This window comes from Schistocerca nitens, chromosome 7 (assembly GCF_023898315.1).
Source record: "Schistocerca nitens isolate TAMUIC-IGC-003100 chromosome 7, iqSchNite1.1, whole genome shotgun sequence".
Classification (NCBI taxonomy): Eukaryota; Metazoa; Arthropoda; class Insecta; order Orthoptera; family Acrididae; genus Schistocerca; species Schistocerca nitens.
Window position 1 is genome coordinate 314,857,578 of NC_064620.1, and position 144,179 is coordinate 315,001,756.

General features: G+C 42.1%; 1 protein-coding gene across 1 annotated transcript; it reads left to right on the forward strand.

Moving 5' to 3' along the window:
- Positions 1–34,265: 34,265 nt before the first annotated feature.
- Positions 34,266–117,256, forward strand: LOC126195598 (sorbitol dehydrogenase-like). The gene is made up of 8 exons (XM_049934224.1): positions 34,266–34,433; positions 56,884–56,917; positions 58,805–58,969; positions 65,161–65,320; positions 85,505–85,689; positions 103,906–104,084; positions 104,170–104,288; positions 117,094–117,256. Exons 1-8 carry the CDS (start codon positions 34,266–34,268, stop codon positions 117,254–117,256), a joined length of 1,173 nt encoding a protein of 390 aa, XP_049790181.1.
- Positions 117,257–144,179: the final 26,923 nt, after the last annotated feature.

Here is a 144,179-nt window from a genome sequence, read left to right on the forward strand (position 1 = left end):
CACACACACAGAGAGAGAGAGAGAGAGAGAGAGAGAGAGAGAGAGAGAGAGAGAAGATTGACTTACTGAGGGTGAGAAGATAGGGCGAGGAAGAGGAGATGGATGAGGGAAGGAGGTGATAGAGAGGGGGGGGAGGAGCAGATGATAAGGGAGAGGAGATGGAAAAAGAGTAGTGGGGAGGAGGAGATGGAAAAAGAGTAGTGGGGAGGAGGAGATGGGCAGAGGGTGAAGGAGGGGATGGGCTAACAGAATACTCGAATAAATACATACCCCGGCAACCCCAGGTACTCACCTAGTGTAATATATTACACTGAATAGCCAAAGAAACTGGTACACTTGCCTAATATCGTGTAGGCCCCCCGCAAGCAAGCAGAAGCGTCCCAACACTACGTGACATGGACTCGACTGATGTCTGAAGTAGTGCTGGAAGGAACTGACACTATGAATCCTACAGGACTTTCCATAAATCCGTAAGATTACGAGGGGGTGGAGATCTCTTCTGAACAACACGTTGCAAGGCTTCCCAGATATGCTCGTCAGTGTTCATGTCTGGGCAGTTTGGTGGCCAGCGGGTGTTTAAACACAGAAGAGTGTTCCTGAAGCCACTCTGTAGCAATTCTGCAGTTGTGGGATGTAGCATTATCCTGCTGCAATTAGCCAAGTCCGTCGGAATGCACAATGGACTTGAATGGACGCAGGTGATCAGACAGATGCTTACGTACGTGTCACCTGCCACAGTCGTATCTAGACGTATCTGGGATCCCTGCACACGCCCCACACCATTATAGAGCCTCCACCAGCTTGAACAGCCCCCTGCTGACACGCAGGGACCATGGATTTAAGAGGTTGTCTACATACCCGTACACGTCCATCCGCCTCGATACAATTTGAAACGAGAATCATCCGACCAGGCAGCATGCTTCCAGTCATCACCAGTCCAATGTCGGTGTTGACGAGCCCAGGCGAGGCGTGAAGCTTTGTGACGTGCAGTCATCGAAGGTACACGAATAAGCCTTCGACCCCGAAAGCTCATATCGATGACGTTTCCTTGAATGGTTCACACGCTGACAATTGTTGATGGCCCAGCATTGAAATCTGCAGCAATTTGCGAAAAGGTTGCACTTCTGTCACGCTGAACGATTCTCTTCAGTCGTCGTCGTTCCCGTTCTTGCAGGATCTTTCTCCTACCGCAGCGATGTCGGAGATTCGATGTTTTACCGGATTCCTGATATTCACGGTACACTCGTGAAATGGTCTTACGGGAAAATCCCCACTTCATCGCTACATCGGAGATGCTGCGACTCATCGCTCGTTCGCCAGCATACCACCATGTTCGAACTCACTTAAATCTTGATAACTGCCACTGTAGCAGCAGTGACCGATCTAACAACTGCGCCAGACACTTGTTGTATTACATAGGCGTTGACGACGGCAGCACCGTGTTCTGCCTGTTTACATATCTCTGTATTTCAATATGCATGCCTCTACCAGTTTCTTTGGCGCTCCAGTGTAGATTTCATAAATCCTGAACAAAACAGGAAAACAAAACAAAAAAGCTCTTAGAAAACTCCGGTCGAAAGTTTTGGAGGCTGATTTCTCTACAAGTAAGAAATAAAATGGGGTAGTGAAAAAACTGGTGCGCCTTTCAAAATCAAATGTTCAAATGTGTGTGAAATCTTATGCGACTTAACTGCTAAGGTCATCAGTCCCTAAGCTTACACACTACTTAACCTAAATTATCCTAAGGACAAACACACACAACCATGCCCGAGGGAGGACTCGAACCTCCGCCGGGACCACCCACACAGTCCATGACTGGAGCGCCTTAGACCGCTCGACTAATCCCACGCGGCAGGTGCGCCTTTCAATGAACTCAAAATCACGTACGACTAATTAGATGCCGACTGAGAATCTATAGTTCACTCATTAACTTAGACAATCAAAATTTTAGAGAGCACTAGAGCGAATTTGTCTGGCGGAATTTCATTCGGTGATCGATAACGTATGATCATTTCGGCTGCTGAAAGTGTTTAATACTGCCAGTCTTAGGTAAAAATACCTCTGCTTTATCTCGTAAAATGCCCTCTAATTCTGTTTTACTGTGTTCCGAAATACCTTGAACTTCTTGGAATTTTTCGTCGATTTCTTTATGGACTTCTGAGTTGAGGCGATTCCCCCTTTTGTGCATACCATTCTAATTCTTCATCCTCTTTATCTCGCATCATTCTTAATTGTTTGTTTATGACTGGAATTTCTTCTAATTTTAGCTTTTGCTCAAAGAGAAGTGTGACATTCCCGAATGTTACGCTACCTTTCCCCATATCTATTATCGCTCCTTTCTCATTTAAAAAATCTGCACCTATAATCAAATCTACAGTTAGGTATAATCACGAAGTTGGTTTCGATCTTTCGACCTTGGCACGAAAGAGTTGACCTTGTTTGTCTCGTAACTTCCGCAGCATTGTTTCTAATAGGACCTCTTACTTTAATCTTACGCGTTTTCAGAACTTGTAATTCCTCATTGTCATTACACTGTATGAATAAATTTTCTGAGATCGCAGTCAGTTCACTTCCGCTATCAATTACAATATTGACTGGGATATGGCCTTCACAATTGGTTGAATTTGAAAGGGTTGGTTCTGTTCTTCTTCTTCTTCTTCTTGCATCAACGAATCCTCCACTGAATCATACATGAGTCTTTTTAGAAATTTCCCTTGTGAATTCGAACTTTCTGTAGGATAAGCTTCGACTGCTACTTCTCTCTCTTTTATTTCCTCTTCTCTATTTCTTCCTTCATTTACACTTTCTTCAACATCCTTTACTTTTTCCTCATCCTCGTCTATCTTCTCCTTCTTCGTCGCTACTTCCACATAATCGCATCTAAATGCTCTAATTATCGCTTCATAACTTCCTTCATTATATACGTTGGGTTGTGTGCCCACTCGTAACTTATTTTCAACTTCTGTCGACTGCGCATTATCCTCATTGAATTGCTTTCCCTGGTTTCCATCTCAAATAGCTCTGCAATACTCTTTACTTCGTCCTTTCCTCCTACATTCGTTGTGCATGCCTCTGGTAATTCATCTTCCTCGTCAGTATTCTCCCAATTAATTGCGTCCCAATACGATATTGTTATTGTCTTGTCTTCGTTTTCATCTGGTCCCTGCGGATTTGTTTCTTCCTTCTTCTCTTCTCGTGATAAGATTTTTACTTCTCTGTTCAAGGTGCTGCAATTGTCCTGGGTCGGTGCGTCATTCTCTTTGGCATAGGCGCTTAGCTGTCAATTCGAACGTTTATCGGGATTTGGTGGTCTTACCTCCACCTCTTCTATGTGTATTCTCTTTTCTTGTTCAGCTTGTTGATAGTGGTTTCTTTGTTGATAATTTGTCGGTCTATTGGTTCTCCAGTACCCGTTCCGGTTGTCGTTATTCCCTCTGTAATAGTTGTTGCCGTTCCTGGGTGAATTATAGTTATTGCCATATTCTCTTCTAAATCCATAACCGGTTCTTTGTTGAAATCTATTGTCGTTTCTTGGCGCGCAGTTATCACATGGTTCGTAATTATTGTTTCTTCGTACTCCGTCTTGTGGATTCCACTGCTTTTTGCTTTCGTTTTCACGCGCGCTTCGTCTTTTTCTTGCGTCATCTTTCGAAAATATGAACTCTAGTTCCCTTAGAATACCTTCAAATGCTTCGACGTCATTGCCTCCGCGACCTACTAATGATAGCTGGTATTTCAATGGTAACTTCATAGTGCATAATTTAATCAACTCTACGTCACTGTATGGTACATCTAAGCATTCATTTTTCTTTGCCATTAATTCGAAAAATTTCACAGGACTCTTCTCTCCTGAATTTTCAAAATATGGGTTCTGTAATAATTCGTACTTCACTCTGTTCTGTGCTTCGCTGGACCAATATTGTGAGAGAAACTTCTCTCTGAAATCTTCGTACGATTGGCATGTCGCTGCAACATTCTGCATGGTTTCTGCGACTGTTCCTGACATGTGTGCACATATAAAGTCTAATTTGTGTGCTAGCGTCCAGTGTTCTGGTAATCCTGCTCGGAATTGATCAATAAAAGTTCGTGGATGTAATGAGTTTCCTTCTCGAAAGTGTTGAAATTTTCTGACTGTGAGGAAATGATCGTTGTCGTACTTCGTCATAGTTCCATATGAAATTCGCGATTCTTCGCCACTTTTGTTTCTGATAATTTCTCCCGCCGTTCTTTCCGGTTGTGGTAGATCCATTGGATATTGTCCACTGTAACTTTCGCCTACCCTTGCGTAGTATCGTTGGAGTGGTACGCAATAATTTTCTTGCATCAGTTGTGAACGTGTAGCTGAATGCATTGCACTGTACTCTTCGCGACCTGGCTTTTCATTGTCAGGTATTGGTTCGGTATCTTGTCTGGCTAACCTTGCTGCGTCATTGCACGATCCAAACTGTCTTGAAACATACATTTGTGGTTCCGCATGTGTTTGTGATGACGTTTGTTCATCAAGAATTTCGAAACGTGTTTGTTGCTGTGCAGGCTGTCTGATTTCACGTATGTCACTTTCCGCCTGTGATTGGAATCGCAAATGCGTAATATCTTCGTTAATTGCTTGTTTTTCCGGGGCTGTTACAGATACGGATGTGGTTGCAGACTCTGTGCTTGTTCGATCCTGTTCACTACGCTCTTCAATGGTTTGCAACAACTCTGTTCGCAATTTCTGAAACTGTCGCTTCGTTTGCGCTTCTATTTTGACTATGCGGTTATCATATCTTTTCAGCGCTGCTTTTGTGATACGTTTGTGTAACACACTGTTTTCAACAATTTCACGCGCTGTACCTGCTGCTTGTCTAGTAATTACGTTTATCTGTTTCTCTAGTTTCTTGACTTCTCCCTGGGTGTTGTTACGTAATGTTTTGATCTCGTCCTGAATGTCATTACGCAATGTTTGTACGTCCGCTTGTACCTTGTCAATGTCTGTTCTAAATTGATTGTAACCTGTTATTAAGTTTCCTATCACTTCTCGAGATTCTTTTGCCTCGTCTTGAATATGACTTAGGTGTAACAGAATTGTTTTGTTTTGTTCTTTAATCTCACGAATTTGTCTCGTGATTTCTGCATTTTGGTTCGTCGTTTCTTCATTCTGAATTTTAATTTGGTTCGCAATTTCTTTATATTGTCTTGTCATGGTTTCCGTTATTAATTGTAATAATTCTGCCAGATTGGTGGGTCCTATTGCGTTTTCTTCCGACGTCCTACGCTCTGTGTTTTTGCCCAAGTGCTGGTTTGCAACCGATTGCATTGAACTGTGCGGTGACACGTTTCTGCCCGCATTCCTTGGACTCTGTGGTGAGGGAGCTCTGATTACTTGTACTATGGGTTCTACGTATTCAAGACGCAAGTTAGAATCATCATCGACTGTCTCTCTACTTTCCTGCTCCTCTGTCGTATGCTGACCTAGGTTTTCAGTGCCTTGGCGTACATTATCCCCGTTATGGTGCGTTATCTGTCCTATTTCTCGCGATACTGCATCGTCTGTCGTACTGTCCTCTATTCTCTGTCCATTTTCATTTTCATGCTGGGTCTCTACCTCAATTCGGTCAAGGTCTCGAACTGCCATTGCTAATCTTTCCGAATCCCTCATTTTCTGTTTTAAAAGCAATTCACGCGCCCTACTTCGCGTCAACATGCGCTCATACGATCTCACGCGTTTCATAAACTTTTTGTTCACACGACTTGACACTACCAAGACTGACAACCATTCACTTACTTGTTGTGTCAGAACCAACTTGTCAACGATGTATCCGCCACCTATGCGCTTGCATTGGAGAGAAAACTTAATTCTAACAATATTAAAATTCATAACTTAATTATGCTATTGTCTCTGCCAGAATGTCTCTGTTCTATTGAATACTTTCTTACTATCTATCGCTACAGCTTCTGTTTTCGACTATTTATAACTTAAAAAAAATTTTTTTTATTACGAAAATTTTTCAACAGAATATTTTTCTGACCTAGTTAGGCATGTGTTCGACCTTCAATCATTGTATTTTACCATCCTGGCAGGGTCGCCATTTTCTAAACATTCTGTGTGGTGTCTGTCTGTTCTATATCGTGTCTCCCTACCACTTTTGTGCAACGATGCTGTGAGCGTGTTTTTTAGGGAATTGACTAGTTCGAACCTGAGACCTGTTGCTGGTAAGGAGACGCCAGACCACACATGACATGTAGAATTCAGAAGAGTTCAGTGAGACTAGCGATGATATAACCAAATACTTAATGATTTCAGCGTCAGCTCCACTGCACTCCCTGTAAAAGAATCTTAATACTAACTAAATTTAGTGGAAGGGGTTCAAGGCTTTCCTATTTTTAGTTAGCTGGTAAAATAACGTCGAAAAAGCAGTTAAGTTTACCATTGGAAATTTTATTCTACTCACAAAACATCGTTTATAAATTGCACTATTGATAAAAGGAAATGTTTTAATACAGGCTGGTAAAAACCAACTGCGTTCAACAAAAATGTGAACGAATATTCCCTGAGTGGGTTTCCAAGTTCTACAATGGATCGAAGGATGACATATGCCATATCACATCTATAATCTAGCTTTAAATTAAGTTTCACAAAAGAGAAAACTATCAAAATGGTCTACAGTGACCCTCAATTATCTTTAATTACTTATCTAACTTGTCGTAAATTACAGTGGCTGATGTGGCTTCTCAATAACTATATAACAGAAAAATCATCGCGTTTCAGATTTTTACTTCCAGTGGCAAATGTGAACACCATGAGCTTTAATTGACGATCGACACTAGTATGACGCAAAAAGGGGATGTAACAGATGAGACTTCTGCAGTTCTGAGTGAAGCCTTATGCGCTCAAAAATGCAGCATCGCGTGCGTTCATTACCTTGTCGGTGTTCGTCAGGGGGCGGCGGACAGCACAGCTCCGCTCACCTCGCCGTCTCGGAAGCAACTCTCTCGTAACTTCTCCTTACTACAATTTACCGAAGTTGGTTTTAAAAAAAACTATCTGGCTGTGTTTTCATTTGACCAATCAGGGTCTCAATGTTAACCTTAAGCTCCGCCTGCAAAAATTCTGTCTATCCAATGAGAAACGTTATACTTTTCGCGGTGGGGCAATGTTTTTAAAGTTTGCAACGTAACAGGGACGCGAAAAAGTCTCACGCTAAAACTTGCGGGTGGTGTGGTCCTACGGTTAGCTGGCCACGTGGGTGTCCATCCGTCCCTTATCGTAGGGCCTTCCAGCTTGACACGGTTCTGCTCTCGGCTTCTGTTCTCGTTTCTCCCCTCGGAACTGCGTCTGTCCCACGGTGGGAAGGTATGACATGCATTTAGGCATTCTTGTGTTAGTCTGTGGTATTCCATTTGCTCACTCGTTACTCGTATTACTTTGGTTAATTTAATGTCACAATTTATTCGGAGTTATGTGACATGCTACTGGATTTGCTTATCATGTCAGGGTTTTCATGGAAGGTGTTGGATTTGCCTGACACCTTACACCGTGACATGGATGTTGCAAAGTGAAAGACTAAATCTCCACTCCTTTGTCATAATTTTATTCAGTAATAAGGTGTTAGGCCACCATTTTTACCCTTCGCAACAATTCGAATTAAATTGCTTAGAAGAAGCTGCTTTCTTACGCTAGACTGTTTCTGTGTCCAAACACTTTATTTCGTTTCATTTGAGTTAAATGATTTCGCCACGTTCATTCAAAATCACGCCAAATCATGCTTCCAACATGTAACGATTCGCACATCGTTGCAGGAAGAACAATATGTAATGGTGCCCAATCACGGGTGTGAAATTTTATTTCTACAACAAAAGCAGCTTGCAAGCCGTTTGATGACCTATTTTAATATGCTGTGTGTGCTGTTACGGTGACTAAACCCGTATAAGGCTTGCCATAATGCCAAAGTATATTATTGATAATATGGATTTACAGGTCTGAACATGAATGAAAAAGAGGATGTGAGCGACATGAAACCCCGTGGTTTCCATAAGGCTTCTAAAATATTTCATGTTAAAGGTTGGAGTAAATTTTAACAGCTTCGAGGCAGATTTTTTAACCGGATCGGCGGAGAACTACTTTTGTCCTTTATAGCTGTTCGAATCAAACTTTTTGAACACAACATTTTCCTGCGTAAGGCCGTTGTTTTGTTTCAGATGAAGACTTTACTTCATTTACGGCTAGCAAATTTCGTGACATTCGGTATTATCAAGTGACAATGCAACGGAATTACATTATACGCTTCCAGCATGTTGTGATTCATACGACAATGCGGTTAAACCAATGTGTGACGATACAGGAAGAAAACAAACCGAATATTACATTTTTCAACAGGGCGGAACACCATACCACTGACACCTGCATTAGGAGCATTTATGGACACTGAACTTCCTCAACAATGGATCGAGCGTAAGGCCAGTTCAGATTTCGCATAGTGCCATCGAGTTAGGATTTCACATTGTACCATTGTCTTGGTGTCACAGCATGTACTTTAGTCAATTTTTAATTTTAATTAATATATTTATTTTCTTTTTTATTAGTTTGTAAAACACTAATCCTACGTGCCTTTCTTTCAAAGACTTTGGGACCGAACGAGATGGCGCAGTGGCTAACACAATGGACCCGCACTCGGGATGACGACGGTTCAAACCCGGTCCGGCCATCCTGATTTAGGTATTCCGTGATTTCCCTAAATCGCTTCAGGTAAATGCCCGGATGGTTCCTATGAAAGGACATGGCCGACTTCCTACCCCATTATTCCCTATTCCGATGGAACCGACGACTTCGCTGTTTGGTCACCTCCCCCGAATCAACAAACCAACAAGTTTGGGTGAATTGCGCTGCTAGGTAGCAACTAGGGTTTCCAACTTTTTACAGAGAAAATAAGGGATCTCGTAGGAAGCGTACAAAATAAACAATTCAAATAGTGTTTTCTACAAAGAATGTATTTAAAATGAACATACATGTTTCATTTTACATTATTGCTTGTATTTATTTACAGACTTTGCTTCTTTTTGCAAAGATTCATTCGATTTTACACATGTACAGAATTCTCTGCAATTAAAATTAAATCACTGCTACATGAAATTCTGCTTTTATAAGCTCGGTGGTACATTTGTTGCGCACCTCTGCCCATTTATGGTTCATAAGGGAACCATGTCTCATCATTTGAACCAGGAATGCTTAATACAAACCCAGCTACTTTCAGCAAATTGGTAACCTGAACATTTTTGGCTCTCAAGGTACAGAAAACATTAACCCACCTTCTGTTTGCATTGCCTTCCATGGACATGCTTTGCTTCAAAATATTCTTTACATTACAAAATTTCTCATGCAAGGAATCTCCATCTAAATCATCTGTCTGCATTGACTCCATTGTTCCTTGAAGATGCTTTATCTTAGCTCAGAACGTAGACAAAAAAGAGATACCCAAGACCGAATTGACATTGGCAATTGACCTTCAAATTTGAAGTTCTTGACCAAATATGTTTTCAATGAGACATAAAATTCATAAGGTAATTTTCAATGCGTTTTCTGGTTATGGAACATGTTAACCTATTTAAAACTGAATACGTGCCACTACCATAATATCTGTCACTCATTCTTTCCTCAATTTTACTGATCAAAGTCTTGAATGCCTCAAAAGTTTCCATTATAGACACATCAAAAAAAGTTTTGCATCACCCCGGTTCCCAGAGCTCCTGAAGATAGACGTTGACTGTGGATATTTTATCACAGACACAGTCACTTTGACCGTTCAGAGATGTCACTAAACCCGCCCAAAGATGTAAAGAACCATGCATGAGCAGCGCCTACTGGACGGAGAGGGCTCGACAGCCGATCAATTCCAGTCATTCCACCTGGAAGAAGGTACATGGCTCGTCTTATCTGTATTTCAACCATGCCTAGACTGTCAATACCGCAGTTCTATCGCGCCCGCATTGATACTTTGTGCCAGGAAGGGCTCTCAACAAGGGAAGTGTCCAGGCGTCTCAGAGTGAACCAAAACGATGTTGTTCAGACATGGAGGACATACAAAGAGACAGAAACTGTCGATGACATACCTCTCTCAGGCCTTCCAAGGGCTACTACTGCAGTGTGCAACCGACACCTACGGATTATGGCTCGGAGGAACCCTGACAGCAACACCACCACGTTGAATAATGCTTTTCGTGCAGCCACAGGACGCCGTGTTTCGTCTCAAACTGTGAGCATTAGGCTGCATGATGCGCAGCTTCACTCCCAACGTCCATGGCGAGGTCCATCTTTGCAACCACGACACCTTGTAGCTAGGTACAGATGGGCCCAACAACATGCCGAATGAACCGCTCAGGAATGGCATCACGTTCTCTTCACCGATGAGCGTCGCATATGCCTTTAACTAGACATTCGTCGCAGAAGTGTTAGCAGGCAACACCTTAGGCACACTGTCCAGCGAGTGCAGCAACGTGGAGGTTCCCTGCTGTTTTGGAGTGGCATGATGTGGGGCCGTCGTACGTCGCTGGTGGTCATGGAAGGAGTACGATACGTGAATGCCATCCTCCTATCGATAGTGCAACCATATCGGCAGCATAAAGGCGAGGTATTCGTCTTCGTGGACGACAATTCGAGTCCCCATCGTGCACGTCTTGTGAATGACTTCCTTCAGGATAACGACATCGCTCGACTTGAGTGGCCAGCATGTTCTCCAAACATGAAACTACGCCCGTCTGAATGTTTATTAAAAGTAGAAGATCTGGACATTTAGCCACTTTGTGAAAATATTGTCAGTAAATCTGCAAAGAACTTATCAATATTTTAGCTAACGACATGTCCCCTAGACGTAGAATACAAATATTTAATACCTCATGTATTAAGAAAATATGTAGCCTACGTCCACCTGAGCATTTATTAGCAGATCATGTAAAAATTCCAAGTAAATCGGTCAAGAACGTTTCGAGATTTTGGGCAACCATATTAAATAACGGATTTGTCTATATACATGGTGTTTTAGAAGTGATGGTCGATACTCAGGATAGGACAGAAATGATCATTCGGAACAATAAGGTCAAGTAAACGTGGGCTCTAAAAAGCATATCTTAAGAGCTATGAGGACTTATTTATCTTCGCTACTTCGAAACAGAACTCTTCTAATGGACAGGTGCTCATAACCTTTAATGTATGCAATTTGGAGCACATGCTTACTGCACATTTTTTCTTGTTTTGGTCCATACTAGCACGCCCAAAACATGGAAAGCAAAGAGCCTGCAGTAGAAGAGATTTGTTTTACAGTAACAAAGTTCAAGAATTGCTCATACCGCTTAAGGTATGCGTTTTAGAGCCAATGTTTACTTCACTTTTTGTTTCGAATGATCATTCCTGTCATATCCCTGAATATTGACACCTTCTGAAACACCCTATATATATAAAGTTCTTGACCGATTGCTATGAAATTTTGACCCAGCACTGCATATTAATACAGGCGATAATATTTATTAAAAACGGATCTTTAGAAACACACTTGTATCTAATGTAACGGTGTATCAAAATTTTAAAGCAATAGGTCAAAAACCTTCGGAGGTTTGTGGTTAGGAACATGTATAGTTTATATTTAAGTAAAAACGTAGATGTCCATTTCTTCAAAATCTCACGTCTCCGAAACTTTATCATGGATTGCATTCAAAAATTTTGACACAACGTTACAGTCGAATACTCCAGAGTTTTTATACAGGATGCTCAAAATACGTATCGAATACTTCGAGAAGTGGTAGTACTCATCGAAACAAGAAAAGTACGCCCAGTAAACATGATACTTTTCGAGATAAACAGGTGTTTATAGAAAGGGCTGTGCGACGCTTGATTGCGTGTATTGGCACTGTCGTTGCATTGGCGCTCCGTCATATGTGTCGGCGAGTATTATGATGTCTTACTCACAGTACTCTACCTACCATTAGGTGGTGTGCAGTCGGTTGTGTGGTTCGAATCGTGTTGTAGCCTACGTTACTTTTCTTCGTGTCTGTGATTTTCTCTCTTCCACCACTTGTTAGGAATGGAAGCCTACCACTCGACAAGTGAAATGGCGGATATGACAATCTGCTATGGCTGAGCAAATGAACGTATCCTGCGAGCCCGTGCCCTCTACGCTGAAAAATATTTGCTGCGCAGAGTGCCCTCTGATAAGCGGTTGGGCAGACTTTTCCAGCGTCCGAGGGACACAGGAACCCTTGCACCTCGGAAAATTGACAGTGGAATGCTCGGCACAGTCCTCACGCCTGACATCGATGAGCGAGTGTCACGTTCGGTGGGAGAAACTCCTGGGACCAGTGTGCGACGATTAGCACCAGCAGAAGGCGTGTCTCACTCTCTTATCTTGGGGGTAATTTATGAGCAATTTGTGTACCCAAATCAGCTATAGCGCTTTGAGGCCTTAAGACCACAGGATCATCGTGGCAGACGGCGGATCTGTCAATGGCTGTTGCAGAAGTGTGCCGCAGATCCACTGTTCACATCTAAGGTTTTATTTACCGATTGGGCAGGGTTCACAAGAGATGTGAATTTCCATAAACATGTAGAGGAAGATGTAAATCCCCAGACAATTCAGGAAAAAGTGCATCGATTCTCAATCAACGTATGGGCAGACGTCCTTGGCGATAGATTAATAGAGCCATTGGTGCTAACACTAAGATTAACTGCGGCACATTATCTGGACTTTCTCATTAATGTATTGGTTACCTTGCCGGAGACTGTGTCATTACAGCAGCGAATAAAATGTGGTTCATACATGATGGCGTACCAGCTCACTTTCGTCACAATGTGCGCGAACATCTGACGCAGACATTTTAGGACTGCTGGATTGGTCGTGGAGGCTCCACGCCTGGGCCTGCACCTTCCGTAGACCTCAATCCCCTAGACCTTTCGTTATGGGGACACTTAAAGGAATTGGTCAGTGCCACGCTAATCAAAAATGGTTCAAATGGCTCTGAGCACTATGGGACTTAACATCTATGATCATCAGTCCCCTAGAACTTAGAACTACTTAAACCTAACTAACCTAAGGACATCACACAACACCCAGCCATCACGAGGCAGAGAAAATCCCTGACCCCGCCGGGAATCGAACCCGGGAACCCGGGCGTGGGAAGCGAGAACGCTACCGCACGACCACGAGATGCGGGCACGCTAATCAACGACACCTGCTGGAACGCCATATGGTGTAAATAGGGTGCTCATTTTAACTGAAGACATTCAATTGTCTCGAAAAACACATATCGGTTCAAAAAATGTGGCTCGAGGCGAACGCTGCTTTACTTCTCCAAGTACAGTAATTTTTCAGTCGTAGTACCTCAAAATTCAGTACGCTTGGAATGTCAGCACAGGCTTTTCTGATGCGGTTGGCCATGTCTTCACGGCCTATTGGCATTTGCTGGTACACCTTACCTTTGAAATACCACTAACTAACTAACTAACTCCGTCTACAGGCCGCAAGCGACCCATCGGGACCATCCGACCGCCGTATCATCCTCAGGTGAGGATGCGGATAGGAGGGGCATGGGGTCAGCACACCGCTCTCCCGGTCGTTATGACGGTTTTCTTTGACCGGAGCCGCTACTATTCGGTCGAGTAGCTCCTCAATTGGCATCACGAGGCTGAGTGCACCCCGAAAAATGGCAACAGCACGTGGCGGCGGGATGGTGACCCATCCAAGCGCCGGCCACGCCCGACAGCGCTTAACTTCGGTGATCTCACGGGAACCGGTGTATCCACTGTGGCAAGGCCGTTGCCTTTTGAAATACCACTACGGAAAGAAATCGGCGACCTAGCGGACCAGTTAATAGGGACCCCTCTGCCGATCCACCGACCTGTCTAAACACTGTCTAATACCTCCCATGCTTCAATTGCGTAATGCTCTTGGCAACCGTCATGCTGAAACCACATACGTTGTCGAACGCCCCGTGCGACATCCTGCTGAAGTACTGGTAGTTCCTGTTCCAAAAACCTTCGGTATTTTGGTCCAATGTGCCGTCGATAAAATACGGACCAATGAGTTTGGGAAACATCTCGGCAAAGAACGTGGGGTCGTTTGCATTTATTGACGTGTCCATTCACAAAACGCTACCCGATTATGGAAATCGTCGCCATGAAGTTCTTGATGCAGTGACACGTGGTATGGATGATACTTATGACGATGCACTATTGTGACAGTCCTACCAACGGACATACCGGGATCGCGGTGTAATTTTCAGGCGCTTGTCTGTGGGTTGTGCTGCAAAGTCACCAGTACAGCTGTCTCATTAGCTTTTTGCTTAACACGTTTGCTTCGTTTCCTTTTGCTGGTCTGTACGCTGCCATCAGACGTAAAGGCATTCACAACCTTGTAAAAGAACGAATGAGAGCGAGTTTCCTTTGGAAAACGCTCGGTATACAAGGCAACAGCAGCCTCAACGTTGTTCCTACATTCTCCGTAAATCAGGATCATTTCAGTGTTTTCTTCGGTGTCCACTTTGTACGTCTGTTCTCCAGATGACAGGTAGGTGTGCAAGCAACAAACAGTGCCCAAGTATTGTAAAGTTTAGAGCCGCTGTCTGTTCTACGTCTGCGCGATACGCGAGTTCCTGTCGCAGTGTTCTGTCTGTTATTATACGTCGTAGTTCGCTACACGGGCACAGTGGCGCGTCGAGTGGTCTCCTCTTCGATATGTCGGAGGAATAAAAAGTTGAGAATGAGGATTCCCATTGGAAGTTATGAAATGCTAGCCTGTTCTATCCTCGCTACATGGGAGTGGGGTCACACGTGCCATTGGATATTCAAGGGCCATTGAGTAGCATGTGGTAAATTACTATTGTGTACTCGCTTTATATTCATCCAATTACAGCGCCATCTTGACGAAACGGAGAACATGCTTCACACAAAAAGTATGTAGATTTTGCGGTAGAATCGCAATCTGCAATAAAAAAACTGGGTTTCCCATTGAAGATTTCAAAGTTGCCCCCCGCCACCCACGCATAGGTCGAGTGTATTATTATTGGATGACCCACTTAAAATAAATAAATAAACTGAAATTATAACTTGTTTGATCAGATATCTAGTTTTCGATATATTTCTATGTCTTCAGTTGAAATGCACATCCTGTATATAAAATATACGTGAAAAAATGGGAAACTTTAGAAAAATGTGAATGTTGTTTTGTGCAAAATCAATGATTTCCGCAAATTCTTCATTGACTGTTTTTAAATTCTGACAAAAGCTTGCATTCTAATATGGGCGTGTTTTTAAGTACCTAATTCCTTAATCTATGTATATTTTTACTACATGTAATATATAAAGGTAAGTATGTAATTTATAAAGGGAAAACATTGTTACCGAAAATCTCAAAATGTACCATTCTGATTCAATGTTCTTAACAGATAGAGAAGTTTTATTTATTGTTTATTGGTTTATGATTAGAATACTGCTACAGAATCTGAATTTACAGAACCAGAGTTTTATTGAAATGTTGTTAATAAACCGGAAAGTGGTATTTATGGCTTAATGGCGTATGATTAGAAAACTGCTATAATATCTGAATTTGCAATAACAGTAAATATGACTCAAGGTCAGAGAGAGGAGGAAAGAGGAGACGGCCAGAGGGATGAGAAAAAATGGGCACAGGAAACGGAAAACAGGAGTCGGACAAAGAAAGGGGGCAGGAAGAGATAGATGGATGGAGAGAGAGAGAGAGAGAGAGAGAGAGAGAGAGAGAGAGAGGGGGGGGGGATGGAGAACATGTAAGAGAAGGGGGGAGGTGGTGATGGTTTGAGAGGGAGGGAGAGGGGCAGGAGGAGAGGGAGAGAGAGGAGTGGAGGAGAAGATGAACAGAGAAGGGGGAGGAGGTGATGGCCAGAGATAGGGGAGAGGGAGAGGTTAGGACGTGTATCTAATTCCCATATATATACATTCATTCTTTTTCGACTGAGCCACAGCAAAGCGTGCCCGGCTATCCCACCTAGGTTGAATAACGTCTTTTCTAAGGCAATACAGTCGATATTCAGCTCCCTATTCAATTCCTTGGTCGTTCACCACGAATTAGTTGATGAAGACGGTGTTTCTTATAAGGGGTGGGAGCTAAGCAGGCTTGTCTGCACATCTCTTTTCCACCAGTGGAACGCAGTGCCCACCGCCTCACGGTACTCTCGTGTAGTGTATCGTGTCATTACACATTTAGCCATTTTTCCAGCAGTAACAGGCATTCGATGACTCATCCATGTTTTATACGTACCTCGATATCAACGCCATTTTGTAACGCTCCCATATTATCTGCTGGTGCTCTGTGCCGCAGCACAACGAAACTTACATTATCGGGAAGAATCAAAAACTAATACTACACCAACATAATGTGGCTTAGACACTAAAAGAAAAGTTATAGGAATGACAGTCACTTACCAGGATGATCGTACGGGCATTTGAAAACGCTACTCCCAAATGAGATTCTAGTGCTTCGCCATTGCGCTACCTGGTTCGAATGTTGGACGCACGATTAAGCCAAGATTGGTCATTATGCTCTATGCACGACAGTGCTTATGGAATTTATAGTCCGAGTGTGATTACTGAATGACAGATTGTGAGTGCGTAAATGACGGCATTTAACGAGGCATTATCGTTGTGCCAGAACACAATGTCTTACTAGTTATCTGGAAAACCAATGTTGCGAAGATCACTTTTAGCACTTTCCGCATATTCTTGACTTCATTCCCGTTTGTCGTGCCATAATTATGGAATAGGTCTTTCCTTTGGACAGTTTAGACCGTTTTGAAAATTTTATTTAATTTTTTTCATGTTTCTGAAATAAACTTTTACAGGAACACAACCGATTTCGTGATTTCAAATCACATCTTCCTGTGTACATCTACAATATAGGAAGCGTACAATCGTTACTGTGATAAAAAACTGATAGCTACCCTAATAATCTACACTAGTGAGCCAATTTACTATGACCACTTCCCATCGCGACAATGGATGCCACGTAGTAGAAGAATCGGTTATGTATTTCGTTCCAACGACGGGCAAACTAGCTACTAAGCAGGTGGTCATTATGTTTTGGCTCATCAGTGTTTGCTCATGAGAACCAACATAAATACTGACACATCAGTAAAGTATTTAATCCCTCATGAGAGAAACAGGGGAACTGAACCTTCTCAAAATAATATACTGTTCCCATATCAAGACTTATAGATTTTACTGACATGTGAGTATTTCATATCGGTTGTCATGAACACATATTATTAGGATACGTATCAGTTTTTTATGATATTTTTCCTGTGATATTTTTCTATCTTGTAGATGTAGACTTGAAGATTTGAAATTACAAAACCGACTGTGTTCCTGCAAAAGTTTATATACAGCTGAAAGCAGTTTATCTTAGGAACACAGATTACTTCAGCTGCGGTTGTCCATAACAGAAAACCATTTAATTTTGGTATTCGAACTGTGATCTCATTTCAACACCATTAATATATTTAAATTTACTACTTTTGTAATTCACGAACGGAAGGTGGTCTTCAAAAATCTTGCACGCTCTGTTATCGATATCCCACTTTCCTTCACTCCTCCTACTTTACGATGACATCTGCCTGCACCTAATCACTTGACAATTCATTCATAATTTTTCATAGAACTCTGTCTCCGTTATCATTACTATCACCAATGTCAAGCGACTGCTTTCCTTGAAGAAGTGACAGCGACTCGTTACACACGTACTTCCATGTTTCAGTTCATAATCAGTCGCTATTTGTAATTATTAGCTTCGTTCTGCGCCGCGAACATTTTCAATATCTGAACTTTTTCGCCACTTACGATGCATTCGTTTTCTTATTGGCAGGTCTTTGCAATAATCATTGGTTTAATGGAGAGAATTGTCGCTATTATGTTTAAAGCATTTTGCAAGTTAGTCGCTTTTGAAATTTCTGATACCATAGTATTTGATTACGCTGATTTTCACGAACTTTTATCAAGCTCATAACTGAATACAGAAGTTCTCAGTGAAATCAGAGTCCATATGGACCGCAGTTTCCCTACGATTCGTCGTTTATTACTGCTTTTCTCTTTCATGATTTTTGTCGCATTAGCACAGTACTCATATCTCTGCATACAGTTTTATATATTGTTCTTTTTGCGTATCTTCACTATGGCTTTTCTCTACCTCTTTGACAAAAGCGTATTTATTCAACATTATTTATTAAAATTTGTATGCAAAAAAGGCTGCGATATTAGCAATTTATTGTTTCCATAAAAGGTCGATGTAATATCGCTGCATAGAAACAGCATATCGAAGCAATAACTTTCTGCTCTTGTGATCTCGATATTAAAGGGCAATATAGCGCAGAGAGTATCTGCGATCGTATACACTGATTATTTACAGACTCATCGGCATTCCTTTGTTTCCGCTGTTGGAATCGAGTAGTTATGCATTCTCTCCGAACGTCGTATTGTGGAATACAGCAGGGAAAATAGTTAAATTCTTGTAACACAGGTAAACAATCACTATCTAATAGTATTTATTATTTCTCTTCATTCACCATATTCATACCGATCTTTACAAAGCCTACTTTAGTCATATATGCTGTCTGTAAAATAATTCCGATGATCCGAAAATCTCTAAGTACGTCAATTAATCTACATTTTCATTGATTTCTATCCACTGAGCATCACATTAAACTACCTGCTTATAGCAGGAAAGTCATGAAGCATTTCTAATCGATACGAGAACTCGTATGCTCCTGGAAGCAATGATATAGGAAAATTGTTACCGTGAACGTCGCTTTTGGTATTCTAAACTAACATTTGGAAAATTGCCTGGTCTTACATCAAAATCGACATTATTTTCCTTCTTTGAAGTTTATAGGAGAATACATTTAAAGTGAGTTAGTCAACTGTTAGCAATATAGGGCCTACTTTCAAATTTCTGTTGTTCCAGCGAAGAAGCATTACGAATTTGTTTCTAGTTCATACGAAAAAGCATTAATGATTTGTTTGTACTTTGAAAAGATATTCTCAGACATATTTCAGAAAAAAACTTTTGGTAACAGACCTATCTTATAAAAAATGGATCAAATGGCACTGAGCACTATGCGACTTAACATCTGAGGTCATCAGTCCCCTAGAACTTAGAACTACTTAAACATAAATAACCTAAGGACAACACACACACCCATGCCCGAGGCAGGATTCGAACCTGCGACCGTAGCGGTCGCGCGGTTACAGACTGAAGCGCCTAGAACCGCTCGGCCACTCCGGCCGGCAGACCTATCTTATATTTATGGGCCCCCGAAATCTTATGACACTCTAAATTGTAGCATACAAATCAGCTGAACTGTCGTTCATGATAAGTTGTATTGAATGCCAAAATCTACCATTATGATTTCTGGGTGTGTTCTTGTGTTTGTTTTATAGCACTGGAATGGTGTGAGATATGCCGCCTTTGCAATGTCGTGCACGATTTCTTATTATATGGTTCTCAAAACTTATTTATTTGCTCTGTGGGTACAGTCGTTCTTCCACGTTGTGCCACTATCGGCTTGAAATAGCGTTGTTTCACCACTACAGGCAGGGCACGTGCTGTGTGAAACTATTACAGAGTTTAAATTATAGCATGGAAAAACATTTTTGTCGCAGAATTTTAAGTGTCTATATGCCTGATTGATCCTGATGAACACATTACCGTATTTCTTAAAATCGTAATTAAAGGCCTAAACGAAACACTTCCTTCCCTTGTTTCACAAAACCTTATTTTCCGACGACTTAGATCGGGTGTGGATTGGAAAAGGGCTTACAGCCCTAAACCTATGTCGTAAGTTGTGTGAAATAAGGCAAAACAGTGTTTCGTTGAGGTTATATAATATGCAGTGTTTCACAAAGGACCGAAATTTAAATCAGTTAAAACAGTTTTCTTTCTGTTTAAAAATACGTAGTTACAAGTGACTCTAATGTCAGCTGGACATTAAATACTAAGTAACTTAACAGTATTTTCTATAGTACAAGAATCTGTCCCCACCCAAAATACTGACACAAGTGAAACCGCGTCTTCAGTATAAACAAACTGGATGTTTGAGTATCTTTTTGTGGCTTTTACCTTAATCAAAATAAAAATAGTTTTTTTATTTCTTTTTTAGGACACTCTTGTTAACAGGCGACTGAATTTTGAATTCAAGTCATATCGAATGTCTTACACTTTTATATACATGGTATGTCTCTTGGCATCTTTCCAGAAGTCTGATTTCTGGATTCAAAGTATATCTAATACTTTACACTTTCCTCGATATGAGATAGTATCTTTTGGTTTCTTCCAGAACTAGTAACCTCACTTCTCGCCCCACATGTAAGGAAGCATTTACGTTGCTCGCTTAAGCATAGGATAAATTTAATAAACTGCCCTACAAATGTAAGATTATATAATAAATTTGATGTAAGAGAGGGCACATTATGTTAAAAATTAATTTAAATATGTATTATGATATGTCTCGAATGATCCCTTCAGTTAACCAGACGAACGACTATGTAGTATCATCCTTGTGAAAAAGTGTGGTTGGAATTTACAATACCAAGTCTTCGTAACTTTTACGCTCCGTATTCTCTAGGACTGAAAATATATGCGTTCCTCGCCAACAAGGCTGCCACTATATTCCTCGTCATTTGCAAAGGTGTCTGACTTGACACTTTCAGTCATTTTCATCATATATATGTTCTCCATTCCTCCACTTCCATCACCTCAACCTCAAACTCAACCTCCTCTTCCTCCCTCATCTCATTGCTCAACTTTTCTCCCCAGTTTTTAGAATCTGGACTGCTACGTATATTGTTGTTATATCGTTCTATTACTTCCCTCGTGTGTCTACCTCTTTAGCACCCTAGTGATCACTTACCTGTTTGCCTGTAGATTATTATAATTTTTTATATTTGCTTTATTGTAAAGACATGGACTGTATTTATTGCTATGCTCTTTAACCTGTTCACTGATACTTCGAATTCGCAATTCGTGTCTGACTACTGTTCTCTTATACCTGTCTGACAGTCTGTTCAGATTGAGATTTTCACTCTGTAGTGGAGTGTGCGTTGATATGTAACTTCCTGGCAGATTAAAACTGTGAAGTTTGGGAGATAGGAGACGAGGAATTGGCAGAATCGAAACTGTGAGGACGGGTCGTGAGTCGTGCTTGTGTAGCTCATTTGTTAGAGCACTTGCCCGCGAAAGGCAAAGGTCCCGACTTCGAGTCTCGGTCCGGCACACACTTTCAATCTGCCAGGTAGTTTCAGCCTGTTCAGATGTTTAAATCAGTACGTCGCACCCATCACATAGGATCAGATCTGGTAGCTATTCTGGTTTTACGGTATACGTGGGACGAAGAAGGCTGGATGACACTGTTCTCTTCGATTATGTAAGATTTAAAGATAAAAACTGGCCAGCTGTGAGAAGGTCTCGTGCTCTGAGGGCTCCGTACAAACTTAAATATATTCATATATAGTTTATCCATCCAGAGAATCTCCACGACTTTTGACAGTTATCGACACTCATACTGACGAGATATCGGTCCTGATAAATTCCAAGGGATTCGAGAATGTTTTAAGTTTGAATTCGGATAACAAACAACAAAAGACATGTTTCTTCGTGTGATTTAATTATAAATGAACGATTTTCTGGTCTTTTCCCTTACTTGTACCATGAATCCTTCCTTCTTTTCAAATTTAGTGCTTCCAAGACAAAGGGAAGTGCCCTACAGCTTTTTTGAAGTGAGTTTACGAGTATCAAATTATGCAACATAAATGTCATTCTTTGTAGTGCATTCGTTTGGAAGCTGACATTTATTACACTGCCAACGTACTACAGGCCTCAGTATGCGGCATTTACTTCAACTTCATACGTCAACCCGTTCCCGAGAAGAAAGGTGTCTTAACAAACGGACGGACAGACAACCGGATAACAATTTTAATTGTTTTTGCGTGTGACATAATTACAGATTACCACTTTTCGGATTTTTTTCCTTTACTTTCTGCCTTATACCTTGCTTCTTACCACGTTTCATGATTCTAGGTCTACAGGATGTACCCTATAGCTTTCGGTGACTGAGTGTGCGAGTATCGAAATACAAGGGTTGGAACTTTAATAGTGGCAACTATTTACTTACAGTTCGTACAAAACAGATACGTGTATCTGCATTGTGTATAACCCGTTGTCAGCGATGTATAAGCCATAGGATACTCTTAGCAGGGACAGTTGTGTTGACAGCTGGAGCGGCGCGGTCTATTGCCCGACGAATTTCTAGCAGTTCTGAAGCGAATGCCGTGAAGTGTTTCCTTCAATTTAGAAATCGAGTTGAACTCACGAGGGCGTAAGTCAGGTGAGTGCAGTAGGTGGTATAGCACTTAGCACCCCCAAACAAATCCAAACAAATCACTAACAGCTTGCACTGTACGTGCTTGAGCATTGTCCTGCAAAATGATGGTCAGGTACGGCAGCAAGTGTCATCACTTCTGTCTGTAAGCTAGTCGTAGGTTGTGTTCCAAAAATGAACAGAACCTGACTATCATTTTGCAGGACAATGCACAAGCACGTACAGTGCAAGCTGTTACTAATTTGTTTGGGGGTACTAAGTGCCATACCACTTACTGCACTCCTCTGACTTAAGCCCTCGTGAGTTCAACTCGATTTCTAAACTGAAGGAAACACTTCACTTCACGGCATTCGCTTCAGAGCTGCTACAATTTCGTCGGGCAATAGACCGCGCCGCGCCAACTGTCAACACAACTAGCCCTTCTGAGAATATCCTATGGCTTATACATCGCTGGCAACGGGTTATACACAATGCTGGTGACTACTTTGAAGGTCAGTGAAACTTTGAAACACGTATCGCCGGACGGTGTGACCGAGCGGTTCTAGGCGCTTCAGTTTGGAAGCGCGCGACCGCTACGGTCGCAGGTTCTAATCCTGCCTCAGGCATGGGTGTGTGTGATGTCCTTAGGTTAGTTAGGTTTAAGTAGTTCTAAGTTCTAGGGGACTGATGACCTCAGATGTTAAGTCGCATAGTGCTCAGAGCGATTTTTTTAAATCACGTATCTATTTTGTACGACACGCAAATAAATAGTTGCCACTATTAAAGTTCCAACCCCTGTATGTCACATAAATAGCCGTACCTTTTTGTTGCACTGACTTTCAAGCTTCACTTTCTACACCGCCAAGGTGTCGTAGGCCTTGATATGTGACATAAATTTCAACTTGATACGAGCACCCGTTCCTCATAAAAAAGATTTTTAACAGTCGGACGGACAGACAGTAAGACGGACAAAAAGCTGATGCTATAACAGTTTCATTTTTACCGATTTAAGTACGGAACCCTAAAAAATGAACTTAAGAACAGACTACAAATATACAGAATACATTAAACTTAAATGTTTCCAGAAACACTACATATTTTGCACGAAGTTTCCACACATGATATCCATGTTGTCAGCGATCGCTAAATCTTCAGTTGCCGAAATAGTGCTGAAACCTTTGCTTTCCTTCAATGAATTAGCACTGACGGAAACGAAAATCGTTGCAACGTGAAACAGCAGTCCAATATTTATCAAACTTTTGGGAACTGCTCTTTATGTGACAGGTACTGAACGACTAAATATTTATTCTCTTAGAAGCTTCCGTCTGCGATCAACGACAGTATGAGGTGTGACTGCCAAGAACACAATTACACTTCTGTGTCATTGTGGCATGGAAGCAGAGAGCTTGAGAATGTGATACTAAGAAATTTCTTGGCATGACTTACACTCATTCTGTGTCAATGGCTGAAGATTGTTCACTGGAAGTCGCTATGAAAGTAGCCCATGTGTCCTCTCATCGTATGCCAGAGATGATCTGACAAACCTTGGGATCAGGTAGGCCAGTCTAGCGTTCGTATATTTCTCATCGCATTTGTTGTGTTAACCGGGGACGGAGGGGAGCATTCCAGCAAAAACGCTTGCTATGGGCTGGAAGCCACCGACGTCACAAGGAATGCGTAGCGTAGCGCAACATTGTGGTTGTGCGGCAGATGCGTCGCATCTCAGCCGTTGTGGTGTATAGCTCACGGATTTTACTTTCGGTTAGATTTATAGCAAAACTGGACAAATAAGACCAAGGGACTTTTACGACTTTTTTTGTTGACACAATCTGCTTCCACGAAAAGCAGTAAATTCTGCTTCTAAGTACAAAACGTTGTTATTCCATGCTGGCGTTGGAAAGTAGAGACCCTCACGATATACAGTCAATTTCTTGTCTGTACCGGCTCTCTCACTTCACTTTCTGCTACTGGAAAGCCCATTGATTTTTCAATATTTTGGCATTTAAATGCAATGTAGCCTGCAATCTATTTCGCCGCATCTAGAAGAACATTCGTTATATTTGTAATTTCAAAAAGAATTGCGCCGAAAGTGATGGCGTAACGCAGTGGCTATAATGTCTGAAAAAAGTATGAATGGCTTTGCGTCAAAACTTTCTCAGATGAAGTATATTTTTATTTTTAAATCTTTGTCGAAATAACTATTATCATTATTTTCATTATTTTTATTAATTTAATTATTTTAAATGTAATTTTCTTATTTCAAATTCTCTGCAGTGTCACTTTAATCGTTTTATGTCTTTGCTAGACTTTTATTTGGAAACTTTGTTCACGTGGTTTTAATCATTCTTATGTCTTTAGGCTTATTCAGTTTTTTTACGTTTTATAGTTTCATATTTTTGTTCATGTTACAGTATTCGTTAATTTTATTCCTCATGCTGCTTGAATTTCGTTTTATTTATAACCTCTTCTTTCGTTTAAATCTTCATCTGTGTTATTTTGTCCACAGTGCAAACAGAATTTATGTTTTAAATGCTATGTGATTATTACCATTAAAAAAAGTACACTTTACAAGAAAAAATACATTTTCGGTAAAATTCCACAGCAATTATAAATAGATTAAAATCAAATGGCTCTGAGCACTATGGGACTCAACTGCTGTGGTCATAAGTCCCCTAGAACTTAGAACTACTTAAACCTAACTAACCTAAGGACATCACACACATCCATGCCCGAGGCAGGATTCGAACCTGCGACTGTAGCGGTCGTGCGGTTCCAGACTGTAGCGCCTTTAACCGCTCGGCCACTTCGGCCGGTATAAATAGATTATTTTGTCTTTTGTTTTGCAACCTATGGTACAACATTTTTAAATAATTAAATATTATGATAGATAAATAAATATAATGGTGTTCACTTGCACGAGGATTCTAAATGAAAACGAATGATAGCAAGAAAAATGGGCGCAAATAAAAAAGTTAATTTGATGCTCAAAATGAAGCAACAAAAGATTAGAAATAAAAAATTACATTTAAACCAATTAACTGAATTATAATAGTGATCAGAGTTATTTCGATAATTATTTTAAAATAAAAAATGAATAAATATGAAATTATCTGAATTCAGAAACTTCACCATATCAAGAATACGCTTCATTCATTGCGCTACAAAAATAAATAAATAAATAAATAAATAACAATGGCTCTGACCACTATGGGACTTAACTTCTGAGGTCATCAGTCCCCTAGAACTTAGAACTACTTAAATCTAACTAACCTAAGGACATTACACACACCCATGCCCGAGGCAGGATTCGAACCTGCGACCGTAGCGGTCGCGCGGTTCCTGACTGTAGATTGCGCTACACCACTGCTTTGGATGATGTAGGTATTTTTGGGTCTCTAGCTCATCACAAGAAACTGTCCGCATGTTTGTATTGAATTATTAGTTCACAATGTGAGAGCTCATCTTTGGGAGTATTATGGTAAATAATGTTTGTCATCTTTTGAGCAATATTGATGCATTTTACCATGGTGCAGCTACACTGACCCTTGCGCATATTTACACGAAACGAGTTATTTTTCTTAGCAGCACACAGCGACTTCTGTGTTCCACTGAATGCATAGTCACCACTGTTATCTGTGTGATGTCATGGAGCGCTGGCGTGTCTGGGAAGTTTTTGCTCGCCAGGGGCCGGAATTGCCTATCTCCTTTTTTATATACCTTGATGTAAGCTGCAATGTGCGATATTTCGTTGTCCCGCCGAACTATGCCATTTGGTGCTCTGGTCACGCAGGCTTTTCACTGCCAGCGCTCGGCCTCCAATCAACAATTACCAAATCAGTCATTTAGTCACAGTTTCCCATCAGGAGGAGGAGGAGGAGATTAGTGTTTAACGTCCCGTCGACAACGAGGTCATTAGAGACGGAGCGCAAGCTCGGGTGAGGGAAGGATGGGGAAGGAAATCGGCCGTGCCCTTTCAAAGGAACCATCCCGGCATTTGCCTGAAGCGATTTAGGGAAATCACGGAAAACCTAAATCAGGATGGCCGGAGACGGGATTGAACCGTCGTCCTCCCGAATGCGAGTCCAGTGTGCTAACCACTGCGCCACCTCGCTCGGTTTTCCCATCAGGAGTTGAAGAGTTGTGTGTCTGGAGATTCGTTGCTTCCTGTGACCTTATATGGGTCATCTGAGGACACATAAGCGTCGGTCTGTCCACCATAAGCAAACGCGTGACTCGTCGCTGAAAGCAGCAAACGCGTGACTCGTCGCTGAAAGCAGCAAAATGTCACCGAATGATCCAAATGACTCTATATGACTCTAGATCTACACCATTCAAGTATGTTGTTTGTGGTATAGTGTCAGCGGGAAACGACGCTTGATAACTCGACATCTTAACCTCCATCGTTTCCAGTTATCTTGCTCAACGGTTCGTGGTGGCAGTCCGCTTGTAACTTCTTCCGCATTTGAGCTGCTATCTTCTGTCTATTCGTCAGAGCCAGTCACACAATCCTACGATATTCTCGTAATTATAATAACTGATAAAACCGTGACTAATATTTTTGGATGTTTTTGTCCTGAGGCCATATCGTCACCACTCGTTCTGCAGTCATTGCACTACAGCCAACTATCAATGTGACTTGTACGTATGATCCTTCAAATCCCTCATGTGATTGAGTCCATCTTTCTCTAATTCGAAAAAAACAGTGGTAAGGTAGACGAGCATATTCTGATAAGGTGAACGAGCGTATTCTCTGGGCAGGCTTTGTAGGGATCTCAACCTGAAAATTTAGAACAACATTTGACACACCCGAAAGCCAACATGTTGGCACACTGTTCATCAACTGCATTGTCCAGTTACAGTAAGATGAGGTGACCATCTGGCAAGAGCCTGGAAAACCACCTTCTGAAGGGCAGACGTGCAGAAAGAGTCAGTGAGGTCCTGGAATGTACCAATAGGCAAGTGAAGCCACACCAACTTCAGTGCCATAGCCAGCGGCTCTAGGTTTCTTGGTTGAGGATCCATGACGCGAACAGACAGGCAGAGGTGGCCGCACAGATTCTAAATTGGGGTTAAAATTGGGGAGTTTGGTGGCCAGGGGAAGAACGGTAAATTCATCCTGGTGCTCTCCAAACCACGCACGTGCACTGCAAGCAATGTGACACGTTGCACTGTCGCACTGGTAGATGCCATCGTGCCGACGAAAAACAAACTGCATGTAGGAAAGGACGTGGTCTACAAGGATAGAGGTATACTTGCGTTGGTCCACTGTGCCTTCCAGAATGACGAGATCACCCAGGGAATGCCACAGAGGCCCATACGCAGCAACGTTCTCTGAACGGTCGTTAAGGAGGCAGTGTTGATAGCCCCTAGGCACATCTGGGTGGCCAATTACTCAACAGTGACCCGCAGACATTTACGCAGTCATCGTTCACCCCTGTAATCTATGGCTCGTGATGCACCACAGTTTGCTCAGCGTCGGTTCTGGATGCGCCATTTTGCCATGCATGTTATACTTTAATCACGGTGGCACGGAAACAGTTTAAGAACTTGGCTGTTTCGGAAATGCTTCCACTCTTGGCCCCAAAGCCAATCATCATGACCCTGTGGACGTCACATAAATTGCTTCTTTTCCGCATTATGACAACGACTGCAGTGTTTTTCCGCGTCCCCCCCCCCCCCCCCCCATGCCCCTCTGACACGCTTTCTTTAACATCCAAAGCCAGTGGTGGTGCCTGCTGTCTTTGGGTTATTACTGCAGGTTGACGTCGAATATAGGCGGTGGGCGCATTAATGTGACTGGACTGTGTGTAAGGAATGTCATTTCACTGTACTGAAAATCAGCTCGCTTGATGATGGAAAGTTAATGAACATGTTCCATATCCACGGAAATACTGGAGTTTCAGTCTGGTAGCGTTAGTCAAGGTGTAATAATTTGTATATCTGGCCTCGCTTATACTTTTCACTTGCATTCGAAAGCCTTCACGGTAAGAGTAAAGCAATATCACACTTTTCGCGTTTGTAATGAATATTTGCACAAAAAGATGAAGAAAATACAGAGCCTCACGAAAAGGAAAGCACCCAGAAGGCATGGTCGGATGTTAATGTAACTCTGTGCACATATACATCATAGAGGGATATGTATATAATTACAGTTGTAATTTTTGTGTGGTGTGTGGAACGGCCGCCAGAGTGCATTAGTGTTGCTGGTGTTTAATGGTGTTGCCAGACCTGGTAAGGTACGTAGAACAGCGTCCGGTGTTGAGTGACCATTGTGAATGACCCCCTACAGGACAGAATTATCAGCATCTGACAAGTTCGTAAAGAACACGGAGAGATCGTGTACCCCTATGGGACAGCATTATCAACATCTGACAAGTCTGTAAAGGACCTCCTTCTGTCAACAGGTCGAACAGTGCGGTATCCAGATTTGTCGGGCATTCGGAGGTGACTGCGGCCCGAAGTTGGGCTGGAACGTGAAGGCAGGCATACTAATCATCAAGGTTACGGTCAACCACGTCTGACCATCACAAGATGAGATTTACGTACTTCGAACGATGCAAATTGTTACCCCTTCACATCTGCGCGTGCCGTTCTAGAACAGGTAACTTACTTCCTGCGACACTGTGTATCATTCCACATAATCAGTAGGAGACTAGCAGCTGCCGGACAACGGAATTACTATCCCATGCAAGGGCTCTCGTTAACATCACAACTCAAACTGGAAAGGTGCCGTGAACGGGAAGCATGGACTGCTGATGAATGGCGTTGCACTGTGTTCAGTGAGGAATCGCACGTTATGCACTGCCACGGATGATCGTTATGGTGAGTATGTGGTTACAGGTCCCATACATCCAACGTTTTGGAGACACACGACAGTGTTACTCCTGGCGTGATGGTGTGGGGAGTCAATGGGTACGACTTCCGGTCGCGGCTTGTAGTATCTGACGGAGCTCTGACGCCACAACGATGCGTCACGAATATCCTGAGTTCTCAAGCGTTACCTCTTACGCGACAGTATCGTGATGCCATTTTTGTATAGGACTATACTCCTGGCACGTGACTATGAACTGACTGTCTCGTGTTGATGTATTCCCATAGCCAGCAAAACCCTACAGAACTTGTGTGGGACCAGCTCGGTCGTCAGCTCTATCCCACTGCAGTACACAGTACATCGAAGAGCAGTTACAACAGTTGTAAGGCATTTACTTCATTTGAGGATACAACAGCTTCGTAACCGAATCAGTGGGTGCATCCAAGTCAGAGGGAGTGCAAGTCATAGTGTGTAAAATGGTTCAAATAGCTCTGAGCACTATGGGACTTAACATCTGAGGTCATCAGTTCCCTAGAACATAGAACTACTTAAACCTAACTAACCTAAGGACATCACACATTCATGCCCGAGGCAGGATTCGAACCTGCGACCGTAGCAGTCGCACGGTTCCGGACTAAAGCGCCTAGAACCGCTCGGCCCGTCATAGCGTCAGTCTGAATTGATTTTGTAAACACTGAAATATCACTACAAACTCTGTCAACGTGTTAAGTCTCATTCCGTTTCAGTCGGCCGTTGTGGCTGAGCGGTTCTAGGCGCTTCAGTCTGGAACCGCGCTGCTGCTACGGTCGCAGGTTCGAATACTGCCTCGGGCATGGATGTGTGTGATGTCCTTAGGTTGGAGAGGTTTAATTAGTTCTAAGTTCTAGGGGAGTGATGATCTCAGATGTTAAGTCCCATGGTGCTCAGAGCCATTTGAATCATTTCATTCCGTTTCCTCCTTTCCTTCTTGGTGCTTCATCTTTCTTGTCAGGCAGTGTACGTTTCGTAGGAGAACAAAGACTACCGATAAATCCTAGTTTCATCTCTTTTCTAAAACAGATATCGGGTAACAGGATGAGATCAGCGATGTTCTGGTATTTTCTGAGCTCATAATTAGTATCGTCTCTAATCTTCTTTCATATATCATTTTACTAAAAACAGTGTAACAAGCAATATCTCACTAAACTCACAGGAACCTCCTGAAGATGGCAGCGTGTACATCTGCCGAAATATTGCGGAGAAATTACGACGCTACCCGGTCGGATACCCCACAACTGTTCAAATATTATATCATGTTCTTCGATTACACCACCGTCAATTTCCGAAGTGCAGTTTTCATCATCACCTCGTGAGAGTCAACCGTCCACAATGGAAGCTGGTGACGGCGTTAGTCATTCCGTACGTAATCATCCTACAATGCGACAGTTTTTCGCAGCCATGGATAAGTTGTAGTAGACATTGATGAAGAGGTCGTCACGTACGCTGTTAAGAATAATTCCACCTCGACATCACGTTGTTGACACTTAGAAAAGACCTGCAACGCAATGGTGTCTTCATGCGACCCAGGAAGAAGTCACCGGGTGCCATGTCGGGTGAATACGGGGATTAGCCAAAATCTGATAGCCCTAAGAAAGAGCATGTGTGACTGGACAGAGGTCTTGTAGAACAAAACCGCCCTGTGGGACAGCTTCCGGTGTTATATCATCTTCACAACTGCTCATTATTTCCTCAGAAGTTTACGGCAGTGTGCTCCTGAGTTTACGGTAGTGTGCTCCTGTGATGTCTTAGCCCGGACGAGCGTAATCTGTTAGCACCATACCATTGCAGGAGAAAAAGAAATATCTGAGAAGCACTTTGATCGACGATGGTTTGGTCTTCGCCTGTTTTGAAGGATGATATATTCACATGTCTGTACAACTTCCTTTACTCCTTTGATTTGCACTCATATATTCAGCACTCATTCATCTACATATATACTCCGCATCCACATTTCTAATGGAAGGTAACTTGATATTCAAAACAACCGTCGCATTTCGTTTGTCAACGGTGTTGTTCGCCCGCCGTGGTAAAATGAGAGTTAGACCACCACGCAGAAATCATAGCGACGCACAAGCGCCTGTGAAATTGGAAATTGTCCGGTCTTTCAGTAAGGACGTTACTTATTGCATAGGATAAATCTTGAAAAAACGGAACATCGAGGTAATCCACAAACCCACCCGAGTAGTATAAGATCACCTGATATTGGCTAAGGATGCTCGCCAACCGCTGGAAAAATCAGTAATTTATAGAATCCTGTGTAGTTGTGGGGAGGTGTACGTGACTACTGCAAAAGAATGGCCAATAAACGACTAGAGGAGCACAAAGGCAATGGCAGAAGGCGTTAGATTGACGTATCAGCTGTCGCGGAACATACTTTGCAGCTAGGAGCCCACAACATTTATTTTGATAGGAGTCAAGTCCTTTCGGCCACAAGCGGATACCATGAAAGGCTATACAGAAAGGCCAGATCACGTCACGCCACTGCGCGGAACGACGCGTAAACGGAATTTTACTGCAATCACTAGCGAGTCCGTGGGTGAATCGGGATACTTAAAGAAGCTAGGGTCGCCCTTGGAAATGTCCTCCGCAGATGGGGACGAAACTCCCGATTTAAATTTGAGAACTATTCGACTACGTCATAATAGCCCGGAATATTTTAATAACTGTGACATTTCCGGCCGCGAAAATTTAAATTTTATAACTTAGCAGGACTGGTATTCAACTTTACATCGTGTCATGGAGTGAGTATACATTTCAGCTTTGACTATTGTTTCTTGCAGTTTAATATGATTTGTAATATTAGTGGCAGAGTACGTAGTTATTGTGCAAGGTACCACTATGTAGAAAAAATGTTCTTCATCGCGGTGAATATTTATACATATGATTATGTGGTGTGGTTGACCGTACTTCCACCGTACTGAATGCTACAGCATTTAGTTAACTCTAGTTGAACATAATTCACTGGTAGATCCATTGATGAAAGGACGACAGTGTGTATTATTTGCTTTCCTTTAAATTTTCGTTAGAGTAGGAGGATGGTTGGAGTACACTTATCTTTGTTAAAATTCATTGTTTGCAGTATCTGCTAATAACATGTCAACACATTTGAGTAACTACTTTTGCAATTTCAGCATTTTCAGGTAATAATGCCTTACTCACTAAGACTACACAAAACATTTTCAATGGCAAGAAGTAACACCATTCGAAGCTGAAATACATAGACCCTACTCATTCGGTGACAAGATGTAATATACTGTAGTTGAATGCTAGTTCTGTCAAAAGCTGCTTACATGGAGTTCTTCAGTGAAAATGAGGAAGTGCAAAACAGGATGCGAACCAAGATAACGCAGTATGCGAACAACATATTTATAGCGCATTTAAATCTAGCATTTCACATACCGATTCGTAGGCACCAAAAAAATCAACAGAACACTATACGACAAAGCATGACAGAGTTCATGTTTTTCGATATGTCCGTGACGCCCTCCTGCGAGTCTAACAAATCAATGGAATTCGAATTGTCTTCCTTTGACACGTCCAATACCCCCTATTTAGTATGGGTCCCACACACTTGAGCGATATTCTGAGACAGGTCGGGCACGTGAGTTGTAATCAGTGTCCTTTGTAGAATGATGATACTTATCAGCATTCTGCCGATGATCCGAAGTTTTCCGTTAGGCTTACGTAAGACGGAACCTATGTGCTCATTCCAGTTCATATCCCCACTAATTTTTACTGCCACCCCCCCTCCCTCCCAGTTACTTGAATGAGTTGACTGTTTGTCACTGTGAACCACAGATATAGTAGACATAGGATAGTACGTCCGTTTTAGGATTCCGTAACTTAGTCGGTAAAAACGGAATTCGTATACGATCACTTTATTGTCTGTCTCTCTTTCTGACAGTTAAGAACCCTTTTTCTCAGGAAGGGGTAGACTTATCAAGTAGAAATTTATGTCACGTACATAGTTCTATGGTCCCCTGGCGTTGTAAAAACATTAAGTTTTCTAGTCAGTGCAGTCAAAACATGCGGCCATTTGCGCCACATATTTTGATACTCGCAAGCTTACTCATCAAAACCTGTAGGGTACTTCCTGTTGAGTCATGAAATTAGGCAAGAAGCAAGGTTTCGCAGTATATCTAAAGGTAACAACACAGAAACTGTTAATTTGTAATTATATCACACAAAAAAGATTTTTTATCATGTTATTCGACCTTTATTCGACTGTTAAGACCGCTTTTTCTCAATAACGCGCTAACGTTTTAAGTTAAAATTTATCTCGCATACTGAAGTGTATGGTTTCTTTCAGTCACGTGTTTTGATATGTTGCCGGTCTCGATGTTGTTAACAGGCAAAAAACGTAGAAATTCTCGATTCGTGGGACGGATGAATTACGTATATGCGTAATTAAGTCTGTACGGAACCTTCGGTGCCCTAGTCCTGCTCGCACTTATCAGGATTTGTTTTCTAGTTTTTCATTTTCTTCATCACTCGAATTTCTTTGACCACACTGCAACCATCCGTGTCACCTAACCACAGTGTGATATGATATTATTGCCGTACACTTCCAACAACTCAGCGCGGATGGTTGCAGTGTTTTTTTTCTTCTCAAATCAGGAAACCAATGACTCCAAGATGCTTTGGCAATGGGCTACGTCGTTTTGTTGTGGCCTGTTGGTGACATGTTATGGTGTTGATGCTATTTACCAAACCTCCGTGCATAGTTATACTTTTATGACTTAATATGGTCCTCCAGGAGGCTACTAATGCCTTTTTTGTAAGCACATCTCGCCAAATATTTATATAATATTTTATGTTTGCAGCATATAAATGAAAATGGCGAAGGCAATCATGGCTCTGCAATGACTACTGAAGAAGACAGTCACCTTGTATTTTGAGACGTCAGGAGGAGCACTACTTCATCGTGTGTGTAAGGGTAAGTGTCGAGGTTTATGTACTCCTTAGATACTCGTTAATTCTGTAATCAGAGTTATCACGTCTAGGTGCTTCATATCCCCCGCGTACACGAGCGGGCTGAAAATCGCTTACCAACGCAGAACCGGCAGAAATCGAAATGCTTCGCCTGCTTGCGAGATGCGTGCGTCCGACGGGATGGCCGTTCCATCTGACGTCCGTCGCCTGCAACTCTTCGTGCAACTCTTCGTGCAAACCTCAGCAGAAGTGTCCCGATCCCTGCGATAACCTCGCCGCTGTACTCTGCGCCCCTAAGGATCTTCGCTTGGTAAGTTCATGCAGCCACGTTCGCCGTGGCTGTGAATGCGGTGTACAAGGCGTATCACCTAAAGCGTTTGTTACTTTAAACATATCGGCGTTATTTCATCTAAATGGGAACACGGTAAAAATATATCGCAATTTAAAGTTTCATCTAAAATCGTCTACTCTGCTTAATAGTTCGAATATTTAATTATCACGGCATAGCACACCAAACAACCAACAGATGGCGTTGCTTGTTGTTTAACTCAGTAACAAGTATTTTTCGGAAATTTGGAGACCGATAGAATTAAGCGGCGCTATCTTATATTTACGAATACAAACTAACAGCGATTTTGCTTGGCTAGGATATACAGATTCACTAATTTCGGTTTGCTGTATTAAAAACATAGTGACGTTGCTTTGCTTCTTTCGATATGTTTTATTTATGTTCTTTGCTACGAAAAAGTAATTTATTTAGTTCACTTTGTCGTTTTGGTGCCTACTCACAACATTTTGACTTCATTTATTTTACTAATAAAAATGCCTATAAAACGGTCAAGTCTTTCGCAATACACCAGAAAGGCAAAAAACTGAAGACTATGTGATTTTAAGATTCCAGTAAGACGAGACTTGCTGCGGCTTCAATACACCATGCCTTAATTCACTCTTTGGAAATGCCTTCCGAAAGCGAAGCATGACGTAACTCTGATCGAGCGCATCATGCATCATCTCGCCCCTCAGAAGCCTTCACTCCCACAGAGCCTTAAAGGTACTACTCTAAACGTAACATCTTATATTTTGACAGAAAGTAGCGCAGGCGAGAGAATTTTTGTACCCCGAATGTTGTTTATTCCTAACAATTTACCATTTAGTTTTAAACGTGTGCAAGTCTTGGTAAGCTAATGTTATGCTGTGTCCACAAACAAAGCAAGAGGCTAGAAGCTGCGTGTTGCTGCTGTGGGCCTTAGTGCAGTTGCTTTGTGCATGGCTCTTTCCCATGTTACTGAAGCAAATAAGCTCTTGCCTCATGTTTCCATCACACTACTATACACTTTGGGCACAAAGAAGCTTGATAAGTTATAAATAAATTGCGAACATACGAAGTCTCAGGCACAGCTACAAATAAATAACAGGGCAAGACATGGTTCCTGACCTAGTAATTCTAAATAATACTTGACCGTGTGAAGTACCCAAGATAAACAATACTAAACTTCCAACTGCTTAATACAGATTTCTTTCTTCTTCTGATATGTATTATCCTGAATTTTTCCACAATTTTTTAATTTTAATGTTATTTTGTTACACACTGGCTTTGTGGGAAAAACGAGGTTTATAGTGATACAGAATGTTTATAATCTACTGCAACAACCAGTTACAATTTGCTTTTGGCTTACTGCACTGAAAAAACACCGTTACCTTTTTCAAATATAGCCATCCAGAGTCAGACAGTTTGTATTTTTTCATCAGAAGTTGGGTACATTGATTTACAAGTGAGTTGTCTTGAAATGACCACCTGGATCATCTGATTTCACCGTCATTCGCCATCGAATAATGTTCACGATAATATTGTTTTATCCTATTCACTCACAATGATCTCAGTTTTTATTCACGTTTGTTGGGCAACAAACTGAAAGTCTATCATTTTAATTGTTAAGTATGTCGTTCTAAGCCTGACTAATAGGTCCTGATAACAGTTGAATAATTCTCAGAACTACAGCCAGATTACGAAACAATAACTTGAAGTCACTTATTTGTCACTTACATAGGTTTCTTAATGGTCCTGACCCATCTCCAATTAAAGAGACACCCCTTAATCAAGTCATTATTGGCAGTGGGAGACGAGATGGATTATGCAATGTAAATCAGAATGCAGAAATTAAAATGGTTAAAATTACAATAAACATCTTAACGATAACAAATGACAATTAAGGAAACACGATGAGCAACGAAAGGAAGGAAAATGAAACTGATTGAGCGAAATTTTCAGATAAAAACCGATTATTAGAATTCTTCTGTTTGCTGTTCGCTACTCTTTACTGCTTAGGCATGTTATGTTTTAATTATCATATTAATTTAAATAGTCTTACAGAAAGCTTTTGATAATGTTGACTGGAATACTCTCTTTCACATTCTAAAGGTGGCAGGGGTAAAATACAGGGAACGAAACGCTATTTACAATTTGTACAGAAACCAGATGGCAATTACAAGAGTCGAGGGACATGAGAGGCAAGCAGTGGTTGGGAAGGGAGTGAGACAGGGTTGTAGTCTCTCCCCGATGTTATTCAATCTGTATATTGAGCAAGCAGTAAAGGAAACAAAAGAAAAATTCGGAGTAGGTACTAAAATTCATGGAGAAGAAATAAAAACTTTAAGGTTTGCCGATGACATTGTAATTCTGGCAGAGACAGCAAAGGACCTGGAAGAGCAGTTGAACGGAATGGACAGTGTCTTGAAAGGAGGATATAAGATGAACATCAACAAAAGCAAAACGAGGACAATGGAATGTAGTCGAATTCAGTCGGGTGATGCTGAGCGAATTAGATTTAGGAAATGAGATACTTAAAGTAGTATAGGAGTCTTGCTATTTGGGGAGCAAAATAACTGATGATGGTCGAAGTAGAGAGAATATAAAATGTAGACTGGCAATGGCAAGGAAAGCGTTTCTGAAGAAGAGAAATTTGTTAACATCGAGTATAGATTTAAGTGTACGGAAGTTGTTTCCAAAAGCAATTGTATGGAGTGTTGCCACGTATGGAAGTGAAACATGGACGATAAATAGTTTAGACGAAAAGAGAATAGAAGCTTTCGAAATGTGGTGCTACAGAAGGATGCTGAAGATTAGATGGGTAGATCACATAATTAATGAGGAAGTATTGAATAGAATTGGGGATGAGTTTGTGGCACAACTTGACTAGAAGAAGGGATCGGTTGGTAGGACATGTTCTGAGGCATCAAGGGATCACCAATTTAGTATTGTAGGGCAGTGTGAAGGGTAAATATCATAGAGGGAGACCAAGAGATGAATACACTACGCAGATTCAGAAGGATGTAGGTTGCAGTAGGTACTGGGAGATGAAGAAGCTTACACAGGATAAGGTAGCATGGAGAGCTGCATCAAACCAATCTCAGGACTGAAGACCACATGAACAACAACATTAATTTAAAAACTAAATAAATCTCCACTTGTTACTAACGACTCCCTTAGTACCCAGCGAGGTGGCGCAGTGGTTAGCGCACTGGACTCGCATTCGGGAGAACGATGGTTCAATCCCGCGTCCGGCCATCCGGATTTAGGTTTTTCGTAATTTCCCTATACCGCTTCAGGCAAATTCCGGAATGGTTCCTCTGAAAGGGCACGGACGGCTTCCTTCACTGTCCTTCCCTAATCCGATGAGACCAATGGACCTCGCTGTTTGGTCTCTTCCCCCAAACAACCCAACCGAACTCCCTTAGTAAATACAGGCCTTGTCACCATTCAGATTGTAGAGTCAGCAAATGAAACGCAAAGCAAATTGATTTCAAGGATTCACTATGTAGAATCTGCGACACCACACAGAGAAAACAAACTGAACCGTAGTTTGTCCACGCATGGCGCTAAAGAAGTGAATGGCATGCATATTTCATTAAGACGATTCACTAAACAGAGTTTTGGAAGCATTATTATATTGCATCCATCAGATGCAAATACAACATTTACAACGCAAATTTAAAACTATATTAGTGATTTAAGAAATCATGTTCTATTTTGTCATATTCTTCATGTTACACAGTATTACTTAGATTCCGAATATTTCTCATTGTTCTCTTTTTACAATATACCAGTCAAACTCGCGGCAAATATATCACCGCTCCAATACTAGGGTGTTCATCAGTAAAGATATTTCATTTCATTCTACAAAGTTTTTTTTTTTATAATGTCCTCTTTGCGCCATTTTACAATGATATTAGAAAGAATCGTTCTTGTGAAACACAACCACCCCTTTATTCTTACGAAGTAATGAATGCTATCGACAGGGAATGGGAAATTGATTCCACATTTTTAAATTTCCAGAATGCTTTTGACACCGTTTCTCATAAGCGACTTCTAATTAAATTGCGTGTCCGTCGAGTATCGTCTCAGATGTGCGACTGGATTCGTCAGAAAGGTCATAGTTAGTAATAACTGACGGAAATTGGTCGATTAAAACAGAAGTAATGTATGGGGTTCCCCAAGGAAGTGTTATAAGTCCTCTCTTGTTCCTGATTTACGTAAACGATTTGGGAGACAATCTGAACAGTCCTCTGATACTGTTTGCAGATGATGCTGTCATTTACCGTCATATAAAGGCATCAGATAATCAAAACGAATCGCCCAATGGTTTAGACAAGGTATTTGAATGGTGCAAAAAGTGGCAGGTGACTCTAAATCACGAAACGTGTGAGGCCAGCCAAATGAGAATTAAAAAGCATCCCCTAAATTTCAGTTATTCGAGACATCACACAAATGTACATGGTGTGAAGTCAATTAAGTACTGAGGAATCACAATTACGAATAAGATCACATATATAACGTTGTGGATAAAGCAAACCGAAGACTGTGATTTATTGGCAGAACACTTAGGAAATGTAATAGGTCTGCGAAAGCGACTGCTTATACTACGCCTGTTCGCCATCTTCTGGACTAGTTCTGTGCGGAGTGAGATACGCATCAGATAGGATTGACGGAGGACACGGTAGAAGTTCAGAGAAGGGAAGCTCGATTTGTATTATCACGAAGTATGGGAGAGAGTGCCACGGATATGATAAACGAATTGGGGTGGTATTGATTAGAACAGAGTCGTTTCATGCAGCGGCAGGACCTTCTCAGCAAATTTCAATCACCAACTTTCTCCTCAGAGTGTGAAAATATTTTGTTGGTGCCCACCTACATAAGGATAAGTGATTATTGTCATAAAGGAAGAGAAATCGGAGGTCACACGGAAAAATTTAAGTGTTCGTATATCCCACGAACGGTTAGAGAGTGGGACGGTGGAGTATAAGCTTAAAGATGGTTCGATGAGCCCTCTACCAGGCACGTAATTTTGACTTGCTGAGCAATTATATAAATGTAGTTGTAGGTGTAATGGTTGTCGCCGCAACTCGCTATCACACGCCTTATTCTCTCCCCCCTCCTTCGCGACAGTTCAAAACAAGCTGTTCTTCGAATTTTCTCGATGTCCTCCGTCGGTCCCATGTCGCACAGCGATATTCCAGAAGATGGTGGATAACCGTAGCGAAGTAAGTCTTTTATTAGCTTTGTTGGACCTAAAGTATTTTGCCAATGAAACACAGTCTTTGTTTTGCGTTTACCACAACATTTTCTATATTACTTTCCCAATTTGAGTTATATGTAATTGAAGTCCCTAGGTATTTAGTTGACTAGTTAACCTTTCATTTTGTTTGATTTGTCGTCTAACCGGTACTTCACGCAATTTCTTTTGTACTTGCGTGAAGGAACTCATAATTTTTATTGTTCCTTCCGCGCGCTATAAGAGAATGGAACAGTAGTGAACTGTGAAGGTGGTTCGATGAACACACTGTCAGGCACTTACATGTGATATGCGGAGTATCCATGGTGATGTAGATGTAGAATTCCCACTTTCCGCGTTACGTAGGTATCTCGTCAGGCTGGCGGTAAACGACATCACGATTCCAGAATGAGATTTTCACTTTGCAGCGGAGTGTGCGCTGATATGAAACTTCCTGGAAGATTAAAACTGTGTGCCGGACCGAGATTCGATCTCGGGACCTTTGCCTTTCGCGGGCAAGTGCTCTACCATCTCTCTACCAGGAAGTTTCATATCGGGGCACACTCGGCTGCAGAGTGAAAATCTCATTCTGGAAACATCCGCCAGGCTGTGGCTAAGCCATGTCTCCGCAATATCCTTCCTTTCAGGAGTGCTAGTTCTGGAAGGTTCGCAGGAGAGCTTCTGTAGGAGACGAGGTACTGGCAGAAGTAAGGCTGTGACGACGGGGCGTGAGTCGTGCTTGGGTAGCTCAGATGGTAGAGCACTTGTCCACGAAAGGCAAAGGTTTCGAGTTCGAGTGTCGGTCCGGCACACAGTTTTAATCTGCCAGGAAGTTGACATCCCGATTCTCTGCTATATGGTTTATGTAGCTTAAGAGCAGTTTTACGAGAAATACACAGTAACTTTGGCTGTTACTAGATGACTTCCTGTATATCACCACGAGCTGTGATTTTCTTGATAGGAAATGACGAATCAAGTCGCATAGCTGAGACGACACTCCATAGCCGCGTAGTCTGTTTTACTAAGCGACTATCCCAGTGCAAGGCCAAACCAAAGTAGCCTCTGTAACTGCTTCCAAGTGAAACAAAAGTTTTATTTTCATATTTCAATACAAATAGTGACCGAATTTAACTATATAAAATCGTGAAAAACTGCTTACGCTAAAGCGACAAAGAAACAGGTATTAGGCATACGTATTTACTATAGAGATACGTAAACAGGCAGAATACGACCCTGCAGTCGGCAACGCCTATGTAAGACGACAAGTATCTGACAATGTTGTCAGACCGGTTACTATTGCTACGAAGGCATGTTATCAAGATTTAAGTGAGTCTGAAGATGCTGTTATGGCACACGAGCGATGGGACACAGCATCTCCGAGGTAGCGATGAAGTGGAGATTCTACCGTATGACCATTTCACGGCTGTTCCGTGAATATCAGGAATTCGGTAAAACAACAAATCTCCGACATCGCGGCTGCGGCCGTAAAAGATCCTATAAGAACGGGATCAACGAAGACTGAAGAGGATTGTTCAACGTTACAGAACTACATGCAACCCTTCCGTAAAATGCTGCGAATTTCAAAGCTGTGCCATGAACATGTGTCAGCGTGCGGACCATTCAACGAAACATCATCGATACCGGCATTCGGAGTCGCAGGTCCACTCGTGTACCCTTTATGACCGCACGACATAAAGCTCTATGCTCGTCTGGGTCCGTCAACACCGACCCTAGACTGTTGACGACTGGAAACATGTTGCCTGGTCGGACGAGTGTCGTTTCAAATTGTATCGAGCGGATGGATGTGTACGAGTATGGAGACAACATAATGAATCCACGGACCCTGCATGTCAACAGGGGACTGTTCAAGCCGGTGGAGGCTACGTAATGGCGTGGGGTGTGTGTAGTTGGAGTGATATGAGACCCCTGGTACGTCTAGATACGGCTCTGACAGATGACATGTGCGTAAGCATCCTGTCTGATCACCTGCACCCATTCATGTCCATTGAGCATTTTGATACAGACATCGTCCAGAAGTGCTAGAGTGGGTTCAAGAACATTCTTCTGAGTTGAAGCACTTCCGCTGGCCACAAAACTGACCAGACATGAACATTATTGAGCATATCTGTGATGCCTTGCAATGTGCTGCTCAGTAAAGATCGCCACCCCTCGTACTCTTACGAATTTATGAACAGCCCTGCAGGATTAATGGTGTCAATTTTTTGCTCCAGCACTAGTTCATACATTAGTCGAGTCCATGCCTCGTCATGTTGAGGCATTTCTGCGTGCTCACAGGGGCCATACCAGATATTATGCAGGTACCAGTAGTAGGGAGTTGGGGTTATGAGGACACTTTTGATATTAAATTGATATGCAAATTAACCAAATTTATCAATTAATCACCTCCACCCCCATCCACACCGACGCACCCTCGCTCACGACCATGCCCACTCTAGTCCATGGATGACGTCACGTGTTTTCTCAGCTGCACGTGTGCCCCAGCCCCCTCTAGTTCACACTCCCCTCCCCCACTGCCCTCCCCCAAACTACCCTATTGGCAGAAAGTTCGAATTTTGGTGGTAATTTCAAATTTTGGTGGGAATTTCTTTGTCCCAGGGCTGCGTTGACAACCCAAACCACCCACACCCCTCCAAGAATTGGCGGAAAATTAAACTTGGCAGTACCTTTCCCAGGACTTGAAACCTAGTCCTCCTGGGTAGAAAGCCCAAGAGTACCCACACTGACACATTTAAACCACCAGAGGCGCTTTGAATTGATTGGACATTAAAAATGGCTGGTTCCTTTCTGGGACTTGAACAATGATTGTACTGGATGGAAAGCCCATGTGCACACCCTACACATGGAAACTATCCAGATGCGTGAGAGGAGGGTTAGGTTAGTGTACTTTATTTATTTTTGTCGGGAAACTACCACAAAGATCGATCCTAATAACATAATTAATCACAAATATCAGGCCTAATTACACAATCATATCCATAGCGCTACTCAAGGATGGCTTAAAATCGCAATACCACTCAAAAACTGCCGATATGATACAACTGGTGTTGTCCGGCTGGGGAAAAAAACTTCGCAATACCACTCGAAACTAGCGACAGACACACTCAAACTCTACCCTACACCTACAAGCTGGCAGGAAAAAGGCTGAGGTGTAAGGTACTACCTTTATTCCATTTGGTGGGAAATATGTTCAACTGGCGAGATGCAGGTGTTGGACAGAGAGGAGTTTAAAAAGTGTATTACTTGTAAGCATACAGCATCTGTCGTTTTTTGACGTCCGAGTTCGCTACAGATGTCCGCTCAAAAACCATCCTGCAGCCCAGGTAGCCGAAGCCAATACATGCTACCACAACTGAAGAAAAAAAATGTGTCATAGTTCCAATTACACTTCGAAATTGTCTTGAAAAAACCAGCACTTGTAATGAACGGGTCATCAGGGGGGCAAAGGCTTCTTGAAACAGCCAGCTGCTCTGCCTACCACCTCACGGAACGGGCAGGCCACCGTCCGCACTCGGTTATCCACCACCTGGCCGCTGCTCGCTGCCTTAAGGCGACGGTTCTAGACAACAGAAAAAGGAAATTTAGTAGCATAACCCAAACCATCCAGAAAATACACCAGATGGCTATTTCAAAAGTCGGCTGCTTGTGAAACAGAAAGCCACCACCATATAAAGCGACCGCTGCCCCATGCTGGCCTCCCTCAGACCCATGATAAATGACTGCTGTCCCCACCGAAGGAGAACCGCGTCTGTTAGAGAGTTGGCCCACCATTCTGTGCTCGACATAAACCTGACTCCTATAATAAAGCAACTATTAAAAAGAAAACACATTGGCGACCATAATAAATGTCCTCTTTTCACGAAAATAGACAAAGTCCATTTTCTTTTAGTTTTATGAGCAACATCGGTATAGTTTTTACTTTCGGCTGCAGTTGCACCTCATTATTTTGTGACGTCCAGCTAAGTTTACCGACACCGATTACAGACGGTCAGCGGAGACATGCCCACCCGGCGTAAAATCAGGCAACAGCAAAAAACTTCTACTATTTTTATGCGAGAACTACCGATCACCACAGAATGTCCTCGTTATTTCGAAACCATGTGGGTAAAATCAGGAAAAAAAGAAAATTCGACTATTTTGCTGCTAAAATTATGGATACCGCAGTATGTCCTTGTTGTCTCGAAACAGTCAGCAGAGTAAAGAAAAAGCGAGAATTTAAACTCCAAAGAAAAAAAAGTAATAATCTGTATTAAGCAATTTCTTTCAGCCTATTGAACAAATTACACGACCTGAGATAGTCCCTTCCGTTCAGTGTCTGTAAATAATCTGTCATATACGTGAAATGACATTAGAGAATACAATCTTTCATGCCATTAGTTCACATGTCGGAAGAAACACAATCATTTTACATTCGACAAAAACAATCTATAATCCAAGAGAACATACCTGTTTTGTACACTATGACAGGTCCCTTTTACCAGTGCGATGCTATATAACAGTAACGTTCACGAAACGAATCGTTACGGCCTGTATCGCCCTGTGTAGGTGGGAGAGAGAAATTTCGAATTTCGTTAAAATATATCACCACAACGAAAAGAAAGAAAGAAATTCTTGTCAAGGATCATTCCGTGGTGACCAAGCTAACTCTTCCACCCAACAGGCGGCACGTCATTGATATAAGTTTAATAGGCTAATTAATTAGACTGATCATGAGAGCAACTTTGCGTGGCGAATAATTAATTTTTCCAGAAGTTGGATTACACTCGCCAAGTAAGTCAGCTGGGAATGAATGAAGGGAACACGATGTTCTTTTTGAGGAACGCTATTGAAAAACGGTATCTAAAGCTGATAACAGAGGGATTCTATAGCCCACAACATTTATTTCACGTAAGGACTGCACTATTAAAAACACAATCATAACGTCTGTGTTACCGTCTCGCAGCATAAAAAGCGGTCTTGAATCTACAGAGGCTCACATGAGTCGCTGATAGTGTTACGCTTTCAGGTAGAAATGCTCTCTCTGCTTTGGAATCAAGTCTATCCTTTCTACCACACACTTGCATTGTATCTTGTTGAGACGTCTTTTAGTGGTTACAGCCACTGGTGAATCATATTCGCGCCACTCTCCTATCTCGAAACGAGTCCCTTTTTTTTCCGAACCTTTCTGCTAAAGATACCATACACCAAGAACTCCAGTGCTGTATTTTGACAGTCCTTCTGCATCTTGTAACTGCTCCAAAGTCTCTACCCTGCCCCAACTGCAGCTTAGTCTATGTGATCGTCCCAATTAAAGTGTGTTCTGTTACAGAAGTCGGAGAGCGTTATATCTAAGATCTTCTGCATCCTGTGGGGAGACAGGACGACCTGAGTTAATGTGACAGGAGCGCATGTAGATCAATCAGTGGAAATCGGAACATGGTGTCATAGCTCCGCCAACCGTGTACAGTGTGTAAGGCAGGCGTCATACGAAGATTTCTGATGCAACACGATGTAGTGAGCAGTTACGGTGGTGTTTCTTGTTGGGAAAATTAGGAAGACTACACATCATACATTGCATGGAGGAAGGACACAGATTATGCTACTGCATTGCGACACATCCCCAATCAACATACAGGTAGTCCGAAGGAGATCTGTGTCTCTCAGCGTCCATTAAAGTCTAACATCCAAACATATTGGGCGATCCTTTTAAATATACATGTACTGGTTCATTGGAGCAGGTGGTTCGTGATCGAAGTCGCTTCCACAGGCCTGTGTAAAGTTTCATCACCTGTTATGTAGGATGACCAACAGACTATCAATCACACGAGACGGTTCCTGCATTGCTCCTTTATAAGCACCCTAATATATTTTTATTACCGTTGTAACACTCCCAATCAGTGTACACCGCGATACACTGTTTTTTCTACCATGACTTAGAGATCCGTATCAGCTGATGCTAAACCGACATTAACATGTTTCTATCCTCTGCGTCTCACAGAAAGCCGAACATCACATGGCATAAGCTATACAGCTACCACACCACAGGCTGGTAGAAATGAAACACAGACACAATGTTTCTCATTGACAAAAATGTGGAAGACATCGCAACATATGGAAACTGGAAGTGTTTGCAGTATTGTAGAGCACTTTCAATAGACATCACAAACAAATACCGTCTACATGCAGGCATTGAGCACATATGGCGATACTTTTAAATATACAGGTGTTGCTCCATTCGAGCAGGCAGCATGTGATCTATGTTGCTTGCACAGACCTGTGTAGTGTTTTATCGTCTGTACTGTACGAGGTCCATCTCCCACACATTATCAGCTGCAGGAGGGGGTCCCTATTTCGTCGTTTGATACCCCGGTTTTTCTGCCGTAACACGCTTTGTGCACATAGATATATTTCTTTTTTTCTTTTTTTTTTTTTCTTTCGCCACAACTTCGACGTCTGTGTCAGGTTCTAAACTGACAGTAACACGTTTTGGTCCATTGGCACCCCCAGAAAACGAAACATCGTACTGTGTGATTGAAATAAAAGTCAGTCACAACATAAGGAATCTGGAAGAGATTTGAGGCATTGTGGAGCGTTTCCAAACTGCTGTCCAAATGTGATTGACGACCTCTACATTTAAACTCATCATTCACAGTGACAGGATAGCGGATGATGCTGTGTTCCACTTGAATGATTCCTCATTTGCTGCCATACACGCGGTCACTTTTTTGGTATTAGCCATCCCCATAAGTTGTTGCCCCCTCCACCAAGACTCTTTCTCCATCTCAAAGATGCGGTGTCAGTCAGTCATTATGTGGTAATCAACAGCGTACCAGTGGATGGTTGGGATGGAAAGGACGCCATCGATGTACTGTCATAATAAGCATCATAGTTAATAATCTGATCAATTTTAGCAATTTTATCGTAATTTCAACACCCACCAATGACGCAGCAGCATGCTTAGAAATGTTCCTACATGAAACGTGGAATGTAGCGGTCTACGTTTGGTCAGCTGCTGGGAGCGTTGGTCAAAGACAATGCGAGGAGATCTTTAGGTCTCTAGATTTGTCCTAAGAATGCCCTGTGACTCCCATCCACATACAGAAAGATTGTATATTATACACTATGATCGAAGTGCTAGAGATATGTAGGTTCCTGTATGCTATACTTTGATGATGTAGATGTTTGAGAATAAACAATGAATGGACGTACTGTATAGTCATATACTCGTATGTACATTCACGATGGTACTCGCAAAGTAGTGGAAGGACAGTCTAGCGATTATACAGCAATTACTGAACATGCTGCCGCGATATTGGTCTGTGTTGAAAGTACGATAAAATTGCTAAAATTGATCGCACTATCAATTATGATGCTTATTGTTACAGTACATCGACGGCGCTTTTTCCATCCCAACGGTCCACTGGCACGCTGTTGATTACGACGTAATGATCGACTGACATCGCTTGTTTGAGATGGAGAACAGGGTCTGGGTGGAGGGGGCACACCTTCCAGGGATGGCTAACACCGAAACAGTGATCGCATGCATGGCAGCAAATGAGGAATCAGTCAAACGGAACACAGCGTCATCAGCCACCCCATCACTATGAATCATGAGTTTAAATGTAGAGACAGTCAATCACATTAGGGCAGCAGTTTGGAAACGCTCCACAACGTCTCAAAACTCTTCCAGTTTCCTTATGTTGTGACTGTCTTTTATTTCAATCACCCAGTGCATGGGTGTGTTGTGGGATCAGCATGAGGGCCATCACACCACCAATTTTTATTTGAAGGCCCGCAAGCATAAAAAATATGGTTCAAATGGCTCTAGGCACTATGGGACTTAACTGCTGAGGTCATCAGTCCCCTAGAACTTAGAACTACTTAAACCTAACTAACGTAAGGACAGCACACAACACCCAGTCATCACGAGGCAGAGAAAATCCCTGACCCCCGCAAGCATCACCAACATGATTTACACCTTGTGATGTCTAGTTTTCTGGGGCAGCCAATGGACCAAAACGTGTCAATGTCAGAATTTGACACAGGCGTTGAAGTCGTGGCGGAACAAAAAGAAATGTATGTACGAGGGGGGACCCAAAAGAAACCGGATTGTTGTCATAAAAAATTTATTGATGAACCTTTTTACAAAATTACTTCAGTCACCTTCAAAATACTCTCCATTACATGCCATGCACTTCTCAAGTCTCTTTTCCCACTGTTGGAAGCATGTTTGGAACTCTTCAAGTTTGATACTGTCCATTGCCCTTTGCGAAGCTGTTTTTACCGCCTCCACATCGTCATAACGCTCCCCTTTTAGCGCTTTTTTCATTCGTGGAAATAGGAAAAAGTCGCACGGGGCTAGGTCCGGCGAATACGGAGCGTGGGGAACGACAGACCACCTCTGAGATGCCAAATAGTGGGTCACTCGTAAGGCCGTGTGTGCTGGAGCGTTGTCGTGCTGCAGAAACCAGTCATCTGATCGCCAAGTTCCGGGCGTTTCCTCCTCACATCTTCTCGCAGACGCCTTAAATCATCCAAGTAAAAGTGCTGGTTAACAGTCTGGCCAGGGGGTACGAATTCCCGATGCACAATTCCACGAACATCAAAAAAGACAATGATCATCGTCTTCACATTTGACCTCACCTGCCTTGCTTTTTTTGGTCTGGGAGAGTTGGGAGTCCTCCACTGGCTTGACACTTGCGTGGTTTCTGGGTCATACCCGTAACACCAACTCTCAACCCCTGTAGTGACTTTGTTCAAGAAGTTTGGATCACGTGCAATCTCTGTTTTCAAGTCCTGACACACATTCATGCGGATGGTTTTTTTGCTCCTGTGTGAGAAGGCGCGGAACAAATTTAGCAGCAACATGTCTCATGCGCAAATCCTCACTCAAAATCGGCTGGCACGAGCTCCAACTGATTACTGTCTCTGCTGAAATTTGGTCGATCGTTTGGCGACGATGCTCGTTGATCTTTTGGCGGACTTTTTTTCTCCTTATTTCGCGATGTTGAAGGGCGTCCAGAACGAGCTTGGTCTTCAACACACATCTCACCACGTTTAAAGCGCCCAAACCAATCGAAAACCTGTGTGCGGCTCATAGCGTCCTCCTGAAGCATTTGATGTGTCTCCGTTGCAGTTTTTTTTTTAAAGCAGGAAACAAAATTTCACACACACTCTTTGTTCTTTTAAAGTTGCCATAACGACTTCGCAGAGGTAACCCGCCAACAGTCAGAGAAACACAAAACCACACTTTCACGTTCAGCTCTACACTGACGCCGTCTGCACAGCTGTTTCATGAAGGTCTCTACTAACACCATCTATCTCACATTAGGGCAGCAGTTTGGAAACGCTCCACAATGTCTCAAAACTCTTCCAGTCTCCTTATGTTGTGACTGTCTTTTATTTCAATCACCCAGTGCATGGGTGTGTTGTGGGATCAGCATGAGGGCCATCACACCACAAATTTTTATTAGAATGTCGATGTACTGTAACAATAAGCATCATAATTGATAGTGCGATCAATTTTAGCAATTTTATCGTACTTTCAACACAGACCAATATCGCGGCACCATGTTTAGTAATTGCTGTATAATCGCTAGACTGTCCTTTCACTACTTTGCGAGTACCATCGTGAATGTAAATACGAGTATATGACTATAAAGTACGTCCATTCATTGTTTATTCTCAAACATCTACATCATCAAAGTATAGCATACAGGAACCTACATATCTCTAGCACTTCGATCATAGTGTATAATATACAATCTTTCTGTATGTGGATGGGAGTCACAGGGCATTCTTAGGACAAATCTAGAGACCTAAAGATCTCCTCGCATTGTCTTTGACCAACGCACCCAGCAGCTGACCAAACGTAGACCGCTACATTCCACGTTTCATGTAGGAACATTTCTAAGCATGCTACTGCGCCATTGGTGGGTGTTGAAATTACGATTCAATTGCTAAAATTGATCAGATTATTAACTATGATGCTTATTATGATAGTACATCGATGGCGTCCTTTCCATCCCAACCATCCACAGGTACGCTGTTGATTACCACATAATGACTGACTGACACCGCATCTTTGAGATGGAGAAAGAGTCTTGGTGGAGGGGGCAACAACTTATGGGGATGGCTAATACCAAAAAAGTGACCGCGTGTATGGCAGCAAATGAGGAATCATTCAAGTGGAACACAGTATCATCCCCTATCCTGTCACTGTGAATGATGAGTTTAAATGTAGAGGTCGTCAATCACATTTGGACAGCAGTTTGGAAACGCTCCACAATGCCCCAAATCTCTCCCAGTTTCCTTATGTTGTGACTGACATTTATTTCAATCACCCAGTACGATGTCTCGTTTTCTGGGGGTGCCAATGGACCAAAATGTGTTACTGTCAGTTTAGAACCTGACACAGATGTCGAAGTTGTGGCGAAAAAAAAAAAAAGAAATATATCTATGTGCACAAAGCGTGTTACGGCAGAAAAACCGGGGTATCAAACAACGAAATAGGGACCCCCTCTTGCAGCTGATAATGTGTGGGAGATGGACCTCGTACAGTACAGACGATAAAACACTACACAGGTCTGTGCAAGCAACATAGATCACATGCTGCCTGCTCGAATGGAGCAACACCTGTATATTTAAAAGTATCGCCATATGTGCTCAATGCCTGCATGTAGACGGTATTTGTTTGTGATGTATCAGAAAAGAGCTGCAGTCAAAATTTATTGGGTGAAATTAGCGGAGCTTTTATAGCTGGTTAATTTTCTGTGCTGGATGGCACAGAATAATGATGAATGTTTCGGTGATAGACATCAATGAATCCTGAGGGACGCACATCTGCTTCGAACGGCAGTACCTGTATGATGTTGAGTCCTAATTTTCCCGATAAGGACCACCACCATAACTGTTCACACTGTCTTTTATACGTCATTATGTTGCAGGAGCAGGCTTCATTTGGTGCTGACCTTACACATCGTACATGAGTGGCGTAACTACGACAACATGCTCCTATTGCATTAACTCAGCTCACTCTGTTCCTACATAGGTTTCAGAATGTGGTCGATATGACTCTCCGCGATTTCTGGGTAAAATTAATAAAATTGATCTCACTATCAACTGAGGTATGTATTGCAATCCATTGCTCCATATCACTGGTGTCTTTCCCATCCCGTCCACTGAGTACGCTGTTGATTACTGCACAATGATTGTCTGCCACAACCTTGTTGAGATGGAGGGAACCTTGACGCAACACTATATTTCTGTTACTTGTCGCTGTGGAACATGGGATTCAGTGTAGAGGTCGTCACCTTAATACAATGGTTTTTAAGCCTTCCTCTTTTTATTTGTGCTACCTCACGCGTGTTGTGAACAGCACCTTCCACCGATGGTCAACACCGGCACACTAATCATGTACATGACTGCAAAATGAAGGAACAATGCTTTTCGAAATGGAGCACTGAGACATCCGCGACCCTGTTACTGAGAAGATGAGAATAACTGTACAGGTAATCACCTTCGAATGTCTATTGAAAGTGCTCTACAATACTGCAAACACTTCCAGTTTCCATATGTTGCGATGTCTTCCACATTTTTGTCAATGAGAAACATTGTGTCTGTGTTTCATTTCTACCAGCCTGTGGTGTGGTTGCTGTATAGCTTATGCCATGTGATGTTCGGCTTTCTGTGAGACGCAGAGGATAGAAACATGTTAATGTCGGTTTAGCATCAGCTGATACGGATCTCTAAGTCATGGTAGAAAAAACAGTGTATCGCGGTGTACACTGATTGGGAGTGTTACAACGGTAATAAAAATATATTAGGGTGCTTATAAAGGAGCAATGCAGGAACCGTCTCGTGTGATTGATAGTCTGTTGGTCATCCTACATAACAGGTGATGAAACTTTACACAGGCCTGTGGAAGCGACTTCGATCACGAACCACCTGCTCCAATGAACCAGTACATGTATTTTTAAAAGGATCGCCCAATATGTTTGGATGTTAGACATTAATGGAGGCTGAGAGACACAGATCTCCTTCGGACTACCTGTATGTTGATTGGGGATGTGTCGCAATGCAGTAGCAATAATCTTTGTCCTTCCTCCATGCAATGTATGATGTGTAGTCTTCCTAATTTTCCCAACAAGAAACACCACCGTAACTGCTCACTACATCGTGTTGCATCAGAAATCTTCGTATGACGCCTGCCTTACACACTGTACACGGTTGGCGGAGCTATGACACCATGTTCCGATTTCCACTGATTGATCTACATGCGCTCCTGTCACATTAACTCAGGTCGTCCTGTCTCCCCACAGGATGCAGAAGATCTTAGATATAACGCTCTCCGACTTCTGTAACAGAACACACTTTAATTGGGACGATCACATAGACTAAGCTGCAGTTGGGGCAGGGTAGAGACTTTGGAGCAGTTACAAGATGCAGAAGGACTGTCAAAATACAGCACTGGAGTTCTTGGTGTATGGTATCTTTAGCAGAAAGGTTCGGAAAAAAAAGGGACTCGTTTCGAGATAGGAGAGTGGCGCGAATATGATTCACCAGTGGCTGTAACCACTAAAAGACGTCTCAACAAGATACAATGCAAGTGTGTGGTAGAAAGGATAGACTTGATTCCAAAGCAGAGAGAGCATTTCTACCTGAAAGCGTAACACTATCAGCGACTCATGTGAGCCTCTGTAGATTCAAGACCGCTTTTTATGCTGGGTGATAGTAACACAGACTTTATGATTGTGTTTTTAACAGTGCGGTCCTTACGTGACATGGATGTTGTGGGCTATAGAATCCCTCTGTTATCAGCTTTAGATACCGTTTTTCAATAGCGTTCCTCAAAAAGAACATCGTGTTCCCTTCATTTATTCCCAGCTGACTTACTTGGCGAGTGTAATCCAACTTCTGGAAAAATTAATTACTCGCCACGCAAAGTTGCTCTCATGATCAATTTAATTAATTAGCCTATCTAATTTATATCAATGACATGCCACCTGGTGGGTGAAAGAGATTTCTAGGGCACCAGGGAATGATTTTTGAAAAGCATTTCTTTTTTTACATTGTGGCTATATCTTTTTAACGAAATTTCCATCTCCCACCTACACAGGGCGAGACAGGTTCTACTGATTTGTTTCGTAAACGCTAGTATGATATAGCATCACACTGGTAAAAGGGACCTGTCATAGTGTACAAAAGGACTACGTTATCTTGAATTATAGCTTGTTGTGCTCTAATGTAAAATGATTGTGTTTTTTCTGACATGAGAGCCAATGGCATGAAAGATTAATGTTATATCACATGCATGACAGTTTATTTACAGACAATTAACGCAAAAGACGCTCTCAGGTCGTGTAATTTGTTCAATAGGCTAAAAGAAATTGCTTAATACACATTATTCTTTTTTTCTTTGGAGTTTAAATTCTCGTTTTTTATTTATTCTCACGATGGTTCCGAAATAACAAGGACATTCTGCGGTGGTCCGTAGTTCTCGCATCAAAATAGTCGAAGTTTTTTCTTTTCCCTGCTGATCATATGTAATCGGCGGTGGTACACTTCGCTGGACGTCACAAAACAATGGGATGCGACAGCAGTCGAACGTAAAACTATACCGATTTTGCTCATAAAACCAAAAAGAAAATCGACTTTGCCTATTTTCGTGGAAAAAGGACATTTATTATCGTTTTCCTTTTTTAATGGTTGCATTATTATAGGAGACGCGTTTATGTTAAATAGTGCAGCCTGTAATGGCGGGCGAGCTCTCTAACAGATGCGGCTCTCCCTTGGTCTGGATAGCAGTCATTTATCACGGCTCTGAGGAATGCCAACGTGGGGCAGCGGTCGCTTTATACGGTAGGGACTTACTGTTTCACAACCAGCTGACTTCTGACATAGCCATCTGGCGCGTTCTCCAGATGATCAGGGTTATGCTACTAGATTTCCGTTTTGTGTTGTCCAGGACCGCTGCCTTAAGGTGGCGGCCAGATGTTGGACAGCCGAGTGGGGACAATGGCCTGCCCGTCCCCCAAGGTGGTAGGCGGTGCAGCTGGCAGTTTCAAGAAGCCTTCCCCCCCCCCCCCTCCATAGGTGGATGGAGGGAGGGCGGGAGGAAGAGGGCCTCGATTTTCGACAGCCTGTGGACCCTATTGCTGAGAATGCACGTTCAACTACCACCCCCTTCGCAGTCTTTTAGGCCGACGATTTTCCCCAGTACATGTGATAGATTATGCATTCTCACGACTATTCCGAAGTGTAAATAGAACTGTGATGCATATTTCTCCTTCAGTTGTGGTAGCATGTATTGGCTTCGATTGCCTGGGCTGCAGGATGGTTTTTGAGCAGACAGCTATAGCGAACTCTGACGACAAACAACGATAGATACTGTATGCTTACAAGTAATACGCTTTTTAAACTCCTCTCTTTCCAACACCTGCATCTCGTCAGGTGAACATATTTCCCACCAAATGGAATAAGGGTAGTACCTTACACCGCAGCCTTTCTCCTGCCAGCTTGTAGGTGTAGGGTAGAGTTTGAGTGTGTGTGTGTCGCTAGTTTCGAGTGGTATTGCGAAACTTTTTCCCAGCACGATAACAAAAGTGTATGGTATCAGCAGTTTTTGAGTGGTATTGCGATTTTATGCCATCCCTATATAGCGCTATGGATATGATTGCGTAATTAGGCATGCTATTTGTGATTAATTGCCGGCCGGTCTTGCCGAGCGGTTCTAGGCGCTTCAGTCTGGAACCACGTGACATCTACGGTCGCAGGTTCGAATCCTGCCTCGTGCATGCATGTATGTGATGTCCTTAGGTTAGTTAGGTTTAATTAGTTCTAAGTTCTATTGGACTGATGACCTCAGATGTTAATTCCCATAGTGCTCAGAGCCATTTGAACCCTTTTTTGTAATTAATTATGTAATTAGGATCGATCTTTGCGTCAGTTTCCCTACCAAAGTAAGCCGGCCGTGGTGGCCGAACGGTTCTGGGCGCTTCAGTTCGGAACCGGGCGACTGCTACGGTCGCAGGTTCGAATCCTGCCTCGGGCATGGATGTGTGTGATGTCCTTAGGTTAGTTAGGTTTAAGTAGTTCTAATTTCTAGGGGACTGATGACCTGAGATGTTAAGTCCCATAGTGCTCATAGCCATTTGTACCATTTGAACATACCAAAATAAATAAAGTACACTGAGCAGAATCAGGGCTCGAGTCCCAGAAAGGAAACATCCATTTTTAATTTCCTGTCAATTCCAAGCACCTCTGGTGGTTTGATTGTGCTGGAGGGGTACACTTGGACTTTCCGTCAAGGAGGAATAGGGTTCGAGTCCCAGAAAGTCTACTGCCAATTTCAATTTCCCGTTCGGCAGATATGACCTCATAAACACTGAGATGCGTGAAAAACCAGCTTTTGCTTAAATCAGTGGGCAAATTACCCAGACTATATTTATCTCTTGTTTCATAATGAGAGCACTTAGACTCTTCCGACAAACTTTAAACTTAATTTCAAAGCATGTGTAAGCTTCCTCATGTACATACCTTTCGTCCACTATTTAACACATTAACTCATTTGTAAAGTAATAAGAAGCTTAAATCTGTTTTATACGTGGAACTACAGTTCTTTAAAGAATCAGAAACTTACAATGAAATGACAACCCTTAGCTGCTTACAGGCGTTGACATACGTCAACGGGGACAGATGAAAATGTGTGCCCCGACCGGGACTCGAACCCAGGATCTCCTGCTTACATGGCAGACGCTCTATCCATTTTTTTCCGCTTTTGTTCGTTGTATCTGTTCGGGGCGGACGTCGTAAGACATCCGATTAAGTTCGTTGATGATCGATTAACTCAGTTTTTTTATTATAGAGGGTACGTAACCCTCTGACCGAACACGCTGAGCCACCGTGCCGGCATCCATCTAAGCCACCGAGGACACAGAGGATAGTGCGACTGCAGGGACTGATCTCTGGCACGCCTCCCGCGATACCCACATTCTCAACGTATTGTTCCGCACTACATTTGTAGTGCCCCCGCCCATTATACTCATTACTCGCGGCGCGTTGCCGATTCCCGTAAGAGTTCGGGCACTTTTTGTGCATCCGCACAGAAGAAGGAGATGGTCGAGTGGCCGGTGAGCCTTCACTATATATATACTAAGATGGTATCTGTTCCTTCGGACATGTCCGAAAGAACAGATACCATCTTAGTATATAATCAGGAACTTACTAGCTTGATTAGAAACCAATTGCTAGGAACGGTTTCAAAAAACTTCCTGAAAATCTAAAAATATCTAACGAATTTGAGGTTTGCTGTGGCCAGCAGTAGCTACTTTGTGCAGAGAAAAAGCCACTTCTGCCAGTCAAATTGCTAATGGGTGTGACAGAGATCTGCATTATTTTTTGTCACAACATTCCATCAGTTTGATACTATTTTACAAAACCCTTGGCATTTCTAACTGTTCACCCATGAAAAAAAAATAATACTTTCCTTTTCTTGGTCTCCAAATCCGCCCTAAATGTTCACTACTTGAGCCAATTCAAAATTTGCTCGAACAGGAACTGGACTTTCCAACGTCAACACCAGTTTTTATCAAAAACTAGTAGGGTCATGTTAAATCACACTGCAAGTTTCTTCTGCTGGAGATCTAGATATTTTCCTTGCTCGTGTAGCCAGATTTAAATGCCCGTTCTAATGTGCTAGTGTGTGTGTGTGTGTGTGTGTGTGTGTGTGTGTGTGTGTGAGAGAGAGAGAGAGAGAGAGAGAGAGAGAGAGAGAGAGAGAGAGCCTTACACTTTATCTAAAGGGCAGAGTTTTATCTTTTGCTAGATAAAAAAGGCAGTTATAATTAATTGAATTTGTTGTTATTTCTACAGACCGAGGCCTCAACAAGAAACTTATGTTTTAAGATTAAATGACACAGCCTTCCAGTAACGAGAAGTACACAGATTTTCACTTCCTGGTTTATTTGAAAACAAATAACAGCGAAGGCAAGAAGACTGATCAAACTGTACAGAATAAATAACTCTCTAAGGCACATGCACTAACAAACCATTCAAGCGGTCAGAAAATTTATAAATTAGCATCTAACATTATTGATGTTAACCTTGATAAGCTTTGGCCCTCTAATTTAAATACTGTCGCCTTTTCATTGGCATTGCTATTACTCGCAATTTTATTTAATAAAATTAGCTATTAACTTTTCCTTTTCATTTCAGGAGCAACGGCCTATTCCTGAACCGAAGTATGACCGTAAGTTATAAGAACTCAATTTCAATAATGAAGCAAAACTTTTAGTAGTAAATGAAGCATACTTTCATGGTACCAAACCACTCGTTTTATATTCTTTACTCCTTCTTCTCTACCAGTTCATATGTTGTGTCATTTCAGGACAATAATGGAACAGATGGTTGCCGAAGAAACACACTATACAGTCTTGTGTATTATAATGCAGTAATTATTTCTTTCGTCGCCTTTGTTTATCTGTATAATACAGGGCCGGCCAGAAATTGTGCACGCGTGCGGTGCCCCTGCACATGTGCATCTTCCGGGTCACAGTGTGCACGCCGCAGCCGTCACCGTTCATGTAATGCATGTTTCTACGCACAGATATCGCTTTCTCCACTTGCTGGGATACTCTGTACCGGCGCATTCTAGTGCTCTTTCCACAGGTTGCAAGCCAACCATGGGAAGCTATTTCGCGTATTAAACATTACTGTCAAAGTCTGCTCATTGAGACGTCTACTTTTATGTTAACAGTTTAACCCAGTAAGACAAGCAATACAGTTAACAACCGTGGGATTTTATTAAGGCAGCTTGACTAACGGCACGTAAATACGCGTAATGTTTTTGATCTAGTATTTAAGAAAGAGAGCACTTAGCGACTTCCAACGAACCTTATTCATGATTTCAAATAACGTTAAACTAATGCAAGGTTTCCTATAACTAATTCTCGGTGCCCTCAGTTACACCAACATAATTTCTGTCTCACTGACCTCTGAACAGAATGATAACCGCAGAGTTATCGATGATCACCTGTTATTTCAATACCATTATTGCTATATCTTTCATCAGTTACGTCTTAAATCTCCATAATAACCGGCAATTAGATGAATGTTATGTTTTATCGACTTTAGCTGAGCGTAGCCCTTCACACACTAATAAAAAACCCTAAATGTAAGTATACATTGGAACAATCGGTTTAATGACCAATTTTCCTGATAATAATGTAACATGGAGCAGAATGAGGCAATAATGCACAATTAGTCAACAATAATTTTTAATTATGAAAGGAATAAATGCAAACACATTTATCACTCGTCATGAGAAATGATATGGTTAAAATCGGGCGCAAAAGCACGGCTCATTGACAAACGCAAGCAGTTGCGAAGATTTTCATCACTTATGCTTGATCGAGACCTTGATTTATTCATTTTCATCACCGAGAAAAATCTTTCACAGACAAGCTCTTGCGTGTACCACATAAACAGGGAAGTGGAGCCGCCGCCGTTCATTTAGGACACATGTCTAATAACAGATGTCGCTGTCGCACACATGCGCAGCACTTCCGCACGTCTGCACACTGTGCAGCGTTCGGCCGGCCCTGGTATAACATATACGGACGTGCCTTGAAGATATGTAGCAGTTTCTCCTATTTGCACTTTCTTCGACACTTTAGCTCAATTGTTCCCATATTATTCGTCATATTTCACTTTCTTTCACAAGTTCTGTTTTTATTGGACCCAACTTTAAAACGTCATAAACGTCACACATTCGAGAATTAAACCTGAAAACCATTTTACTCTATACTTATACTAAAGGTAAACGAAAGTAAGAGAATTTAATTCACATTACCTTAGAATGTACACTCATACTTACGAAGACGTTAATTACATGATGTTATGCTGAAGCTGAATTTCTTATCATTGAAACTGAAGTCATGGAATACACGTCTGTATAACAATGAATACTACACAGGAGAAAATGCGGTGGTTATCAAGAATTAAGAGAGGTTTAACAGACACGTGATGCTAAACGAACACATTATGAATGTGTTTCCTTCTACTCGTATGTTTTCCTTTCCGGATGCTACAATATATTTAATGGCTATTACATTGCTACTTTTATTCTCATTTGCAGAAGTTCTTCTAAAGATGGGCCCAGTTGGTGTATGTGCCTCCGACGTCCATTACTATGTTGATGGTCGGATAGGAGAGTTTGTAGTGAAGGAGCCTATGGTTCTTGGACATGAAGCGGCAGGGGTCGTCGAGAAAGTGGGATGTACCGTGACGAACCTGAAGTGCGGTAAGTACTACGTACTCCGCAACACTTCCACATATAGATTACTATTGTATTCTTTAACTTTCGAAGGTGTTCCGTATATTGCCGCAACGCCGATTGCTTTTTACATTATTTCTTTATCGTATTGCACAAGGCAGCAGCATATATGCAAATATAAATACCATAATAGACAATAATAAAATGCGTAACATATTTAAGAGAATATAAAAGACATAATAAGTACGAGAGAACAACCACACAGATATAACATATACAGCATTAAAGACTAGTTACTGACTACAGATCGAAGTGCAGATCATGTATCCACTTCATAGCATGAGATGCGGATTCTGAAAGTCCTCAGCTGATCCTCCACACTTTTGCTATGTGGTCCAGTGTCTGTTCAAGTGCTTGTAATGGTACTTGAATTACGTAATCATTACGGCAGCTCACCTGAACCTCTCGATACCAGTAATATTCTACTGTGTTTCTGTAGAAGTAGTCGACATATTTCTGAGACAACATTCATATTTGATTTCATTTGTGATACATCGATATGTTTATATTGCAATGATATTATTCTCATGTGTATTCTTTCTTTTGTCACTATGATCTTTGACGTACTTGTAATTCTGATTTTTGGGCGCGATTATTAGTTAGTTGTTAAGTTGTTAGAGAGTCGGACCTTGAAAAAGTCAAGTGTTGGACGTCATGTTGGAAAGATGCATACTGTAGTTGGCTTATAAAATGTGAGGAAGATGTTTTCAAGTATGTTTTGTATTGTGAAATGATGTTTTGTGTGTTACGTGATATTGCAATAAAAGCAATTAAAGGGAAGTGTAATTTAAATTCGGAGTGCTGATTTTTATTTTTTTTTATTTTTACATCACTATTGTGCTAACTTTGAAAGGTTTAATCTCCAAGAATGGTTTGAGAAGCCCATCTACAAAACTTTTGAATACAGCAGAATAAAACCTAGGCCTTTTTGCATCCGAGCTTGGAATCATAACCACCTAGATTTTCAACGATTGAGCCATGATTTTACGACGAGACCAGCGTGGGAAACACAAAAAGATGAGTGCCTAATTTTTTCATTATTACATGAAATGACTATTAACTGTACTCTAATGACACCTGCCACATAATATGACTGATGTTGCCCGAAAATGCAGTATTTAGCAGCGTGAGCAACACCACAATAGTTATTAAATTCTGACCTTTGCTGTGGTAGGGTTGTTAGATGCTCCACAGTCACGACTTAGGCTGTCCACAAGTCCCCACATATAACGCATGGCCTTGCACCTCGTGTGACCGCTTCCGGTCCGGTTGAACCTCAAAAGCTGAAACCCTGCGGGGATTTTGAGGGATCCGTTATGAGATGATGATTACTAACTGAGTTTTGACTGTCCTTGTCCCACGTGTCAATTAGGTTGGAGGTGTTCTATCCCGTTGTGTAGTCGTTGCTCTATATTGCGAATGGGGAAAAATACTACATGTAAACCACGTAAAAAATTCACCCATTCGAAATGTAGTGACGCATCTGACAAATACACGCTGAAATTACAGAAGCCGCCTGGTGAACAAAACAGAAACTTACGAGTTACTGGACCAAGTTTATGACTCGTTGAAGACTTCCAAGCAACTAAAACTGAATATGTTTTTTGAAATCGTCGTAGAGTTCGAAAGTAACTTAGGTTTTAAAAGCAGCTGTTGTAATCTTCAGCCCAAAGACGTCTATCCTGTGCAAGGTTCTTCATTTCTGCAACCTATATCCACTTCGGCATGATAACAATGGTGAAGCCTTGGTCTCCCTGTACGATTTTGACCCACTGTTTACCCGTTCGCCACCAAATTAACTATTCTTTCAGGCCTCAAAATATGTCCTATCAACCGATACATTGTTAGTCAGGTTGCATCATAATGTGTTTCCCAAATTCGATTCAGTCTCGGCATTAGCTATCCAGTCATCGCATCTAATATGGAGAATTCTTATTCAGCAACACATTAGCAGCGCGGGGTAGCCGCGTGGTTAAGGGCGCATTGCCATGGTTCGCACGGCTCGCCCCGTCGGAGGTTCGAGTCCTCCCTCGGGAATGGGTGTGTGTGTAATGTCCTTAGCGTAAGTTAGTTTAAGTTAGATTGGTGTGTAAGCGTACGTAGGGACCGATGACCTCAGCAATTTGGTCCCATAGGAACATACCACACCTTTCCAAATTTAGCAACACATTTCTACAGCTTCTGTTCTCCTCTTGTCTGAAAGTTTTATCGTCCACGTTTCTCTTCCGTACTAGAATATATTTTCAGAAAAACTTTTTAAAATTAAATTACTTTTAATGTAACACATTTCCCTTTCTTAGAAAACTTCTCTTTCTATAACAGTCTCTACTCCATATCCCCTGCATGAGCACACTGTTTCCTAATACGTCCTTTCGTTCCATACAGTCTTTAATTACTTCGTAATGAACCGCCATATTGACTGTTTCCAACTTAGCGCACCATTACTGCTACAACGGACAGCAAGAAACACTAAACCGAAAGTGACATATCTAATAGTAGTAAAACGACCGCTGGGCCCTGAAGGTGCACACGATCATTTAATGGTATAAAATACACAAGAAGTCAGTGTCCAATACAAGGGAAGTCAAATCTGAAAGACCTAAATTAACTTCCATAACCTGCTTTCTACAATACACTGATAGTAAAGTTTCCCTATGTATTTTGATACGTTTCGCAATTACCGACTTGATTAGCTCCGAATTTAGTCAATCAGGCCGTTGCGCTCGCAAGTTCAAACAGCCTATCAGATACAATTAGCGTCAGTTTTTCTAATAGGGTAGATGGTGGTGCACGAGACTGCTCAACCTTTGGCTCCGGTTCGATCCGTTCTACCGTCCCATGTCCAATTTTTGTATCGATCTCTCGTTTTGTTTTAGGAAATCAAACGAGGAACTTGTTTGATGACACTGTCCTTGGGGCTGAGGGGGGCTTGAACTACGCGCGCAACGTTCTGACTAGCTAACTTCAGTGCTAATTAACTCGGAAACGGCGCAGTACATTGAAATCTTCTTTTGAGAATTGTTTCTCACCACAACCTATCCCGCATCACCTTTCCAAGTATTTCAGACTGTTTCTGATCATCCTGTACACCTCCTTTTCATAGGATGCCAAATCTTCGGTTGTGTCTCTGTACAGCAGCTTTGTTAACGCTCATATACCTTGTGTTCAAAACATATGGAGTTTGCAGAATTTGCGTTATTGCCCAATAAAGTGAATACTAATGAAGACCACTGTGACTGTATACCAAATCATCAGTAACACATAAATGTTCCAGAATGAATTATCACTCTGCAGCGGAGTGTGAGCTGACTTGAAACTTTCTTGAAGATTAAAACTGTGTGTTGCATCGGGACTCGAACCGGGGACCTTCTCCTTCCATGGGAAAATGCTCTACTGAGTGATCTCTATCCAAGCACGACTCACGACCCTTTTCCCTTCCTCCCCCCCCCCCCACCACGTCTAGCCCTCACAGCTTCGCTTCATCCAGTACCTACTCTCCTACCGTCCCTCCCCTCTCTCTGCACATCTCCTACCTCCCCCCCTCTCATTGTACATCTCCTATCGTCTTTTCCCCTCTCTTTCCATCTCCTCCCCCTTTTTCTGTCCATTTCCTCCAACCGTCCCACTCTGCCCCCTTATACCTCTCTCTTACCTTGAGCCTTGTTGATTTTTATTGAAAACGATACCTTGATCGAGAACTGAAGTCACTGAAAATGAATGGGTAAATAGGTTGGGATCATTGATATATAGAGCATGAAAGATAGCTCTCCAACTGCTGATTCTGTGAGGATAGTTCCTTCAATCACAACAATACACATGGTTTTAATCTGTGAATTGGTAGGATTACAAAGTTTCGTCCCATTCAGATTCCGTAGTAGTATTCTGGCAATAAGTCGATGTGCCATAAATACAACTTTCCTCTAAAACAGACGGTGAGAAAGGAAACAGCTCTTTCCTATGTACACAATTTTTGTTTGAAAAGAGCAGAAAGAACATATACAGGAGAAACAATTTGTCTAATGGTTTACATGCCATCCTATCGTAGCTGAAAGTTCCTACGATAAAATAAATCGAAACCGTACACTTTCCTAGCACAGCACATAGCAGCATTTTCTTCCTCGCAATCGGTTTTAACAGAAAATCTGTTCACTGTCATTTAAAAAAAGTGCACTGCCTATGTCCATTTGGATGTTTATCACACTAACGCATAAAAATGTGAATCAAATCGGCTAAGAACTTTTCGAGATTTTTCCTAACACCGACTCCACTTGCTATATTAAACATATATTTGTATATTGTACACATTAGAAATATATAGCCTACATCCGTCTGGACGTTCATTAGAGCACTGAGTAAAAATTTGATGAAATCGCTCAGGAACTTTACGAGATTTGTGATGACAATGTTTCCCATTTATGATGTAGCGCTACGGTCGCAGGTTCGAATCCTGCCTCGGGCGTGGATGTTTGTGATGTCATTAGGTTAGTTAGGTTTAACTAGTTCTAAGTTCTAGGGGACTAATGACCTCAGCAGTTGAGTCCCATAGTGCTCAGAGCCATTTGAACCATTTATGATGTAGCCTATGTCCGTCCGAACGTTCTTTATACGAGGGCCGTTCAGAAAGTAACCTCCGGTTGATTTAAAAAAATACACCAAGTTAAATAAAAATATTTTAATATATACATCTTACAACTACATCTTTGCACTATTTTTCTACATAGTCTCCATAGCGATTGAGGCACTTCTCGTATCTCTTCACAAGCTTTGAAATTCCTTCTGCATAAAAATCACCCGCTTGTGCCTGGAGCCAGCCTGTGACCGCATCTTTGAGCTCTTCGTCGTCATCAAACCGCTGTGACCCGAGCCATTTCTTCAAATGCATGAAGAGGTGATAATCACTTGGCGCCAGGTCTGGGCTGTAAGGTGGATGGTTGATAACGTCCCACTTGAAGGACTCAAGAAGGGCCGTTGTTCTGCGAGCAGAGTGAGGACGGGCGTTATCGTGCAAAAAAACGTTACCGGAAGTCAGCATACCACGGCGTTTGTTCTGTATAGCCCGTCGTAACTTTTTTATTGTTTCACAGTACACGTCTTGATTAATGGTCGTACCACGTTCCATGAATTCAACCAACAACACACCTTTGGCATCCCAAAACACCGTTGCCATCAGTTTTCTGGCAGAAAAATCTTGCGAGGCTTTTCTTGGTTTGGTAGGCGAATTTGAATGTGCCCACATCTTTGATTGTTCTTTTGTCTCAGGGTTCACGTACTTAATCCAGGTTTCGTCACCGGTCACGATTCTGTTTAACAATGGTTCTCCTTCGTCCTCATAACGTGACAGATAGTCTAATGCAGAGGCCATTCTTTGAGTTTTGTGGTGGTCGGTAAGAATTTTGGGCACCCATCGTGCACTGAACTTACGGTAACCCAATCTTGCTGTCACTATCTCGTACAAGAGAGTCTTAGAAATCTGTAGTAAACCAGTAGACAACTCCGACATTGGGAAACGTCGATTTTCACGAACTTTTGCCTCAACTGCCTGAACGAGTTCGTCAGTCACCAATGATGGTCTACCACTCCTCTCTTCATCATGAACGTTTTCTCGTCCACTTTTAAATAAACGTACCCATTCACGGACAACTCCTTCACTCATAACTCTTGGTCCGTACACGGCACAAAGCTCACGATGAATAGCTGCTGCATAATATCCTTTGGCTGTAAAAAACCTTATGACAGCACGCACTTCACATTTGGCGGGGTTTTCTATTGCAGCACACATTTCAAACTGCCACAAAAACTAAACTAGCGCAGGTACGACGTTCACTCGACCATGGCTTGAAGCCGACTGACCTGTTGAGTGCGTGAACGCACAGATGGCGTCGCTACTCCCTCCACAACCCGCACTGTGACCAATCGGAGGTTACTTTCTGAACCGCCCTCGTAGAATCGTACAAAAATTTGAAGATAATCGAACAAATACTTTTGGAGATTTTAGGTAACAACGTTAAACAACGACTTGTCTTCATACAGTAATTTAGATGAACGTTCTGTAACACCCACTATTTTCCAATAATGTCATTATTTGGCAAAGCTGCCTGTAAGCGGTATACTATTGACAGGGATTAACGGCTCGCGGACTCAAAACGTTTCTATTACAGGTGACCGTGTGGCAATAGAACCCGGAGTGTCTTGCAGGCTGTGCAGCTTCTGCAAAGAGGGCCGCTACAACCTGTGTCCTGACGTCGCCTTCTGTGCGACGCCGCCCGTAGACGGCAACCTGGTCCGCTACTACGTGCACGCCGCTGACTTCTGCTACAAGTGAGAAGTGTTCATTCTTAGCACCGCTACTCACTCAGTGTCGTGTAATGTGAGCTCTACAGACATACTGATCAGTCCTGTGACCTACGAACGTCGCCATCTAATGTTCTCAAATGTCTTTTATTGAAGTGGTCTTGACCGCAAAAATTAGTAACATGGTGACCGGTTGTAGCTGCTGAGCAGTCATCATAATAACCGCTATACTGTCTGTCGGGTGCATTAGGGGCTTAGAATGCAGTTGCCGTATTGTGCTTGCGCATGCAGATTCAGTAACCTGCGGAATCCAGTGGGCCTCGATACACTTCGTACTGTTTCTAATACAACTGGCCCAGCTATATCTTCATCTCTGTGCCCTGTCACACAATGGATGTAGTAGATAACACTCTGCATGCAACAATATCAGCAGGAAATAATAAATCGACAATGTCACCAGCAGGCTCCCATCCCAAAGAAAACAAAGCTGTCAGAAAAATAAGTCTGTTTTTAATACAACTGTCACACCTCATCTACAACACATTTTGATTAGCACTGAGGAAGCACTATTTGTATCTTACACTAAAATGGCTGGGCAACGAGTCGTTCCTGAATACGAAACACCGATACCAATGGAGCAAGTAATGATACTCAACATCCCGCTAATGTTGTGATATGCTATACTCAAAACTATGCTCCAGCTCGTGACTTCCGAGAAAGAAGTCTCGCACGGTTTGCTGGAGCGCCCAGGACGAAGCGCTTTTGCCAGTGTTATCGCCTCCTGGTCACCTCACCCAAAGAGTATTTGAGCCAGCCAGTCACGGGTTAGTATCTCTTACAACGACACTACTTCTTTTCACGTAATTTTACATTAACTGCATGTTTCAAAAAGCAATTAATTTTTACAGATGACTTGGTGGAAGACTGACTCCCTTTGTCGGAACACGATCACACAGCTGCACCTACCCTTGGGTTTTATGCAACCCGCAATGTCTAAAATAACATGTGCAAGATTTTCATATGCTCTCTCTCACTATATGCAAACTATTAGTACTACAGAAATAAAAGAACAGCACCTTTTTATAGTAAATTTAATGTAGTTAAATTTTGTTCTGGGATACGTTTTCGCTAGAGGCCTTAGTTCTCGAACTTTTCAAGAAAAACGTTCAAAAATTACCTTAAAACGCGTTTTTCTTGACGAACTCGAAAGCTGTGGCCTCGAGCGAAAATATATCCCAGTATATAATTTAGCTGCATTAAATTTCCTACAATAAGTGTTGTTCGTGTTTTTCTTTAGGACTAATGGTTTGTGAGTATCGCAGCGAGAGAGTGTGAAAATCTCCAGATTAGTTTCTGAAGGCGATGTGGGTTGCATAAATCCTATCAATAGGGGCAGCTGTATGTATCGAATTTAGGAAGCAGTTTTTATATTAAATAGGACATAACATTCTTGGGCTGAGTACCATCTTGTAGGTAGAATTCCACTGGGCCAAGCACAAAGAGCTATTCTGGCTCTGCAAATCTTTCGTCGACAGATATATGCTTTTACCCTTGTGTGCCAGCACTCACACCATTTCTCAGCTTAATCACACAACATAACATTAAAATGTGGTCTGCTTAGATACACGTTGCATTACATTACATAACTAAAGAAGAAAAAAAAAAGATGACATGTGTCACAGTAATAGTTACAAGATACAAACTACTTTTCATGCTTCAACGTCTCACGTATAACAGCGAAATACCTGTATAAGACACACAAGCACAGTCAGTGTACATAAATTACCAGAACCAGATATAAGATAGAGATGTGAAAATAAAATGACAGTAAAAGGCATTATCTAAAAGTCACATATGATTCATCTGCAGATTTTCTTTCTGTAGCACCAGCACCGGCATGTAAGAATCATTCCACAGAAAAATGTTGTATAACATACCAATGACGGTGCAGTTTAGGAATTGAACAGATTACGATTTGCAGTGCATGTGTTATTCAGAACTACGACGCAAAGTTCCTTCGGACATGCATGCATGCGACAACCTGGAAATTCGGGTTAGAGTCCCAGCTCGGACTAAATTATTGCCGGCCGCGGTGGTCTCGCGGTTCTAGGCGCGCAGTCCGGAACCGCGCGACTGCTAAGGTCGCAGGTTCGAATCCTGCCTCGGGCATGGATGTGTGTGATGTCCTTAGGTTAGTTAGGTTTAAGTATTTCTAAGTTCTAGGGGACTGATGACCACAGCTGTTTAGTCCCATAGTGCTCAGAGCCAGCCACTAAATTATTATACAACTCACGGTTGACCATATTCGCAACTGTGAATACACATCGTATATGGATGAGATTGTTAACGAAACTGTACGAATGAGTGCAAGTAAAAACAGTATATAAAAATTAAAACAGTTAAAAGAAATAGTAATAGGCAACATATAAAACTAAAGACTTGATGATAAGTTGACTTAAAAATGAACCAAGCATACTTGTCATCACTGATTTTGCCCAAATTCATGGTATGTGCAGGGCGTGGGCAGAGATGAAAATGACAATAGTTGTAGATCCAGATGCCCGAAAGTTTAGAAAAAAATAGCAAGTTTTGTATGGATCGGGGGAGGCATTTATGGCAGCATAGCCTCAAAAGCTACACAACTGTTGTAAGAGTTCCGTGGCGTCGTGTCTCTACAAGGGAATCTTTTTTCTTTTTTTTTTTATTTACAGTTTTCACGCTACTTAACACTGCGAATAAACGAAATTATGGTCAACATACTTCATTTATTAATATTTTCATAAAAACCATGAAAAGGAATGGTTAACAGACATTTAGGACGGCAAATAAATTTCTGGTTTTCACATATACAACCAGATATGTTTATTATTTTACAGCATATGTATACGTGGAGTGATATTCATGGTAAAAATAGGGGTGACAGTAATTTTCTTGCATCTTGCATACATTATAAATGGTGCTTTTTTACAATTACATGGTGGTTTTAAAGTTTCTATAGAAAAACAAACTTGGTTTATGTTGATAAAAGGTTCTCTCTCATCGCACGGTGTGGCAGCAAACCATGCGTCATCATTTCACCAAATAATAGCAATGGAATATATTTTCATGCTGTCTTCTAGCGATGGGATTTCTTTTACTCTTTCGATGAGATGGAAGCAGTTTTGAAGCTTTTTCATAAAATTCTTTATCTGATGATAAAAATAGACAACGCAGATTTGCACACTAGAGAGGTCATTTGGCGGGAAAGGGGGGGGGGGGCTGTGAAGAGGGAAATAACATTAATACTGCATGATGACAATTCTCCTTCATCATTTTTGTATAAAGTTTTTGTAACTTCTCCAGGTTCTGATGATGTAGTGACAACATTCCTACATTTTGCCTCGCGCTCATCCACCAAACTTAAATACAATACATTGAGCATTATTTTGGTTTATCTGCAGCTTACATAACGTAAAAATTGGAAATACAGAAACTTTCCGCGTGCGTACTCGAATCAATGATTGTTTTCGGTGTATCAACCGCTGACTGCAAATTACTCTGACACAAAAAGTTGAGGTCGATGTCGTGATCCTTGACCTCAGGAAGGCATTTCACACCGTCCCGCACTGCCTTTTAGTGAAAAAAATACAAGCTTATCGATTATCGGATCAGATTTTCGACCAGAAGGAAGGCTTCCTTGGAGGCAGAACTCAAAACGTCGCTCTTAAGGGAACAAAGTCGACAGATGTAAAGGTCCGGAGTACCCCAACGAAGTACGAAAGAGCCTTTTTTTCTGAGTCATTAGTCATCTGACTAGTGTCATGCGGTCCGCCACGAATTCCTCTCCTGGCCAACGTTTTCATCTCAGAGTAAGTCTTGCAACTTACAATTTCAATTGTGTGCTGGATGTATTCCACTCTCTATCTTCCTCTACAGTTTATACCCTCTACAGCTCTCTCTAGTACCATGGAAATTAATCCCTCATCTCTTAATACGTGTTCTATCATCCTGCCGCGTTCTTGTTGTCACTGTTTTCCATATACTCCTTTCCTTGCCGACTCTTACATTATCAGTCCACTTAATTAACAGCAGTCTTCTGCAACACCACATCTCAGATACTTCGATTCTATTCAGTTCCGGTTTTCCCACAACCCATGTTTCACTACTATACAAAGCTGTGCTCGAAACATATATTTCCAGAAATTTCTTTCTGTGTCTGATACCAACAAACGTCTTGGACTTGAATGCCCCTTTTTCCCTGTGCCAGTCTGCTTTTTATATCCTGCTTGTTCCGTCCATCCTGTTATTTTGCCGCCTAGGTAGCAGAGTTTCTTAGCTGTTTCTACTTCGTAATCCCTGATTTTGATGTTACTTTTCTCACTGTTATCATTTCTGATGCTTCTCATTACTTTCATCCTCTTTCGATTCACTTTCAATTCAAATTCTGTACAATCCATTCAGCAGACCCTGTCATTCTTCTTCATTGTAACTGATGATACCAATGCCATAAAAATCTTCCCATTTCACCTTGAATTTTAATCCCTGCCTTGAAACATTCTTTTATTTCCGTCATTGCTTTTCCGATGCATAGATTGAACAGTAGGGGCGAAAGACTACACCCTTGTCTTACACCCTTTTTAATCAGAACACTTGGTTTTTGATCTTCCACGCTTATTGTTCCCTGTTGGTTCTTGTACATATTGTATACCGTAGCTACAGCTTACCCCTATTTCCTCAGAATTTCAAATATCTTGTACCATTTTACGTTTTCGTACACTTTTTGCAGATCGACAAATCCTATGAACGTGTCTTGTTTCCATTATCAACCGCAACTTCAGAGCTGCCTCTCTGGTGCCTTTATCTTTCCTAATGCCAAACTGATCGTCATCTAAAAGATCCTCAGTTTTCTTTTGAATTCTTCTGTATATTATTCTTTCAGCAACTTGGGTGCATTAGCTTTTAAGCTGATTATGCGATAATTTTCGCACTTGTCGCCTCTTGCAGTCTCCGGAACTGTGTGGATGATGTTTTCCCGAAGTCTGATTGTATATCGCCAGTCTCATACATTCTACACACCAACGTGAAAAGTCGTTTAATTGACACTTAGCCCAATGATTTTAGAAATTAAAATGGAATGTTATCTATCCCTTCTGCCTTATTTGATCTTAAGTCTTCCAAAGCTTTCTTAAATTCTATGACTGGATCCTCTACCTGTTCCCTATCGGCTCCTGTTTCTTCTTCTACCACACCGTCAGATAAGTCTTTCCCATCATAAAGCCCTTCAGTGTAGTCCTTCCACCTATTTGCTCTCTCCTCTGCATTTAACAGTGGAATTCCATTGAAATCTTAAACTTTACCGCCCTTGTTTTTAATTTCACCGACGGTTGTTTCGACTTTTATGCATGCTGAGTCAGTGCTTCCGACAATCATTTGTTAACTCTTCACATTTTTTCATGCAGCCATTTCGGCTTAGCTTTCCTGCACTTTGTTTCTTTAATTTCTAGGTGACATGTATTTATGTATTGCTGAATTTTCCGAAACATTATGTGAAGTATTTCCTATGTTATCCATAATTTCTTCGTATTTACCTTTCTAGTACCTTTGTAACTTCTGTGGTTACCGTTTTTAGAGATGTCCAGTCCTCCTCAACTGGACTGCTTACTGAGCTATTCATTATCGCATTATCGCATATAGCCTGTATCTACTGTTTTCAGTGTATATAAATGATCTCATAGAAAGCGCCGTAGGCTCTTTAAGCCTGTTTGCAGATGACGCGGTTGCTTGTAACAAAGTAGAAATGCCAGAAAACTGTAACGATTTGCAGAACGACCTACAGAGGACTGATGGATGGTGCAGGCTCTGGCAGTTGACCTGAATGTAAATAAATGTAACAGATAGCGCATATATGGTGAGAGAATGCTTCTACTGTACAGCTACACTGTTGATGATAAACCACTGGAAACAGTATCTACCATAATATATCTAGGGTAACTGTCCAGCGTGACCTTAAGTGCGACGAACACATAAAAAATTATGGGAATAGCGGATGCCAGACTGAGATTCATAGGAAGACTCTTAAGGAAATGTAACTTCTCCACGAAGAAATTCGCTTACAAGGTGCTTGTTGCACCGATTCTTGAGTATTGCTCATCAACATGGGATAATTATAAGGTAGGAATGATAGAAAAAATAGAGAAGATCCAATGAAGGACGGCACGTTTCGTCGGCGCGAGAGAGTTACCGATGTGCTCAACAAACTTCATTGGCAAACGTTACAAGAGTTGCGTTGTGCATCAAGGAGAGGTTTACCACAGAAGTTTCTAGAAAGTACCTTCCAGGAAGAGATCGGACAGCATATTACTTCCTGCCATATACATCTCGCTTGATGACAACGACGAGAAAATTCGATAAATAAGAGCGAATAGAGAGGCTTACCGACAGCCATTCTTCCCACATACGATTCGCGCGTGGAACAGGGTAGGGGGGTTTCAGTTACTGGTATCAGAACAACCCTCCCCAGAACACCTTAAGATGGTTTGCGGGGCATGGTGTAGATATAAGCGAACTGGGCTGTGACTTACCTGATCTATGCTAAAAAAATTTTTTTTTAACACGTGACCAACTGGAGCTCCCAATTACTGCCTCTATGGCCTCTACGGCCGTCCATAATTTGAAAGTGTTGCCAGTGCAGGATTTTGTACACGAACTTACGTCTCGACTATGTCCCATAAATGTTTGATGGAATCCAGATGGTCAAATCATTCTCTCGAACTGTCCAGAAAGATGTTAAAGCCAATCGTGAACAACTGTGACCCTGAGACATGACACACTGTCATCCACGTGACTCATTGCTATCCATCGTTGTTTGGAAACATGACGTCCATGAATGGCTGCAAATGGTCTGCAAGTAGCCGAACATAACCATTTCCAGCCAATGATCGGTTCACACCTCATCATTTTGGAGCCAAAACCAGCTTGCACAGAGCCTTGTTGACGACTTGGCTCAGTGGCTTCCTGGGGTCTGCGCCAAGTTCGAACCCTACCATCAGCTCTTACCAACTACAATCGTGACTCACCCGGCCACGCCATGGTTTTCCAGTTGGCTAGGATCGACCTGATACGGTTATAAGTCCAAGAGATGCGCTGGAGGCGATGTCGTCCTGTTAGCAAAGGCACTCGCGTCGATTGTATGCTGACATATCCCATTAACGCCACATTTCACCGCACAGACCTAACGGATACGATGGTCGTACGTCCCACATTGGTTTCTGAGATTATTTTATTCAGTGCTGCTTGCAACTCTACATAAACTATCATTCCGCCTTCAAAGTCTTAATTTTCACCATGCGGCCACAATCACGTCGGAAACCTTTTCAAATGAACCACCCGATTACAAATGACATTTCCGCCAATACACTGCTCTTTTATATCTTGTGTACGCCATACTACCGTCATCTGTATATGTACATATGGCTACCCCATGACCTTGTCATCCAAGTGTAGTTTGTTCGTTAAGAATACAGTCAAGTTGTTTTACTGTTGTTCATCGTCTTGTCTTCCAGCACGGCAGTCTTCTTTTAAAAGTGGTGTGTAAAATTTCTGTATTACGTGCCGTATCCATAACCGAATGTTTTCCACATGACAGATTACATATGAAGACCACACTTATTTGCAGAAGAGAACGGCGGTAGGCGACTCACTAACGATATTTCACTTTTCGGCTAGCGATGGAAAAAACCGACCGGTTTAAACCGGTAACGCTATTTTAGTTCTGAATAACTGGTATAGGTCGGTATTTTTTTGATCTTGGTTATAGCAGTTTTTTACTTTCCACGAATAACTGCCCAAAATAAACGACATTTCAGTTTTCCGTAGCAGCAGTCCTAAAACTTTTGGTTTTTAAATTAAACTTTTTTTAAAAAATGAACAATGTTTATTCACAAGAGTTCAGCTGCTCTGAAATATGCGATATTGCAGGAATTCGATTGGAAAAAGCGATCAGCACTGTTTTAGTAACAACATCTGCAGTTAGGAACCAGCAACACATTCCGTATGAATCGGTACAGAATTGCAGAGACAGTAATATACCTGTTGCTATGTGGTGTGTCCTATTAGACAGTACGTGAGCCATGTGGAAGACTTGCCTCCATCCGGTCTATAAAGTAGATTCTCGCTGTTGTTCTCGAACATCAGTAGTATTGCAGAATGGTACCAACTCTTGTCTGCAGGTATATTTTACGAAATGCAGTGTTTTATTTGCTTTAAACGCTTAAAAATTAGAGGATCCACAACAGGCTAGAGGCATTATGTAAGGAGAAACCATCTACAGTGTTCTTGGAAGAGAAGATGAATTTCATTAATACTCGTTTACACACAATTTTATTGACGTGCTATATTCTTGAGATAATAATTCAATCCTTAATTTTGTGGCTGCTTCAGGGTGAAAATTGGATAACATCCGAAAGTGACAATGAAGGATAGCTTCAGCTTATGATCTCTCGCTCTTGCTGTCGCTGAATCTCTCTCTTTCACTTTAGCAATCTTTGCTGGAGACAGTGGGATCGATCTCTGCCACAACCTCAACCCCGTATCGAAAAGTATCTCCTCCTCCTTCACAGTCATTAGAATTTTTCAATCTTTGTCCAAAGTCTACGTTAATTACTGGAAGAAACAGCAGCAAAAACCGAAAATCGGTTTTTTAAAAGACCGGTTATTTTGAATGGTTTTAAGAGTCAGGTTAAACTGGGGACGAAAGGAACCTCTGTTACCGAAAACCGTGTGTTTCAGTGGTAACCGCCATCACTATTTCCAGCCGGGTCAGGGTCTCTGGCGAAACTGAAGTTCAGTCGGTCATCACAGCTGCATTCTAAGAGTAGCACAGATGCAGAAAGATATACCGTAAGTTGGTAGGCTTCCACGGCCAGGATAAATACGAAGAAAATCATTTACGGTATTATGCCTCGAAGTTATGAAACGCTAAAGCGAGCTGCTAACTGCTGGAGTGTGGTGATGTTCGTCCTCTAGACAGGGTGAACGTTAGTAAAACCGCCAACCTGTAGGGACGGATTCCTGACTGGAAACGGTAGAAAGAAGGTAATATGAAAATATGTCCGGAAATGCGTCGTTTCCACGGTAGATGACGCTGACGAATGAAAGTTCCTCTAACCATGCGCCTTGTCTTCCTTGTGTATTGCAGGCTGTGTAATTGACGCAGCGTACTGTAATCACTAGAATGGTATTGTATTCACATCGGGAACAAGCCGACATGGTGTTTTTGTACGGCCCAGCAGATGGAAAAGGTCGAGAGGCAGCATGGTTATGCCAAAAAAAAAAAAAAAAAAAAAATACTCCCATAGACACCAACCACATAACACGACATTGTAAGCCCTTTTTGGGCGTTTGTGTGATCATAGGCCCTTTAAGGTGGTCGAACGTGCAGGGAGGCAGCGAGCTGTGCGTACACCATATTTGGAGTACCAGGTTCTGCAGGATATTGAGACGAACCATAGTACAAGCGCCTGGCGAGTGTCCCGCCGACATGGTGTAAGCCACAGTAGGATTACGTGTATCCTGCATGACAGCCCGTACTATCATTACTATCTGCATCGAGTGCTAGGATTATCAGTAGCTGATTTCCCTCTACGGGAAGAATTTTGTCTATGGGATTTCTGTCATCGCTCCTCTTTACCAATAAAGCAACCTTTACCAGAACTGGCACCGTCAATCTGCGTAATCGTCATTTGTGGGCTACAGACAATCCTCGGGGAATGGTTGAGATGTCTCAGTAGCCTATGGTCAGAACCAGTGTGTGGACAGCGATTCTTGGCGAACATATACTTGGATCAGTTATTATTCCACAACGCCTTGACGAAGGAAGGTACCTGGACTTCCTGCGAAATACCCTGCCTGGGCTGCTTGAGAATGAGTTTTTGGCAATATGACAGGTTATGCGGTTTCTGCACGACGGAGCACCACCCCACTTTCGCATTACAATTTGCCAGCACCTCAATAAAATCTTCCCTGGACGCTGGATAAGATTCGGGGGCCCTGTAGCACTGGACTTAAACCCCTGGAAATTTATCTCTGCAGCAGCTGATAAGCGGTGTGTATGCTGAACAAGTTGATGTGCAGACCTTTGAAAAGCGTGTTCATGACGCCCCTGACGCTATTTGGAAAGAGGCCGTAACATGCGAAAGAGTGCGGTAATCCGTGATGCGATGTATGAACGCGCCCACTGCATCCGATGGAAGACGCATGAACATCTGTTGTGACCTGGATGCGATGCAGTTCTGTATTATGTTCTGGGATGATTTCTTGTCGTTGCATGCACACTGTCCACTTCCGCACATATGATCATAGGACATTTTTTCTTCCATTTCCAGTCAGGAATCCTTCCCTGTAGTTCGTCGTTTTTATGAATGTTCACCCTGAATATTGACTTACATCGGTTGTCAGTTGACTAGCAACGTCATATTCGGGGATGTCATTGGACAGTTCAAAGAAAAGAGTGGACCACAATAAATCAGATATAGCTGCATATCACCAGGACTGTACCGACCTATTTATTTTCAAGAATCTCGTGTTCTTGTTTGGCGGCCGTGGAAAAATAAGAGAGACTATCAAAATCTCCCTGAAGATATGAACAGAGAGTATGGCTACAAGTTGAGGGTGACCTGGCACCAGCGAACCCACTATTTCGGGCAGCGTGAGTTCACCAGCAAGCAGCTCCACACGACCCGGGTTCAACAGTGTAAACAAGCGGCTAAGAGAAAACTACCGACCACTGCAGGAAGATACTAGCCCCGCCTTTCTTGTTTTCGGCTGCTTTCCGTTTTCTTTCTTTTCACTTTGTACTTCTTCTCTTTCTTTATTTGCCACTTCCTTGTGTTTGTTATAGGGACTGGCTGTAAGGAACACCGCTTAGCTCTTCTTTCGGTCAATGCTTTTACATTATTTTCGTGCACAATGTGGCCAGAAGCCACCGCCAAGATGGCCACTTTGCCCACATTAACGCATTTACACAAAAGCTGCATGCCTTGTAATAGAATGATCGAAATTTCATTTACTAAAGTAGGATTATGGAGTCATGAGATACACTTTCAACACATTTTCATTAAAAAGAGGAAAGTGTCGTTCCCTCACAGTAACAAATACACTAAATTAACTCTTACATTCTTGTTCTTGTTGTGGTCTTGAATCCAGATGCTGATTTGATGCAGCTCTCCATGCTACTCTATCCTGTACAAGTTTCTTCATCTTCCAGTACCTACTACAACATTCATCCTTCTGAATCTGCTTAGTGCATTCATCTCTTGTTCTCCCTCTAACATTTTTACCCCCAACGCTGCCCTCCAATACTAAATTGGTGATCCCTTGATGCCTCAGAACATTCCTTACCAACCGATTCCTTCTTCTAGTCAAGCTGTGCCACAAATTTCCCTCCAATTCTATTTAATACCTCCTCATTAGTTATGCGATCTACCCATCTAATCTTCAGCATTCTTCTGTAGCACCATATTTCAAAAGCTTCTATTTTCTTTTTGTCTAAACTATTTATCGTCCACGTTTCCCTTCCATACATGGCTACAGTCCATACAAATACTTTCAGAAAATACTTTCTGCCACTTAAATCCGTACTCGATGTTAACAAATTTCTCTTCTTCAGAAACGCTTCCCTTGCCATTGCCAGTCTACATTTTATATCCTCTCAACTTCGACCATCATGTTATTTTCCTCCCCAAATTGCAAATCACATTTACTACTTTAAGCGTCTCATTTCCTAATATAATTCCCTCAGCATCACCCAATTTAATTCGACTACATTACATTGTTGGGGCGACTTCTGCCACCGAATGTATCAGGATGGCCAAATGTAGCGGGAAGACACCAAATGTAGTGGGTGAGTGCCAGGAGTTGCCGTATTAAAACTCGTCGAGAACTTTACAAATGATTTTTTTTTAGCTACAGAGCCCCATTAACCTCGTTCTGCGTCACTGGGTCCCACAATACTGAGGCCACCGCCCTAGCGATTCAGTGCAATACGCTGTGCGAGCCGGCCCTGTACGCCAGCTGCAGAGTTCCGATTACGTCAGGATGGCTGCGCCAGCAGACGACTCAGTGGCCACCGTCCTCGTCGTTTCTGCGCTGCTCCGCCGGGAGCCGTAGGCCGGCTCCACTGCTGCCTCTACCTCGCTGGCGTAGCTGAGAATGCGGCGGCAACGACCGCCCGTGATCCGGCGTCCGAATCTGTGTCCCTCACCTCGGGAAGTCTCCAGCGTGAGTCGGGAGCTGAGATGACTGCCCGCGGCAGCGAGCCGGAGAGTGGCCCTCCCTGACTGGCAGTGGACCCAGCGTTGGCCTCACAGGTTCGAACCAAAGACCCACTGTGGACTGGGACCCTGGCGCCCCATCTATTGCCGCGTGTAGCCGGCGGTGTGACACTCCTCGCCATCCAGGAGAGCTGCCACACTCGAATGAATCTCATTAGAAAACGGCACCTATTTATACTCGGCTGTGTGACGCTGTTTTGCTGACATGCTGCTCCGAGTCACGTACGCTCCACACCCATATTGCGCCAGTGGGCTCATTCTGCCTAGAGCTTGTGTTATGCCTAGAGCTTAAGCCACGCGGACCGCTGCTTTTACTCTTTTCATTGGTTCGATGGCCACGTGGCCTCCACCCTACTTTGCAAACGTTGGTATGCGTAACTCACTGCAATCCAGCCCGCACCTGGCTGTAACTTGGGCTCAGAGTATCGCACAAAACCAACTTTCCCATCTTAAAAATTAGTGCCGCTACACCATTATCCTCGTTTTGCTTTTGTTGATGTTCATCTTATATCCTCCCTATAAGACACTGTCCATTCCGTTCAACTGCTCTTCCAGCTACTTTGTTGTCTCCGACAGGATTACAATGTCATCAGCGAACCTCAACGTTTTTATTTCTTTTTCAATGGATTTTAATTCTTACTCCGAATTTTTCTTGTTTCCTTTACTGCTGCTCAGTAAACAGATTGAATAACATCTGGGATAGGCTACAACCCTGCCTTACTGCCTTCTCAACCACTGCTTCCCTTCATGCCCCTCGACACTTATAACTGCCATCTGTTTTCTATACAAATCGTAAATAGCCTTTCGTTCTCTGTATTTTACCCCTGCCACCGTCAGAATTTGAAACAGCGTCTTCCAGTGTCATTGTCAAAAGCTTTCTCCAAAGTCTACAAATGCCAGAAACGTAGGTTTGCCTTTCCTTAATCTATTTTCTAACAGGGGAACCTCCCCATCGCACCCCCCTCAGATTTAGTTATAACTTGGCACAGTGGATAGGCCTTGATAAACTGAACACAGATCAATCGAGAAAACAGGAAGAAGTTGTGTGGAACTGCGAAAAAGTAAGCAAAATATACAAACTGAGTAGTCCATGGGCCACATATGCAACATCAAGGAGAACGTGAGCTCACGAGAGCTGTGGTCCCGTGGTAGCGTGAGCAGCTGCAGAAGAAGAGGTCCTTAGTTCAAGTCTTCCCTCGAGTGAAAATTTTACTTTCTTTATTTTTGCATAGTTATTATCTGTCCGTTCCTTCATTGACGTCTCTGTTCACTGTAATAAGTTTAGTGTCTGTGTTTTGCGACCGCATCGCAAAACCGTGCGATTAGTAGACGAAAGGACGTGTCTCTCCAATGGGAACCGAAAACATTTGATCGCAAGGTCATAGGTCACCGATTCCTCCACAGGAAAACACGTCTGATATATTCTATACGACACCGGTGACGACATGTGCGTCACATGACAGGAATATGTTGTCGACCCACCTAACTTGTACACTTGGCGAATGGGTAAAAAGATTCTTCTACCTTGCCCGATTTAGGTTTTCTTGTGGATGTGATAATCACTCCCAAAAAAGTGATGAAAACTTAAGAGTTTATCACATAAACTGAAAATAAAAAATTAAACTTCTCACTCGATGGAAGATTTGAACCAAGGACCTTTCATTCCACAGCTGCTCACGTTACCACCAGACCACAGCACTCCTGCGTTCCCAGTGTCCTAGATGTTGCCTATCTTCCGATGAACCACTCAGTTTGTATATTTTGCTTATTTTTTCACAGTTCCACACAACTTCTTCCTGTTTTCTCAATTGATCTGTGTTCAGTTTTTCAAGGCGTATCCACTGTGCCAACTTATAACTAAATCTGAGGGGGGTGCGATGGGGAGGTTTCCTTGTAAGATACGTCGTAGGGTCAGTATTGCCTCACGTGTTCCAACATTTCTATGGAATCCAAACTGATCTTCCCCGAGGTTGGCTCAACCAGTTTTTCCATTCATCTGTACAGAATTCGTGTTAGTATTTTGCAGCCAAGACTTATTAAATTGATAGTTCAGTAATTTTGACATCTGTCAACACCTGCTTGGAATTATTATATTCTTCTTGAAGTCTGAGGGTATTTCGCCTGTCTCATACATCTGGTTCACCAGATGGTCGTGTTTTGTCAGGACTGGCTCTCCCAAGGCTGTCAGTAGTTCCAATGGAATGTTGTCTATTCCTGGAGCCTTGTTTCGAGTTAGGTCTTTCAGTGCTCTGTCAAACTCTTCACACACTATCATATCTCCCAATTCATCTTCATCTACATCCTCTTCCATTTCCATAATATTGCCCTCAAGAACATCGCCCTTGTATAGACCCACTATATACTCCTTCCAGCTTTCTGCTTTCCATTCTTTGCTTAGAACTGGGTTTCCATCTGAGCTCTTGATGTTCATGCAAGTGGTTCTCTTTTCTCCAAACGTCTCTTTAATTTACCTGTAAGCAGTATCTATCTTACCCCTAGTGAGATAAGTATCTACATCCTTACATTTGTCCTCTAGCCATCCCTGCTTAGCCATTTTGCACTTCCTGTCGATCTCATTTTTGAGAGGTTTGTATTCCTTTTTGCCTGCTTCATTTACTGCATTTTTATATTTTCTCCTTTCATCAATTAAATTCAATATATCTTCTGTAACCCAGGGATTTCTATTAGCCCTCTTCTTTTTATCTACTTGATCGTCTGCTGCCTTCACTACTTCATCCCTCAGAGCTACGCATTCTTCTTCTACTGTGTTTCTTTTCCCCATTCTTGTCAATCGTCCCCTAATGCTCTCCCTGAAACTCTTTACAACTTATGGTTCTGTCAGTTTATCCATGTCCCACCTTCTTACATTACATCAGGGTAATGAAAATCCAGAAAAAAATATAATAACTCTGAAGAGCGGCGCAGCAGAGAAGTTTCATAGGGTGATTGGGCGCTCAAGAATAGGAGAGGCTAATGATACTGCTTCCGTTGCAAGATACTTTTCATTTTTCAGTAGTTAAAGCACAACCAGTTTGTGGCTTTTACATGCCCATAATCAGGTTTGATAACTTAGTGTTGTGACCCCGAGCGCCGTACTCTGCGCTCGTTGGTGGTACACCGCGTCCTATACTTGTCCATCAGGGCGCTCGGGGCCAGAACACAAAGTTATCACAGCCAGAAACCAGTGGTGCTTTAAGTATTGAAAAATAAAAAAATACCTTAGAATTGAAGCGGCATGTTCAACCTCTACTATAATGTGATCATTATAGTAGAGGTTGCGAATGTTCCTCGAGCAGCATTGTTTGTAGACTCGATGGAGAATAATTTGAGGTATTTCCCTTAGGATATCGGCACCTCGTAGCTCCTGTGACCGCAGTGGCACTTTTCCCGCCATAGGCACTTTTCTCAGCTGTCCCGTATGAGTATAAATATAGAGGGTGACCTAGAAGTCAGTTAACATTTTGAAATTCAGTTCTTTACAGAATAATGTAGGTATAGAGCTAAAAATTGACACACGCTTGAAATAACATGGGATTTTGTTGAAACCGAAAACAGTACACAAAATGACAAACAGATTGTGCTTCACGTGCTACAAATGCAATGAGTAGTATAGCGACTGGTTTTTAGAAAATACAAATGTTCAACATGCCGGTGATTCTTCAACAATACCTGTAAATGATGGACAATCTTGTGAACAGCACTATACAGCATACCAGTAGGTGACGTGAGAAATTGCTCGGATGTTGTCATCTGGCGTCCCTAATGAGGTCGGACGATCGCGGTAGTCTTGCGACTTCTGGCAATATGACAACTAACAATCGCGCGGGTTGCTGTCTGGGACCTGGAAATCCTCATCAAACGATGTATGCAAGAAATATTTCAAGTGTGCAGCAATATGGCGTGGAACACAATCCTCCATAAAAGTCGTACCTTCAACCAGATGTTTATCAACAAGACTACGGATGCTGCGATTCTGTAACATTTTGGCGTACCTCGCACACGTCTACATCTATACATCTTCGTTATTACTCTGCTATTCACAATAAAGTGCCTGGAAGAGGGTTCAATGAACCACCTTCAAGTTGACTCTCTACCGTTCCACTTTCGAACGGCACTTGGGAAAAACGAGCACTTAAATTTTTCTGTGCGAGCACTGATTTCTCTTATTTTATCGTGATGATCATTTCTCCTTATGTAGGTGGGTGCCAACAGAATGTTTTCGCAATCGGAGGAGAAAAATGGTGATTGAAATTTCATGAGAAGATCCCGTCGCAACGAAAAACTAACTTGTTTTAATGATTGCCACTCCAATTCACGTATCATGTCTGTGACGCTATCTCCCTTATTTCGCGATAATACAAAACGAGCTTCCCTTCTTTGTACTTTTTCGACGTCATCCGTCAGTCCCACCTGATGCGGATCCCAAACCGTAGAGCAATACTCCAGAATAGGGCGGACAAGCGTGGTGTAAGCAGTCTCTTTAGTAGACCTGTTGCACCTTCTAAGTGTTCTGCCAATGAATAGCAGTCTTTGGTTTGCTCTCCCCACAATATTATCTATGTGATCGTTCCAATTTAGGTTATTTGTAATTGTAATCCCTAAGTATTTAGTTCAATTTACAGGCTTCAGATTTATTAATATAGATCAGGAACAAAAGAGGACCTATAACACTTCCTTGGGGAAAGCCGGATATTACTTCTGTTATACTCGATGACTTTCCGTCTATTACTACGAACTGTGACCCTTTCGACAGGAAATCACGAATCCAGTCACACCACTGAGTTTTGTTAGAAGATTCTTGCGAAAAACGGTATCAAAAGCCTTCTGGAAATCTAAATATATGGAATCAATTGGAGATCCCCTGTCGATAGCACTTACTTCTTCATGAGGATAAAGAGCTAGTTGTGTTTCACAAGAACGATATTTTCTGAAACCATGCTGACTATGTGTCAATAAATCGTTTTCTTCGAGGTACTTCATAATGTTCGAATACAGTATATGTTCCAAAACCCTACTGCAAATCGACGTTAGTGAGACAGGCCTGTAATTCAGCAGATTACTCCTAAAATGGTTCAAATGGCTCTGAGCACTATTGGACTTCTGAGGTCATCAGTCCCCTAGAACTTAGAACTACTTAAACCTAACTGACCTAAGGACATAACACACATCCATGCCCGAGGCAGGATTCGAACCAGCGACCGTAGCGGTCACGCGGTTCCAGACTGAAGCGCCTAGAACCGCTCTGCCACTCCGGCCGGCCGGATTATTCTTTTTGGGTATTGATGTGACTTGAGCAATTTTCCAGTCTTGAGGTACGGATCTAGCTGTGAGCGAGTGGTTGTATATAATTGCTTAAGATGGAGCTATTTTATCAGCATACTCTGAGAGGAACCTGACTGGTATCCAATCTGGACCGGAGGCCTTGCCTTTATTAAGTGATTTAAGCTGCTTCGTTACTCCGAGGATATTTACTTCTATGTTTCCATCTTGGCAGTTGTTCTTGATTGGAATTCAGAAATATTTATTTCGTCTTCTTTGGTCACGGTGACAGTCTGAAAAGCAGCACACAGAATTTCCTCTAAGAAAAAGGATCCAGTCACGATTGATGTGGTAATCCACACCACACCGAGACTTTTTCGTCATGTAACTGGGATTCCACGACAATTCTAGGATTCTCGGTAGCCCAAATTCTGAACAAGTAGGTTTTGACAAACCCTAAGAGTGTAAAATGGGCTACGTTGGCCCATAACACTTTAGACAAGATCGTCATTTTCTCCCATTTTTGAAGTGCTACAGTGCGGCTGGTCCCGTCGGAGGTTCGAGTCCTCCCTCGGGCATGAGTGTGTGTGTGTTTGTCCTTAGGATAATTTAGGTTAAGTAGTGAGTAAGCTTAGGGACTGATGACCTTAGCAGTTAAGTCCCACAAGATTTCACACACATTTGAACTTTTAAGTGCTCACACGAAAAATGTTTGCGCATCTGACTCCCTCTCTCACTACAGTTAATTTCATACACGATTCTCATGAGTGGTCGCTGTTGTGTTGCTGTTCAACGCCATCTGTTAGCCTTTTTTGCACTCGTTTTTGGTTTCAGGCATGTGTATCAAGTTTTACTTCTCCACCTCTATTATTCAGCAATTACTGCATTTTCCAATATAAATGGACTTTGGGGTCACTTTGTAAAAAACAATGCCAATGTGCTTTCGCATCTGTGTTTGTACAAATACGAAGATACAGAGGGTCCAGAAAAGTACTCCCTGATTTCAAAATTAAATATCTCGAAAACAAAGATCGATAGAGGAATGCAGTAAACGGTATGTTTATTGTGAAAGCTGTAAGAAGATTATACAGAGTTTGAAATATTAGTTACAAAAGCTGCTAATAGATGGCGCTGTAATCGCCATACGTAATGTCTAGTATAAATAGTGATCCGAAGCCCAGAGCGATTAGTTCCGCTATTGAACCGTGAAAGGAGGTTAGCGTACCGAAGGAAGAGATTAAAACCATGTACTCCATTGAACAACGCGTTTTTCTGGTACTGGAGTACCACAGGTTAGAAGAGAGTCCTACGGCAACAAGGCGAAGTTTTCAAGCACGATTTAATGTTCCAAAAGGACCCGATGCGAAAACCATTCGTACGCTCTTCGCAAAATTTCAACGAACAGGCAGCGTAACTGATGATCTAGTGGGGCATGTTGGCCGCAAGCAAAACGCAGTTACGCCTGAAAATATCGCCACAGTTTCTGGAATTATTCAGCGAAATACAATGTCATCCGTCCGTAGAACTGCATCTGAGACTGGTTTGAAGCGTTCCAGCACGCAGAAAATACTGAGAAAGAGCCTACACATGTTTCCATTCAAAATTCAAACGCACCAGGCCATACCCGTACGAGCTGTGCAACAACGGGTTGCCTTTGCTAATCAGATGCTCACAATGATTGATAGTGAAGGATTTTATGTTGGCTGCATCTGGTTTACAGATGAAGCACACTTCCACCTGAATGGATACGTGAATAAGCAGAACTGGCGATTTTGGGGTTCCGAAAAGCCATATTGGTGTGAAGCGAAACCACTGTATTCTCCTAAAGTTACTATGTGGGCTGCAGTATGCAGCAGAGGCATTATTGCCCCTTTTTTCATTCGAGAAACGGTCACTGGTGCACGTTACGTTGCAATTTTGGAACAATTTGTTGCCACACAGCAAGCATTAGAGGATCGACCAGCTACTGAATGGTTTATGCAAGATGGAGCCCGACCTCATCGGCCCGAACAAGTGTTTCGCTTTCTTGAGGAATACTTCGGGAATAGAGTCATTGCTTTGGAATACCCCAAATTTACTGGTGCAGGCATGGATTGGCCTCCATATTCGCCGGATTTGACTCCCTGTGACCTTTTTCTGTGGGGCACAGTGAAAGACATGGTCTACCCGAAGCATCCCGCCACGCTGGGCGAGCTTGAATCGGCGATCTCTGTGGCATTTGAATCCATTTCGGTTGAGACACTTGAAATGTGATGGCGAATTTCATTCTTCCTTCGCGCCACCTCTGTAGTGTCAATGGTGAACATTTTAAAAACATTGTGATGTGATTGTTTGCAAAGATTGTTTTCATACGATTATTTCACTTATGTATGCTGATATGAGCTGTACAGCATACAGCGCCATCTGTTGGCAGCTTTTGTAACTATTATTTCAAACTGCTGTATAAACTTCTTACAGCTTTCACACAAACACACAGTTTACTACATTCCTCTATCGATCTTTGTTTTCGAGATATTTAATTTTGAAATCAGGAAGCCCTTTTCTGGACACCCTGTACATGCTGTAACATCCTCCATCTAGGTTATAGCTGATTTCCGGTGTCGGTAGACTGAATCGACTGCTGACCATGTGGCGTTGTGCGCAGACTGCCAGATCACGTGTCGCTGGAGGAGGGGGCGCTCCTGGAGCCGCTGTCTGTGGGGGTGCACGCGTGCCGCCTGGCCGGCGTCTGCCCGGGCTGCAAAGTGCTCGTCATCGGCGCCGGGCCCGTCGGGCTGCTCACCGTCGCCGCCGCCAAGGCGTTCGGCGCCAACAAGATCGGCATCGCAGGTACAAAACTGCAGTTTCCAAATACCGAGAAATCAAAGTTGCGGTGACAATGACCTCTGATGAATAAGTTGGTTGGTTGGTTTGTTTTGGGGTTTGATGGGGGCTAAACATCGAGGTCATCAGTCCCCTGTTCCAAACAGACATACGGCCTATACAGTAAAAGCGTAACCTCTGCACCCAGAGGGAGGGAGGGAAAAAATGGTTCAAGTGGCTCTGAGCGCTATGCGACTTAACTTCCGAGGTCATCAGTCGCCTAGAACTTACAAGGGAACCTCCCCAACGCACCCACCTCAGATTTAGTTTTAAGTTGGCACTGTGGATAGGCCTTGAAAAACTGAACACAGATCAATCGAGAAAAAAGGAAGTTGTGTGGAACTATGAAAAAAATAAGCAAAATATACAAACTGAGTAGTCCATGAGCAAGATAGGCAACATCAAGGAGAGTGTTAGCTCAGGAGCGCCGTGGTCCCGTGGTTAGCGTGAGCAGCTGGGGAACGAGAGGTTCTTGGTTCAAGTCTTCCCTCGAGTGAAAAGTTGAATTTTTTATATAATCAACTTCGTTCTCCAAAATTCCAGGCCATGTTCAGATTTGCTTGGACATAAGCAGGATTTGACGTTCTACACACGGAAAAATTTGAAAACGTTAAAAACATATGTTTTGACAGAACACAGAGAAAACTGTGCGACTGTGAAACTGTTGCATTCAATTGTTGCAGTTTATGTGACAAACTCTTATGTTTTCATCACTTTTTTGGGAGTGATTATCACATCCACAAGAAAACCTAAATCGGCCAAGGTAGAAGAATCTTTTTACCCATTCGCCAAGTGTACAAGTTAGGTGGGTCGACAACAAAAAAATGGTTCAAATGGCTCTGAGCACTATGGGACTTTAACAGCTGTGGTCATCAGTCCCCTAGAACTTAGAACTACTTAAACCTAACTAACCTAAGGACATCACACACATCCATGCCCGAGGCAGGATTCGAACCTGCGACCGCAGCAGTCGCGCGGCTCCGGACTGAGCGCCTAGAACCGCTAGACCACCGCGGCCGGCTGTCGACAACATATTCCTGTCATGCGACGCACATGCCGTCACCAGTGTCGTATAGAATATATCAGACGTGTTTTCCTGTGGAGGAATCGGTTGACCTATGAACTTGCGATCAAATGTTTTCGGTTCCCATTGGAGAGGCACGTCCTTTCGTCTACTAATCGCATGGTTCAAATGGCTCTGAGCACTATGGGACTCAACTTCTGAGGTCATCAGTCGCCTAGAACTTAGAACTAATTAAACCTAACTAACCTAAGGACATCACACACATCCATGACAGAGTCAGGATTCGAACCTGCGACCGTAGCGGTCAGGGAGGGAACACCAAGGGGTTCAGAGCTAAAATGAACACCGCAATAATACAAAATAGAGGACACTTAAAAGAGCAGAGCAAATAGTTGACTAGAGTAAAACAGACTACAGTGGTTGATGGATCAGGTAAAAGGTCAGTCTCTCAACTACACACGAAGAACCTCCAGCTGGAAAGCGTTGATAGAGATACCAACACAACTTGTTACCACAAAATACACTATTTTGGTATCCACGTCACAATTAAAAGTCGCTGGAGTGGTTGTAGCCTGAGAAATCATGCGAGAGCGCCCACACTAGAGTGAGTGATAAAACCCAGCTGCACGGATAAAACGTAAAACTGAGTCAGCTATACAGTCATCTTCACCTAGAATTAAAGGAAGTGCAGCTGGTTAAATCTAAGGCCTGCCGCAAGGGGGCTAATAGGGGGCAGTCCATCAGAAGATGGACCACTGTCAGCCCTGCATCACAGCGATACTTGGGCGGGTTCTCACGGCGAAGGAGATAGCTGTGGGTCAACCGCGTGTGTCCAATTCGGAGACGGCAGCGAACAACTGAGTCGCTACGCGTGCTCCTCAAGCATGCTGATTTCGTAATATTATTTTCTTGCACCAGACGATGGAACTTTAACTGTTCCGAAACCAACCGTGTATACACAATAAAAGCTGGGGGATTAACCAACTTTCGCGGTTTCTTAATTTTCCAAAATGTGATTGTACAGTTGCGGCTGCCCCATAAGATGACTAGACTAAGAGGTCTGCAAAGGGCGTTTTGCTCGCTCATACTCGCTCGAGCCCAGCGCTCTCGGGAAAAACCAGCGACAGACTGAGTTGGTTTATTCCACATCCTAGCCCCTCTGAAAACGGAGACTGTACTATTTCGGCTGCTGAGAGCGGCTCACATTCGCTCAACGACGCTAAATAAATATTCACGTATATTACAAAAATAGATTAACGTGTTACTAAGACGTTATAATTTTATCATAGCTTATCACCAGTCTGATGTTTCATCACTAGGGCCCGGATTTTAATGACAAGTCATATATTTTTCTGAACTATAGGCTGAATTTTAGAACAATTTTTACACAAATCTAGGCATTTTAGTGTCGAAAAGTGTATTTTGATTGTGCTAATAAACTCATATTTCAACAAATTTTAGTAATATGTCATATTACGGCTAACTTTTAATATAATAGGTCATATTTCCGTCAACTTTTGCCAAATATTCATATTCCGTTTTTGTCGTATCTTACGGGACATACGAATTAGAAAAGGAATATGTTGCTCACGAGACAGTATTTAACGTGCTATTATGAAAGATAAACAGATAAATTAGTGCACAGCTTTATTTCTCAGGACTGTAGCAGAAAATCGGTGTACCACAACAGTCGTTTCGCGAACATAAAACATTGTTGTGCAGAGTCGACAATACGCTCTCAGAGCCAACAAAGGCTTCTGCCGTAATAATCATCGCAGTCGCACAGGTGTTCCCAGTAACCAGTTTGAATACAGCCTCTGCCTTGTTCAACATGCCTAAAGCAAAGTGCTCCGACAGCGTGAAGTTGCGAGGATATGTTCGAGAATTTGGAGAGAAGTTCTTCAGTACTGATGGGAAAATATTATTCTGTAGACTGTGTGAAGTTAAAATTAGTGCAGAAAAGCGCTTTAATGTGTAACAACACTGTAATACCGCTAAACACAGCAGCCGTGTGAAACCAAGTGCTGAAAATAACAGCAGGCAAACGCTGTTATTTGAACAAACAGGTCAATCGTCAACCGTGCAATCATTCTGCAAGGATCTGTGAGATGATAGTGTCCTGCAACATCCCATTGGAAAATCTGAAGAATCCACGCTTCAGACGGTTCTTGGAGAAGTACACACCACATCCAGTTCCATATGAATCTTCACTGAGAAAAAACTATCTATCCATGTGCTACAATGATGTGTTCAACAAAATACGAATTACTATTGCTGAGAAAAAGATCTGGCTGTCGACTGATGAAACTACGGATATTAGTGGGCGATATATTGTAAATGTTGTTGTTGGTGTTCTAAAAGTTGATGGCCGTGGAGAATGTTCCTACTAACGTGTGAAGCTCTCGATAGAGTAAACAATTTGACGACTGATATTTTGTTTGACAACTCTCTGAAACTACTGTGGCCGGATGGTGTGAAAAGAGAGAACGTTTTGCTGCTTGTAACAGATGGTGCTTCATATATGGCTAAAGCATCCAAAGGGCTTCAGATTCTCTTCCCCCGTATGGTGTACGCCACTTGACTTGCACATGCGTTGCACAGAGTTGCCGAAGAGGTGTGATCAGATTACCCTGACGTGGACAAATTAATGAACAAGCACCTTCAACGCCCCTCCCACCTACGCCTGTTCTTACACGATGGGGTTCTTGGCTTACTGCTGCTGAGTATTGCTGCACCAACTACACCCAAATAAAGACAATCTTCTGTGAGCTTGCTAGCGATGAGTCAAGTGCTATCAAAATTGTGAAAGAAGTTTTTACAGATACATTGTCTCGAAACTTGGCATACATCAACGTCAATTTTTCAGTGATATCAAAAGCCATCAAACGACTGGAAGCTGTTGGCACTCAGCTATGTGAGGCCCTTAGTATTGTGCAACATGTGCAGAGTAAGTTGAGTCGAGCTCGTGGTCATGTGGCTGACAAAGTGAAAACCAAATTGCAAAGTGTTCTCAAACGGAATCCTGAATATTCTATACTGTGCAAAATTAGTGACAGTCTTTCAGGGAATGCCGCAACATTTGAAGATACTGAAACAAAGCTGAACTCCAGTGACTTAGCTGCCTTCAAATACGCTCCAGTGACGTCTTGTGAAGTGGAGAGGAGCTTTTCCAGGTGCAAACCTATCCTCAGCGACAACCGTAGGTCTTTGATAATGGAAAACTTCAAAATGCACCTTGTGATCCAGTGCAACTTTGAAGATACTGAAGATTGACATACGGTATTAAATAATGGAAATGCTTTAAATACTATGTAGAAATAAAAACATTGTTTTGCTGTATCTATAGATGATCTTTTCATTGTACTTTCTGTTTAGAAAATAAAACTTTCAGACATTCAATAAATAGGTACAAATTAGCCACAAACCCTACAGATAGAAAGAACTATACTTACAATATTTTGAGAAGTGAATTTTATATTACTTTATAGTGAATAAAAAATTAAATAAACAAACAAGAATGTTTTAAATAACCTTCTATTACGTCGTATTTTATTTTTTAAGGTCATATTTATGAAAGCTTTAGGTCATAAATGCTTGCATATTTAACTTTTTTTAGGTAATTAAAATCCGTGTCCTATTCATCACATATCTGCCGCAAGGCTAAAGAAATTGAAGGCAATATTATATAAATGGAAGACTACTTCATTGCATTTGTGATTGGAGATATGATATACAGCGAGAAAAATTTCACAGTGTAATTCTTAACAAGGCCTGGGAGTAAACGATATTTCGTCAGAACTACTGACAGCCTTGGGAGCGCCGGCCATGATAAAACTCATCCGTTCGGTGTGGCACATGTATGAGACAGACGAAATACCCTCTTGACTTCAAGAAGAAAGTAATGATTCCCATTCCGAAGAAAGCAAGTGCTGATAGGTGTGAAGGCTATCGAACTATCAGTTTAAGAAGTCATGGTGGCAAAATACTAACACGAATTATTTACGAAAGAATATAAAAACTGGTAGATGTTTTCCACTTTTCTTAAACACAAACTTTCCGTGTTTGTTTTCATAGTTCACGCATCTCACCCTTTCACTAGTGTATTAAATCAATGGCACTATATCCAACAAAAAGTTCGAGTCACACACAGAACTCTAAGCAGGATGGTTAACATGGAAATTCATGTGTGTTTATACCAAACAGAAGATATCTGAAAGAAGTGTTGTCAACATACTAATTTTGCGCTAAAAATTAAGAGCTAAATACGCTTAATGTTGAAAAATCATTCAAATTTTACATACAAAAAATTTCTCATTTTGATTGCATCCACAAATCACACAATAACCAATTAATATACTACGCAATACATTTTTGATGGGGGTTTTAGAGCAAATAATTTGTAAAATCTCATAAAAACGTGATTTTTAAAATTTTTGTTATTATATATTTACGTAATACAGATAGCTGAAGACGAGAAGACATTGTAGGTAGATATATGAGTTGTATGTGGTAATATAACAGGAAATTTAGCATTACTTGACCATCCAAATTCAAAAGAAAATAGTTTTGAACATTAGAAAAATCTAAAATTTGTGCTTACAAAGAAAGACTATGAGTGTGTTACTCGTCTAAATTTGAAAGTTTTAAAGCAAAAAATCTTTTAGGTCACTAGTATTTGCAGTTTGTTTGTTACATATTTTTAGTTCAGTACTATATTGAGTTATTAACAAAATTCACATTCTTCATAGGCCTGTATCAATTTACAATAAAAATTGAAATTATTTTATTTCTTAATATATATGATACGGAAGTCTAGCATCTATTTTTTCCAGAGAAATGCATAATGATGAACTGACATGCATTTTACGATTTGAGATGAAATCGCTCAGTTTTCTAATTGCATGTAAGTTACCAGCCACTGTACGCTACAGCTGACGACGTGGGACCTGACCCTGTCGCCAACGCAATACGTAGCTAGAGAATCGAATCAAAGAGCATTAATTTATCCATGATAACCGCTGTTGAGCAACGTGGCTATGGATTAAATTACTTTAAGACACACAACAACAAATGCTTTTTATAGAGCTTTAGTTATGCGAAGACGTGTTTCGCTCATCTTCAGTTGATGACATACATTTACGTGGATGTGTCGAAGAGTAATACATTTCTTCCAATCCATACGTGGAATACAGCAAACCAGTGCTTAACAGTATTCGTTAAAAACAGTCTTGGCTGCAATTTTAGTTTTTTCATTTTTCAACGACGCGTTTCGCCTTATTTAAGCATCTTCAGGTTATGTTTTCTAGATGGACGCGAGAGGCACCAAAGTCTGCATAACGCGTTCCCGTTCACAGGAGCGAGTAACAGGGTGAGATGGGGGCACGAGTTGGGCATTATGGTTACTACCTGAGCCCCCATCTTACTATGTTACTCGCTCCTGTGAACGGGAACGCTTTATGCAGACTTTGGTGCCTCTCGCGTCCATCTAGAAAAGATAACCTGAAGGTGCCTAAATAAGGCGAAACGCGTCATTGAAAAATAAAAAAACTAAAATTGCAACCAAGACTGTTTTCAACGAATACTAGTAATACATTTACAAGACCGTGCTGTAAAGTAATGCCTCAGAATTTTGTATGTTAAAACTCTTATGATTTTTAAATGAGAAAAAAATTATATCCGAATCCCGGTCCAGCTACTGCCGGGTCTGGATGCTGATGAGTCCTCTCCATTTGGCTCGGTCCTCCCACCACTTTTCTTCCTCCACTTGCTGCCAGGTCACACCTCTCCTTTCCACAGATATTCTCACTCCCATTTCCACCGTGTTCTTGGGCGCCCTATAGGTCTCTTCCCATCCATCTTTAGTTCTTCCATAACTTTGGGGAGTCTCTGCTCATGCATCCTCTTAACATGTCCATACCATCTTAATCTCTTTCTTTCAATTTCTTCTCTCATACTTTCTTGTTTGATTTCCTTTCTAATCTCCATATTCCTTACTCTGTCCATTATTGTTTTTCCCTTAACTGCTCTGAGAAATTTCATTTCCCCTGCTTGCAGTCTGCTCCAGTCCCTTTCTGTCATTGCCATGTTTCTCCACCATAGGTGACAATAGGGATGTAATAATTCTTATACATCAGGAGTTTTGCTCTTTCTGAAACTTCATGGGGCCAAGTCGGGGCTGCATCGAGTATGAGCGAAGACAGTGAACCCAGGGCGTCGGATTGTTGCAGATGACCCAGCGCTCATGTGTGGTCTGACATTGCCATGCAGAAGGAGAGCGACAGTAAACGTGGTCGAACTCTTGGAATTCGTGTTTCCAGTTTTATGAGAGTCTTGCAGCACCCTGCAGTGTTCATGTTGGTGCCTTTAGATACGGATTCCAAATGCACCACCCCTTGAACATCCCAGAATACTGTGAGCATGAGTTTGCCCGCTGACAGCATGGTCCTGAACTTATTTGTCGCAGTTGATGCTTTGCGGCGGACCTCCATTGACGCTGTTTTACTTTCAGGGTCGAAATGGTGAACCAGGTTTTGTCAGCTCTCACTATGTTGTTAGGGAACTCGTCATCCTCACGCTCAAAAACCAAAAGAGAACAGTCTGGAACCGCGCGACCGCTACGGTCGCAGGTTCGAATCCTACCTCGGGCATGGTTGTGTGTGATGTCCTTAGGTTAGGTAGGTTTAAGTAGTTTTAAGTTCTAGGGGACTGACGACTTCAGAAGTTAAGTCCCATAGTGCTCAGAGCCATTTGAACCAAAAGAAATTGTTGACACAAGTCCAATCTCCTCTGTTTCATGTCAAGAGTGAGCATTCGAGGTACCCACCGCCCACACAGTTTTGTGTACCGCAGTTCTGTAGTGATGGCCCCTATGATCTCTCACGATACGCCACACTTACCCGAGAGGTGTTTCTGTGTTACCTCACAATTTTCTCTGGTGAGTTCATCAACTCGTTTGCGATGAGTCTCGTCGGTTGCCGCAGGCAATCGTCCACTCCGAGGTCTGTCACACACGATGATGTCACCAGCACTGTTTCCTTCATTACGAACAGGAACAACGCAACTTCGCACATTAATAATGTTGATACAATCATTATTGTACACAGCATACATTCTTCTATGGAAATGTAAATGAGCGTATTGCGTCATTGGCCGGGAGGCCCCTGACGGGTCAGGTTTGGCCGCCTTGGTGCAGGTCCTATTACATTCGACGCCACACTGGGCGGTCAGGTTTGGCCGCCTTGGTGCAGGTCCTATTACATTCGACGCCACACTGGGCGGTCAGGTTTGGCCGCCTTGGTGTAGGTCCTATTACATTCGACGCCACACTGGGCGACCTGCGCGCCGGATGAATATGAGATGATGATGAAGACAACACAACACCCAGTCCCTGAGCGGAGAAAATCTCCTGCCCAGCCCGGAATCGAATCCGGGCCCCTTGGCGGGGAATTCTGCCGCGCTGACCACCCAGCTAACGGGGGCGGACGCTATTATTCGGAGCCTTCTAGCGGGAGAGAGTTTTAACTTGCGTCGGCGAAGCGGGGATGACGACTATATAATATGCATGGCATGTAACATCCCCACCGATATTAAGAACAGAGTAAAAAATTCGGAGTTATTACTTCCCAGCACGCCCTTGTAAAAGAGAAATTAAATACGAAAACTTTAATCTCACGAAGACAGTTTATAAAATAAATGCAAATAAAACGATTAGTATGGAAAGAGAAGGATAATTTCAAGCAATTTTGTGTAGCAGCCAAGAGTGCCTGTTACTTTAAACCAGAATAAATTTTTATTACTAATAAATTTAGGTTATGATGAATAAAGGGCGCCCATTCTGAATCAGTGCCCTATGAATATAACTGAGTATTCGCGGTCGATCTTTGACTCGAAGAACAGAGTCTTGAATAAATAGAACCATATCACTGTTCCACATATATATTTATGTTTAGTTGATAGTTAGATGCATTTACTTTTATTCTGTAACTTGTAGCTCCTGTTTTCCTGATTCACTAGTGAAGCACAGCTATCACCGTTTGGTTGGCTTACGCGTTTGTTTAAGTTTGACTACACCTTACAATTTTCTTATATATTCCGAAATCAGTTGCGGTCATAGACGTATAAAGTAGCCCATATAAAGACATGATATGCGTCTCTGTATAATGAAAATGGACTGCGTCACATTGCTTGCTTAATCATACAATGCGTCTAATATAATGAGACATGAAAAATTGTTTTATATGTACATCTTTTCACATTGATGTTGTATTAGGACTTAACATAAATTGTTAAGGCGGATCTGAATGATAAAAACAATTATGTGCGGCAAATGAGGTGCCAAATGAGAATATTAAGTTCAGAGTTTAACTTAGAATTTCAAAGAGTACTAGAGGATAGTTGTTGTACATGATTTCGAGCATCATTCAAAGGCGTGGCAAATGTTTCTCAAATGTACTTATTTCTTACTGTTAGACATATCAATTCATAAAATATTGCGATCGTTTTTTCAAGTTTTTTTATTTTGAAGTTTCGTTAAGAAAGCATGAAATGTAATATAAATCTCGATCTTCTTGAATACCCTGATTAGTTCCAAATAATTAAATAATTTTTGCAAAAATGTAGAACTCACACTAGTCAGTTTGATACGTGATTAGTCTATTTCGCACACTTCGTCTGGCTGTGAAAATTTGGATAAAAATCCAGTGTGTAATTTCTGGGGAGTCTTGTTTCACTTCGCGCAAACATTTGGTGACACTTACAGTATCACCCCAATGTAACTTCTTATGTGCAAAATAGCTAGAACTTAAGGAGATGAACTTTTGGACACTTCGTTATTCATAGCTAGCAGCAACTGTTCGTGAAATATTTCAATTTTTCCTCAAATCAATTATTACGTCTTTCTTAATTACCCTGATTACTTTCAAGCATTTAAATCTTGTTTTCAAACAAGATCTCACGCTGCTCAAATTGATACCCTATTTGTCCCTTTGTCACTCTTCGTTTGGCTACGAGAATTCGGACAAAATTTTCCCTCAAATTACTAATTAAGTTTGCTTAATTACCCTTATTGCTTTCAAGCAATTTCTGGAGAGTTTTGTTTTGCTCAGCTCAAACCCTAGACCAGAGAAGTGTCTGGCTCTAGAATTTCCTCAAGTACTAAGATTGAACCGGTAATTAAAAATTAAATATCTGAACGCTTGTATTAAATCTAACGTGTGAAGTTGTAAAACTGTGACAGGGTGGCTGTCTGTCTCTCTACTTTCCCCTCCCCTTCCTACCCCTCTCTCTCTCTCTCTCTCTCTCTCACACACACACACACACACACACACACACACCTCTCTCTGTGTCCATTAGAGCAACTACTACAGCTTTAATTCACCCATATGTGCTAATTTAATGAATTCATTGTTTTTATTCTTAAATTTAGAGGGAGATTATTGTTTTGCACATTGCGTTGCTCAGAAGGAAAAACATAGATGTGCGTGTTTGGTGGATAGTTGCTGGTGGCTTTTTAAGTACACTAGAGCTCTCTTCAGACCCATAGTAAGAGACAGCATTACATCACCGAAGCCTTTTGTTGTACATAGCACGGGCAAAGTCATCAGCATAAGCAAATTCTTGTTCGTCTTGGCAGCTAAGCACGGGATATAAATATTAAACAGTGAGGAAACAAGCGCAGATACTCAAGGAAAAAGATCTCATTATATTTCACGGACATGTTCGAGACCGTGATGACGAAGTTAAGAACATAGTAAATGATGGATATAGTAGAACTAAAATTAACCAAGAGATAGTGATTCCACACACAGGAAAAAAGGAACAGTTCCATATACTCATGTAACTAAACGTCCAGTGAGTACTTAGATGATACCTAACATGTCATTACTTGGTACTTGTGCTACATTTGTTCCAGTTCTACATGATACAGTATTTGTACTGAAAGAGTTCGTACTTCAATCATACAGCTAATAAACATATATCTCTCCATCATCATTCCCATGTTTATCATTACTTCCAATAAAAACTAAAAATGCCTCTATGCCCTCGACAACCTTCCAATACTCTCACATCATAATTACTTCTTTGTCGAGGCAAACCTCATTTCAGTTCTAGTTATTGCTGTATCATACTTGCTTGCACACATCAGCTAAAGTACTTAGAGTACTACACATGCGTACGGACATTAAATTGACTGATTCTGCCCGGCTAGCACCATTTAACATTGATTATCTCATAAAGATAATTTTTATAACTAGCCTACATTCTCATGAAATAGACAGTTCGAACACTTCACCTACAAACCAAATACACCAGCACTGTTTAACATCCCCCTGTATAGAAATTTTTTGGTGTTAATAATGCTCATATTTATCACTATTCTTGTTTATCAATTTTTTGAAGGCAAAGCCATCTGATAATGTTTGGATGTTTCCATACAAGGGAAAATTTAGGCACATTACAATACACAGAGTATTTTCCTTTACCCTACCAGTTTAACCCATGGGTCCTGCTGTATCTTTTGCCCTTTGAACCGTGCTTCATGTAAATAATTATTTTTTTTATAGGATCAAAGCAAGTAACACTCTCAATGGTGAAGGCAAAACGCTATTTTCAGTTGATACGTGGAATGTTCGTATTTTACACTATCACAGTTATTGAACATTCTTATGGTAGTAAAAAGTAAACCCGTCAGTTTTTTACTATGTTGAACATCGAAATTATTTTACAGGAGGTATCAGGCTCCGGTTTATCGATATCTGCTTTTCCATTCAGTCTATTTACACGTTTCTTAAAAGTTTACCTTGAAATTGACACAATGTACACATGTTTCCAGTTGCGTATCGATTGCTCATACCTTGGCGTAAACGTATCAGAACTTTATATTCACATTCGTTTATCTATAATAGATAATTACACTCATTCCAACCGCGAAATTATCTCTATCTTTTCTGTTAGTAACATCTGCCGCGTTCAGGATAACTTCAAAGTTCTAATTAGCAAGATATACTGAAATATTTTCGTGATCCTTTGGAAATCTAAACTGTCCATAATATAATTATGCCATATTACTTATTAATTCCATTTGACTGTTTCCTTTCTTTGTATCATTATTAATTTCATTAATAAATCACAATATCTCAATGTGTATAGTGCGATTACTATTATTGTTTTCCCTTACAAAACTTTGATTAACTACTCCATCGATAAAGTTTTCAACTTCGCAGATATTCGTTATCTACAGCCATTACTAAATCTCTATCGGATTCTTCATTCACACAGACTCTTAGCATTACAATAACTTTTGATATCTTCACAGTGATCCTTTATCGTCATACAAATTCCCTCGTCCAAAATGGTAGTCAATGGAAGTTTGCTTCGCTGGATAACCACTCTCTAACGGAGGGGTAGTAAACATGAATTGTTTCCTAAATATTTTGCATTAAAATCGTGCCCTCACAAGTAGACTAATCTAGGCCCCTATTAGTGGATATTAATGGCTTGGCTGAAATGGCTCTGAGCACTATGGGACATAACCTCTGAGGTCATCAGTCCCCTAGAACTTAGAACTACTTAAACCTAACTAACCTAAGGACATCACACACATCCATGCCCGTGGCAGGATTCGAACCTGCGACCGTAGCGGTCCGCGGTTCCAGGCTGTAGCGCCTAGAGCCGCTCGGCCACCCCGGCCGGCTGGATATTAATATGGGGTGACTCCCTCCTTCGCCTTCTTGACGGTTTGATCTCTGCTGCAGACACTTTCAATGAGGCATCTGAATGTCTGTGGAGGAATGGCAGCCCATTGTTCCTCAGGAGTCGAAACCAGAGAAGCTAGCAATGATCGACGCAGGGATGTGGAGCGAAGTCGATGTTCTAAGTCATCCCAAAGATACCCATTGCGTTGAGCTCAGGACTGTGGGCATGTCAGACCATGTCAGTAATGTTATTGTCTGGGAAATCACTATTTCTGCTAGAACATTAAGAATATTGTCTCTGCAACACGGAGACTCGAAAGGATCACCTTTCATTTTTTCACTAATCTGAAACCCACTCCTTTATTCCTGGGAAGGAAATATGCCGGAATAATAGAGTCTAAAGTTTTTCGCCAGCAATGCTGTTAAAAAAAGGGCACCGTTACATTTAAAAATAAAAAAAAGTATTTGCCTCAGTATCACGGTTCATACAATAGTTTCAAGGATTAAACGGACAACAAAATTAATTTGCCATCGGTGTACTAACATTTGTACAAAACCTCGTCTGATTCCTTGAACCGTTCATGACATAAAAGTGGTGTTACGTCTTGTGCGACTCACCGTGTGTACAATGATTCCAGTATACAGGCGTTTCTTTGTCACACGATACCGCGAGTAGCTGCCACCTACCACCATCCACGTTGCTTGAATACTATCTTGTACGTCTATAGAAGAATTCCAAGGTATAGGAATATAGCAACGTTGCTTAGGTTAATCTTTTGCTTTGGATGTTCCAGTCTCTTTATCTTGGCTGTAGTCTTTCTGTCGCTCCATCTCCTTCCCGCAGGTGAGTAGTTTCTTACCTTACCTCTAGAGAAATTCTCCTTGCACTATGACCATGGCAGCGTCGAACATGTAGACTCAGTGCACGTGTCTATGGCGAAACATGCTGTATGCTAATACTGGGACAGGCGGGTCGGTTACGCACATTAAACAGACAGTAGAATTTTAACGTAAATAAGACATATTCGACAATACGAATAAAAGCGGAAGGAGCCCTTCCGTTATGGGAGCCACTAATCCATAACGTTGTACTATTAGCGGAAATAGCAGTTTAACACAAGGGAAAATATTTGAACACACAAGGTATTAAAGAGACAGAGAAGTTTGTTTACTGCTGCCCGTAGTATGTTACAAACGGAATTTCAAGACAGCAGTAGGCCAATTAACTACGATACTGGCTTAAGGAAGAAAGAAAATCGTTCGAATTTCAAATCAACTGAAGGAAAAACTGTAGAGAGAGAAACAATGGAGGTTGTCAACTAGCCATGGTAGTTCTAGCGCTTACCAAAGCAGCGACAGCACGTACAGGAGATGCACTTCATGAAAACCGTTGACATTCAAAACAGCTTCCACTCGTCTCGTAATGCATAAAAACAGGTACTGTATAATTTTCAGGGAAATCTTATACAGTCCTTCCTACAAAATAATGGCATAATTAGGTAACGCGACGAAGGTGGATAGCAATCACGCGCCCTTATCTCCAAAACAGACTACAAAGGCTGAATAATACTGACGTCTGGTGACTGTGGTGGTCAGGAGGGATGTGACCATTCGTCTTCGTGCTCACAAAACCATTCCCAGACGATGTGAGCTGTGTGAGCAGGAGCCCTGTCGTCTTGGAACACAGCATCGCCATTGAGGAGCAAAGGCTGTATCATCAGGAGGATCTGACCAGCCAAAATATTCATATAACCCTTGGCAGTAATGTGACCTTGCAGAGTAACAATAGGGCCCATGGAATGCTACGATGTGGCTGCCCAAATCACAAAGAACACATGTCACGTCTCACTCTTGGATCATAAACTCGGTCAGAAGTTGCAACAAGACTCATCCGACCAAATGACTTTCTTCCATTGTTCCACAGTCCAGGTTTTATGGCTTCTGAATCACGTTTTCTGTTACGGGCATTTCCGTCACTGTTGTGTGGTTTTGGAGTTCCAGCTCGCCCTATAATTCCCCGCTTCTGGAGCTCCCGTCATGTTCTTTTGGTGCTGACAGGATTCTTGTGTGCGACATTCAGAGCCACAGTGAGTTTTCCAGCTGTCATCCCCTTATTTCTTTATCGAAATCCTCTTTAATGACCGTCTGTCACAATCGCTGAACAGACATTTCCGACCGCGTTGTGACTTAGCGGATGTTTTTCACCTTACCCTGCATGCGGTATAAATCTTCAATGTGGTGGCTCGCAAAACAAACATCACTTACGCTGTCTTGGTTACGGAAGCACCCACCATACGAGAACCAACAATTTGCCCACGTTGGACTCTGCTAGACTGACTCCAAGGTAATGGAGGTCAGAGCAAACTGCTATCATGGCCGCAATGAACTTCGCCATTGTACATGGTAACAAAGAACAAATAAGCCACGGTAAACGAACGCAAATGTATCCGACGAATGAGATGAAAGGAGCTGTTTGAGTGAGGAGTAAAGCAGTGTCTTCAGCAGTTTTGGAACGGCTAAAAACTTAGTTCACGCTGCTAACGCTGCACCGACCTACCCATGTGAAGTTTGTGTAGCAGTCGAGGAATTTCATAGCTCCAGGGTTGCCCTCTCCACGTGGTGCCAACGCGAAGACATGAAGACAAAGTCTCCCTCGATGACCGTGTGGCGCATGAAAACAAATTGAACAGAAACGGCTTTTAATAACGGCCAACGCCACGGTGAGGTTTTTAATAAGGAAAAAAAAATGGTTCAAATGGCTCTGAGCACTATAGGACTTAACATCTCAGGTCATCAGTCCCCTAGAACTTAGAACTACTTAAACCTAACTAACCTAAGGACATCACACACATCCATGCCCGAGGCAGGATTCGAACCTGCGACCGTAGCGGTCGCGCGGTTCCAGACTGAAGCGCCTAGAGCCGCTCGGCCACCAGCGGCCGGCTTTTAATAAGAGTGATTTATGATAGTCACATAATGGTTCTGACATCAGAGAGTCCAACCCTTCCAGAACACATAGGTAGTTTACAAACTTTTCTCATAACTGATATACTTGACAGATAGGCGTATGAAGTTTATGTACTTGCTTAATGCATATTTATGCGACCTATGATTGCGGTCATTCAGTTTGTTACTTCATCAGCTCTCAGAATCTGTGATGTGAATTGGTATGGATATATAAAATGTTCTTTCTTTGGCTTCATTGGATTTGACGATTGCCTTTACCTCTCCAACTGGAGCGCTAATTGTTCTGGTAAACTCTAGGATGTACAAGTTATATATGATTCAAATGGCTCTAACAAGGGAACCTCCCCATCGCACCCCCCTCAGATTTAGTTATAAGTTGCCACAGTGGATAGACCTTGAAAAACTGAACACAGATCAATCGAGAAAACAGGAAGAAGTTGTGTGGAACTATGAAAAAATAAGCAAAATATACAAACTGAGTAGTCCATGCGCAAGATAGGCAACATCAAGTACCGACAGAATACAGGAGCGCCGTGGTCCCATGGTTAGCGTGAGCAGCTGCGGAACTAAAGGTCCTTGGTTCAAGTCTTCCTTCGAGCAAAAAGTTTAATTCTTTATTTTCAGACAATTATCAAAGTTCAGGCACTCACACATAATCAACTTCGCTCTCCAAAATTCCAGGACATGTTCAGATTTGCTTGGACATATGCAGGATTTGACGGTCTACACACGGAAAAATTTGAAAACGTAAAAAACATGTTTTGAAAGAGCACAGGGAAAAGTGTGCGAGTGTGAGACTTTTGGTTTGATTTGTTGCAGTTTAAGTGACAAACTCTTATGTTTTCATCACTTTTTTGGGAGTAATTATCACATCCACAAGAAAACCTAATCGGGCAACGTGGAAGAATCTTTTTACCCATTCGCCAAGTGTACAAGTTAGGTGGGTCGACAACATATTCCTGTCATGTGACGCACATGCCGTCACCAGTGTCGTATAGAATATATCAGACGTGTTTTCCTGTGGAGGAATCGGTTGACCTATGGCCTTACGGTGCGGCCGCAAAACACAGACACTGAACTTATTACAGTTAACAGAGACGTCAATGAACGTATGGATGGATTATAACTTTGCTAAAATAAAGAAAAATTTTTCGCTTGAGGGGAGACTTGAACCAAGGACCTCTCATTCCGCAGCTGCTCACGCTAACCACGGGACCACGGCGCTCCTAGTCTCGAAACTTCCATGATGTTGCATATCTTCGCGTGGACTACTCAGTTTGTATATTTTGCTTATTTTTTATAGTTCCACACAACTTCTTCCTGTTTTCTCGATTGATCTGTGTTCAGTTTTTCAAGGCCTATCCACTGTGCCAACTTATAACTAAATCTGAGGGGGGTGCGATGGGGAGGTTCCCTTGTAAGCACTATGGTTCTTAACATATGAGATCATGAGTCCCCTACACTTAGAACTACTTAAACCTAACTAACGTAAGGACATCACACAAATCCATGCCCGAGGTAGGATTCGAACTTGCGACCGTGGCAGCAGCGCGGCTCCGGCCTGAAGCGTCTAGAACCGCTGGACCACAGCGGCCGGCTTACAGGCTATAGAAACTGTTTCTAGTTACTCAGTTTTAATGATATTCAGTCGGAGCTAAATAGACTGAGGCTAACGGTTCATCACCGGGTACGTCGTTGCAGGTCCTGCAAATCATGACTTCATGAGCACGGAGCAAAGACCAAGGTATGTCGTTCTTCATGTCCCTTGTCTCTGACCAAAATCATTAACAATGTTGACCATAACTGCCCTTGGTGCACTCCAGTCGAAAAACTGTTGGACCGATAGCAGCATTAAAAAACTTTACTAGGTCGATTGTATTGTGTGAATAGAGTGCAATAGTAGTTAGGTCATCCTGTACGAATAGGAAGTCTTGTTTAGGTAAGTTGAGGTTTGAACGCTATTTGAAGTCAGAATAATTTCAACTCAGGTAACGATTTAAGTGTATGGAACTCAACTCTACCATACAAGTTAGAATGTAACTGGAAATAGTTTTTAGTATCTTGTTCCTAGGGAATTTATAATCATATAGAAAAATGTTTTTACTATGTCTTGTTCCTAAGGAACGTTTAATGGTATTGAAAATATGAAGCCAATTACAATTAGTTCGTTATTTTCATTACATCAGGTGTACATTGTTCCCTGTTTTACTCGGTTTGCCGTGTACGTAACTATGGGTCAGTATTTCTTTGGTGTTCATCTTTCATAAACAGGATGATTTATTTGACTCTGTGATACGACAAAGAAGACGTTAAGTAGAATACAGACTAACGTTACAGAAAGAAATATTTCATTTTGTCAGTCAATCAAGAGAACAATGCACATGTGACCTAATGAACTGCTACATTTTAACTTAGTCTAGCAAAACTGACTCGGTAAAGGGAGTCTACGCTTGTCCGTGCAACACAATCTTCTACAGTCTCTTGTTATTTTCGTTTCAGATAAGAATGACTTTCGGCTTGGCGTCGCCAAGAAAATGTGCGCAGATATTACTTTCAAGCAGTGCGACGACGACGACGAAGCAAAATTCGTGCAGGAGGTAAGGTGTGGCATGGGTGGAGCTCCACACGTCACCATCGACTGCTCTGGCTTCGAGAGCACGATTAGGAGGGGCATACTGGTACGTCGAAAGTAGTCGCGACTTCAAACTCACTCAGGCTCTTCGTGATCTGCTTGACGTTCACTGACTGAAAACATGTCCACAGGTTACACGTTACGGTGGAAAGTATGTTCTTGTAGGCATATCTACCGACTGCAGTTGTATGCCAATCGTTCCAGTGTGTCACGAAGTCGATGTGATGGGCTGTCTCCGCTACCGCAACTGGTAAGTGTTCTCGTTTCGCTACTGTCACTGTTTATCTAGTACTACGAATAGTGACATGTCAGTCAATGTAATTGAGCACGGGCGGGAAATCGGATCCGTCTCGCGAATTGTTTCAATCCAGTCTGCGGAAAAAAACCGTGGCGGAGAGAGCGAGGTGCTCGCATTGTACTCCGCCTGGGACGCATTTTCACATGTTTTCGCCGATGCTCGGCTCGCCCCGGGTTTGCAGCTCATGGTGCAACCCGTGAAAGTTTCGCTCACCCCAATGCGCAATACCATTTCGCCGCCGATGACTTTGAACAATAAAGAGAAACACGTTTCCAATCCGAGCACCAATTCATGTGCGTACGTTGAGTGGGGGAACCAGACGCTATCTTGAAGGGGAGAAGTATTATCGCCTCTGGATTAGTGGTGACAATACGCACACGTTATCCACAGCTTACTACGTCTATGGCACACAATGACTGATCGTAGACGTAGGTAGTAGACAACAATGAGTGGAAAATCAATTACTGCTCGCAAAAATGGCCGATTTGAACAATGGTAACCGGGGTCAATAACTTGGTGAGTTGTCGAATCACACGTAGATTTCTGTGCTGGTTGTTTGTTGATTTCGTGCAAGTGATTTCATGTGACTTTACCGAGGCTATAAGTAAAATGTCTGCGATTAGGACGAGAAAAATAGATGCTCAATATCCAGTTCCAGAAGAAATGCCTGGAGGATTATTCCCTTACCGTAAACAAAGACAATCCTGTTTCCTTGTTGTGTACTGAATCACGATCTGTTGTGAAGGAGTTTAACATGAAAAGGCAGATTTCTATAAACCACATTCCTCAACAACTTAAGGCCAATTGCAGAAAGACAGAATCAAAATACTGATTTCCAATTTGGACAAGCAACAGAAAATGTGTAGGTGTCTTGTGTTTTCTGATGAAAGTTGGTTCTGCCTCGGTGCCAGTGGTGGCCGCGTGTTAATTATGAGGATGTCAGTTGAGGGCTTCCAACCAACCACTCTGCGTGATAGAGACGCTGGACCTATACCTGGAGTTACGGTCTCAGGTGCGATTTCGTTTGCACCAGGAACACTCTCATGGTTATCCCACGCATCCTGGCGGCAAATTTGTACGTCAATCTGGTAATTTGACTTATTGTGCTGCCATTCATGAACAGAACTCCAAGGAGTGTTTACCAACGGGATAAAGCTCGCTCACATACTGCTGTTGTACAAGAGGCATGGAACTCTATCCACGAACTGACATCCGGAACCTGTACGACACAATGCATGAACGTTTGCATGCTTACATTCAACATTCTGACGGTTTCACCGGTAATTAATGCAGCAGCATTTCACATTGAGAAGGGCTAATCTCGCGTTTACATTACATGGATCTTGCAATGTTAATCACTTAATTATGTTACCTCGTCAAATGCATTCTCGAAATTTCATTACTTCGCAGTATGCTCATAATGAATATACAGGAGGATTCCGTGATGATGTTGCAAACTTTCAGGGATGATGGAGAAGGGTAAATGTACCAATTTCGGTTATAAGACTCTGGCCCGGAAACGACAGCGTCGTAAGTTATAAGCGAAAACCTTCTGATGCTTTTAACAGTGGAGTTTATCTGAGACATAATATCCAAGTACCAGGAACATAGCCGGCCGGGGTCGCCGAGCGGTTCTTGGCGCTGCAGTGTGGAACCGCGCGACCGCTACGGTCGCAGGTTCGGATCCTGCCTCGGGCACGGATGTGTGTGTGTTGTCCTTAGGTTAGTTAGTTCTAGGGGACTGATGACCTTAGCAGTTAAGTCCCATAGTGCTCCGAGCCATTTTTGAACCAGGAACATATCCCATTTGTTATTCGTCCACAGATTTGTTCCAAACATGATGGAGCCCGACCTCACTTCGTACTGAGTGCTCTTGTATACCTGGTCGGATATTCCCTGAAAAGCAGATAGGTAGAGGAGGTCCTGTTTCGTGGCCAGCACGTCCACCTGATCTCGTTATCGGTGCCTGCGACACTGTTTAAACGACACGGGGGATACTAGAACGGGCACGACAGAAAGCTGTGCAGGTAAATGGAATTTATTATTAGTGTACGTCACACTAAGGATTTTAGATCTCTCTGGCATCAAGCTACGTGCGCCGTTACTTTTCCAGCAACAAGGGATATTATTTGAAGGTTTTGGAGAGTATTCAGTAGGAATTCAGTATGTCGTGATCAGGGTGCAGAAGCTGGGACCCTAAGTTTGAGCGCTGCGTGAGGATTAGGCGGAACTTAAGTAGATTTTCGCTTATACCTTTTGACTCGGTCGTTCCCGGACTACCTCAAATTCGTACATTTAACCTTCTCCCTGAAAGTCTGTAACGAAATCACAAAATCAGCCTGTACAGAAGAAAGGGAAACACTTTGGGCAATGACAGTGTGGGAATAAACACGCTGGTTCGTGTTAACGATAACCAGAATGAGTGAAGTTAAGTCATGGCCCGAAAAACGCCCGCAAAATGTTCACCGATACATTTCCGCTGCGAACTAACCCATGTACAAACAGCAGATTAGACGTCTCATTGTGCTGTCGAGCCACTCGACGCTTTAGATCATTTACAAAGGGGCAAAATCACGACTCGTAGGGACATACTACACAACACCTGTCAGGTACTGTACATTTTCTGTGCTGTTTGACGTAATGAAGGCTGACACTGTAAGTAATGGCATTTGAGATGTACCCGGCTCCTAATGCTCATTGTACGCAGTTCCATTCACAGTGTTAACTCGGAAACTTGTTCAGATGAATCTGTATAACCTGTATTCACTGACCGCAGCAATTTCTATCGTAAGTATCGGATGGTTATAATTAAAACGCAGCTACTCACAGATGCCCAGAGTGGGCTGTAATTACCGTAGGGCAGCGGAATTTTGTATATATTCTAATGCGTTAAAGGGGAACTGATTTACACAGAAAAAAGCAACAGTTTTGGCGGCCAGATGCAAATCTAGCGCCGTTACTGCAAGAAAGATATACAGAAATGTTTCCCTGTGACATGCACTAAGAACAAGACATGAGCAGAACAGGGCAAGCAAGTGAGAAAGGCATAATGTTGACTTTTTTATTAACCGCTGCTTACACAATTTGTTCAACATGAGCACCGGAGGAATCGACGTGATGCTTCATCCGTAAAAAGACGAGATCAACAGCTGCTCGCAGCAGCTCGGGTGGAACATGAATATCGTGGTACCGTGTACTGACCCTCAGATCAGGTGGAGACCGAACGTGTGCGTGGCAAACGCGTTCCTGGAGATATCGCCAGAGCCAAAAGTCACATGGATTCAGATCAGGTGATCTTGCAGGCCATTCATCTGGAAAACCTCTTGAGATATGACATTCGTGGAAGATTGTATTAAGTAGATTTTTCACTGGGCAAGTGATACGAGATGTTGGCATTTCGTATGAAAACAGTGGTTTCCACACAGCTGCGCTCTACGAAAGCAGGAATCACGTGCTGTACAAGGTCTCCGCAACGTGCAGACGTCATGGTACACCTGATGAGCCCTTTCTGTGTATTCTCTTCAAAGAAGAACGGAACGACAATAAAAGTGTAATTCGAATCCACACCACAGAGTCGCACGCGGAGAGTGCTGTGATTCTTCCTACACAACACGCAGTTTAACAGTTCCCAAGTTCGCCATTCCTGTGTATTCACTGTAACCTGAAATGTAAAATGTGCCTCGTCATTCCACTCTTCAATTCCTGCCAAAAACCGAAGAGCAATATATTTAGAAAGTTGCTGGAGATCATGAGGTTCCAGCTGTCGCACCGTCTGGATCTTCTATAGCAACCTGTGTAAACAAGACCGCAAAACTTCCCGTACTCTTGACCAGAGAACGGACAATACTCGGGTCACTGCACGAGCACTAGCATTATCCCACGTTGGATTTAAGTCAGAGGCTGCATTTTAATAATAACTACTACACCTATAGGCTATTTTGTTCGGTATTATTCCGTCTCGGTTATAGTTCCCAGTTATAACACAGTAAAATTACGAAATATCAATTAGCCACAGCAGCAGTGTAAAATGTTTCGTTTTTAAATCTTTTTTTAAAAAAGGGAATGATTTTTATTTGTAAAATTTGCATTGGTTTGAAATATTACGTTATTATAGAAAATGGGGAAAAGCGGTCAGTGCATTCTTTAATAACAGTGCTGACAGAAACGAACAAGAAACACGTAGCATAAGAATTTGTGCAGCATTGCTGAGATAATTATATTCCTATTGCCGTTTGTCGTGGCTTAAGGTATGCGTGTAAGTGCAGTGTCCAAGACTTGCTCCCACCTGGTCTACACTGCAGTTTCTCGCTGTCGTCGCCGGACATCCGTTGTACTGCAGAATGGCACCAGCCCTTGTCTGGAAATATTTATGAAGTGTGATAGCAATGAAGTATAATGATTCATTCGGTTTAAAAGATTAAAGATTTATCTACCATTTCCATCCCCCTCATGAACCATGGACCTTGCCGTTGGTGGGGAGGCTTGCGTGCCTCAGCGATACAGATGGCCGTAACGTAGGTGCAACCACAACGGAGGGGTATCTGTTGAGAGGCCAGACAAACATGTGGTTCCTGAAGAGGGGCAGCAGCCTTTTCAGTAGTTGCAGGGGCAACAGTCTGGATGCTGGAATGATCTGGCCTTGTAACATTAACCAAAACGGCCTTGCTGTGCTGGTACTGCGAACGGCTGAAAGCAAGGGGAAATTACAGCCGTAATTTTTCCCGAGGAAATGCAGCTTTACTGTATGATTAAATGATGATGGCGTCCTCTTGGGTAAAATATTCCGGAGGTAAAATAGTCCCCCATTCGGATCTCCGGGCGGGGACTACTCAAGAGGACGTCGTTATCAGGAGAAAGAAAACTGGCGTTCTACGGATCGGAGCGTGGAATGTCAGATCCCTTAATCGGGCAGGTAGGTTGGAAAATTTAAAAAGGGAAATGGATAGGTTAAAGCTAGATATAGTGGGAATTAGTGAAGTTCGGTGGCAGGACGAACAAGACTTTTGGTCAGGTGAATACAGGGTTATAAATACAATATCAAATAGGGGTAATGCAGGAGTAGGTTTAATAATGAATAAAAAAAATAGGAGTGCGGGTTAGCTACTACAAACAGCATAGTGAACGCATTATTGTGGCCAAGATAGACACAAAGCCCATGCCTACTACAGTAGTACAAGTTTATATGCCAACTAGCTCTGCAGATGATGAAGCAATAGATGAAATGTATGACGAGATAAAAGAAATTATTCAGGTAGTGAAGGGAGACGAAAATTTAATAGTCATGGGTGACTGGAATTCGTCAGTAGGAAAAGGGAGAGAAGGAAACATAGTAGGAGAATATGGATTGGGGGGAAGAAATGAAAGAGGAAGCCGCCTTGTAGAATTTTGCACAGAGCATGACTTAATCATAGCTAACACTTGGTTCAAGAATCATAAAAGAAGGTTGTATACCTGGAAGAATCCTGGAGATAATAAAAGGTATCAGATAGATTATATAATGGTAAGACAGAGATTTAGGAACCAGGTTTTAAATTGTAAGTCATTTCCAGGGGCAGATGGGGATTCTGACCACAATCTATTGGTTATGAACTGCAGATTGAAACTGAAGAAACTGCAAAAAGGTGGGAATTTAAGGAGTTGGGACCTGGATAAACTGAAAGAACCAGAGGTTGTAGAGAGTTTCAGGGAGAGCATAAGGGAACAATTGACAGGAATGGGGGAAAGAAATACAGTAGAAGAAGAATGGGTAGCTTTGAGGGATGAAGTAGTGAAGGCAGCAGACGATGAAGTAGGTAAAAAGAAGAGGGCTAATAGAAATCCTTGGGTAACAGAAGAAATATTGAATTTAATTGATGAAAGGAGAAAATATAAAAATGCAGTAAATGAAGCAGGCAAAAAGGAATACAAACGTCTCAAAAATGAGATCGTCAGGAAGTGCAAAATGGCTAAGCAGGGATGGCTAGAGGACAAATGTAAGGATGTAGAGGCTTGTCTCACTAGGGGTAAGATAGATACTGCCTACAGGAAAATTAAAGAGACCTTTGGAGAGAAGAGAACCACTTGTATGAATATCAAGAACTCAGATGGAAACCCTGTTCTAAGCAAAGAAGGGAAGGCAGAAAGGTGGAAGGAGTATATAGAGGGTTTATACAAGGGCGATGTGCTTGAGGACAATATTATGGAAATGGAAGAGGATGTAGATGAAGACGAAATGGGAGATAAGATACTGCGTAAAGAGTTTGACAGAGCACTGAAAGACATGAGTCGAAACAAGGCCCCGGGAGTAGACAACATTCCATTAGAACTACTGACGGCCTTGGGAGAGCCAGTCATGACAAAACTCTACCATCTGGTGAGCAAGATGTATGAGACAGGCGAAATACCCTCAGACTTCAAGAAGAATATAATAATTCCAATCCCAAAGAAAACAGGCGTTGACAGATGTGAAAATTACCGAACTATCAGTTTAATAAGTCACAGCTGCAAAATACTAACGCAAATTCTTTACAGACGAATGGAAAAACTGGTAGAAGCGGACCCCGGGGAAGATCAGTTTGGATTCCGTAGAAATGTTGGAACACGTGAGGCAATACTAACCTTACGACTTATCTTAGAAGAAAGATTAAGAAAAGGCAAACCTAAGTTTCTAGCATTTGTAGACTTAGAGAAAGCTTTTGACAATGTTAACTGGAATACTCTCTTTCAAATTCTGAAGGTGGTAGGGGTAAAATACAGGGAGCGAAAGGCTATTTACAATTTGTACAGAAACCAGATGGCAGTTATAAGAGTCGAGGGGCATGAAAGGGAAGCAGTGGTTCAAATGGCTCTGAGCACTATGGGACTTAACATCTATGGTCATCAGTCCCCTAGAACTTAGAACTACTTAAACCTAACTAACCTAAGGACAGCACATAACACCCAGCTATCACGAGACAGAGAAAATCCCTGACCCCGCCGGGAATCGAACCCGGGAACCCGGGCATGGGAAGCGAGAACGCTACCGCACGACCACGAGATGCGGGCCGGGAAGCAGTGGTTGGGAAAGGAGTGAGACAGGGTTGTAGCCTCTCCCCGATGTTATTCAATCTGTATATTGAGCAAGCAGTAAAGGAAACAAAAGAAAAATTCGGAGTAGGTATTAAAATTCATGGAGAAGAAGTAAAAACTTTGAGGTTCGCCGATGACATTGTAATTCTGTCAGAGACAGCAAAGGACTTGGAAGAGCAGTTGAACGGAATGGACAGTGTCTTGAAAGGAGGATATAAGATGAACATCAACAAAAGCAAAACGAGGATAATGGAATGTAGTCAAATTAAATCGGGTGATGCTGAGGGGATTAGATTAGGAAATGAGACACTTAAAGTAGTAAAGGAGTTTTGCTATTTAGGGAGTAAAATAACTGATGATGGTCGCAGGAGAGAGGATACAAAATGTAGATTGGCAATGGCAAGGAAATCGTTTCTGAAGAAGAGAAATTTGTTAACGTCGAGTATAGATTTAAGTGTCAGGAAGTCGATTCTGAAAGTATTTGTATGGAGTGTAGCCATGTATGGAAGTGAAACATGGACGATAACTAGTTTGGACAAGAAGAGAATAGAAGCTTTCGAAATGTGGTGCTACAGAAGAATGCTGAAGATTAGATGGGTAGATCACATAACTAATGAGGTGGTGTTGAATAGGATTGGGGAGAAGAGAAGTTTGTGGCACAACTTGACTAGAAGAAGGGATCGGTTGGTAGGACATGTTTTGAGGCATCAAGGGATCACAAATTTAGCATTGGAGGGCAGCGTGGAGGGTAAAAATCGTAGAGGGAGACCAAGATATGAATACACTAAGCAGATTCAGAAGGATGTAGGTTGCAGTAGGTACTGGGAGATGAAGCTTGCACAGGATAGAGTAGCATGGAGAGCTGCATCAAACCAGTCTCAGGACTGAAGACCACAACAACAACAACACCATTTCTATGAAATAACATAAAAAAGCACTCCGTCTTCAGGCCAGGAGTGGCCTACCGGGACCATCCGACCGCCGTGTCATCCTCGGTGGTGGATGCGGGTAGGAGGGGCGTGGGGTCAGCACACTGCTCTCCCGGTCGTTACGATGGTATTTTTGACCGAAGCCGCTATTATTCGATCGAGTAGCTCCTCAATTGGCATCACGAGGCTGAGTGCACCCCGAAAAATGGCAACAGCGCATGGCGGCCTGTATGGTCACCCATCCAAGTGCCGACACACATGAAATAATATAAGGGGAAGGAAATTATGGTAAGAATAATAAATTATACGAATGGGACGGAAAGCGGCAGATATGATGTACATGTACAGACAAACAAATGGTTACAATTTCAGAAGAACTGGGTGATTCATTCAAGAGAAAAAGCTTCACAAATTAAGCAAGAGAGTAAGGCATTTGTTCGCTTATGGTCCTTGTGCAAACAGTTATTTGGCATGGGATTCATTGACAGAGTGGTTGGATGTACTCCTGAGGCATATCTTGCCAAAGTCTGTCCAATTGGCACCTTATATCGTCAAAGTACCGAACTGGTTGGAAGGCCATAAGCGTAATGCTCCAAACGTTCTCCATTGGGGAGATATCCAGCGACCTTGCTAACCATAGTAGGATTTGGCAACCCCGAAGACAAGTAGCAGGACCAGCCATCGTGTGCAGGAAATGTAAGCCCAGGATTGCTTGCCATGAAGGGCAACGAAATGGGGCGCAGTATATAGTCTACATACCTCGACTGTATGGGTGCTACATATAACAACAAAACGGGTCCTGCTATGAAAAGAAATGGCACCCCAGATCATTACTCCTGACTGTCGGGCCGTATGGAGCGCAACAGTCACATTGGTATCCATTGCTGTCCGGGCCGACTCCAAACAAGTCTTCGCTGGTCATCGAGGCTAAGTTCAATGCGGGACTCATCACTGAAGACAATTCTACTCCAATCGATGAGATTCCAGGCCCGACAACCAGAAGAGGTGGTCCGAGGCACCATTTCTTTTCATAGCAGAACCCTTTGGTTGTCATTGCGGCACCCTTACAGCACTACAGTATGTCGACGATATTCTGTACTCCGTTTCGTTGCCCACCATAGCAAGCAATCCTGGGCTTACATTTCAACTAGATATGCCCATCCGCACCTGGTGACAGTTTCTACTACTCGTCTTCGTGCTCGTAAAACCCTAGCCTGGCCAGCAAGGTCGCCGGACCTCTCCCAAACTAAAAACGTTTGGAAGATTATGGGCAGAGCCCTCCAATCAGTTCTGGATTTTGACGATCTAACGCTCCAATTGGAGAGAACTGACACGATATCCCTCAGGAAGACATCCAACAACTCTATCAATGCTAAAGCGAGTAACTACCAGAGGAGGATCAAAGCGTTATGGACTTGCCTAATTAGTGAAGCTCTTTCTCTTGAGTGAATCATCCAATTTTTCAAAATTTTTATTCATTTGTTTGTCTGTAAATGTACATAACGTCTAACAATTTCCGTCCCATTCTGATAATTGCTTCGTGGTGCGTCCTTTTTTTGTCTTACAATTAACTTCCTACCTCTCCTTTCATGTGTCCATTTCCCTTAACTCTACTTCACCCCCCCCCCTCCCCATGTTCTGACAATGAGTGGATAATGACATTTTTGCCCAAACTGATAGTAGTATTTCAACTATAGATAAAAGATAAACTAGTGCTGTCGTGTTATTCAAAATCTATAGTATAGTTGCGGACAGTGCCTCAATATGCTCCACATGCGGAACCAGAAAAAGAATACGGTTTGCACCCAAAATATTTTCAAGGTAGTAACATGATACAACATACAGTCTAATGTAATGCGTTGTAACACAATACAGGGAACTTCTAACACACTCAGATACCTTTCATATTAGAGATATCCAGCGCTTGCCGCGACGCGGCGGATATTAGTTATGCTTCATTTCTGTATGATGCATTTGTTCTGTTTTAATCCACTTTAATTTTGTAGTTATATTATACAACACGAATCCAAACTCCACGGTAAATATTTTGAAGACTGTTCAGGGATATTTTCTGAGCATTCTAGCATGACGGGCATATGACCTCTGGTGGCTCGTTGCCGAGTAATTGTGGTCCGTCTGATTTCTTATCCCCACATCCTAACTCTTAACAAGAGTCGACAATAAACAGGGAGGAAGAGCATGGCTTCAGACCTGGAAGGTCAACAGCTGAAGCCATATCTGCCGCCAGGCAGCTCCAGGAACACCACTATTAACTAGGGAAACATCTTGTGCTGGTGTTCGCCGATATAGAAGAGGCATTTGATAGCGGCAGGAGAAGAAAAGTCTGGAACGTACTAGAAAAGAAGGGAACAGAAAAAGAGATAGCACGCGAAGTAGAGGAGATATAGTGTGGAAGTCTGAGTTGTGTGAAAGTAGGAAATGAAAGGTCGGATTGGTCCCACCAAATATGTGGTGTGAAAAAGGCAGTGTACTGTCACCTACATTCTTCATTATATGCATCTGAAACATGGGTAATGAAGAAAGAAGACGTAAGCTTATTACAGGCACGTGGGATGAAGTTCCTCAGAAGTAGGAAACTAGTAACAAAGAGAGACGAAGTGAGGTGTGGAAGGGTAGGTGAAACAGTGAAAGAGGAACCCTTGCAGAACAGGATAGGAACATTAGGGCTAAGATGGTATTGACAGTTAAGGAGACTGGAAAAAAGAGGATTCGCAAGATGATGCATTAAAAGGAGAATCGAAAGAAACTACCAAGAGGAGAGGACCAAGGGGTGGATGACTGAAAGGTGCGGAGGAGTGTCTTAAAAAAAAAAAAAAAAAAAAAAAAAAAAAAAAAAAAAAAAAAAAAAAAAAAACGTGAAATCTGGAGATATGGTCCAGAGTGAAGACGGAAAGATCGTGGGAAAACAGGACTACTTAGCAAGACTTATGTTCCAAACGGACTCAGCCTGGGACTGGAAACTGTTCAAGGTAGCCGGCCGGAGTGGCTGAGCGGTTCTAGGCGCTACAGTCTGGAACCGCGAGACCGCTACGGTCGCAGGTTCGAATCCTGTCTCGGGCATGGCTGTGTGTGATGTCCTTAGGTTTCTTAGGTTTAAGTAGTTCTAAGTTCTAGGGGACTGATGACTTCAGAAGTTGAGTCCCATAGTGCTCAGAGCCATTTGAAACATTTTGTTCAAGATGATGATGATGATAATGATCTGTCTTTATATCTCTATTATACTTAAAGTATCTGCACTACGGTGCAAATATCTGTGGTATAGTCTGTGTGTCTTGTTTGGAAACTGACTAGTTTCTTTTATTCGCGGTGCTTCTTCACTGTACTCCCTTTTGACAACAGTAATTCCTGATTTACTCTTCGCCTTCAAGGCTGCATTCATTACTGCCCAGTTTTGTGTCGGGTTTGCTTCCCCAGCGGTGTTTACATTATTACTCTGTTACGAGCCACCGGGAACCACGGATCCTTCATACGAAATTGGTCAGAAAATATCTTTGAATTACCACTGAAATTTTGTTGGCAATGTTGGGTTCAATCTGTAGAATATCCTCCTAGTATATTTAGTATGAAATTTATGTATAACTTAGTAGTAAAAATATTGTAGCAGCTCTTTCCTGGTCTACAGGCACACTGAAACTCCTATTGGGTACAACAAATGGAAAGGAATGAATGGTGCTAAATATTAACTCTAAACTACTCAATGTACGAAAAAGAACGAAATTGTTGACTTTTCAGGCGGATGTTAATGTTTTTTCTGGAAGAGCACACAACCCAAACTTTGGCACAGTCGTCTCGGGGCTTAAAATCTGAAAGGCAGGCGGCACAAATTTCTTCATTCTAATAGGTTAGGACCTGTAACCCCGGAAGATCAAGGGAAACGTTAAAAATTGGTACATATATTCCAGAATTTATTCTCCATTTTAGGCAAGTTACAGATAAATTGTTACAACGTACTGTAGCTAGTAGTTATAGTTAGTTAACACTGTGAAAGCAAAAATACGAAGAAAGTGTTTGTAATCTCGTCCCCATTAAAATTCTCAAGAGTATAATTAATTTAATTGTATTTCTGCACCCGATATTGCCAAACATTGTAACTATTATACATCACTTGAACACCATGAACGAACAACGTTTATACTGTTTTTTCGCCTTCTAACATGTTTCATGTGTGAATTTGTGTCTGTGTAGATGAAGGGCATGTTTCGTGATATGAAACGAAGCATTTCATGAAACGACTACATTTCTCTCGGTGTGCTTTTTCACAACTGAAAAAAGGAAAATAATCTTTATAAATAACAAATACTACAAAATTTTAATAGCAGTTCCAAATATCGTTCCTGGGACATAAATAAGAACTACAAGGGGGACGAAATTACGAACCTTCCACGATTTAATACAATGGCAGCTGCAGTAACATACGGCAGGCCGTTGACTACAGCGATTACACACCCGAAAATACAGCGCACGGCCTAAATACAACACAATATTTGAACGCGAATCAGTGCTCACACTATGAACAGCAGACTGGTAATCTGAACGCTGCACCAACTCACATCAGCGTAGAAAAATAATTTCCTCGTATATAAAGTCAGGCATTCATACGCAGCTAAACATTAGTTATCCACTGTGGAAACTGCAAATTCCAAGGGGGACGAAAGTACGAGCATGGAAGGATTTAACCTTGTATCAACAGCGACTATCATTCTGCAAGAACTGTACCTGCTCGATACGTTGCCTGTGTTACATTAGACATTTTCTTTCAGCTATCCCATAGCGCTGAGCCTGGTGGCTACCGGAAGAGTCGACCCGAAGCCAATCATAACGCACTGCTTCAAGTTAGAGGAGTCAGTGAAGGCATTCGAGACGGCAGTCTGTGGAACGGGCAATCCGATAAAAATTCTCATTCATGCCAACAAAATTTGCTAACGTACGTATGGTCCCAGTTGTGGTTACTGGTATTGTGCCTGACTTACATGTCCAAATTTAGTAGTGTTAAATCAAAAATAAATATGAAAGCAGTGTGTATAGCGCTGTTCGAGCACGTGTTATTATTTAACTAACGATAACTTATTTATAAATACTTTCATATTTTGCTATTTTTCCTACAACGTATGCAATAGGAAGGAGACTTGTAACCTTTTTGTGTTTGTCGCTATGTTCTAAACTGGATTGGTTTCCTATTCTTGACTTCCATCTGTGTTTCTATTGTGATCCTGAACAAACCAAGTTGTGTGATTACTGTCAAAGGAACGATATCTGTACTGTATTTCACCTAAATTGAATCTGATAATAACACTGAAATGCATATCTCTACTGCGACTGATTTAACTGTGTCCTGACTGTAATGTGAAACTGTCCTTAACAAATTTTCATGGCTTCCCTGTAGCAAAAGAAAGTCAGTACTGCTCTAAAAGTAGTGAAAATAAAAATGCAGCGTAACAGCAAACAAGTAGAAGGAAAGACAGTCTTGCGCTCCCGCGAAGTGCAATGCAGCAACACACAATTACAAAATAAAATTTTCGTGACGAGGCGGTGGAAGGTGGTGTAATTACTGAAGCATAAAGAAGAGACTAGCACCCAAAAACAGTATTATGAAACACATTACTTAACAATTACAATCATCTTTACAAAAATTACTTCTTCTTAAAAAAAATATTGGTGTGCTATACAATTAGTTGCTGAAATTGTGAAAGAGTGGTAAAACTGTAGTGTCTGAGTGCAAGCTATGTGAACAGATACTTTCACTTGATCTTGTCTCGACAATCGAACTAACTAAACCGAATCAATAAATAAAATCATCCAAAATTTGCCTTTCAAATACTTTGCATAAATTACCTGCGACTAAACAAAGCAGCGACAACATTAGCCGAAAATTTTCACACTTCTCAACTCAGTCTTTTCAAAATCAAATATTCCAAAATTCAAAAACCTTTCGATTTCTATCACTGAGATCTGGTAGCTATTGCCAGACTGATCAGTAGTGCGACCAACACCCGACTGCCACTAAAAACGAAAATATTACTGACAACCGAAGACCACATTGCTTTTACATCAGAACCTCAGTGGCGCAACATATCAACTATTGAAGACTCCTGTTTGAAAAATATCCGGTGAACAGATACACAGTGTGACACATCGAATAAAAACATAGCTTACGTCACTTTCATTGGGTACGACCAAAAGGAAACTAGAAACCTTAGACACTAACGAGGTGATATGCTACCGGTGAACAAATGAAAAAAAACTTTTCGAAGCATCCTGCCGCCCCCCCCCCCCCTAGACTCCCCCCTCATGTCAAAGTTTGACAAGGCGCAATTGTGTTGCATTTTTGTCGATACGAGAGAGAAATGTACAGAAAAAGATTCGCTTAAACGATGCTAAGCAGCTTATTAAGAGTGGTAACAAGTAGGCTACTTTTTCTGCCATCGGAGGTCTATATTCTGTATTTAACATCGATGTTTTCAAGCACGTCGGTATCGACACTGAAACGTCGATGACTAAACACTCAAAATTGATATCTTGTAAATAAAGATGACCACTGAACATTCATAGTTGCCATCTCTGCAGTGCAAAGCATTGTCCTGACAGTTCTCAACTAGCAAACTGCTGGAAGGGATATTTTTGCCTATTCTCGACCTAATTAAAATAAAGACACTATGGATATACAGACCGTCCGAGTTTGCTTATACACTCCTGGAAATTGAAATAAGAACACCGTGAATTCATTGTCCCAGGAAGGGGAAACTTTATTGACACATTCCTGGGGTCAGATACATCACATGATCACACTGACAGAACCACAGGCACATAGACACAGGCAACAGAGCATGCACAATGTCGGCACTAGTACAGTGTATATCCACCTTTCGCAGCAATGCAGGCTGCTATTCTCCCATGGAGACGATCGTAGAGATGCTGGATGTAGTCCTGTGGAACGGCTTGCCATGCCATTTCCACCTGGCGCCTCAGTTGGACCAGCGTTCGTGCTGGACATGCAGACCGCGTGAGACGACGCTTCATCCAGTCCCAAACATGCTCAATGGGGGACAGATCCGGAGATCTTGCTGGCCAGGGTAGTTGACTTACACCTTCTAGAGCACGTTGGGTGGCACGGGATACATGCGGACGTGCATTGTCCTGTTGGAACAGCAAGTTCCCTTGCCGGTCTAGGAATGGTAGAACGATGGGCTCGATGACGGTTTGGATGTACCGTGCACTATTCAGTGTCCCCTCGACGATCACCAGTGGTGTACGGCCAGTGTAGGAGATCGCTCCCCACACCATGATGCCGGGTGTTGGCCCTGTGTGCCTCGGTCGTATGCAGTCCTGATTGTGGCGCTCACCTGCACGGCGCCAAACACGCATACGACCATCATTGGCACCAAGGCAGAAGCGACTCTCATCGCTGAAGACGACACGTCTCCATTCGTCCCTCCATTCACGCCTGTCGCGACACCACTGGAGGCGGGCTGCACGATGTTGGGGCGTGAGCGGAAGACGGCCTAACGGTGTGCGGGACCGTAGCCCAGCTTCATGGAGACGGTTGCGAATGGTCCTCGCCGATACCCCAGGAGCAACAGTGTCCCTAATTTGCTGGGAAGTGGCGGTGCGGTCCCCTACGGCACTGCGTAGGATCCTACGGTCTTGGCGTGCATCCGTGCGTCGCTGCGGTCCGGTCCCAGGTCGACGGGCACGTGCACCTTCCGCCGACCACTGGCGACAACATCGATGTACTGTGGAGACCTCACGCCCCACGTGTTGAGCAATTCGGCGGTACGTCCACCCGGCCTCCCGCATGCCCACTATACGCCCTCGCTCAAAGTCCGTCAACTGCACATACGGTTCACGTCCACGCTGTCGCGGCATGCTACCAGTGTTAAAGACTGCGATGGAGCTCCGTATGCCACGGCAAACTGGCTGACACTGACGGCGGCGGTGCACAAATGCTGCGCAGCTAGCGCCATTCGACGGCCAACACCGCGGTTCCTGGTGTGTCCGCTGTGCCGTGCGTGTGATCATTGCTTGTACAGCCCTCTCGCAGTGTCCGGAGCAAGTATGGTGGGTCTGACACACCGGTGTCAATGTGTTCTTTTTTCCATTTCCAGGAGTGTATGACTTTCTGTCGCCGTGGGAAGCGGATACCTGTAGCGTCTGGCACAGACAGTACAAAATTTGACAACTTCTGACCTTAAAAGTCACATGGCAACTGACTTACAATAGACGGTGAATTCCAGGCACCAAAACCGACTAGTCTATTCTTTTATTGAAGCAATTACAGAAATGACCAAAAACTTTCTTTTTCAGTAGGGAGAGAAAGCTGTACGTCGTTTCCAAACTGAGAACAAACTGCTTATTTATGATCATCATCATCATCTCTTTCTTGTGAGTCAGCGGTGGCGTGGGGTCGCTATGGTTATCAACGGATTATGGCGTGGTTATTTTAAACAGCCCTTTCTGTCGCTATCCCGTTACTCGTTGGATAGAACATGTGTGCCCCAACCGTCTGCGTGTAGTTCATTGATGTAAAAATGACCGAAAGTTTTGTAAATGTTAGCGAATAGTGTACTGATACACGACGTCATTTGCATCTACATGGATATGCCGCAATTCACGTTATGGCACGTTGCCTACTAGTAATTTCTTTTTCTGTTCCACTCGCAAATAGAACGATGGCAAAACGACTGTCTATATGCCTCCGTATGAGCCGTAATTACTCGTATCTTATCTAATTGGTCCTTACGCGTAGTGTATGTTGGAGGCAACAGAATCATTCTGCAGTCAGCTTTAAATAACAGTTCTGTAAATCTCCTCATTAGTGTTTCTCAAAAAGAACGTTACTTTCCCTCCAGGGATTCCCCAGTTCAGTTCACGAAGCATCTTCGTAACAAATGCATATTTGAACCTACCAGTAACAAATCTAGCAGCCCGCCTGTGAATTGTTTCGATGTTTTTCATTAATCCGACTTGGTACAGATCCCAATCATTCGAGCAGTAGACAAGAACAGGCCGCACCAGCGTCCTATAAGCTATCGCCTTTACAGGTGAACCACATTTTCCTAAAATTCTCCCAATAAACTGAAGTCGACCATTCGTCTTTCCTACCACAATCTTCACACGCTCGTTCCATTTCATTTCATATCGCTTTGCAGCATTACGCCTAGACATTTGAACGACGTGACTGTCAAGTAGGACAATACTAATGCCATATACGAACAAATTGGTTTGTTTTCCTACTTATCCGCATTAACTTACATTTTCCTACATTTAAAGCTAGCTGCAATTCATCACACCAACTATTAATTTCGTCTACGTCATCTACTATCCTCCTACCGTCAGCCAACTTTGACACTTTACCGTACACCACAGCTTCAGCAGCGAACAACCGCAGATTGCTGCCCACCCTATCCGCCAAATCTTTTATGTATATAGAGAACAATAGCGCTCCTATCACATTTCCCTGGGGCACTCCTGACGATACTCTTTTCTCTGATGAATACTCGCCGTCGGGGACAACATACTGGGTTTTACAACTGAAGGAGTCTGTGAACCTATTCCATATGCTCGTACCTTCTTTAACAACCTGCAATGGGGCACCGTGTCAAACGCTTTCCGGAAGTTAGAAATATGGAATATGCCTGTTGCCCTTCATCCAGAGTTCGCAGTATGTCATCTGAGAAAAGGGCAAGCTGTTTCGCACTAGAGATGCTTACTAAAACCACGCTGATTCGTGGACATAAGTTTCTCGGTCTCAAGAAAAGTAGTTGTATTAGAACTGAGAATATGTTCAAGAATTCTACAGCAAACCGATGTTAGTTCCACCCTTTCAGTTGTTTGTCTACACCACAGATGCTTGTTACTGCGACTTCCACACGGAAGTCTATTCAGTGGTCAAAGGACGGTAGTTTGTACGACACTCCTGGGTGAAACATTTCTTGAACGTGAAAGTTAATGTCACACCAGAGTGGTCAACAAGTTACTGGAAGCAGGCCTTAGATGCGCTTAGTGATTTTACATTCGACCATAATGTTCTCGGGTTCCCTGCCACATCTTTTGCTAAGGTACGACGGAAGTGGTACTTGTCTGCTTCGCGCATAGACCTTTTCACATAACAGGAATCTCTGATAACCTTCACTTGTCGTCATTTGTGCGTTCTATTTTGAACCGAGAGTGAGCAGCTTCCACCTCCTCAGAATTTTCCGAATCTTGTTATTAAGCCATGGTGGGTCTTTTCCGTGCTTAAACCACTTATTACGCATATAATTCTGCAGGCCACGATTTACAATTTGCTTGAATTTTGCACATAATTCCTCTACGTCCATCTTACTGAAACTAAGTTATGTCAGTTCACTGTGTAAGTGAGATGCCAACAACTTCGTATCTGCTCTTTATAGCAGAAACTCTCTCCTACCGTCCTTAACTGATTTATTAACTTTCGTAACCATAGTTCCTGTAATGACATCATGATCACTAATCCCCGTTTTTAAACTCCGGCCTATTTGTAGCTACGAGGTCTAAAATGTTTCCATTGCCGAACTAGTTGTTCAAAACAGTCTTCATAAAACGTGTTCGCATGACTGTCTGTCCGTACCCCCTACAGTGAATCCATAGACATCCCAGTCTATACTTGGTAGGTTAGTCGCCTCCAACTAAAATTTTCTTCATTGTTCCATTTGAATGCACAAATTTGAAATAAATCGGTCAAAACTTTTCGAGATGTTTGGTAACAAAGTTTCTCTATATATAAAGGGAAGGATTGTTACCAGAAGTCTCTAAGAGTTCTCGGCGGATTTACTTCAAACTCCTACACGATCCCCTAATGAAGTAAATCGGCCAAGAACTTTTAGAGACTTTTGGTAACAATGTTTACCGTTTATATATTGTATTCGTATACGTTCCAAGTTGTATCACGAGATCTTATGTAGACAGTGGTCTTCCTCTTGTTTGGAAGGTAAAGTGGGCAAAATTTCAGCTAGATAGGAATAAAATTGTAGATTTGTATGAATTGGAAACAAACAAACAAATACTATTATTTATCTATATATATATAGAGAGAGAGAGAGAGAGAGAGTGTGTGTGTGTGTGTGTGTGTGTTAAGATAGGTACGAGTACATATAGTAGGTACTGTGGTATTTTTAAACGGTTTGTTGCTGAGCAGGCAAGCCAGCCTTTGCTTAAAAACGGCATCATCATTACTTTCATTTTATTGTGTTGAAGGTAGGTGCAATGCTTACTCACCTCTCAGTTCGAGGAACTCTACAGTGAGCAGTGTCCAGCACTGTTAAAGAAAAAACTAATCATTAATTCGGCTAATAGCAAGATAGATCTTCAGCCTGTAGCAATATGAAGTCTTTAACAGTGTAACATTTGGCGTGAACTTCGAGTACGGCATGTACCCGCATAAAACACAACCTGCAAGTACATTACATCCAGTGGGACATACTAGATGTGATGAATGCTATTGAATGCTGCGTATAAAAGTCACAGCAGAAGGCACACGTGAAAGTTGGGAACCTTATAAACTGCCTTTGAACTGACTTCCAGAATTTAAAATAGAAGTACGCGTTCGCCCTCGAGCTCCATTAATATTTTTTTTCTAGTAATAAATAGTAATTGCATCGAAACACGCGCGTAAGGACTAGTGTTTGAAAGCCAGTGTGTAAACAAGAAAGTGACGTTCCTGGTGCCATTTCATGATCAAATGTGCAGAAAAGAGACAACGATAGATTCACAAAACTGACGTCAGGAATTTAAATGTCAAGGCTATTTTATTCTATTTACTATCAAAGTTGACTGTTGTTTGCACCTGTAACGTCGTAAACGGAGATTCGATTGAATTCTCGTCCTTTGCTCCCTTGTAGTTACAGAACATTGTCCAGCTGTACGATACAATTGGACAGCTTATATTACTTTTACATTTAATCAATAAATATCATTCCCTCCCCCCCCCCTCTCTCTCTCTCTCTCTCTCTCTCTCTGCCGCGTGGGATTAGCCGAGCGGTCTGAGGCGCTGCAGTAATGGACTGGGCGGCTGGTCCCGGCGGAGGTTCGAGTCCTCCCTCGGGCATGGGTGTGTGTGTTTGTCGTTAGGATAATTTAGGTTAAGTAGTGGGTAAGTTTAGGGACTGATGACCTTACCAGTTAAGTCCCGTAAGATTACACACACACACACACACACACACACACACACACACACACACACACACATACTCTATGTGGGCGAACCCTGGGTAGCCCAATACAGTCCCGATCCCTCCCGATGCGACTTCCGGTTGTTTTTTGAGACCTGAACAAAGACATTCATAGCCATGGATTCGCTTGGGGCGAAGAGGTGCTCGGCTGCGAAGAGTCATGATTCCATAGGAACCGTTTTACCATGAATGTATTGGTGGTCTTGTCTTATAGTTGGACAAATGTACTCACAGTTATGGCAATCTTTTTTAACATAATAAAAAGTTTACTTACCTTCTTCCTACATGTCTTGTTGTCGTTTGACTATGTCTTACATATTACGTGTGTCAGCCAGTAAGTAATGTCTCCTCACTTTCTTCATCATTAACTTAATAATGTAGTAATCATCAATTTGGCGCACTTCCGCAAATCTTCACTAGAGCCCACTCTAACAGAAGGCAGCCGTGTTAAATTTTCAAACAACGGCCGACATTGACGTGAGTATGAAAGAGCGTTCTGAGACTGAATTCCTTACTGCAGACGGTGGAAAGCACGACCGTATACATGATAGGATGAGGAAGGTATATAAAGATATTACGTTTGGCATTCACAAGGTTAGACGATGGTTTCGCCGCCGTAAAGAAGCTGAAGGTCAAACATGATTGGCTAATGCATCGCGAAGCGACTGACCAGCGACTGCAGTGACGTCACACAACATGCAGTGTGTCGACCTAATCATTCGTGACGACCGTCAGGTGGCAACAGAAGAACTGTGTCGCCATTTGTCCATCGGTAAAGGCAGTGTGACCACCACTACTGATAAACTGGGCAACTTCAAAATTTTTGCACGCTGGGTACCACAAATGTTGACAGACCAGATTAAAGAGACCTTTGACTAAGACTTCTAGTTGTTTGGACTACCCAATGGAGCTCATCGGCTGCATCACTTTGAAGATGCAGTTGCCCTGAAACATTCTGTACTCTATTGGATGAGGAAGTATGACTGTGTTTTTTACCGCTCTGGTATATAGGTACTTGTTTCAAGTTAGGAAAAAAAACCCAGGGATGCGGATGGTATTTACACTGGAAAGGGACAAACTAATTGCGAACGTTGTAACTGGTATCCTACGTATGTTGCGTATGCTTTTGTTGCAAAATATTGAAAGGCATTGTTTTCTGACTGACCCTCGTGGTTTCGTTTGACATGTTACGTTAAATTCTTTGAACTGGACGTTTTGTCAGTGCTATGGACGTTATAAAAATGTGTGGAAGTCTCGGGGTGACTACTTTCTTCAATTACGCGTTTCAGTTTATACATAATCATCAGATTAATTTGAAAAAATCCATAAGGAACCACAGACAGTGCTTCAAAATTACAAAGATACGATGTAGAGATAGTGTATAATCAAAAAACAAATTTACAGTGTAATAAAACCGTAAAATAACCACCGTTTTCTGTATTTGTTGGGGCCTTTGTCCCGCATCATGCGGCGTCAGCCTTGTTACTATTGATTTGGCAGTGTTAGTTGTAAACGGTGGCCGGATGCCCTTACTGCCACCACCCCGAACCCCCTGGGGTGGCATTAATGCACCCTAGTGTCTAGTGGTAGCCATGGAAAAAGTGCGAACTTTTTTTAATGTCTGCGAGTCATGTAACTGAGGCCGGACGTGGGGACCAGCCCGGTATTTAGTTAGCGGGATGTGGAAAACCGCCTATGAATCACATCCATGCTGGCCGGTACACCGGCGCTCGTCATTAATCCGCCGGGCGGATTCGATGCGGTGCCGGCGCGCCTACCCGAGTCCAGGAAGCAGCGCATTAGCGCTCTCGGCTACCCTGACGGGTCGTAAAGTAGCGACTGTGTTACACACAAATCGAAACTCATGATATAAGGGGGGAGGGAGGGGGGGGGAGGCAATAGGTGAGCGCCAGGTAAATGCAGAGGGGATGAATCTATGCTCCAGCACGACGAATAAACTTATTTTTATAAAACACTTATGAATGCAATCGACGCATACAAGACTTGTATACAGCTTCAGGCACAAAACTTTTGTTTTTATTTTTATAAATGGCTAGCTTTACACTAGACCTATTAACATCCAATGAAATTGACAAATGACTGAAATAAAACAATACCGAAAGGTAATAACATAAGAACAGAAAATTCCAGCAACTTGAGCACAATTTCAAGTACCCATGACTTCCACGTATTTTTTAGCGTTCTTTACGACACTGAAGCACCCTTCAAATTACGTAAAAATGGGCGCATACCTCTTACGTGAATTCCGTCGAACCCGTTATCCTTGAACAGGGAGGTGAAATAATATTCAATTTTATTACTTTAAGTTTTCCCGTGAATTATATATTTGTTACTCACTACTCTCTATTGTTTACATTAATAATTTTTTTATATTGCTCTTAGTGTTCTGTGAAAAATTACATAAATGCTTTTTTTGAGGAAAAGTTTTAGTCCTCTCTTAAGCAGAAATTATTCTGATCACACTACCTGTTGTTTTGTAACGAACCGCAATCAAAATACGACGCCGGCCAAAAAGTTTCATGATTACTTTTGTTCTTGGTGTCTAAGCGATGTCAGCGCAGTAACTACGGTGACAGCCACAGAGTAGAAGTATCTATGGAGTGAATACTGGGTTCTGCGCATGTTGTCAATTGCCACGTGATCTCTGGACGATGCTTTATTTAAAGTCAGTTCAATTTGGGCGTCGCGTCGAATTCCACAATGCATTTCAAAAGGCGGCATTGACACGGGTTCTCAACGGACCGTCCCATCACGTCAAGACATGGAACGGCACGTCAAGGTTTGGTTCAAAAATGGCTCTGAGCACTATGCAACTTAACTTCATCAGTCGCCTAGAACTTAGAACTAATTAAACCTAACTAACCTAAGGACATCACACACATCCATGCCCGAGGCAGGATTCGAACCTGCGACCGTAGCAGTCGCGCGGTTGCAGACTGTAGCGCCTAAAACCGCTCGGCCACTCCGGCCGGCACGTCAAGGTTTCTCGGGAAGAAAATTTTGACGGTATCTCAGCACTCACTCGTGTGATAGTAGTGGATTTGTGCCTTTGTAGTTTCGTAAACTTTGATTTATTATTATGCCCTGTGTTCGAGACAAATTACAAATGGTCCATCACTACTCGGATGTTTTCTTACATGAACGACGTCAGATATCTCAAAGAGATGAATTATTAACGTTTGACAATAACAGAACAAAGCTGACGCCCTCAATGTACATAAATAAGAATATAAGTTCACGAAGAAATATCCATTATATAAAATTTTAATCGAAAACGTCAGCTTTAATGAAGGAGAAACTACAGTTGTTTCTGACGTTATTAGTTACGTAAGAAAAAAAAACTTAATGGATTAGGTAAACAGGTATTCGTTTATAGATTTTGTTTGATATGTTTGTATGTATATATTTTCGCTAGCAAGTAAATGTCGATGTTTTGAAATGGTGTTTCACTTCGTAGTACATTACCAAACAAAACCGATCAAGATCATATGTTACGAAATTTACTCTGATCAGTTATAGATGTTGTCGTTGTTAGTTCCTCAATTCCGATATTACACTCTGACTTTTTGAATCACGGATGGTGACTCCTAACCTCACTTTCGCCGTTAGGTACTGGGCTAAGCGACGTGACGTGACATGGCGTGACGGACAGTATCAATACACCGTGACGTGACGATGTCGAGACGTGATGCCCGTTCATTTTGCTTATCAAAGCTGAAGCCCAGTTTATTCCAGGTATCAATTAAAGCAAATTGTTAGGTGTCGACAAAACGCCTGTACCACATCCACAGCACCTGCGAAGGGAATCTATGTGTACTATGGTTATAATGACATTGAATATTTATTGGACGCGTTACGGACAAACCTCGACCGTCCCTAGATCACATGACCATGGTGGCAATGTATGTTGACAACACAAAATCAATTCTGTGCATATGGATTCTCACTATTTCTAACCTATGTTGACAGCTGTAACTAACAACTATAAATAACAGATATGCATTCGAGCAGTCAGCTGTGAGCAGTCAGTTTTGGAGTAGAGGACATCTGGCCATACAGTGTCAACCTTCTTGTCTTCCAAATCGCAATCGAGTAACATCCATAAATCAAGCGTCCAAGAAGATTTCCATAAGGGTTTGAAGAGGAGAAAAGAATGTGCTAAGTCTGTCCCATGTAATGTTAATGTAATGTTAAAACAACAGCTGATTCCTTAAACTGGGGGGCGATCAAGTACGGGGTCCCACAGGACAACTCTTAGGTCCTTTACTGTTCTTGATATACATTAATGACTTACCATTCCACATTGATGAAGATGCAAAGTTAGTTCTTTTTGCTGATGATACAAGTATAGTAATAACATCCAAAAACCAAGAACTAAGTGATGTAATTGTAAATGATGTTTTCACAAAATTATTCAGTGGTTCTCAGCAAACGGACTCTCTTTAAATTTTGATAAAACACAGTATATACAGTTCCGTACAGTAAATGGCACAACTCCAGTAATAAATATAGACTTTGAACAGAAGTCTGTAGCTAAGATAGAATTTTCAAAATTTTTAGGAGTGTCCATTGATGAGAGGTTAAACTGGAAGCAACACATTGATGGTCTGCTGAAACGTCTGAGTTCAGCTACGTATGCTATTAGGGTTATTGCAAATTTTTGTGATAAGAATCACAGTAAATTAGCTTACTATGCCTACTTTCATTCATTGCTTTCGTATGGCATCATATTCTGGGGTAATTCATCGTTGAGTAGAAACGTATTCCTTGCTCAAAAACGTGTAATCAGAATAATTGCCGGAGCCCACCCACGGTCATCCTGCAGACATCTATTTAAGGATCTAGGGATCCTCACAGTAACCTCACAGCATATATATTCACTTATGAAATTTGTTGTTAATAATCCAGCCCAGTTCAAAAGTAATAGCAGTGTGCATAGCTATAACACCAGGAGAAAGGATGATCTTCACTATGCAGGGTTAAATCTGACTTTGGCCACCTAACAAACAGCATCAAAAGCCTGACAGATAGCCAACTAACATTTAAAAATAAGTTAAAAGAATTTCTAGATGACAACTCCTTCTACTCATTGGCTGAATTTTTAGATATAAATTAAGGGGGGCAAAAAAAAAAACTTAACATTAGTGTCATGCAATATTTTGTGTAATGTAATATCTTGTACAGACATCTTATTAACCTGACACGTTCCACATCATTACGAAGTGTCGTATTCATGATCTATGGAACAAGTATTAATCTAATCTAATCTAATCCACACATCTTGACTCAAGAACAAAAACAACGATGCGTGGCCGCCTGCCACGACTTGACTTGAAATGTAAAACGCGGAAAATTACATTTCTGGAAGAAATGATAACGAGTGACGAGAGTTGGTATTATCAATACGAACTCGCGGCAAACCGTCAACGAGCAGAATTCTCGTCAAGAGTCAACGCTTTGACGAATACCTTAACCGATATTCTACACAACCCTGGGGGAGGGGGGGGGGGGGTGCACTACGTAGAATACTTAAAGCATTAAAGGTACGATCTTAAATTTCCTTTATTTTTTAATATCTGGTGTCCAAACTTTTTGGACTGTCAGGTTACGCTGATGTAGGTTATCACCTTTTCCCGCCGACATGCGTTAATTAACACTACCCCTAATTTGTTGTTAGAATATATAGAAGAAGGTTTGCTGTGGCTGCTTCTCTATGTCAATGTATTAACTTGAATCGCTTCACATTCCTGAAGGCACTCCTTCGTGAAGAAATTTCAGAAAGTCAAAGTGGAAATAAGTGCTTGGCTCAAATGGTTCAAATGGCTCTGAGCACTATGGGACTCAACTGCTGTGGTCACTAGTCCCCTAGAACTTAGAACTACTTAAACCTAACTAACCTAAGGACATCACACACATCCATGCCCGAGGCAGGATTCGAACCTGCGACCGTAGCAGTCGCACGGTTCCGGACTGCGCGCCTAGAACCGCGAGACCACCACGGCCGGCTAAGTGCTTGAATATCCACATTATTTTAAAGACGATTATATTCCTATTTAGTGAAGAGTGGGAATATTTCCGGTCACTAAAAGCTGTTTTTCATGGAGTTCCGCAGTATTGTTGGACGACCGACGTCAAGCCACTTCGAAGATGTACCACTGATAAGGAAATACACATCAAGAAACGAGAATGAATTCTTTTCCCTGTTTGGGTACAGACATGAAAACTGCATTGTTGAACAAGAAGAAAAATTTAGCTTTTGCTTTAGACGTCCGGCGCTTCCCTGTAACCTCAGGCCATAGACACGGATTTCTGCTGGTTTTTCCCAATGAAATGAAACTTTCGGCACGTAAGCAGCGCGCTTTTATACTGCAACAGCCGACATTACGTGATACAAATCACGATCTAAAATTCCTGTTACAGTAATTCCTGCCTTATACACTAAAACACCTGCGTATTGAATTTTTAAAGACAGGATTATTATTTCCGCTACCAATATTTGGGGCATCATTTCGCTGCTGCAGTTAATATTTAACACGCTCTGTTTTCAAAACAGTCGAAAGGGCTCCGATGGTACACCGCTGTTTTTGTAGAATATTATCGTAACAGGCAACAGACGTAAAAAACTGACCATTCTCAGCGATATATTTAGCAATTTTCAGATAAGAACTTTGTTCGTTACTTATATGAATCTTGCCTTGGTAATAGAAAAGAAAGCCAAAGTGAAAAAAATTTAATGTCTTGTCAACAATGATAAGAAATGTCAATGAGAAGTCATCGTAGTCTTATGAATGGTACTAATCTGACATGACGCTGAATCGGTTTAGGAAAGCCACAGCAAATCAATATTAGAATAAAGAGACTGAGGCTATATCTCATGTCTCTTCAATGTCAACTCATTGTCTTAGCTACAGCCTTAGTGACTGATTTTTAACCTGTTATATAACAAAACTGCCTGCAATACGAAGACAGTACTGATAATTCATGTAGTATTCGGCCTCTTACAGAGTAGGAATCACACTAACAGGAAATATTTTCAAAGAACTACCTAGAGTAAAAAAATTGGAAACAGACATGAAGAGGAAATTATGCCGTCATAGATGGATAGAAGTGATCACAATATTGAGACTGCAGTAGATCATTAGCGTAAAACATCAAGAAAAATGTGTGAGTATCTTCGTATCAAATCAAGAAAATGAATGTTGGAGCCTAACAGGCTGACGTAATTGAGATACAAAAATTATGGTACATTAAGTTTTATTTCCACTTCGAGAGGAATTCCGCCTTATGCGAGGCACCTTTGCAGCTTTGTTTTCACTCAAATATCTTTCACCACTTTTTCTGCTGTGTTCAGTAGGTTTATTTGTTTACTTTCCTTCCACAAAATTGTTGTTCCACGTTAACCTTTAAAGAAACCTCTGGTGCAAAATATTTACGTATGTAAAATGAGGGATTATTATCAAATATTTTACGTGAGCTTGCATACAGTACAGAGCTGAGATATGTATCAACCAGCTGAAACATTCTATGTTGTTTGTTTACGGTATGTCTCAAGGTCTCACTTTATAGTACATTTGGAAATTAAGTGGAAGCATGAGACCGTTTAAATACATCACATGAAGTTACTGGATGTTCATACTAGTAGCTTTGTGTCTACTACGTAATTTACAATTTGTCACCAGCGAACAGCAAAATGTAATTTTATTTTTTTGTTTATTATGCATTTAGGACTGAGAATCACTATGTATCTTATTACTTAGCGTGTAACTTACAATTTTTTGATGTTGTGGTGTTTTTCTTTTTTTCGAGGTAGCACGCTAAACAAATGCATGCATCAACTTTTTTCCACATATACTTTAGAACTAGAACCTTTAGACATACCGTAAATAAAGCAACATAGAATACCTCAACTTCTAGATACATATCTCAGCTCTTTACTATATACAAACCAACGTAAAATGTTTGACAATACTCGCTCAGTCCAAGAATGTAAATATTTTGCACCAAAAGTTTCTTCTAGAATAAACGTAAAACAACAAATTTGCAGGAGGAAACTAACCAAACAAACCCCCGGATGGTAGCACGAAAAGTGCTGAAACACGTCTCAGTGAAAACAAAACTACAAAGATGTCTTGAATTGCACATAATTCCTCTCCAATTTTCTCAGCAAACATGGAAATAAGAAGAACTGCAACATTCACAAAATGATTATTTCATTTGCACATGGCATGGGAAGACTGATCCGTCACAGGAATTGAGCGGTTTTGGCACGGGGCTGGCGAGGACTTTTCCTTGGTTGGAGTATGGGAGTGGCGTACACTGCGAGGCCAATATAGAGATGTTTGTATGGAAAGTAGTGGTTCCACCATTAGGGAAGGTGACCTCATGCCGCTTCCTTGTCGTTGTTGTTTTCATACTGAAGACTAGTTTGATGCGGCTCTCCGTGCTAGTCTATATTGAGCATCTAGGTCTCTTCATTTCTGCATAACTACTGCAGCCTACATTAATTTGAATATTTGAACCTCTTTATTCTAGTCATGCCTTGATTTGCCTTTTCAACCTTACGTCATCGCCTCCAACCGCATCCTTCTCTCTCTCTCTCTCTCTCTCTCTCTCTCTCTCTCTCTCTCTCTCTCTCCCCTCTTTTCTCTTGCCAAATTAGTGATTCGATGATGCCTCATGATGTGTCCTACCAACTGATTCTTTGTTTTAGTCAACTTTAGCCACGAATTTCTTAGGAGTTCAATACCTCCTCATTAACTACCCGACCTACCCATTAAATATTCAGTATTCTTCTGCAGCACAACATTTCTAAAGACCATATTCTCTTCTTGTATGATATGTTTAGTGTCCACGTTTCACATAAGTACAAATGTATACTTCAAATACCTTCGGAAAAGACTTCATAACATTTAAATTTATGTTTTACGTAAATAAATTTCTCTTTTCTACGGATGTCTTGATATTGTCTGCCTGCATTTTATTCTGTCACTGTCCGTTACTTGCATTTTTCTTGTGTTTAATATTATAGCCTCTTTCCTATACATTATCCATTCCATTGAACTCATTTTCTGAATCCACTGAAATCTCTAATAGAAATGTAAGGGACAATCAAATGAAAACGAGGCAGAGGGAAACAAACTGGCCAGTTACGAGTAGAGCTCGCGCACTGAGGGTTCCGTACAAACTTAATTATATATACAGCTACTTCATCCATCCCGGCAATCAAGATTCTCTACCATTTTTGCCTGTTAGGGACATTGCTACTAGCAACAAACAGTCCCAGGGAATTCGAGAATGATTTAATTTCAAGTCTGACGTCGGATAACAAATGGCAAAATAAATATTTGTTTCTTGTGATACAATTAAAAATTGACAATTTTCCGACTTATCAGTTGCATGTATTGTGTAACCTTGCTTCTTGACAAATTTTATGATTCTAAATCAACGGGAAGTAACATATAGTTTCTAATAAACGAGTTGGAGAGTTTCTAATTTACGTGACATAATCGCTGTGTCTTCTCATTTCATTGGTTTAGAAGCTTCAGTTTTTTTATGCCGTCAAGGGACCGTGGACCTTCGTATGCGACACATATTTTAACTTGATAGTCCACACGTTTGTGAGAAGAAAGAGTTCTTATCACACAGATGGACAGGGAGACAGTCGGTTAACAAATGATAACTTTTTATTTGTTTGATGTAATTACAAATACACGATTTTATGTTTTTTTTCTGTACTTGTACTGTAAAACCTTGTTTCTTGCAAAATTTCGCCAGCTGCTGTGACCGAGCGGTTCTAGGCGCTTCAGTCCAGAACCGCGCTGCTGCTACAGTCGCAGGTTCGAGTCGTGCCTCGGACATGGATGTGTGTGGTGTCCTTAGGTAGTTAGGTTAAGTAGTTCTAAGTCTAAGGGACTGATGACCTCAGATGGTAAGTCCCATAGTGCTTAGAGCTATTTGAACCATTTTGCAAAATTTCAGTATTCTAGGCTAGCAGAAGTACCCTACAGGTTTTGATGGCTGAGTTTACGAGTATCAAAATACCCGCTAGGTTAGCTGAGAGCGTTAATGCGCTGCTTCGTGGACTTGGGTAGGCGCGCTGGCCCCGGATCGAATCCGCCCGGCGGCTTAACGACGGAGGCCAGTGTGCCGGCCAGCCTGGATCTGGTTTTTAGGCGGTTTTCCACATCTTACTAGGTGAATACCGGGCTGGTCCCCACGTCCCGCTTCGGTTACACGGCTCGCAGACATCTGAACATATTCGCACCATTCTATGGATTACACTAGACACAAGACAGTTGGGGTACACTAATTCCATCCCGGGGGGTACGGGGTGGCGGCAGGAAGGGCATCCCGCCACCCCTTAAATTAACCTTGACAAATCCCATTAACCTTGCCGGCCCTGCGTCACTGCGGGAAAAAGGCACAAGCCAAAAAAGTTTACGAATATCTAAATATGTAACATAAATAGCCGTGTCTTTTGACTGCATTGACTTAGGAGCTTACATTTATTACACCGCTAAGGGTCCATGGATCTTAGTATATGACATAAATTTCAACTTTATACGTCTGTCCGTTCCTGAGAAAACGGGACAAAGTTATCCTATAAGGGTTCCGTTTACACACATTGGCGTACGAAATCCTAAAAAAAGAAAGGAAACTGTTCATTATTTCAAAAGAAATCGCTGTAACTGCTAATACATTTATCCCACTCTGAGATAAAATTGTCAATCCCTTAATGGAAGATACGCTTGCGGCTGCCTACGGCATCATGATTGTAACCGGGCACGCACCTCTTCTTCGGAGGCGCATCGACGGCTTCAAATTTCATCCTTCAGGGCGCCAAAACTATAGAAATCGCATGGAGAGAGATCGGGACGGTATGGAGAATGTGTCAGAGCTTCCCGGCGAAACTTCTGCAGCGTAGTCGAAGCAACAGGCACGTCAGCTCCGGGAAAGTAGTGATGACCTTTTGCTTTGACTGCAGGGGGCAGCTGCTCATTGTCTTCTTGAAACACGGCGCCAAAACTAAAGTACAGCGGTATGTCGACATTTTGTAAAAATTAAAACACGCAGTCGAGACCAAATATCCAGGAATGTTGACGGACAGCTTCATTCTGTTACAGGATAATGACCGCCCAAATGTTGCCAAGAGGTATGGGCGGTGATCGGGATTGTATGGAGGTTAAAAAAAATGGCTCTGAGCACTATGGGACTTAACTGCTAAGGTCATCAGTGCCCTAGAACTTAGAAGTACTTAAACCTAACTAACCTAAGGACAACACACACATCCATGCCCGAGGCAGGATTCGAACCTGCGACAGTAGCGGTCGCGCAGCTCCAGACTGTAGCGCTTACAACCACTCGGCCACTCCGGCCGGCTTGTATGGAGGATGTGGGAATGCTTCCCAGGCGAAACTTCTACAGCTTGCTCGACACAACCTGTACTATTTACTTATTTTTCTTCCATATGTCTCATTTTCATTTGACTGCTCCTATATTATATCAATGGCGAACCATGAAGAATTTTATTGGATGTTCTTGAACTATAATTACCTTCCCACGTGTCACCTTGGTTTCCTTCACTGCTTGCTCAGTGTACAGATTGAATAATAGTAGAAGGGACTGCCGACAGTGAGTGTCTCAGTCGCTTCTCTCATCTTCTTGTACTCCTGTAACTGCAGCCTATTTTTCGTGCAAACTCTAAATATACTTTCGTTCCCTGCAGTTTATAGCTGCTACCTTCAGAATTTCAAAGAATGTAGTTCTATCTATACTGACGAACGCTGTCTCTGAACCTACAAATGCTATGCGGGAAGATTGCCTTTGTTTAGTCTAACCTCTATGATAGCTCGTAGGATCAGTACTACATTTCTCCGGAGCCCAAATTAGTCTCCCCCAAGGCCACCTTGTACCAGTTTTTCCCACACATTCGTAAATAACTCGAGTCTGTATTCTGCAGCCATTACTTAATATACTGATGTTCGGTAATATTTGCAGCTGTCACCATCTATCTTTTTTGGAATAGGAACTATTACATTTTTCTTGGAGTCTGAGGATATTTCTCTTGTCTCATATGCCTAGCGCACCAAATAGAAAAGTATTTTTTCTTTTCTTTTTTTTTTTTTTTTTTTTAAATACCTGGCTCCCCCAAGTAACTCAGTACTTCTTAAGCCGTCCTCTCACGAAGCACACGAGACTTTGTCTGCCGTGGTTGCTGCACGCTCTAAAGCGACCTGTTTCATCTCTCAAAACGTGCTCCTAGTCGTGACTTGCGGCATCAGCACTCTCCAGTGCAGTTCCCGACTGCATGCGGCGCGCAAGTTACTGTTTCCTAACAAAAACGGTTTCGCGCTAAATAGCAGCGCAAACACTGTCTGCGATTGTCGAAGAAGCGCGGAGAAAATCGCGGAGAGGATTATGGACTCGTTGATAGCTCGAATAGCAAATTTCTGGCGGAGGAACACTACATAATTCTGTATAACGATCTGAGATACATTCTAATAGAAATGGTTCCGTAACTCATTTTCGGTTTTAAATTTAATATAGAACATAGAGTCTAATGCTAGTTTGCGCAAGCGTACAATCCATATTCTCGATGTATTGACCACCATCATCCTGAAGAAACGTATTTTACTCGTATATAGGTTGTAAGATCGGGATTTGTTTTCACTTGAATAAATAAAAAAAATGGTTCAAATGGCTCTAAGCAGTATGGGACTTAACATCTGGTCATCAGTCCCCTAGACTTAGAACTACTTAAACCTAATTAACCTAAGGACATCACACACATCCATTCCCGAGGCAGGATTCGAACCTGCGACCGTAGCAGCAGCGCGGTTCCGGACTGAAGCGTCGAGAACCGCTCGGCCACAACGGCCGGCACTCGAATAGAAGAGGAGATCTATTCGAAGCGGCTCACCGTCAGTGATAAATATATTTATCGGTAAGATACAAACATCGAGGTTGTCTATAAAACGAAGAGACAGAGATAATAACAAAAACTTTCAGAATGTAACTTACGTTTGCTTTGTGGTACAGGCCATAGCCACGCTAAGATTTCGACCAATGGGGTCACATTCCAGTCGTTGGTCTATGCAACTAGAATTGCAGAAACTACTTCATTTATAATTAATGACATCGACTATTTCAGATAATGCATCTATCAAATTAATTAGAAAGGCGAGGAATCTTTTAGAAAAAAAATGTGAAGAAACTGGGAAGTAGCAAGACACGAATCTGCGAAGTTCACGACGTTACCAACTACACTACAACCTGAACATGGCTGCAGCACCTCAGTTATATGGTATACGCTATGTAACAGCTGTATCCACAAATGTCATTATTTGATATTTAACTTTGAAAAATTATATCCAGAACGAAACGCTTTTGATCATCACAGTGCCACAGCGTTGAAACCGTATATGCTTTCATAACACACACATTGCAACACTAAAACTACAAATACAGGAAGCCTTCAACTATCGATATGTAGTTTCTTGTCATTTTATTGTAACAAATCATTCCTACAACAATGAGTTTGTAAGAGATCCTCAATGTGCTAATGCTTTTAAGCAGCTTATATCTATATCTCGTAGCCTACAGAAAAAAATAGTAAATTACGAAATTTATCTCCATGCAATATGGCTGCGCCTAACTTCTGCTTGTGCCGTAAAACCACTTCTCATTGGCCACCTTCCTCTCCAAGAGGCAAAATTCTTACATGCCACATTCTTTACCTCACACTTCACAGTGTAATAGAACTTGAAATTCCACGCTGTGACGTCACAAACTCCACATAGTACGTTTTCTCGACCGGTAAGATGACGGCTTTAGGTTCGTTTCTTCCAGGTGCCTTATTTCGAATTAGGTGTTTTAGTTGCACCCTCATATCTCCCATCTCAACCCCATTAACTCCCTCTTCCAATTCACAACACATTCCACTTTTCAGTTTCTGTTTCTTTGCTTAGCACTCGGCTACTCTGTCTGCCCCTCATTTTCCTACAGGATTATTTAATTTTCCTATGGGTGGAATCTCTTCTCCTTAGTCCTAGATGGTCCTCCAGCTTATCAGTTTTCTGCTTATTCATTTTTCACTTTCTGTCAATCTAGTTTTTAGATGTCCGTATACCCATTTGCATGCTTCGTTTGCTATACATGTTATACTTTATTCACTCTTGAGTTAAATTCAATTCGTCGTGGGTTACCCAAGCATTTTTAGTGTGTCTTCCTTTGGACCTCTCTAGCCTTCAGTATTTCATATCGCAAATCAACCAATTCACCCTTTGTTGCATTCGTTTTTCCTGTTTGCGTCAATCGTTGCATAATGCTCTCTTTAAAATTCTTTAATAATCTCTTGTTCTGTGAACTTATCCGCGTCCTATCTCCTTAATTTCCACTTGTCTGGAACTGTCTCACTTCAGTACGGAAGATAACAAGGCGGCCGGTTAGCATCGAACGATCTTCAGGATCTTATAGCGGAGGGTATTAATTTTTATCAGAATAACTCATCTAACATTTTTTCTGTCACATTCAGCTGATTCTGAAAGAAGTTTCTCCCCAATCGTGACGTTTTATCTTTTGAAACTTCTTATTTGCATTTCGCAAACGTCCTGCATTGTACCTTCACCTCCACATTATTTTCATGGATTTTGAGTTGGGTAAAACATTGCTTGGATCCTTCGGTTCAACCTGAACTCATCAAGTGAGTGACTTGACACAACAGGTTAATAATTCAAGTACCGTCTTATGTCATATTACAGGGTGATTCAAAAAGAATACCACAACTTTAAAAATGTGTATTTAATGAAAGAAACATAATATAACCTTCTGTTATACATCATTACAAAGAGTATTTAAAAAGGTTTTTTTTCACTCAAAAACAAGTTCAGAGATGTTCAATATGGCCCCCTCCAGACACACGAGCAATATCAACCCGATACTCCAACTCGTTCCACACTCTCTGTAGTATATCAGGCGTAACAGTTTGGATAGCTGCTGTTATTTCTCGTTTCAAATCATCAATGGTGGCTGGGAGAGGTGGCCGAAACACCATATCCTTAACATACCCCCATAAGAAAAAATCGCAGGGGGTAAGATCAGGGCTTCTTGGAGGCCAGTGATGAAGTACTCTGTCACGGGCTGCCTGGCGGCCGATCCATCGCCTCGTGCAGTTGACGTTCAGGCAGTTACGGACAGATAAGTGCCAATGTGGTGGCGCTCCATCCTGCTGAAATATGAATTGTTGTGCTTCTTGTTCGAGCTGAGGGAACAGCCAATTCTCTAACATCTCCAGATACTGTAGTCCAGTTACAGTAGCACCTTCGAAGAAAAAGGGACCAAAAACTTTATTGGCTGAAATGGCACAGAAAACGTCCACCTTTGGCGAGTCACGTTCATACTGAGTTGTTTCCCGCGGATTCTCAGTGCCCCATATACAGACATTGTGACGGTTGACTTTCCCGTTAGCGTGGAAAGTTGCTTCATCACTAAACACAATCTTTGAAACGAAAGATTCATCTGTTACCATTTGAGCAAGGATAAAATCACAGAAATCGATTCTTTTAATCTTATCAGCTGCAGACAGTGCTTGAACCAATTTCAGACGATAAGGTTTCATAACTAACCTTTTTCGTAGGACTATCCATACAGTTGACTGTGGAATTTGCAGCTCTCTGCTAGCTCTGCGAGTCGATTTTCCTGGGCTGCGAACAAATGCTTGTTGGATGCGTGCTACATTTTCATCACTCGTTCTCGGCCGTCCAGAACTTTTCCCTTTGCACAAACACCCATTCTCTGTAAACTGTTTATACCAACGTTTAATACACCACCTATCAGGAGGTTTAACACCATACTTCGTTCGAAATGCACGCTGAACAACTGTCGTCGATTCACTTCTGCCATACTCAATAACACAAAAAGCTTTCTGTTGAGCGGTCGCCATCTTAGCATCAACTGACGCTGACGCCTAGTCAACAGCGCCTCAAGCGAACAAATGTACAACTAAATGAAACTTTATAGCTTCCTTAATTCGCCGACAGATAGTGCTTAGCTCTGCCTTTTGTCGTTGCAAAGTTTTAAATTCCTAAAGTTGTGGTATTCTTTTTGAATCACCCTGTATGACTAGTTGTATACCTTTTATGAGATTGCATTGTATTATTAGTTAACAATGTAACATTAATTAGTTATAATAAAGCATTCTTCAGCGCCAGTAAAAGAAGAGTATAACAAATATGCACAGACTTAATATTAAAAGGTGACAGAACGTAAAATTACTGTTTAAGACGATGATTTTTTAATTTAATTTTCACCTGACATATGAGGAAAGATTCAGGTAGCTTCAGCAAATATCGAATTTGCCCGATGTACATGATTTTGTACTACTATATTAAATTTCCTTATCCTCCACATAATTTTTAATTTAATTTTAGAAAAGGTAGGCAGAAAACACCAAAAATTAAACTAGGCTGGAATAAAACTGGCTAATATCACAACAAATTGGCTTGCATACGCGGACGATGTTTCTAACAAAGCTGTAGCAAGGACGACTTGCCACTCAGGATATGTTCTTACAGAAATATTTCAAGCGAAAGCTACACATTAACAAGGAAAAAACTGAGTGTATGGTCGTGAGCAAGACAAAAAAATTTGTGTGAGTTCCTAAGGGACCAAACTGCTGAGGTCAATGATCCCTAGATTTACACACTACTTTAACTTATGCTAAGAACAACACACACACCCATTCCCGAGGGAGGACTCAAACATCCAGTGGGAGGGGCCGCGGGAACCGTGTCACGGCGCCTCTAACAACGCAGCAACTCCGCAAGGTGTGAGCAAGACGCCCAATGATAAAACCCCATTGATTGTTAATGAATTCACTTTAAGATACTACATATATTTAAATATTTTGGGCACCATTTTTAGCGATCAGAATAGAATGGAAATTGAGATGAAATCGAGGGTCGCAGAGGCAAACAGACTACACCCGGTAGCTCTATAGGACTCTGAAGTATTTACATTAAGGAAAACAGATGAACAAAAACCGCCAATCTTCGAGAGGAAAATATTAAGGAAAACATTTGGCCCCAAGAGGGACACCGAGTCACAAGAAAGGGCTGGCAGACCGATACCAACAAGCTGACATTATTCGAAGGATGTCTAAAAGAAGGTTGATTTGAGCTGGACACCTGATTAAGATGGAAAAGGAAAGATTACCACTAGCAGATTTTTCAGAATCCGTGGAAGGCCACAGACAAAATGGATGAATGATATCAACAGAGACGCAGAGGCTATGTGCCTGAGAAAAGGAGATCACGAAATACGGGAACAGAAATGACTCGTGGAGGAATGTTGAGAACACACATGGTCTTTCAGGCCAAAGCGACAGTTAACTAGTAAAAGAATCCTCCGTAGTATGTGCTCTCCTTTTTAACGGGGCTTTCGTTACAGTGGAACCGTGACCTCAGAAGACATTCGTTGCAAGCAGCTATGTTCCACTCTACGTAACTACCACAAGGTACAGTATACGGTCCGCTGGCCTCGACGTACGTCGCTGAACGCTTTTTAGTTGCTGTCAAGGTCTCGGCTGCACCACTGCAGACCTTTACGGTGGAGCTTTGACCACCAGCATGCACATAAATGTCTAAAGTAGACGAATGAGCACCATAATTGACCATGTCTTGCAGAAAGCAGAAGGCCTACTCCAGCTTGGCCGTCTAAATTACAACTCAGCAGGAAAGCAAGCGAGATTCTATTCGGGATGTGATGTAACTCAAATCTAATGTGAACAGATCGAACGGGCCCTAATCATATCAGGTCGAATAAATGAATAATGAATAAAAAGACTGACGCCAAATGATACCCCAGCGATGTGCTGCCACAAGAACTTATCCATCTGAAGCACTCCATTGAGCATGGCGTGCAGGACATTACTTCACAACTGCCTGACGTCCTATGTTTGATCCAAAAAAAAAAGAATATTCATCACACGGCAGATTGAACATCGTCTCTGAACATGACTACCGTCAGACCTTCAGGGGCTTCTAACGTGGAAAGGGTTCTGCTGTGGCAAGTCACATACAAAAAGTATATTTGTGTTCTGCAAGCATTCTAAAATGTTGTGCACAAACTTTTTTTAACTTGACTCAGTATCTCGACTCAAAGCTAAATAATTTTAACCATGCAACCTAATAATTGCGTGCTCATCAGTCTACCACAATTTAGCGAATAGCTTATTATCTCACATATACTGTCGAATAGGGTGAGTTGACCGATTTTGAACTTTAAAAATAAATTTTTCTGAAACAAATAAAATAAATGTACTGGTTTTTCTTTCTGAGCGTCGGTAATGAACCGCAGTAATAAAATATTAATTCTTTATTACCTTTTCCTCTAACAGATCGTCAAATTAAAAAAAAAGGCTGTGTCGGTCATCTTCGACCCACCTCGTGTGGAAGAAGACCAGTTACATGCCATGTGATAATTGAGGATTGTTTATGGCTCCAGGGTGGCATTAAATGCTCTGAAACTTCATCAATAATTGAAAAATAAATCTGTTGTGATAATTAAATTTTAATTAAATTGGAATCCTCTGGATGCATTTGTGCACTGGGAGCGTTGAATATTCATATTTAAAGAAGGGCAGCAGTCAGTCGCTAAAATTCGTAATTTATTGCAGATCTACACTCATGCTCATAAATTAAGGACAACTGCAGAACATGGAGCCACACAACGTGGCACTACACAAAACTGGCGCTAATAGCATAGGCACATAGGGAACACACACGACACAGATCTATAAGTCCACAATATTGGTGATAAGTTGAGAAAACTGTCCCGAAACACATGTGCTACAAAACGCCGCTGTTTCCTGTCCATGAAACCCGGCATCAGTATATGATATGGTCACCATTCACACTTACACAGGCCGCACAGCGGATTGGCATACTCTGGATCAGGTGGTCGAGCAGCTGCTGGGGGTATAGCTTCCCATTCTTGCACCAGTACCTGTCGGAGCTCCTGAAGTGTCGTAGGGGTTATAAGACGTGCAGCGATACGTCGACCGAGAGCATCCCAGACGTGCTCGATGGGGTTTAGGTCTGGAGAACAGGCAGGCCACTCCATTCGCCTGGTATCTTCTGTTTCAAAGTACTCCTGCACGATGGCAGCTCGGTGGGGCCGTGCGTTATCATCCATCAGGAGGACGGTGGGACCCACTGCACCCCAGAAAAGGTGGACACGCTGGTGCAAAATGACATCCCGACACACCTAATCTGTTGCAGCTCCTCTGTCAAATACATGCAGGGGTGTACGTGCACCAATCATAATCCCACCCCACACCATCAAGCCACGATCTCAGACTGATGGTGAGATATCGGTCTTCTTGTGGTGTTGTACACTGTGGACGTCCCGTACTGTAGCGCCTGGATACGTTTCCTGTGTGCTGGAATCTTTGCCATAATCTTGAGATCACACTTTTGTGGCAAACGGAAGGCCCGTACTACGACCTACTGTGTTTGACCAGCCTCCAGTCGCCCTAGTATTCTACCCCTCATAACGTCATCAATGTGTGTTCTTTGAGCCATTGTCAACACATAGTCACCATTAGCACGTCTGAAAACTTCTGCACACTTACTCGCTGCACC

Excerpts from the sequence above, each read along its gene's own strand:
- LOC126195598 (XM_049934224.1), top strand. The coding sequence starts at position 34,266 with ATGCTTCGCCTGCTTGCGAGATGCGTGCGTCCGACGGGATGGCCGTTC. Across the intron at positions 65,321-85,504 it reads GCCGCTGACTTCTGCTACAA|ACTGCCAGATCACGTGTCGC; the intron begins GTGAGAAGTGTT and ends CGTTGTGCGCAG. Across the intron at positions 104,289-117,093 it reads TGTCTCCGCTACCGCAACTG|CTATCCCATAGCGCTGAGCC; the intron begins GTAAGTGTTCTC and ends ATTTTCTTTCAG.